This window comes from Pleurodeles waltl, chromosome 5, assembly GCF_031143425.1.
Source record: "Pleurodeles waltl isolate 20211129_DDA chromosome 5, aPleWal1.hap1.20221129, whole genome shotgun sequence".
Taxonomy (NCBI): Eukaryota; Metazoa; Chordata; class Amphibia; order Caudata; family Salamandridae; genus Pleurodeles; species Pleurodeles waltl.
Window position 1 is genome coordinate 213437764 of NC_090444.1, and position 144179 is coordinate 213581942.

At 43.6% G+C, this 144179-nt stretch overlaps 1 protein-coding gene across 1 annotated transcript; it reads left to right on the forward strand.

Annotated features, from left to right (window-relative positions):
• Positions 1-9850: 9850 nt before the first annotated feature.
• On the forward strand, positions 9851-96224 carry BATF3 (basic leucine zipper ATF-like transcription factor 3). The gene is made up of 3 exons (XM_069233918.1): positions 9851-10422; positions 81200-81304; positions 95615-96224. The coding sequence occupies exons 1-3, from the start codon at positions 10333-10335 to the stop codon at positions 95801-95803; spliced, it is 384 nt and encodes a 127-aa protein (XP_069090019.1). The 5' UTR covers positions 9851-10332; the 3' UTR covers positions 95804-96224.
• Positions 96225-144179: the final 47955 nt, after the last annotated feature.

Below are 144179 nucleotides of genomic sequence, written 5' to 3' on the forward strand. Positions count from 1 at the left end.
GGGAGCGACCCCTTGGGCAAGGGTCGCTCCCAGGGGGGGCATTTTTTTGAAAAGGCCTTTTCTGCCCCCAGGGGGGGCAGAAACCTCTAGGCACCAGGGACCATTTTTTTTTTTTTTTGTTTCATTTTTTTTTTATTGAGGTGGGGAGCGACCCCTTAGGCAAGGGTCGTTCCCCTTGGGGGAAAATTATATTTTGGCCATTTCTGCCCCCCTTGGGGGCAGATTGGCCTATTTTGATGAGGCCAATCTGCCCCCAAGGGGGGTAGAAACCACTAGACACCAGGGATTTTTTTTATTTTTTATTGTTATTGACAAAAGGGAGCGACCCCTTGGGCAAGGGTCGCTCCCAGGGGGGCATATTTTCGGGAAGGCCTTTTCTGCCCCCCCTGGGGGCAGATCGGCCTACTATTAGGCCGATCTGCCCCCAGGGGGGGCAGAAACCTCTAGGCACCAGGGACCATTTTTTTTTTTTTGTTTCATTTTTTTTTTTTTTGGTGGGGAGCGACCCCTTAGGCAAGGGTCGCTCCCCTTGGGGGAAAATTATATTTTGCCCATTTCTGCCCCCCTTGGGGGCAGATTGGCCTATTTTGATGAGGCCAATCTGCCCCCAAGGGGGGTAGAAACCACTAGACACCAGGGAGTTTTTTCTTTGCGTGAATTTCACGCAAAGGGAGCGACCACTTAGGCAAGGGTCGCTCCCTGGGGGGGAGGGGAATTTATTTTAGGCCATTTCTGCCCCCCCTGGGGGCAGATCGGCCTATTATTAGGTCGATCTGCCCCCAGGGGGGGAAGAAACCTCTAGGCGCCAGGGCAAATTTTTTTTTTGTGTTTTTTTTTTTGTTCTTTTTTTTTTTTTTAGAGATGGGGAGCGACCCATCAGGCAAGGGTCGCTCCCCTGGGGGGCAAATTGTATTTAGACCATTTCTGCCCCCCTGGGGGCAGATTGGCCGATTTTAGGTCAATCTGCCCCCAAGGGGTCAGAAACCACTAGGCACCGGGGATTTGTTTTTTGGCGCCAATGTCACGCAGGGGGAGCGACCCCGTAGGCAAGGGTCGCTCCCGGGGGGGGAGGGGGGGTGGGGGTTGGGGGGGGCAAATTTATTTTAGGCCATTTCTGCCCCCCCGGGGGACAGATCGGCCTATTATTAGGCCGAACTGCCCCCGGGGGGGGGGGGCAGAACACTCTAGGCGCCAGGGCAATTTTTTTTGTGTGTGTTTTTTTTTTGTTGTTTCTTTTTTTAGAGATGGGGAGCGACCCATCAGGCAAGGGTCGCTCCCCTGGGGGGGGCAAATTGTATTTAGACCATTTCTGCCCCCCTGGGGGCAGATTGGCCAATTTTAGGTCAATCTGCCCCCAAGGGGGCAGAAACCACTAGGCACCGGGGATTTGTTTTTTGGCGCCAATGTCACGCAGGGGGAGCGACCCCGTAGGCAAGGGTCGCTCCCGGGGGGGGGGGGTGGGGGTTGGGGGGGCAAATTTATTTTAGGCCATTTCTGCCCCCCCGGGGGACAGATCGGCCTATTATTAGGCCGAACTGCCCCCGGGGGGGGGGGGGGCAGAACACTCTAGGCGCCAGGGCAATTTTTTTTGTGTGTTTTTTTTTTTTGTTGTTTCTTTTTTTAGAGATGGGGAGCGACCCATCAGGCAAGGGTCACTCCCCTGGGGGGGCAAATTGTATTTAGACCATTTCTGCCCCCCTGGGGGCAGATTGGCCAATTTTAGGTCAATCTGCCCCCAAGGGGGCAGAAATCACTAGGCACCGGGGATTTGTTTTTTGGCGCCAATGTCACGCAGGGGGAGCGACCCCGTAGGCAAGGGTCGCTCCCGGGGGTGGGTGGGGGTTGGGGGGGGCAAATTTATTTTAGGCCATTTCTGCCCCCCCGGGGGACAGATCGGCCTATTATTAGGCCGAACTGCCCCCGGGGGGGGGGGGGCAGAACACTCTAGGCGCCAGGGCAATTTGTTTTTTGTGTTTTTTTTTTTTGTTGTTTCTTTTTTTAGAGATGGGGAGCGACCCATCAGGCAAGGGTCGCTCCCCTGGGGGGGCAAATTGTATTTAGACCATTTCTGCCCCCCTGGGGGCAGATTGGCCAATTTTAGGTCAATCTGCCCCCAAGGGGGCAGAAACCACTAGGCACCGGGGATTTGTTTTTTGGCGCCAATGTCACGCAGGGGGAGCGACCCCGTAGGCAAGGGTTGCTCCCGGGGGGGGGGGGGGGGGGGTTTGGGGGCAAATTTATTTTAGGCCATTTCTGCCCCCCCAGGGGACAGATCGGCCTATTATTAGGCCGAACTGCCCCCGGGGGGGGCAGAACACTCTAGGAGCCAGGGCAATTTTTTTTTTGTGTTTTTTTTGTTGTTGTTGTTTCTTTTTTTAGAGATGGGGAGCGACCCATCAGGCAAGGGTCGCTCCCCTGGGGGGGCAAATTGTATTTAGACCATTTCTGCCCCCCTGGGGGCAGATTGGCCAATTTTAGGTCAATCTGCCCCCAAGGGGGCAGAAATCACTAGGCACCGGGGATTTGTTTTTTGGCGCCAATGTCACGCAGGGGGAGCGACCCCGTAGGCAAGGGTCGCTCCCGGGGGGGGGGTGGGGGGTCAAATTTATTTTAGGCCATTTCTGCCCCCCCCGGGGGACAGATCGGCCTATTAGGCCGAACTGCCCCCGGGGGGGGGGCAGAACACTCTAGGCGCCAGGGCAATTTTTTTTTTGTGTTTTTTTTTTTTTTGTTGTTTCTTTTTTTAGAGATGGGGAGCGACCCATCAGGCAAGGGTCGCTCCCCTGGGGGGGGCAAATTGTATTTAGACCATTTCTGCCCCCCTGGGGGCAGATTGCCCAATTTTAGGTCAATCTGCCCCCAAGGGGGCAGAAACCACTAGGCACCGGGGATTTGTTTTTTGGCGCCAATGTCACGCAGGGGGAGCGACCCCGTAGGCAAGGGTCGCTCCCGGGGGGGGGATGGGGGTTGGGGGGGCAAATTTATTTTAGGCCATTTCTGCCCCCCCGGGGGGCAGATCGGCCTATCATTAGGCCGATCTGCCCCCGGGGGGGGGCAGAAACCTCTAGGCGCCAGGGGAATTTTTCTTTTTTTTCTTTTTTTTTTTCTTTGTTTTTTTTTTTTAGAGATGGGGAGCGACCCATCAGGCAAAAGTCGCTCCCCTGGGGGACAAATTGTATTTAGGCCATTTCTGCCCCCCTTGGGGGCAGATTGGCTGAGTTTAGGTCAACCTGCCCCCAAGGGGGCAGAAACCACTAGGCACCGGGGATTTGTTTTTTGGTGCCAATGTCACGCAGGGGGAGCGACCCCGTAGGCAAGGGTCGCTCCCGGGGGGGTTGGGGGTTGGGGGGGCAAATTTATTTTAGGCCATTTCTGCCCCCCCGGGGGGCAGATCGGCCTATCATTAGGCCGATCTGCCCCCGGGGGGGGGGCAGAAACCTCTAGGCGCCAGGGGAATTTTTCTTTTTTTTCTTTTTTTTTTTCTTTGTTTTTTTTTTTTAGAGATGGGGAGCGACCCATCAGGCAAAAGTCGCTCCCCTGGGGGACAAATTGTATTTAGGCCATTTCTGCCCCCCTTGGGGGCAGATTGGCTGAGTTTAGGTCAACCTGCCCCCAAGGGGGCAGAAACCACTAGGCACCGGGGATTTGTTTTTTGGTGCCAATGTCACGCAGGGGGAGCGACCCCGTAGGCAAGGGTCGCTCCCGGCGGGGGAGGGTGGGGGTTGGGGGGGCAAATTTATTTTAGGGCATTTCTGCCCCCCCCCCCCCCCTGGGGCCGGCTGAGCTACAGGCCAAACACCACAGGTAGGCACCTTGCAAAAAACACCTCTGTTTTCTGCGAAAAAATATGTTGTGTCCACGTTGTGTTTTGGGCCATTTCCTTTTGTGGGCGCTAGGCCTACCCACAGAAGTGATGTACCATTTTTATCGAGAGACTTAGGGGAACGCTGGGTGGAAGGAAATTTGTGGCTCCTCTCAGATTCCAGAACTTTCTGTCACCGAAATGAGAGGAAAAAGTGTTTTTTGGGCCAAATTTTGATGTTTGCAAAGGATTCTGGGTAACATAACCTGGTCAGAGCCCCGCAAGTCACCCCATCTTGGATTCCCCTGGGTTTCTAGTTTTCAAAAATGCACTGGTTTGCTAGGTTTCCTCAGGTGTCGGCTGAGCTACAGGCCAAAATCCACAGGTAGGCACTGCTTTTTATAAAAAAATGTGATGTGTCCACGTTGTGTTTTGGGCCCTTTCCTTTCGTGGGCGCTAGTCCTACCCACACAAGTGAGGTATCATTTTTATCGGGAGACTTGGGGGAACGCTGGGTAGAAGGAAATTTGTGGCTCCTTTCAGATTCTAGAACTTTCTGCCACAGAAATGTGAGTAACATGTGTATTTTTAGCCAAATTTTGAGGTTTGCAAAGGATTCTGGGTAACAGAACCTGGTCCGAGCCCCGCAAGTCACCCCTCCTTGGATTCCCCTAGGTCTCTAGTTTTCAGAAATGCACAGGTTTGGTAGGTTTCCCTAGGTGCCGGCTGAGCTAGAGGCCAAAATCTACAGGTAGGCACTTCGCAAAAAACACCTCTGTTTTTTTCCAAAATTTAGGATGTGTCCACGTTGCGCTTTGGGGTGTTTCCTGTCGCCGGCGCTAGGCCTACCCACGCAAGTGAGGTATCATTTTTATCGGGAGACTTGGGGGAACGCTGGGTGGAAGGAAATTTGTAGCTCCTCTCAGATTCCAGAACTTTCTGCCACAGAAATGTGAGGGACATGTGTTTTTTTAGCCAAATTTTGAGGTTTGCAAAGGATTCTGGGTAACAGAACCTGGTCCGAGCCCCGCAAGTCACCCCTCCTTGGATTCCCCTAGGTCTCTAGTTTTCAGAAATGCACAGGTTTGGTAGGTTTCCCTAGGTGCCGGCTGAGCTAGAGGCCAAAATCTACAGGTAGGCACTTCGCAAAAAACACCTCTGTTTTTTTCCAAAATTTAGGATGTGTCCACGTTGCGCTTTGGGGTGTTTCCTGTCGCCGGCGCTAGGCCTACCCACGCAAGTGAGGTATCATTTTTATCGGGAGACTTGGGGCAACGCTGGGTGGAAGGAAATTTGTAGCTCCTCTCAGATTCCAGAACTTTCTGCCACAGAAATGTGAGGGACATGTGTTTTTTTAGCCAAATTTTGAGGTTTGCAAAGGATTCTGGGTAACAGAACCTGGTCCGAGCCCCGCAAGTCACCCCTCCTTGGATTCCCCTAGGTCTCTAGTTTTCAGAAATGCACAGGTTTGGTAGGTTTCCCTAGGTGCCGGCTGAGCTAGAGGCCAAAATCTACAGGTAGGCACTTCGCAAAAAACACCTCTGTTTTTTTCCAAAATTTAGGATGTGTCCACGTTGCGCTTTGGGGTGTTTCCTGTCGCCGGCGCTAGGCCTACCCACGCAAGTGAGGTATAATTTTTATCGGGAGACTTGGGGGAACGCTGGGTGGAAGGAAATTTGTAGCTCCTCTCAGATTCCAGAACTTTCTGCCACAGAAATGTGAGGGACATGTGTTTTTTTAGCCAAATTTTGAGGTTTGCAAAGGATTCTGGGTAACAGAACCTGGTCCGAGCCCCGCAAGTCACCCCTCCTTGGATTCCCCTAGGTCTCTAGTTTTCAGAAATGCACAGGTTTGGTAGGTTTCCCTAGGTGCCGGCTGAGCTAGAGGCCACAATCTACAGGTAGGCACTTCGCAAAAAACACCTCTGTTTTTTTCCAAAATTTAAGATGTGTCCACATTGCGCTTTGGGGTGTTTCCTGTCGCCGGCGCTAGGCCTACCCACGCAAGTGAGGTATCATTTTTATCGGGAGACTTGGGGGAACGCTGGGTGGAAGGAAATTTGTAGCTCCTCTCAGATTCCAGAACTTTCTGCCACAGAAATGTGAGGGACATGTGTTTTTTTAGCCAAATTTTGAGGTTTGCAAAGGATTCTGGGTAACAGAACCTGGTCCGAGCCACACAAGTCACCCCTCCTTGGATTCCCCTAGGTCTCTAGTTTTCAGAAATGTACAGGTTTGGTAGGTTTCCCTAGGTGGCGGCTGAGCTAGAGGCCAAAATCTCCAGGTAGTCACTTTGCTAAAAACAGCTCTGTTTTCTGTGATGTGTCCACGTTGTGTTTTGGGGCATATCCTGTCGCGGGCGCTAGGCCTACCCACACAAGTGAGGTATCATTTTTATCGGGAGACGTGGGGGAACGCTGGGTGGAAGGAAATTTGTGGCTCCTCTCAGATTCCAGAACTTTCTGCCACAGAAATGTGAGGAACATGTGTTTTTTTAGCCAAATTTTGAGATTTGCAAAGGATTCTGGGTAACAGAACCTGGTCCGAGCCCCGCAAGTCACCCCTCCTTGGATTCCCCTAGGTCTCTAGTTTTCAGAAATGCACAGGTTTGGTAGGTTTCCCTAGGTGGCGGCTGAGCTAGAGGCCAAAATCTACAGGTAGTCACTTTGCTAAAAACAGCTCTGTTTTCTGTGATATGTCCACGTTGTGTTTTGGGGCATATCCTGTCGCGGGCGCTAGGCCTACCCACACAAGTGAGGTATCATTTTTATCGGGAGACGTGGGGGAACGCTGGGTGGAAGGAAATTTGTGGCTCCTCTCAGATTCCAGAACTTTCTGCCACAGAAATGTGAGGAACATGTGTTTTTTTAGCCAAATTTTGAGATTTGCAAAGGATTCTGGGTAACAGAACCTGGTCTGAGCCCCGCAAGTCACCCCTCCTTGGATTCCCCTAGGTCTCTAGTTTTCAGAAATGCACAGGTTTGGTAGGTTTCCCTAGGTGGCGGCTGAGCTAGAGGCCAAAATCTACAGGTAGTCACTTTGCTAAAAACAGCTCTGTTTTCTGTGATATGTCCACGTTGTGTTTTGGGGCATATCCTGTCGCGGGCGCTAGGCCTACCCACACAAGTGAGGTATCATTTTTATCGGGAGACGTGGGGGAACGCTGGGTGGAAGGAAATTTGTGGCTCCTCTCAGATTCCAGAACTTTCTGCCACAGAAATGTGAGGAACATGTGTTTTTTTAGCCAAATTTTGAGGTTTGCAAAGGATTCTGGGTAACAGAACCTGGTCCGAGCCCCGCAAGTCACCCCTCCTTGGATTCCCCTAGGTCTCTAGTTTTCAGAAATGCACAGGTTTGGTAGGTTTCCCTAGGTGGCGGCTGAGCTAGAGGCCAAAATCTACAGGCAGTCACTTTGCTAAAAACAGCTCTGTTTTCTGTGATATGTCCACGTTGTGTTTTGGGGCATATCCTGTCGCGGGCGCTAGGCCTACCCACACAAGTGAGGTATCATTTTTATCGGGAGACGTGGGGGAACGCTGGGTGGAAGGAAATTTGTGGCTCCTCTCAGATTCCAGAACTTTCTGCCACAGAAATGTGAGGAACATGTGTTTTTTTAGCCAAATTTTGAGGTTTGCAAAGGATTCTGGGTAACAGAACCTGGTCCGAGCCACACAAGTCACCCCTCCTTGGATTCCCCTAGGTCTCTAGTTTTCAGAAATGTACAGGTTTGGTAGGTTTCCCTAGGTGGCGGCTGAGCTAGAGGCCAAAATCTACAGGTAGTCACTTTGCTAAAAACAGCTCTGTTTTCTGTGATGTGTCCACGTTGTGTTTTGGGGCATATCCTGTCGCGGGTGCTAGGCCTACCCACACAAGTGAGGTATCATTTTTATCGGGAGACGTGGGGGAACGCTGGGTGGAAGGAAATTTGTGGCTCCTCTCAGATTCCAGAACTTTCTGCCACAGAAATGTGAGGAACATGTGTTTTTTTAGCCAAATTTTGAGGTTTGCAAAGGATTCTGGGTAACAGAACCTGGTCCGAGCCACACAAGTCACCCCTCCTTGGATTCCCCTAGGTCTCTAGTTTTCAGAAATGCACAGGTTTGGTAGGTTTCCCTAGGTGGCGGCTGAGCTAGAGGCCAAAATCTACAGGTAGTCACTTTGCTAAAAACAGCTCTGTTTTCTGTGATGTGTCCACGTTGTGTTTTGGGGCATATCCTGTCGCGGGTGCTAGGCCTACCCACACAAGTGAGGTACCATTTTTATCGGGAGACTTGGGGGAACATAGATTAGCAAAACAAGTACTATTGCCCCTTGTCTTTCTCTACATTTTTTCCTTCCAAATATAGGAGTGTGTGTAAAAAAGACATCTATTTGAGAAATTCCCTGTAATTCACGTGCTACTATGGTCACCCCGGAATTCAGAGATGTGCAAATAACCACTGCTCCTCAACACCTTATCTTGTGCCCTTTTTACCTTATCTTGTGCCCTTTTTGGAAATGCAAAGGTTTTCTTGATAGCAATTTTTTACTCCTTATATTTCAGCAAATGAATTGCTGTATACCCGGTATAGAATGAAAATGCACTGCAGGGTGCAGCTCATTTATTGGCTCTGGGTTCCTCGGGTTCTTGATGAACCTACAAACCCTATATATCCCCGCAACCAGAGGAGTCCAGCAGACGTAACGGTATATTGCTTTCGATAATCTGACATTGCAGGGAAAAGTTACAGAGTAAAACATAGAGAAAAATTGATGGTTTTTTCCCCTCAATTTCAATATTTTTCTTTTTCAGCTGTTATTTTCTGTAGGAAACCCTTGTAGGATCTACACAAATGACCCCTTGCTGAATTCAGAATTTTGTCTACTTTTTAGAAATGTTTAGGTTTCTGGGATCCAGCATTGGTTTCATTACCATTCCTGTCACTGACTGGAAGGAGGCTGAAAGCACAAAAAATTGCACAAATGGGGTATGCCCCAGTAAAATGCCAAAATTGTGTTGAAAAATTGGGTTTTCGGATTCAAGTCTGCCTGTTCCTGAAAGCTGGGAAGCTGCTGAGTTTAGCACCGCAGACCCTTTGTTGATGCCATTTTCAGGGGAAAAACCACAAGCCTTCTTCTGCAGCCCCTTTTTCCAATTTTTTTGAAAAAAACGAAATTTTCACTGTATTTTGGCCAATTTCTTGGCCTCCTTCAGGGGAACCCACAAAGTCTGGGTACCTTTAGAATCCCTAGGATGTTGGAAAAAAAGGACGCAAATTTGGCTTGGTTAGCTTATGTGGACAAAAAGTTATGAGGGCCTAAGCGCGAACTGCCCCAAATAGGCAAAAAAGGGCCTGGCACAGGAGGGGGAAAAGGCCTGGCAGCGAAGGGGTTAAAACCCTGGTTATAGAAAGTGAGCACTTGTGAGGGAATACAAGCAATGGGAAGAATACATTCACAGGGAAGGTTTCAGTGTCTCCAAGACGTCTTTGCAAAGCAGACAGCTGTGCTGTCTGGTAGGCTTCAAACTAAGAAGGGACTTAAAGAGCTACTCAAAGCTGCCACGTTACTAAAATCCATAAACTGCGCACCTCTCACACTTCTTCATCCATCACACTTCTAAGCGCTGTGTCCCACAACAGATAACCACACCTCAGTGTTTCTCAAGCAGACCATGGAAGCACCTCCCACATACGACCAAAACAAAGGCAATATCCTTCCAACCACACATCCTACACGGCATAGCGCTAGCCATGTAGGAAAGTGCTTCAGTGTCCCAATCAAGGGTATTACGCGCTATATAAATGTTGCAATACAATATAGAAAGAGGGACTTAACGGACTAATTTTGCCAGGGCTGCTTTTGCTACGGAGTCTGACCCCGTTTTCAATGACTGTGCACCGGGTGCTGTACAAGTGGTGAACCGTGAAATCCAACTCTGGGCGCTGCACCTACTCAAATTGTTGAGGGCTGCCACTGCTCCAAAATATGATACTTTTTTTCAATAAAGCTCGAGTTGGCTGAGTACATTCCTCTTACAAGTTTTAAAAAGTTGCGTGCCGCGGTGCACGCTGCGGGTTAGGGTGCATTCTGCCGTTTGAGCGCACCCCGTAGCCGCCGAGCTTCCTGCTCGGGATGTCCCCGGGGCAGCAGGCGCGGCGCCCGGTGAGTGAGTCAGGCTCGTCAGAGCTGGGCTTCGGTGGGTCCACTCCCAGCTCTCGGTTCCCAGTCACCAGCCCCTGTCACCCTGAGGTTTCTGCAAGTTCCCCAGCGCAGTTTCAGGGGGGTGGGGGCACGTGACTTCGCGAAAGCGCCGCCGCGCTGGACCGGGATTCCCAGAAGCGGCGCGAGGTGAGTCCGCGGCCGTGGGAGAGGCACGCGGGGCCCAGAACATCAGCACCACCAGGCAGAGCCCGGGAGCAGGTGGAGCGCGCCCAGAGCTGCCCCGCGCCGCGAGACGCTCACCTGGATCAGAGCCCGGGGCCGCTGCCCGAGCCCCGCCGCGGAGGCTGCGCTCCGGCTCCATGCGGGGCCCGCCCCCCCTGCAGTGGCATGGCCGGGGTACGGGTCTCGGGCAGCATCTTCCAGAGGGGATCCGCCAGCACCCCCTCTGAGTCAGAGCAGGACAGCAGCCAAGTGCAGGTAAGAGCAGGACGGTGTTGTAAACCTCCCGGCAGTGAGCGCGTTACCTGCTCCCCGGGGCCCAGAGGGTCCTGTTCAAGGGCAGGCAGTGATGCTACCCGGGACCCTCTCCTCCGGCAGCTAAGTCTAGGGGATAGTGCAACCCATGAGACGTCAGCTATACCAGGTGAGGGGGTCCTCTCACTAGGAGAGTACTTCTTCCCCGAGCCCTTCCGCTCCCTGGGCATTCCCAGCAGTATTATCTCGCCTCAAACAGAGACCCCAGAGTACTTACTTACTGCTAGACGTGCTGGTACTTATTAAATGTATTACAGCAATGCAGGTACTCTCCCTTTCAAAATAAAATGCAAGTACGCAGCCCCTGATAGTACCTGCACAATTAAAGCACTGCCTGGGGGGTGAATATATTACTGCTCACTAGTGAACTACCGTTTTCAGAAACGAGGGACTTGCAAAGGCGAGGAATACAGGAGGCAGTGATGCCTAGGAGGTCCTTCCAGCTCCAGCAGAGAGGCCCTCTCCTAAGAACAGATAACACTGTCGCCAGCAGAGGGGCCGTCCATCCCCAAGTACGGAAAATCCTTCTACCTGGGAATCTTACCAGTGACGTAACACAAATGACGGGGCCCCTGAGTCTCTTTGGCCGAATGAGAGCCCCCAGAAGGCTTGGGGGCTCACCTGCGGCACGAGTGTTATCATTCCGACCCTTTCTCAAAAACCAGCAAGTGCAAGTTATATAGTTCTACGTAGGGGCGCTTGCACCCCCCCGAAATGAGACCTACGCCAGAAGACAGCCACGTGCTGGCTGCCATTTTTTGCCATAGACGGGGTGGGGAGGGAGTGGATGGGGCATTCCAGATTTTGCCAGTAGTTCTTTTTTTGAGCCTCTGAGGTACCCCTCTTTTCCATCCACAGCATATGCAGGTATTACATTTCATGCAGTGTCAAAGCCGGTGCTTAAATTGTGCTTGTTGTTTCCGGTGCTGAGCACCGGCACTTATTTATGAGGGCCGGGGCTTATTCCTAAGCCTCAAGAATTTGCTGCGAGCAAAAGACACATATGGGAAAGACGGAGGAAGGAAAAACTAAAAAGCGTCAGAAAGTGAGAAAGTAGAAAGTTGCAGGATGAGCTGAAGGGGCAGGGGTGGCCGTAAATGGATTGAAGAGGCCCGAGATGGCTTCAGGATTAAGCTGCCTCAGTATTCAGTGCTGACAAATTTAATTACAGCAGTCTCGTGTTTAAGAGAAGGGCTTTGAGCACCAGCACCTCTTAATTTACAAATTAAGCACTGGTCAAAGCCACCCTTAATATTCCGGAATAACCTGGAACCCATGGAAACAATGATTCAGGGGGTCAGTGGTAGGTGACGTGTATAGAGTCCTCTGCAACAGCACAGGGTCGAAAGGACAACAGTGACCGTCTCGCTTTGCACACTCACAAAATGCGTTTTCCTTTTTTCTCCATCCCTTTCAGCTCTCTCTCCCTGTCCTCCCTGCACCTCGCCAGGATCTCTTGCAGCCTCCCCTGTTTCACTCCACCTCTCTGTTTCTCTCTCGCCTCTGTTCTCCGTTTTCTCCAGATTCTCGTGTCGCTAAGTACTGTGGTAAGGATGTAAGTCATAGTTAAGGAGAAATAATAGAGTACGTACTTTAGGAAAACATGTTGTATAAAGTCAGATCGTGAAAAATTGCAGTATTTGGGGGTAACCTGTGTATTTTGTACCCATCGACATCTTGCAAATTAACATTTTCTTTTAAACTTAGGCGAATTTAAAATATTAATAACTTTTTCTTTGATTTGATGAAGAGTTTGTTTTTTGCAATTTACCGTCCTCGATCGGAGATGTCATTATGTTTCGCTGTAGTCTTCATCTGACTCTGGAATGTGGCCTTCATCAGGTCTAGGAATGTAAAGCAACGTTGCTGGTTTTGCTCTTCACATAATGGATCAAAGCTGCAATTTTCTTACACTATCCACGGCTGGAAGTACAGTTTTATTTCAATTTTCCAAGTTTATTTTTAATTAGAATATATCGACAGATTTATTTTAAATGGCTTATGTGCTAAGCCACCGCTAACCTGTTTAGCTCAAGAGGATGAAGGATGAGGCAAGCATCTTTTGCTACAAAGAAATCAACAACACTACAACCTTTTGATAGCATTATAGGGAACACCAGATCCCTTCCGATCTGCGTCTCACTCTTCCTTATTCTACACATCTTACCCCCAGCTTTCCCTAAGCAGTATGTCAAGAACCTTGACATGGCCTAGTGAGGAAAATTGTCCCCTCCAGATGGTATTTGCTGAAAAACACGCTCTTCACTTATCTAAATTTAAGAGCTCAGAATGTCCCCCCACCCCCCAATGCAGTATAGTACAATAATGCATTTAGACTGCACCCCAAGTGATAGCACACGTTGAAGTCGGAAGCTTATTTCATGGCATCTCCTGTCGTTTAAGGTCCGTGCCACGTGCACTTTTCCCCTCTCCATAAAATTTTAGTGATGCATCCTTATGTGGTGTCGCTGAACTCTCTAGTATATTAGGGTTTAGGAAGGGGCACAACCAACGCGAAATAATAGTCTGTCATCTATGTCGCACTTTTATCCAGGGCACTTAACATAAAACATTTCATATGTAATTATTACCCAATCGAGAATGGTACTCCTGTTAACCGGGGAAGGATGAAAGACTGAGTGAGCGTGGCCGGGACTCAAGCATCCTGCCTGCCAGTGGCACACCGCTCTCAGCAGTGAGCGCACAGCTCAATGATCAGCCTTACCACTATCAATAAGTCTCGGATGAATTGGTTGATTCATTTGTTAACATTATTGAAATTAAGTTATACGCATCGAAACATTATTGGATTGAAAGATTAGCACATTAAGAATAACAGTAAAGTAAAAAATTGCTCACAATATTTTTCTCAGAATTTTTTTTTCATCTCTTGAACAATGTACTGCTTTTGCAAACACAGAATAATTTATCCTCGTGAACAAGGGAGTGAATGTTTATTTACACGATTACAAATTTTTAAACGTTTCAATGTGATTTTTGTGAAAGCATCTGATATATATATATTCTTAAGCATAACAAGTTGCAAGGAACTTGATCTCTATACTTTGTAGCATGTAATCTTAAATTTTGTGGCATAATGTATACTGAGGTGGATTAATATTTTATACTGGTCTGGGCTAAGTTACTTCCACGCTGATTCCTGATGGGCAAAGTTTGTTCTTCAATGCCCCATTGTATTTCGAGCATGTTCCGTACTGTAAAAACGTCATAGCGTGTTGGCATAATAAAAAATATTACTAAATAATGCTTCAAAGAAATGGTTCCTAAAATTTCACAGTAGTTTAGCAAAACATTTTTTTCCTCGTTGAATTTTTTCCTATAAATATGTTCTCTTGCAGGCAAAAAATCATCAATCTTGCTTTTAAGCTTCTGCAATATTTGCATTTAATCAAAGAGCATTCTGGGAGCATTATACGTAGCCTCATATTGTTAAACTCTGAAAACGTGTATACAGATTCTTTTTACTGGACCACGGGCAGTAGTGCAGTCCGAGCTTACAAAATGTATATAGAGCTCTCACCCTAATAATGAAGGTTTTGCATTAATGAATCATGAATACAAAACAGCATTGACATACAGATACAAATGTTATATCAACTGCAGACAATTCCCTTCTCTGCTCCATAAATTGGTACTGTAAACTGGCAGCCAAAGGAATTGTGCTGCAGGTGATTTGGACTACTTGTCCCAAGGACAAAGTAAACATGAACTCTTGTTCTCCACTGGGCAAATCATTTCTCAGATGTTAGTTTGCTTCTTTCGCAAATTGGACCCGCAAGATGCTTTCAGGTGTGAATTAGATACCCACAAAAGTAAATTTTCCAGTAATAAAAACATACATAACAGTGTTCCACTGTTACTAGCAGTTCCAGTTGGATGACAAGGCTGGATCTAACAAAACCCGTATCTTTTAAGCACAGCTTCTGTTGGACCACCAAAAGATGAGTAATGGATATCCAAGTCATTCCAGTCTTCCTCTAAGGCTGGCAACTGAAATTCTTACTAAAAGGCTGCAGACTACCTCTGTACGTAGGATGTTTTATCTTCTAGGCATTCTTAAAGAATCCATCCTGTGTAATAGACTTGCTTATGATGTGGACTCAGAAGCAAAATATTCCTTTATCTGGAAGTCCCAAAGTTTGATTTTCATTGCACAAAGCTAACTCTTGTCTGGCAAAGCAACTTCAACCTGGACCTTTCTCTATGTCTATAAAACCCCAGCTGACACTACTTTGTTAAAGAATATCGCCAACATCTCACATATTTCAATTGTACCTAAAGTAGACTAATGGTACATAATTTATGTATAAACCAAAATACCTCAGGCCTCATCATATTCCTAATCAAATTGTTTCTAACCCGGCACATTACAGTGTTTCTTCAATGTAGTTTTTCAATATGTTGTGCTGTATTTGAATATCATTCTATATAAAGCACTCCAATACCCCCCGTAGCAGCGGCACAACAGTTAAAAAAAAGTTAAAGGTATTCCTTACCTCCTACAAGAGCAACAGTGAGAATCCTACCACAGCTGGAGGAGGAAAAAGCAAGGCAGGTCTCTAGTGGAGAAAGAGAAATGTGGGTCTTAAAACCTGCTTCCCATATCCTGGCAGAGGCTCAGCTTTTCCTCCCTGTAATGTATCACCTTCCCCTGTGATTTCAATACTATTGAAGCAATAAGAGAGGTGACTGTAGATCATCTGCATTTCTTATTGAGGTTCTCCTTACACCCCCATTTGTGTATTAACCTGAATTTCTTAGTGACAAGATAAAAATGTAAAACGTTACCATCTCATAACTTTACTTCTAAATAAAGTAATCAATCCTGGTTTTAGATTTCAGAATTGTATTCCTAACACTATAAGGCATGTAAAATTCGAAGCCGTTACCAATATAAAGTTGATATTACTTTGAAATATTCTCAATTTTCTAACTTGATTGCATAGTTTGCTTAGTTTTAAAATTATAGAAATCACATCATTTAATAAAAGAACATGATTGATTCCCATAAATGCTGTCAATCTGACATTACAGTTCTTAAACAAATTCAACCTTTAATTTAGAAGGTTTCCAGCTGAGGGTTGCAGATGTTTAAAGGCCCTGTAATTTAATGTACAAAGGTTTTTTGTATCCACAGGAACACGAATACAGAATTCTAAAAGTATTGGAAATATTTTTAAAATAGTCTACAACAAACAAAAATGATCATTAAAAGAGATATGGCTTTGAACAGTAACAAATATAAATGTTTCACAAACCAAGCTGGTATGTAAGGGGCACAGTTTACATTACTCACTCGCCTGTGACCGAAGACCTACCTATAAAATTTCACTTATTTAAAAAAAAAAAAATGCCATTAACATAGTGTTGGGCTGGAGGTGAAGCCTTGCTAAAATAAAATAAAAGTTAAAGTTTAGGAACTTGAATGATCCTTAGTTGCTCTGCACATGAACTTACAATTGGTATTTTACATCCCTTGTTGCCTTAAGACCCTGGCCACTGGGGGTAATGTTCTCTTGTAAATTGACCAGGAGAAACAAGAACATTTTGTTCCTTTTGATGATTCCTGATTTAGTCATCTGCTTCAGGAGACACATTTCCCACGTAGCTCAGTGTCACGGAGATAGGAGTTTGAAGTGTGCTGTATCTTCAGTTTGGAATTTCATCTTAAAAGCTGCCCGCAACCAAAATGTGGTAATAAGTGGCAGTGGGTATATGAAACTAGGAGTGTTCCAGGTGGTGATTATGAAGGACTCGCAGCTGCTTGGGTTTTTAAACCGCCTTAGGTTAGCAAGTTGAGTTTGACAAACAGTGATGCGGTGCTGGTCCACAGGAGAAAAGCCACACACACTCCCTAGTCCAATAACACAAGTACACGCATGACTAGATGGGGTTGTCCCTCCACACATACAACCTATTTGCAGTGCCTGGCTATCACAATTTCACACCTCTCAGTTGCAACTCAGTGGCCTTCCTAATTTCAGGCCCGCCCCATGTTCTGCTTGAGAAGCCCACAGATGTGGATGAAGCATTGGCCTTTGTGTCGTTGCCACTCCACCCTTTTGTACTTTTTGCACTTGTGCTTTATAATGAAGAGAAATCTATAATAATGTTTTTGTAAATTTTACAACCTATGGTCACCTGCACATTTTTTTGAACATGGAATACCTGGTTGGCGTAATATATGCTCACATGTCTATGATATACAGTGACTGCACTAGGAGAGGATGGGATGCCATTTTAAACAAGCACATGCGCCTGCAGCCTGTTCAGCAGGCCTCAGACCAGAGCAGAAGTAACAAATCTAAAGGGGGCCAAACACCTAGTCTGTCGGCGCACTTTGAGCAGATGGAAGTTTTTTTTCTAGGTAACAATTCAACATATGTCAGTCATGCACATGCACAGGAATTTCCAATTCTATGCGAGGCCACAACTTATTGCCGAATGAATGTTCATTTATGTGATGTGGGGAACTACGGTTTTGACTTCATAAATTAGTATGTTGCTTTTGCGTACCTTTATAGTCTCTTAAGTACTGAGTAACTTTTCAGGTCTGCAAGCTCAGCTTGCTGCTGTCTGTTGCATTGGGCGTTCCATATGTCCCCCTCTGTCCTGCATGCTTCACAGCTTAAAACATTGTGTTGTCGTAGCTGTTTGTGTTCTTCGAGCTGCCACATCATGGAGGTCTGTCCGTAGTCAGTGTTTCACAGCGCAGTGTTTGAAATGTGATGATGTAGGAGTTGCAGAGGTGTTGGACATTTAGAAATGAGTGGCACATGTGACTCTTGGACCCCAGTGCTGATATTTTACGATTTAAGCGCTAATTCCTAGATGCGCATGGAGGAGCCTTCTGTTTAGGGGACACCCCATAATTATGCTCCCGGTTTTATTTTATTTTTATTTACCACATGAGATGGTTGCATGTATTATAGAGAAAAATGTATTTGAAATGTTGTTTTACAGCTACGCATGGTCACCATTTAGTGGTCTATGGGGGTAGCAACTCCTACCCCTGGCTTGCCCATTTGTACCCATTGCCCTGCCCTTGCCATCTGTCTCTGAGTGGCCATTGAGGTTGTGGAAGGAAGTGAATGTGAGTAGGTATCTAAGAACCATGTTTACCTTCTGTGGGTTTCATATCTTGTCCTTTCCCTAGCCTCTCTGCACCAAATAAGACTACTGAGAGAAGCCTGGTGTTAAAGGGGAAAGTAAAGGGTCAAATGATGCTTGGTAATTCCGCTACATCTTGCATTTTGGTGATTTGACTTCCATTGAACTACCTAATTGCCATCTAAAATCACATTTTGTTCTTTAGCCCTTGTAGTGTTTTTCGATGAAAAGATGCTTGACTTGTTTATCACCTTTAGGAACTCGCGTATTGATCATCATATTCTCCAACAGTGTACACATCATCTCTTTCCTTGTAGGACTTCTGTTATATTTAAATTCCTTTGTCTGAGTGCGTTCTTCACTTACTATTCTGGGAATGTGGCACAAACCAGGGTGCACAGTACATCAGAAGTGGTCCCACAGGTTCCCGCCCACCTTTTTTGTTTTTAGTGTACAGTGGAAAAAAAATAAAAAATTATACCCCTGGTGGGTGCCTTTTGCGGTTAGGGTATCCCTACCCTGCCCCCTATATGTTTTTTAAGTATTTTTACAGGTCACATGGACGAGTCTCTGAGTCCTAAAATAGCTGCCACGCGATCTTTGTTGGTATTGTGGCAGCCAATCATATATTATATTTTCATTTGTCTTGTCCACAAATCTTCCTGGCGTGAAATATATATACATTTTGAACTTTAATCTCTCAAAAAATATAGAACGGATTTACACCAAATCATGAAAAACACTCTATCTGTTCTATATAAAGTTCTAGCTATGTGCCAGATCTAGTGTAATTCTGTTCAGCCATTTTGGCTGCAGTTGTGTTTAAAGTTTCCATGGGTAATTGCATGGGGAAAATATGTATAGGACCCCCCCACTTTTTTCTCTGCCCTCCTCTTGATGGATCACTTCAAAACGTTCCAGGAAACAGCTTAGGTGGATGTGACTTTTCTTTTTTTACATCTTAATCTGTATGAAATTTCTTTGCATTCTCTCTGGCTCACAAGATAAAACTTTGCCCAACCATCCAAACAAAAACATATTCCCTATGTACTCCTGTGCAAAACAAATGGAAAAGAGACCTAGCAGTGAGCTACACAAATGTCTATACAGAGGACATGACAATTGGCCATTAGGAAAAAAAAACGTAGTTTTTAAAACAACAATTGGCTTTCATTCACTTTAGGCTTCATATGTAGCACAATCCTACAAAAAGTAGCAAGGAAGGCCAAAATTAAACTGGACTGCATGTGTAAAGTTTCAGAATTACTACATGAACAACTAAAAGACACATTTATGGTCACATGATTATGTAAACCAATAAACAAATACATAACCAATTCCATAGATAAAAAGAAAGACATCACATTAAATGTGATTTCCACTCTGTACTTATAGCTAGTGTTCCTAAAGAAAGGAATTCCTCAGATATTCCTTCCCTAATATCATTCCACCTGTTAGACAAATGACCACAAAACTTTCCAGACCTATAGCACTTTCTACATTTTGAGATGATGTACATTTTTGTGGCGAATCGTTAAGGGGGTACAAAGATCAAAGGAGGTCCCTATACATGTTTTTCCACCATTGCATTTTTCATAGACTATTATATTTGATGTAGCATGAAAACAGCTAAATGGATTTTCATGAAATGTGGCAGGATTATACATTATGGTGCAGAGATGATGCTTTTTGTGTACTGCAGTTAAGTTGGGAAAGTATTTTTTAATTTATAAGACATTTAAACTTAGTGACATCTGTCACTGCTGTACTTTCACAGAATTTCACTAACTTTTATGAAATTACTGTGATACATGGCCATAAACGTATTTAAAAATATATAAAAAATATAAATAAATGTCCCTACCATTACTACTTTAATCAAGTCATAACAGGTAGGGACCTTTCTTATCTATATTAAAGGCACTAACACTGAACACAGCCAAAGTGTTATAAAAATTATATGGCTGCCTTTTCATCCTCAGAATACAGCCATTACCCAATTATGTACTGGCTTCTCATCGCCGTGTACCACCGTATACTGCAAAGTTATCATGGTATACCATGGCCCAATTTATAACTAAGGCAGTGCAATATTTAAGTCAGATTTACAAAGAAACGCAAGGCCCCTGCATTGACTGGTAAATCTGGAGAAATGCAAGGCAGCACAATTAGCTGTTTTGCGATACTCTGCACACCATAGTCTACATTGCTGCAAAATTTCACATACCATATGCCACGCCACTGTAGCCACTCCACTATACGCTATTCTACTCTATCCTATTCCACTGTGTGCCTCTCCACTGTACGAGACTCCACTCCACGCTATTACATTGTATGCAATGCCGCTGTTCGCCATTCCAGTCTACGACACTCCACTGTAAACCAGTCTACTGGATGCTACTCCAGTATATTCTTTTCCACTCTAGGCCATTCTACTGTATTTTACTTCACTCTACTCTGTTCCACTATGGCCCTCATTCTGACCTTGGTGGTCTTTTCGCGAGACCGCCGAGTTACCGCCGCGGTGAAGACCGCCGACCGCGGCGGTATGCCGCTGTGCGCATTCCGACCGCTGGGAGCGTTCCGCCGGGAAACCGCCAGCAGCCACACTGGCGGTCGGCGGAAAAGTGGAGACTGGTCAACCTCCACCGCCACGCCAGCAGAACACCGCCCACAGAATTACGACCCACATATCTGTGTGGCGGTCTTCTGTTGGCGGTGTTCTGTTGGCGGTCACCTCCCCATGGCTCCCGTCGCCTCCCGGAGGACCAACGCACAAGGTAAGTTGACCGTCCGTGAGGGGAGGGGGAGGGGGGGTGTTGTGTGATGTGGGCGTGCATGGGGGTGTGCGTGTGAGTGTGTAGAGGGGGTGTGTGAGTGCGTGTATGCGGGCGGGGGGTGCTGCTGTGTCTATGGGTAATGTGTGCTGTTCGGCAGGTGCGCATGTCTGCATGTATGTGTGCGGGTATGTGTCCCCGTTGTGTATGTGTGTGTAGGGTGTGTGTATATGTGCATGTTGGGGGTGTGTGCATGTCGGGGTGCATGTATGTGCATGTCGGGGTGGGGGTGGGGAGGGGGTTCGTACCACCTCTGGGGGGTGGCAGGGGGGTGGAGGGTGTGGGGGGAGGACTCGGGTGGGTAGTGGGGGGTGGGGGAGACCCCTATCAGTGCCAGGGAAGGAATTCCCTGGCCCCGATAGTGCTTACCGCCATGGTTCGCATGGCGGTTCCCGACCGCAAGAAACCGCGGCGGTAGGCAGGGTCATGATACCGTTGGCGGTCTTGGGACGACCGCCGGGCCGGAGTGCGCAAACTCCAGCCCGGCGGTCATGACCGCCGTGGCGGTCGGAGTGGGGAAGTGGCGAGCGATCGCGGCGGTGACCGCCGCGGTCAGAATGCCATTTTTCTGACCGCCGGTCTGTTCGCGGTCCGACCGCCGCCTCTCCGCCGACCGCCAAGGTCAGAATGAGGGCCTATATGTCCTCAAATCCACAACACCCCATTGTATGTTATTCCACTGTATCCCACTCCACTGTACGCCACTCCAGTGTATGGCACTCCACTCTACGCCACTTCTTTCTATGCTGTTCTATTGGACCCAACTCCAATATACACCAGTTCATTGTATGCCATTACACTTTACCCCATGCCATTGTATGCCACTCCAGTCTACACTGGAGTCTACACTGTACGCTACTCCACTATACACTATTAGAATCTACGCCACTCCCCTGTAAAACACTCTGCTCTACGCTGCTCCACTCTACACTACTAAACTGTACACTCCTCCACTCTATGCTATTACACTATATGCAGCTCCACTCTACGCCTCTTCAGTGTATGCCACTCCGCTATATACTATTCCAGTATATGCTATTCCACTCTGCGCCATTCCACTTTATGCCACTCCGCGCTTTGCTGTTCCACTATGTGTCACTCCACTGCATGCTACTCCACTCTAGGCCACTCCAGTGTATAGCCCTCCACTCTATGCCACTTCATTCTGTGCTATTCAATTGGACTCCACTTTATGCCAGTCCTCTCTACGCTATTACACTGTACACAACTCCACTCTATGCCAGTTCACTCTATTCTATTACACTGTATGGCCCACCACTCTATGCTATTCCACCGTATGCCACTCCACTGTATGCTACTCCACTCTACTCTACTCCAGTTTATGCCACTCCACTCCATTCTACGCTATTCCTTTGGACACCACTCAACTGTATACTGTTACATTCTACCCGTTTCCAGTGTACACCACTTCACTGTATGTTACTGTATGTTATTTCAGCCGGCACCACTTACTGTACATAACTTTGCTCCACTATATTCTACACCACTCAGCTCTACTCCAGTGTACACCACTCCATTCTACGCTAGTCTATACTGGATGCTTCTCCTCTCTACATCCCTCCATTATATGTTATTTCACTCTACCCCACTCTGCAGTACACTACTCCACTGTATGCCACTCCATTGTACACTGTTACTTTCTACCCCACTCCACAATGCACCACTCTAGTCTAAACCACTTCACTGTATGCCACTCCACTGTATGCTACTACACTCTACACTATTCTACTTTACACCACTCTGCTCTATGCTACTACACTATATGCTATTGCACTTTATGCCACTCCACTGTATGCTACTACTCTATATGCTGTTACAGTCTACGCCACTCCAGTGTACTCTCCTCAACTCTATATAACTCCACTCTACAAAACTCTAGTACACACTATGCCACTCTACTATACTCTACTCCAACTCTCTCCACATACAGTCCACTGTCCAAATTTACACTCAGCTCTATGTCCGTACACTCTATTGTATAACACTGTACTCCAGTGTATGACAGTTTCCAACACTGTATGACATATCACTCCACTCTATGGTATACAATGCCACTCCAGTTTATTATGTTTCCTCAACTGTACGATACACCACTTCATTGCATGCCACCCCACTCTATTCTACTGTACTCCACTCTACGCTATTCCAATCTATGCCACTCCACTCTGTAGTACAGTATTCCACTGTACGGTATTCCACGGTTTGCTGCTCCACTTTATTGTAATCCACTCTGGGTCACTACAGTTTACACTCCTCCAGCCTATGCTGCTCCCTTGTATGACACTGTCCTCTACTCTATATAACTCTACTCTAGAAAACTCTACCACGCTTCATCACTCTACGACATTCTACTCCACTTTAACCCCATACACTCCCCTGTCCAACTCTATACTCCACTGTATGCCCATAAACTCCAAAGTACAACACTCTGATCCAATATACAACACTTTTCTATAGGATACAGCACTCCACTCTACTGTACAAGAACCCACTCCAATTTGTAAGTTTATTACCTACGCTATATCAGTACACTCCACTCCATGTAACTCTACTCTGTAATACTCTAGTCCACTATACAACACTGTACACAACTCTTTGTATGGCATTGCACCCCACTATACTCCACTCTACTCTGACAGAGTACTCCACTCTACTCTGTTACTTCACTGTATGCCACTTTACTCTACGCCACTCAATGCCATTACTGCTATAACTGTATGCCAATCCACTGTACCACACTCTACAACAGTGTACTGTACACCATTCCACTCTACAAAACTCAACCAGACTGTATACCACTCTACTCCACTGTAGTCAACATCACTTTCCAGTACTGTGCAGCACCCCACTACACTCTAGTGTACTACACTGTACTTCAATTTATGAGACTTTAATCAACTCTACACCTACTCTACTGCACTCCACACAAAATATAGTCTACGACATGATACTCTGACACTTTATTCCACTCTCCACTACCCCACTCAAGTGTGCCCCACTCCACTCTACAACACTTTATCCCACTCTACTCTCTTGTACTGTAGTCCGCTCTTCATCGCTCCACTGTCCAACACTCTACTCAACTGTATGCAGCTCCACTGTACTACACTCTGTACCACACTATGTCCATCCACTCTCCACCACTGTACTACACTGTATGACACCTGACAACACACCACTCATCTTCTGTCTATCATCCGCCACTATATGACATGGCACTCTACAACACTCTCCTCCACTGTACTGTACGACACTCCACTTGACAATACTCCACTCTATGACACTCTACTTCACCCTTCTCCATTCTAAAACTCTCTGCTCTGTGCCAGCAGTCTACAACACCCAGCTCTACTGTTTGACATGCCATTCCACTGTACAACTTGCTTCTCCAGTCTACAATACTTGGCTCCACTGTAGTATACAAAAACAACAAGTGATGGACGGAATGCTGAACATTGTCAAACACTCACCCCCAGTCATAGATCTGGGTTTAATCCATCGTTCTTTTGCTCACCATGCCACCCCAGTTTGGACCCAGCCAAATGCAAATCAGTCTTGACCCTGTTCCTCATGGGAACAGTCCAGACCGAACTGCCAAGCCAGGTCCTCACTGGACCGGAAACAAGCATCCTGGGACCTGGAACAGGGTCAAGACTGATTTGCATATGGCTGGGTCCAAACTGGGGTGGCATGGTGAGCAAAAAAACGATGGATTAAACCCATATCTATGACTGGGGGTGAGTGTTTGACAATGTTCAGCATTCCGTCCATCACTTGTTGTTTTTGCTTTGTCGCCCTAAGTGGGAAGGGTATGCCCAGACGTGGGTCCCGTGCTTCCCATGCCACTGGATTCAAGCTAGCCTGGCTGATGAGGGGTGAAACCCCGAAACCGGTCCCAGGATGCTTGTTTCCGGTCCAGTGAGGACCTGGCTTGGCAGTTCGGTCTGGACTGTTCCCATGAGGAACAGGGTCAAGACTTATTTGCATATGGCTGGGTCCAAACTGGGGTGGCATGGTGAGCAAAAAAACGATGGACTAAACCCAGATCTATGACTGGAGGTGAGTGTTTGACAATGTTCAGCATTCCGTCCATCACTTGTTGTTTTTGCTTTGTCGCCCTAAGTGGGAAGGGTATGCCCAGACGTGGGTCCCGTGCTTCCCATGCCACTGGATTCAAGCTAGCCTGGCTGATGAGGGGTGAAACCCCGAAACCGGTCCCAGGATGCTTGTTTCCAGTCCAGTGAGGACCTGGCTTGGCAGTTCGGTCTGGACTGTTCCCATGAGGAACAGGGTCAAGACTGATTTGCATATGGCTGGGTCCAAACTGGGGTGGCATGGTGAGCAAAAAAACGATGGACTAAACCCAGATCTATGACTGGGGGTGAGTGTTTGACAATGTTCAGCATTCCGTCCATCACTTGTTGTTTTTGCTTTGTCGCCCTAAGTGGGAAGGGTATGCCCAGACTGGCTGATGAGGTGTGAAACCCCGAAACCGGTCCCAGGATGCTTGTTTCCGGTCCAGTGAGGACCTGGCTTGGCAGTTCGGTCTGGACTGTTCCCATGAGGAACAGGGTCAAGACTGATTTGCATATGGCTGGGTCCAAACTGGGGTGGCATGGTGAGCAAAAAAACGAGGGATTAAACCCAGATCTATGACTGGGGGTGAGTGTTTGACAATGTTCAGCATTCCGTCCATCACTTGTTGTTTTTGCTTTGTCGCCCTAAGTGGGAAGGGTATGCCCAGACGTGGGTCCCGTGCTTCCCATGCCACTGGATTCAAGCTAGCCTGGCTGATGAGGGGTGAAACCCCGAAACCGGTCCCAGGATGCTTGTTTCCGGTCCAGTGAGGACCTGGCTTGGCAGTTCGGTCTGGACTGTTCCCATGAGGAACAGGGTCAAGACTGATTTGCATATGGCTGGGTCCAAACTGGGGTGGCACGGTGAGCAAAAAAACGATGGATTAAACCCAGATCTATGACTGGGGGTGAGTGTTTGACAATGTTCAGCATTCCGTCCATCACTTGTTGTTTTTGCTTTGTCGCCCTAAGTGGGAAGGGTATGCCCAGACGTGGGTCCCGTGCTTCCCATGCCACTGGATTCAAGCTAGCCTGGCTGATGAGGGGTGAAACCCCGAAACCGGTCCCAGGATGCTTGTTTCCAGTCCAGTGAGGACCTGGCTTGGCAGTTCGGTCTGGACTGTTCCCATGAGGAACAGGGTCAAGACTGATTTGCATATGGCTGGGTCCAAATTGGGGTGGCATGGTGAGCAAAAAAATGATGGACTAAACCCAGATCTATGACTGGGGGTGAGTGTTTGACAATGTTCAGCATTCCGTCCATCACTTGTTGTTTTTGCTTTGTCGCCCTAAGTGGGAAGGGTATGCCCAGACGTGGGTGTGGGTCCCGTGCTTCCCATGCCACTGGATTCAAGCTAGCCTGGCTGATGAGGGGTGAAACCCCGAAACCGGTCCCAGGATGCTTGTTTCCGGTCCAGTGAGGACCTGGCTTGGCAGATCGGTCTGGACTGTTCCCATGAGGAACAGGGTCAAGACTGATTTGCATATGGCTGGGTCCAAATTGGGGTGGCATGGTGAGCAAAAAAACGATGGATTAAACCCAGATCTATGACTGGGGGTGAGTGTTTGACAATGTTCAGCATTCCGTCCATCACTTGTTGTTTTTGCTTTGTCGCCCTAAGTGGGAAGGGTATGCCCAGACGTGGGTCCCGTGCTTCCCATGCCACTGGATTCAAGCTAGCCTGGCTGATGAGGGGTGAAACCCCGAAACCGGTCCCAGGATGCTTGTTTCCGGTCCAGTGAGGACTTGGCTTGGCAGTTCGGTCTGGACTGTTCCCATGAGGAACAGGGTCAAGACTGATTTGCATATGGCTGGGTCCAAACTGGGGTGGCATGGTGAGCAAAAAAACGATGGATTAAACCCAGATCTATGACTGGGGGTGAGTGTTTGACAATGTTCAGCATTCCGTGGGTCCCGTGCTTCCCATGCCACTGGATTCAAGCTAGCCTGGCTGATGAGGGGTGAAACCCCGAAACCGGTCCCAGGATGCTTGTTTCCGGTCCAGTGAGGACCTGGCTTGGCAGTTCGGTCTGGACTGTTCCCATGAGGAACAGGGTCAAGACTGATTTGCATATGGCTGGGTCCAAACTGGGGTGGCATGGTGAGCAAAAAAACAATGGATTAAACCCAGATCTATGACTGGGGGTGAGTGTTTGACAATGTTCAGCATTCCGTCCATCACTTGTTGTTTTTGCTTTGTCGCCCTAAGTGGGAAGGGTATGCCCAGACGTGGGTCCTGTGCTTCCCATGCCACTGGATTCAAGCTAGCCTATGCCCAGACGTGGGTCCCGTGCTTCCCATGCCACTGGATTCAAGCTAGCCTGGCTGATGAGGGGTGAAACCCCGAAACCGGTCCCAGGATGCTTGTTTCCGGTCCAGTGAGGACCTGGCTTGGCAGTTCGGTCTGGACTGTTCCCATGAGGAACAGGGTCAAGACTGATTTGCATATGGCTGGGTCCAAACTGGGGTGGCATGGTGAGCAAAAAAACGATGGATTAAACCCAGATCTATGACTGGGGGTGAGTGTTTGACAATGTTCAGCATTCCGCCCATCACTTGTTGTTTTTGCTCCACTGTAGTATACACCATGCCACTACACTATATAACACTTTACTAAACTATACAATACACTACTACACTCTACTTCACTCCAAACTATTACAACCTACAATATGCCAGTCTATGACAATATGCTCCACAACCCTCTCCTCCATTGTACTGTACAACACTCCATATTATAACTCTCCACTTGCAACACTGGACTCTAAGATTTGAAACACATTTTTATTTTATTTTTAATTAAAAAATTAAAAAACCAAAGGTTAAAGCTTATTTATAGTTAGGAAAACATATTTTTCCTATTTAGACCAAGTTTAAACTACACCAACTTTAAAAGTTCTAAAGTTATAGCTTTCATTTACAGTTTATCCATCACCTTCAAATTATTATAAGTAGTGGACTTTGTTACACACTCTTTTCAGCTCGCTAACCAGATAACACTAACTGTAACTCACCACTCTGCCATGCACTGTGTTCTCACAAATAATGATACTCAACTGTACAACACTACACTGTACGAGGCTCACCTTATCTCAGTATACGCTACATGACTCCATTCTACTGTACTTCACTCTATTCCACTCAATGACACTCTACTTAACTGTACTGTGGTACACTCCAATCAGTGACACTCTACGCTGCAAGTTGAAAAACATTTTTATTAAAAAAAATATATATATATTAACATACAATGGGAAAAAAACAAAGGTTAAGGATAATTTATAGCTAAAAATACGTTACATATTCTTTCTACACAAACCCATCTTAAAATACACAAACATAAAAAATTGTAAAATTATAATTATAACTTCAATTTATGCACTATCTTCAAATAATTATAAGATGCACACTTCCGAACACAGTTTTGTCACCTCAATCGCCTCGCCACACTATATTGACTAAAACTCATGCCTTTTCCTCAGTTGTTGAATCTCATTTTAACACCTGAGGATAATGTCACTTTAACCTTTGTTTTTTCAGTTAATTTCAATTTTTTTAGTATTGTATTGTATTGTATTGGTTCATTTATAGAGTGCATTCCGGCAAAAGCCTTGAAGCGCTAATCAAACCGAGAGCAAGGGAAAATGCACCAGGTACCAACAGGAATGCCTAATGAGCAAAAAGCCAGGTTTTAAGGCTTTTCCTAAAGGTAAAATGAGCTGCCATTTGTCGGAGTGTAAAAGGCAGGGCATTCCAGAGCCTAGCCGCTTCCACCGTAAAGGCACGGTCTCCTCACCTAGCCTTGTTGCAACGAGGCACCGTGATCATATATTTGAAAGAAGATCTCAGATATCTAGTCGGTAGATAAAATTGCAGAGCGGACATCAAATAGTCACAGCCCTCCGACTGTAATGCTTTGTGAGTAAGACAGAGGCCCTCATTCTGATTCTGGCGGGCGGCGGAGGCCGCCCGCCAGAATTCAGCCCTCCATAATACCGCTCCGCGGTCAAAAGACTGCGGAGGGTATTATGAGTTTTTCCCTGGGCTGGCGGGCGGTCTCCAAAAGACCGCCCGCCAGCCCAGGGAAAAACTCCCTTCCTACGAGGATGCCGGCTCGTAATCGAGCCGGCGGAGTGGGAAGGTGCGACGGGTGCTGTTGCACCCGTCGCGTATTTCACTGTCTGCAAGGCAGACAGTGAAATACATTTTGGGGCCCTCTTACGGGGGCCCCTGCAGTGCCCATGCCGTTGGCATGGGCACTGCAGGGGCCCCCAGGGGCCCCGCGACTCCCCCTCCCGCCATCCGGTTCCCGGCGGGAGAACCGCCAGGAACTGGATGGCGGGAGGGGGAGTCGGAATCCCCAAGCCGGCGCAGCAAGCTGCGCCGGCTTGGAGGATTCCTTGGGGGCATCGGGAAACCGGCGGGAGACCGCCGGTTTCCCTTCTCTGACCGCGGCTAAGCCGCCGCGGTCAGAATGCCCCGCGGGGCTCCGCCGGCCTGTCGGCGGTGCTCCCGCGTGCCGCGGCCCTGGCGGTTCTATACCGCCAGGGTCGTAATGAGGGCCAGAGTGTCTTGAAAATAATTCTCTTTTTATATGGTAACCAATGGAGAGATATCAAGCAACTGCTAGCTGATGTGGACTGGGGGAGATTCAAAGTGAGGTGTGCTGCCGTGTTCTGAATAGACTGAAGTTTGTCAAGGGATGTTTTGTTTGCATTTAGCAGCAGCGCATTACAGTAGTCAAGTCTTGAGGTGACTAACGGCAGCACAACTGGCCGCCTCAAGTCATCCTCTAGAAGTTGTAAGATTTTCTTGAGCGTTTTTAATATCCAAAAACAGACCTTAACTATATAGTTAATCTGTAACTTGAAAGAGAGGGTGTCATCAAAAATGATGCCTACGTTTTTAGCAGAGGGCACGGGAGAAGGACAGCCCCCACAAACCGGGGGCCACCAACTGTTGTTCCAAGGGGAATTATTGCGCCCAAAACACATAATCACCGTCTTGTCTTCATTGAGTTTAAGCCAATTATTGGCCATCCAATTGTTGATTGCTGTCATGCCGCATTGGAATTTCTCCTTTGTGTCCTCCCAATTATGAGAAACAGGCACAATCACCTGCGTGTCATCTGCATAAGAGACAATCTGGAAGCCAAAGGAGCGTACCAGATTCACCAGAGGCGCCATATATAAATTAAAAAGCGTCAGACTGAGGGAAGACCCCTGCGGAACTCCACATGGAAGATGAAAAGGGGAAGCACGATCGTCACCACAGGCACTGTGATCGTTCTATCCGTGAGAAAGGAGCTGAGTAACTTCCAAGCCTTCCCTCTCACTCTGACCTGGGACAAATGATTAAGCAAAATGGTGGGAGAAATAGTGTCAAATACTGCTGTCCAACAGAACTAAAATCGTACCTTCTCCCAAATCACCTCTTCAGCGGATAATATCGGAAGTAGAAATTAATGCTGTTTCCGTGCTGTGAGCACCACGAAAGCCGTGTTGTGATGGTTCCAGTTTGTCATTCCCTTGAAGAAATTCAGACAGCTCATGATTAAGATGTTTTTCTAACATTTTGGCCAAACACGGCAATGACGAGATCGGGCGAAGATTTGTGAGGTCAGCAGCATCTTTTCCCGTTTTTTTAATGAGAGGAATCACTGTGGACTGTTTCCAGACTGCCGGGAAATTACCTTCCTGAAGAATTTCTGCAAACACTGGCTCCAAAGCAGCGGCCACTGGCAAAGGGGCTAACTTTAAGATGCGAGGTGGACAAAGATCCGTAGGTGAGCCTGATTTCACTGCCAAAAGAAAGTCAAAGATTCTGTTGGCAGAAAGGGGTCGAAAGCAGTCTAGCGAGTTAACTGACTCTGCATAGCATGAGGGCGCTTTACCCTCTAAAACAAGAGGGGAGGGACTGAAGTCCGTCAGCAAATTGATAATTTTATTATTAAAAAAATCCGCCACCAATTGACAGTATTGTGGAGAATTTTCTAATGGAGAGAATCCTGGGACCTACAAGAGGTCAGGGCACAAACTGTATTAAACAGTTCTTTAGAGGAGTTCAAAGTCCCTCTAATCGCTTTGGAAAAATAAGAGGTTTTCGCTAGCTTAATGGCCACTTTATACTTCCCAAGGGCTTCCCTGAGTTTTCCTCTTTCTAATAGGGTTTTATTTAATAGCCATTTCCGCTCCTGCCTGCGATAAGTTCTTTGTAAATCTTTTAACTCCTCTGAGTACCAAGGTGCCGACTGAACACGTCGGGCTTTGGTAATTACCACAGACTGTGGTGCAAGCACATCAATGGCCCTTTTTCAGACCCTGGTCAAAAATCTCAAGGTGTGAGCCTCCTACTGACTTCGCCTGGTCCCAGCCAGCTTTCAGGGCCTGTGGAAAATTGGTCTTATTGGCCTTTTTAGGGCGGTGCTTGGAGGCAATTTAGGAGCGGGGCGGCCAAGATAACTTAAAAGATAGTAAAAAGTGGTCTGACCAATCTACCTCCCTGTTACCATTTCTAGAGCTCAATCCTGATCTTGTAAAGATGGCATCCAGCGTATGGCCCGCCGTGTGCGAAGGAGAGATGTCTCCCAGGTACCAATCCAGGCTCTGCATATAGCTGGTAAAATCCACCAAGGCTGGGTCGGATAAATCATCTAAGTGTAGGTTAAAGTCACCTAATACCAAAGCATTCTTGGCTAGAAGCAGTGGTTCCAACAGTGAAGGCCAGGCTGCTAAAAAGGCGTTCTTGGGGCCCGGAGGTCTATAAAGAAGTAGGCCTTCAATAACCAGGCTATTCTGGACTTTAATTTTAAAATAAGAACCTTCACATATCAGATGACTGCCCTTGAGTTCCGTTAGTGAACAGCTTACATAACTTTTAAAAATAATGGCTATCCCCCCCCTCTCTTTCCTTCTCTGTCATGTCTAGCGAAGAGTAGCCTGGGGGTGACGCAATTAAAAAGTCAGGGTCAGAGTCAACTCTCGCCCAGGTTTCCGTAATAAAAAGGCAATAAAGGTTAGCTGAATTAATCAATTCATTGATTTCAAAGGCATGTTTAATCAGAGAGCGGGCATTAATTAGGCCCCACGTCATAATAGGCTTGGAGGACTTCTCATTCATGTTTGAGTCTAAAATAGCCCCTTCTTCCAAGTGGGGCGAAGGCTTCCAATGACAATAATTACAAGAGACACTCATGTCTACTGCAAGGTCTAATTGCCTGCAGCAATGATTAGCAGAGACTTTATGTAAAGATAGTAATTTCTGATTAAGATAGGCAATGCAGTGTGGGGGGCAGATGTTAGAGGCATAATGACCGGCCCTCTGCCTCTTCCGGACGCGGACAGGCACAGACGGGTTTGCCTTTGGCGCGACCGCATAAATAGTCAATGACCCCCCCCGGAAGCTAAGGCGTCAGCTGGCAGCTAGCCCGCTGACCTGGAATCCTCCCAAGATGTCTGCCCGCTCAATGCCGAAAAGGAGGTGGGCTCTAACAGGCCCAAACCTCGAAGGCAAGCGGCAGACCAACAACAGAGAAACTCTGCTGGGGTTCAAGGAGATAAACCCCCGTTTATATCCACCAGTAATAGGTAAGAATTAAAAGAAATTTAAAATGGCTTTCAGTCGATTTTCTAATCAAAATGTAAAAGCACACCGAAATCACACACCGAAATTGCCCCAGATGCCCCAATTAAAATTAAAGTGCAATAAAAGTTGATAACGCAGCAGTCCCCTTACTCGATTTAATTCTGCGCGTCCGCTTCAGCGACCGCATAAATAGTCAATGACCCCCCGGAAGCTAAGGCGTCAGCCGGCAGCTAGCCCGCTGACCCGGAATGCTCCCAAGATGTCTGCCCGCTCAATGCCGAAAAGGAGGTGGGCTCTAACAGGCCCAAACCTCGAAGGCAAGCGGCAGACCAACAACAGAGAAACTCTGCCGGGGTTCAAGGAGATAAACCCCCATTTATTTCTACCAGTAAAAGGTAAGAACTAAAAGAAATTTAAAATGGCTTTCAGTCGATTCTCTAATCAAAATGTAAAAGCACACCGAAATCACACACCGAAATTGCCCCAGATGCTTCCTAAACAAAAATAGCCATACACCAGCAATTAAAATTACATCATGTCAGTAAAGTAACTACCTCAAATGGCACACACTAATACTGGATTACAAGTGTATGCCATGTTGTTTCTTCAGTCTAACAAAATAACTGATTAAGCATCATCTCCAATCAGGACGTGCATTGAGCAATGTAAAGATCCACAAAATGGCATGGCTGTGACGGACAGCTCATCCTAGCAGTGGTGAACCATGAATAACCAATGAAAGCCAGTGGCTGACGTAGGTGTACCAAAAGCCCCTCCCGTAATTCTTTTTGCATGTACTTTTCACGTTAATTGGTAACATGAGGTCTATAAGCCAAACCAGTCTGTAATGAGATCTGAAAAGCACAGCGGCCTAATAAATGGCTAACTTAACCAAGGGCGTGGTTAAATTGTTCATTTAGAGGAGCCTCTTTCTGATGATAGAAAACTCTTCTTCATGTGAAATGATGGTAAAATATTGCCTGTGATTTTCTATGGAAGTGACTTTCTGATACTAGTAGGAATAGACATTATTGCTTGGAAGTGGAAATACTGATAGCAGATTTACTTCTTCCTAAGTCCTCATTGATTCATGCAGTGACACTCTAACTGTACATATTTAGCTGGGAACTTTTTCCAGTAAAACGCTTGATACATTTTTCTCCTGGACAACAAAATTACCCAAATGTGATTAGTAGTGAAAACAGTGCTCACAACGCCTATAGAAGAAAATACACTACTTGATTTGAGGAATATTGCAAATGTTTATGCTGTAAACCAGAATAAGACCTTTGTTCTCGAGAAAAATATTCATAAACCAATATTCAATATTTCCTAACTAATTGATGGTGAACAGTCTAAACATTATTTAAGAAATAAAAACGTCTGTTGTTATCTTCAGGAATTTCTTCACTCTAACATGCGTAATGTAAGTTTTAGATGGAGAATAGGAGTAAACCCACGTTGGAAGTAGATGATGTTCATGAAATTGATAAAGATCATGATGGTCACTATCCATGTGTTATGAAAACAAGTATTCTATTTGTTTATTAATTGACTGCTTGCTGTTTTCTTCATGTAGATGTAAATATCTGAAAGTAGTTTTTATTAGGATGTGTAAGCTCATGTTCAAACTACTTTGTTCCTGAGACAGATAGAGTGTTTGGTAATTTGTCTAAGCATTGGGAGGAGTTTTTACTAAGGATCAATTTTCATAATATCCTATGGTATGCTAGCATATAAAGTCAATCATTTCTTCAGTTTGTACCTTGAATGGCCATATCATAAAAGTATGCCCAACAATGGCCAATAGTGATTATTAACAAAGTATTATGGGGTTCATGGGACCTCAAAGACAGCAACAACTACCAACAATAAATGCACATACAGACAATTGAATAACCTCATCTCGAAAGAATCCCCCAAAAAATGCAACTTCTAGATCCGCTTCAGTAGTAAATCTGATATAAATAAAGACCACATCCAGTGTTAACCACAAAAAGAAAACCACATGGATTAATGACAGCATCAAAAGAATGAAAACACTGTTCAGCATACCATGACGGAAATGTAGAAAATCAAGAGATGAAAAAGACAAAATCATACTGAACAGCCTTTTGCATCACAAAAATTCAACACTATTTTACGCACAAAATTGAAGCTGACTGCCCTGCCAAGTAACTCAAGAATATTTTAGTAGAAGTCTACAGCTTAGAGTGTCAAAACACATAAAACACAACAGCACACTTTCTGTGGCAAAATATCAATGGAATTGATCTAAACCTTTAAAAAGATAGAAAATGACCCTATGAAAAACAAAGCTAATACTGAAGACACATGGCTCAACCACCAAAAAGTGAGGCAAAATCATTTATTCCACTATTTATACTTTCAGGGCCCTCCTAGAAAATGTTTTCCACATCATTATCATCGCGGGCAGACCATCAGGATTACATCAAACCTCTCTCTGAATATATCCTTTGCTCAAATTGCACCAGGGCGGTAGCTAAAAAACCTCAACTCATCCAACCCAGCAAACTGCAGACCAATATCTAATGGCCTGTTACTAGGTAAAATATTTGAAAGAGCAGTTTTTACTCAAATTTCCAATTTTATGAATGAAAATGACCTGATGCCATACCAACAATCCAGATTTAGGTAATTATAGCCACAGAGTCAACCCTCATGCGTATTTGGGGTGACCTAAAACTTGCAGTCAATAAGAATGGGGTGGCGACCTTAATAATCCATGAAGTCTCACAAATGAAGTAAGTAGAAACAGGATTCTTAATTGCAGTACATCAAACAAGCCGCATACCTGAAAGGGTACATGAGCTAACTGTCACCAGTGCAATACTGTGCCTGAAAGGGAATGTTCTGTGCCAGCATTTCATGAAGATGTAACACATTTCTCCTCATCAGTATTGCTTACAAAGGATAGTACTTATTAAAACACAGGAAAAGAATCCACAAGCAGTGTTCTGTAACACATGACATTCCATACAAATTACACCAAAGCAAAACATAAATTACTTAAATCAACATTTTAAGGACATATCAAAACACTCCTAGAATTAAACAGACTATGCAGGTGAATACTTAAGCAACTCTAACATCCTTGGTTGCTTATGGTTATATATTGCTACCCTTCCTCTTAACTTTTCAAATAGAGATTTATATTTTAATTTTCTTGTTCATTCAACAGTTTTCATTTACCCTTGTTACTGGCAACTGTTGCAATGATGGATTTCTGCTTGGTATATCACGTGCTAAGAGTGGGTACATTAGCTATGACATTTGATGTCAATCAATTACTTCCCACACACTCCACTCCACACAAACCTTTCATTTGTCATCATCAAACTTCTCATATGCACAGTTTTCCCTGAAAATGCAGGAATATTTGTTTGCCTAATATTCAGCCAAATGGAGCTGCTCTTTGTCTGTGGAGCCTCCTTGATAGTCTTTTCTTTCGGGCTTTCCCTTCTTCGCTAATACTATGACCTAGTAAACAACACCTCAAATTTACATTTTGCTTTAATGATTGTTCAACCACTAATTTCCAAAATGATAAGAACTTTGACTAGAAAGTCTTTGTTTTTTTCGGTCTTTTCCGGAAACCATATTATTGTCTTGAAAGTACATAACATTATTTAATCCTTTGAAATGTTTGTGCATTATGCGCTGAAGCACAGCAGAGGCAGATATCAAGTCAAATGGCACGCAGCTATAGTGATTTACCCCTTCCTTTGTAATAAACAAAGTAAGAGGTTTGAACTCTTCACGAAGGACAATCTGATAGTAAGGAGAGTTGAGATCTAGTGTGGCAACAACTGCAGCCCCTTTGATAAATGTCAATATTTTAACAAAATTACACACAGTCTAATTTTGCCTTTGGGTTTGTTCAGTAAAACAATGGTTAAAAGCCATTCTGATGACTCAGTTTCTTGTATTATATTGTCAGCTCACAGTCTCATGTTCCTTTTGCAATGGCATCCTTACTAACACAGGAACCTTGTTTACCCCGTTACTAACCCCTTCTTTGAGATTATTTTTGTACAAAACCTTTCAGTAGTCCCATAGCTGAAGTTAATACATTGGAAAAATATCTTGCTTGACTGTACTCCTAAATTCTCTTCATGCACAACTAATATTAAATCATCCTAGCCTAATACCTGGTTGTGATTGTTGGGGCCTTGAGACATCCTTAGTTTGTGCTGCTGTGCCCAAACCAACATGCTTGAGCTTTCCCTTGCTTTATACACCTTGGGCTCTATTTTCTTTTCCTTAAACGCTAAAGTTGACATAAAATAACCTACCATATCTGTAGGCCTGTTGCCATGCCCCATTAGTTTTACGTCAAGGGCTTCCGACTTGATAAAATGAAAAGAAATCTTAATGTCATCACCATTTAGAGTGTGCCTGGCACCTCTGTTTGCTATTATGGATACCTTTTATCTGTCAATTTAAATTATACAGAATAGTGTGTCTTTTCTCACCTTTCCAACTTCATACATTTCAAGAACAAAGTCCTCCAGAACCTCTACTGGATTCTGCATAATTTCTCCTATTGATTACTCATACACCTACTGTTAGAAATGGGGTCTTTGGTTGGCAGTCAGGTTACCTCTGTCGAAGCAAGGACCCTCACTCTAGTCAGGGTAAGTCACACACAATCCAAATTATCCTGTGCCCACCCTCTGGTAGCTTGGCACTGAGCAGTCAGGCTTAACTTAGAAGGCAATGTGTAAAGGAGTCCAATTGCAGGGGTGAAGTCTTTTTGGTCCTGAGACTTCAGGGAACAGGAGGCAAGCTCTATCCAAGACCTTGGAGAGCACTTCTCAGCACAGCCAGAGAGCAGCAAGGCAGCAGGGCAATAGCAAGGCAGCAGTCCTTCTCAGAAAAGCAGTCCCAGTTAGTGCTTTGGGCAGCCAGGCAGTTCCTCTTGGCAGGTCTGGTTCAGGGATTCTTCACCAGCAGGTTTGTTGTCCAGACGTGTCTGTGAGGTAGTGTCTACCCCAAGAAGTGTCTAAAATCTGTGGTTTTGGGTCCTCTTCTTGTACCTATTTTGGCCTTTGAAGTAGGCTTACTTCAAAGAAAAGCCTCACTTGTTGTGAAATCCTGCAGGCCTCAGACACACACCAGGGGGTTGGAGACTGCATTGTGTGACGGCAGGCACAGTCCTTTCAGGTGCGAGTGACCACTCCTCTCCTCCCTCCTAGCACAGATGGCTCATCAGAATGCAGGCTGCACCCCACCCCCCTTTGTGTCACTGTCTGGAGAGAGGTGCAAACAGCTCAACTGTCAAACTAACCCAGACAGGGAATCCACAAACAGGCAGAGTCACTAAAATGGTTCAAGCAAGAAAATGCCCACTTTCTAAAAGTGGCATTTTCAAACACACAATCTCAAAAACAACTTTATTAAAAGATGTATTTTTAAATTGTGAGTTCAGAGGTCCCACACTCCTCATGTTTATCTGCTCCCAAAGGGTGTCTGTGCTTTAATCATATTTAAAGGCAGCCCCCAGGGTAACCTATGAGAGGGATAGGCCTTGCAACAGTGAAAACCGAATTTGGCAGTATTTCACTGTCAGGACATATAAAACACATTAGTATATGTCCTACCTTGACCATACACTGCACCCTGCCCATGGGGCTACCTTGGGACTACCTGAGGGGTGTCTTACATGTAGGAAAAGGGAAGGGTTAGGCCTGGCAAGTGGGTACACCTGCCAAGTCGAATTTACAGTCTAAAACTGCTCACACAGACACTGCAGTGGCAGGTCTGAGACATGATTACAGGGCTACTTATGTGGGTGGCACAACCAGTGCTGCAGGCCCACTAGTAGCATTTGATTTACAAGCCCTGGGCACCTCTAGTGCACTGTACTAGGGACTTACTAGTAAATCAAATATGCCAATCATGGATAAACCAATCAATAGTACAATTTACACAGAGAGCATATGCACTTTAGCACTGGTTATCAGTGGTAAAGTGTTTAGAGTTCTAAAGCCAACAAAAACAGGTCAGGAAAAATAGGAGGAAGGAGGCAAAACGTTTGGGGAAGACCCTGCAAAAAGCGCCAGATCCAACACCTACATCCTCCCATTTCAGCCTTTGACCTCTTGTACATTCTGGCATAACAGCCTCTAACTTTACAAATCTAGCCTTTAGCTGGGCATGATTTGTCCAAAGACAGATGTCCTAAAATGGCAAATTAAAACGTATACTAACTTTCTTGACTAGATTGATGCTATCTAATTTGTTAAATTAATTGTTAGACTGTTTTTCATTATTTGCAGTATGTTTTTGATAACAAAACTGCTGCTAAAACTGCATGTATGTTGGCACAGTTGGCCCACTCTTTTTTCGGTTTGCCCCAGTTTCCTCATACCTAACACCATTTCCACAAATTCTTGGACCATGGCGAAGGCTTTATTTAGTATCAGATTGTCCACTAATATTCATTTTTCTTCCAGTTATGTATTGTTGGTCTTGTTTACTAATTGGTCGTGGATCATCTGATCTTGGAATGCCTGGTAATTGAACTTGGATGCCAAAACTCCCAATCCATTAACATATAAATTCACAGTTTCATTAAGCAAGTCGACATTTTCCTAAGTCGTATGTTTAGCTACAGCTTCAATAATTTACTTTACAAAATGTATTTCCAATTGTCTTGTATTTTAAGGATGTTGTTCCTCCTCATCTTCATTTAATAGTCGGGGTGGTTAATGCTTCAAATCTATCAGCACTTTACCTGAGTTTTAACATAGCAAGTTTTTATTTCTCTGTATAACTCTCTCCTCCCATAGCTTTCACGTGTGCTTCAAATACCCCATACCACTGTGTCCATTCAAAGATCTGCTGTTAGGGACATTATAATAATGGAGCCAGGGCTCCCTCCATTGTTCTGACAGGAGGTGTCTTATCATTTAAATATACCTATGTAGTTTTAATTAGTCTCTTTTCTTTCCATTGTTATTTTGATAAACCTAAAAAATTTCATATCAAAACAAATGACACACTAAAGTAGTGTGCATGCCACAATTTGTTGGCTGAGAAGTTTCTTTTTCTATTATCAGTATTGGGTTTGTGTGGCACTGAATTTCATGACTGAGGTTTAGTAATTGTTTTAACCATGCAGTGCCTTTATCATGCAGCCTTTACAATGCAAGTCTTTACCATGCATGGTTAGTGTATGTGTGTGTAGTGTGTATATGTATATATGTGTGTGTGTGTGTATGTGTATATATATATATATATATATATATATATATATATTTATAGGGTTAAAGTAACGTTATAGTTAGGTAAATATGTCAGTGACATTAATAATGTTTTGAAATTTAAAAAAAATGTACAAAAATTAATGTAGTTACCAGACCTTACTGTAACTTGTGTCCATGTACTGCTTGTGACCTTACATATTCCATCACTCATTACGTGTCCTATGACATCATTTATGACATAATTGATGACCTCACTGATGACATCGTCCTATGAGTGTTAGATTGTTTAAAAGTTTACAAAGTGGCGAGTAGTTACCATATTACTTTTCTACCTACATTTGTGCAGCCTGTGTCCAGCTAATGGGTGTAAGTGTTCACAAAACGCATGTCCTCCTAATGCATCTTAGGTGTGAAGAGTAACTCTGTGTGTGGGTGACAGTTGATGACTTGTGTTCAGCATGTTCCACACAAGTTAATGTACTGCATACTAAGTATTGAAAGCAGCCTTGAGTTATTAGAAAGAATTGTCACAGCATGGCAATTTCTGTATAACATAAAAGACTGTGTGCACCAAGGTAGCTTATTTTGCTTCAGAAGATGGGCTATTTGCAAAGTTTTCACCAAAGTACGAAGGCTGCAGGTGGTATAATCTTTAGCCCCTTCAGACCTTGGTTATTTTAATAGAGATAAAAACTGTCTGTAGAAGGGCAATAAGTTTAGAACATATGTTGAGTATCTTGAGGAACGTGGCTTTTCTCTGAACAGTTGTATACATAATGAAGACCATGTGCAATGATGGTTTCCCATATATCTGTGGTTGATTGTTAATGTGAACTGGGCTACATATGAAGTGCATGTTATAGCGTCAATGTTGCCTATAACACATGCTTGCTACACTCAATGGAGTTGTATATGTGGTGGCCTTAGTGATGCTCCGTAATATTCTGAGCTATTTGGTACTTACTTTCAGTTCTCTAATGCCATACTAGTTTACAGAGTAATGTGCACAAAAGAAGCTTGAATGATGTCATCAGTGATGTCATCGTTAACTCACCCGGAGGCAGCTTAATTTCTTGCTACTAATGTGGAAGGGGCGGAGCTTGTAGGTGATTTGGCGCCTTTACATACTCAACAGCATTTAAAATGAACAGTGGCTCTGCTTTCAGACCAGAAGATGACAAGGAAGAACCCACTCGTCTTCGACAGTTACTACAGAAGAAATTACGCTCCAATAAATCAACAATGCATTCATCTCAATTAAGGATTTCAGATTGTTTTTCAACATGCAATTGTAAAAGAAAACACACTGTCCATCATTAAAAGGAGATGGGGAGCCACGCAGACCCATTTCTGAGCCATTCTCGACCCCTGGCACCCCAGCACCCAATCTGCTATTTAAGGAGAGGAAAGGCTGTGGCCCCCTCCCAGAGTTGTAAAAAGGCAGTGGGTACCCCCTCCTCCCTGGGCCTCAGCTGGGAGAAGACTTTGGCCCTCATTGCGACCCTGGCAGTCAGCTGTCTTATGGCGGGAAGTACTGCCAACAGGGGAAGAAAACGAGAGAGATATGGAGAAAGGAGTGGTATGGTTGCAATATATAGACAATGTATTTTTGATTTGGAATGGCACAGAGGCACTCTTCAAATCTGTATTGAGTTCTTAGATGTGATGGTATATATGGACAGTGATACATTACAAACGACATTGCATTGAAAACCTACGGTGGCCAATAGTGTTCTACATGAGTCAAGTTTTCATCCAAAATCGCTCATAAGAAGCATTCCTTATGGTGAGTTCATCAGAGTTAAGGGAAATTGTTCGAATAAAGAGGATATGGATAAAAAAATGTAGTGACACGGAACAGAGATTTTCAACACAAGCGTATAAGGCTCGACATGTCAAGCAAGGCGAAAAGAAAGCAAGATTGATAACACAAGCACAGACGCTTGTGAGTAAGATTGGACATGAGCAAGAAGATGGAGAAGAAATGATAAGACTGATTTTGACTTATAGCAAAGAAAATCGACAAATATTGAATATCTTAAACAAACACTGGCATTTGAATAAGAGGGATCTGGATATTGGCCAAGAGTTGGAAGGCGACCAAATGTAACATATAGAAAAGTACCATCTTTGAAGGATTCATTGGTGAAGAGTCATTTTAAATCACCAGCAGTATCCAATTGGTTAACAAATTATAACAAAGGTTGTGTCTGTTGCAATAAATGTAAGGCACGCAAAATTGGCTGTAATAGAAATAAGATCGTAGACTTTCGGGAGAGAGAAATACCCATTCTGGACAGAGTAACATGTGATACCACATTTGTAGTGTATGTAATAGTGTGCCTCTGTGGGTTAAAATATGTGGGGAGCACCATTTGTCCGTTAAAGAAACTAATACTTGAACATATTAGGGCAGTGCAAAATGATGATATGAACTATGCCATGACTAAACATTTGAAAAACCACAATGGGGCTGATTAGTTACACATGAGACATTTTGGGATTGCAACAATTAAAAAACATGAAAGAGAGGGAGATAGAGTTCAACAACTCAGACGTTTGGAATCAAGATACATTATTAGATTAAAAACTAAGATCCCATATGGGATAAATGGCGATGAGGAACTGTATTGTCATCTATAGAGGGCTGGCATAGGACATGGACAGCAAAGTTTATAAAATAAATATGTCCTTTACGGCAACTCTATAGATGGGTCAAATGATATTAGGAATAAATGTTAGATATGCCTGCATTGCCGAGCAGATATGGGTACTAGACTCTTAATGTAAATCATGCCACACAATAATTAAGGAGGAAAAAATGGAAGTAGCAGTCCTGGGAAATAGATAAAAATGTCTCTTCAATTTTAGGTTTAAAAATATAGTAATTGGCTGATGAAGTTGGCAAAATATGTATGTTAAGTTTGCTTTTTTATGTTATATTATGATCGTTTGGTAGCACAAAATGTATTCACAATTTTGGTGTTTCATTATTTGAAATCGTTTTATGAAATGTGCAGTAGTACATATCCCAGAATGCCACATAAGGGGATATGGTGGGAGAAAGTATAAATTGAAAGTAATGGATCACTCATTTACCGTGATAAAGACCTCGTGGGTTGAAACGCATTGGTGTTGGGTGTAATCGATTCACATTAGAATTAAATAAGAATATCAAAGTATTCTGTGAGTGTCACGTATGACTTTGAGTTGTTTTGCTGGAGAATATATATATATATATATATATATATATATATATATATATATATATATATATATATATATATATATATATATATATATATATATATATATATCAAAACAAATCCCTTTCAGGGTTAGAGTGACGCATAAATTATGCAAAAAAGAGAATAGAGAACTCTGGGTAGTTCCCAAGTTTAGGTGGAGAGCAGCTCTACTAAGGAGCACCCTGCAACACCAGCGACACTCTAGATTTGCTCACCTCAAATGTCTGTTTATCTAGCAAAGTATTTAAGCATTGGATCAGCAAAGTGCTATCCACGCCGAGCTAGATAGTGACAAAGTCTTTTGCCATTTATACAGCAAAGTCTTTAAGCGTAGGTTTGACACAGTATCAACCTTGCCGAGCTGTAAAATGCCAAAAGCCATTTACCACTCCAGGCACAGTATTACAGCTTTGGACTGATAAAATACCATCCAAGCCAACCTGAAATGAGTAAAAGCAACCCCTGACACGTGTTTCGCTCTCATTAGAGCTCATCAGAGAGGTTTAGTTTTGTCCAGACACAAGGGAGCACCCAGTATAAGTCAAAACAAATCCCTTTCAGGGTTAGAGTGACGCATAAATTATGCAAAAAAGAGAATAGAGAACTCTGGGTAGTTCTGGACAAAAATAAACCTCTCTGATGAGCTCTAATGAGAGCGAAACACGTGTCAGGGGTTGCTTTTACTCATTTCAGGTTGGTATATATATATATCCACCCCAGTAGGTAGTTGTAGTTAGTACCTAGTCTCTATAGAAAGAGCGTTTTTCTGTTTTGGTAAGAACTTTGGCGCAGTTTGATGAATCTTCAAGAACTTTTCAAAGAAAATACGACGTTCACTTCAGCTGCTGTCTGGAAAGTTTCGGGGTGATCTGTCAAGCAGGCACCAAGAAAAAGGAGGGGTCTCAAAACACATTTTCCCCATTCCCCAGCACCAAAACCATTGGATGAAATTACACCAAATTTGGCAGAAAGGTAGCTCGTGGTCCAGAAAGAGTTATTTTTGTTATTTGATGTAAATCAGTTCAGTAGTTTTTGATGAATTAAAGGAAATCCAAATTTGTGTAATATATAGGGATGCTGAGATCTGATGGCTGCCAACACTTCAATAAGAAAGTGTTGGTAGCAATGTTGGGGCTCGGCTAAACAAAAAAAGAATAAAAAAAAAAACAAAAGGGGTACGAAAACCCTGACCCCTTAGCTCTGGTGCTGGGGACACCCCTGCCCCCTGGGGTTAAAAAGCATTCTTTTAAAATTTGCACCCAGAATCACGGTGGATCTGGTAAAAAAAATTAAAAAAGGAAGTGCAGGCTCCTGCACTTCATAATTCTGGAGCCCTCGAGTGGGCCAAGTCCCGGGGGCAATGTTTATATAATGCAGTGGGTGAACTGCAGCCCCCTTGGGGACCACCACCTCCCCGGGGCTTGAATCTAGTTCTATGTGGGGGGGCACACAGTCCTCCCAGTCCTAGGGACCTCCACCTCCACTTCCCTGGGGTTTTAATCTAATTGTATGCGGGAGGGCCGTGCGCCCCCCCTGCAGCCCTGGGGACCACCATCTCCCCGTGGGTTGAATCTATTTGTATGTGGGGGTAGCCGTGCGGTCCCCCCACAGGCCCAGGGATCACCACCTCCCTTAGGCTATTTTCGTGGGAGGAGGCCTCAAGGAGACACTGATGGCCCTGGGGACTGCCACCCTCCCAGGGCTGGATCCTGCCTGATGCAACAATCTTTTTTGCCTCCAACCTCCCCCCTCCCCCTCCGACCGCCTCCTCGGATTCCCTCCCTGTCACCTGGCAAAAGTACCACTCATCTCTCCATAGCCCCTCTCTCACATACATTTCTTTTTTTATAGAACACCGGTAAAGGCTGGCTTTTAATCTACTCAGCTGTCCACATAAAATACAGATCTGTTCGTTAAAGCAGGCGTATTAACATTCTGTGCTACTTTATAGCGAGTTAAAATTGCCACTAGACAAAACTCCAATATATATATATATATCTTTCTCTCTCTCTCGCTCTCACAGGAACATTAATCGCACTAGTTATCTTGATATTTTTATTGCTGCCTGAAAGTTGGACTACAAGGAACTCTGCAGCAGGTGCTTTTAAACTGTAAATTGTTGCTAAGCACAGCCCCGCCCCCCTCTCCTCCCCCCAGGTGAGCTCTCAGTGCAGCCGCACCAGTAGCACCACCGTAAAGCACTGGAATGTTTTTATGCCGTGAAGAGAAGCGTTATAATTTTAAGACTATTGCCATCTATTTTGCCATTTCATAGGCAAGTGGTGGTTGGGAGATCTCTGTTCTGTAGCCCCCGAACCTATCTGACTAAGCTATGCCCTGTATCTGGAGACTGGACAAGACCTCTCTGTTCCCTGGAATACAGCCCGCCCTTCAGAGCTAAATTCTTTTCATTCCTTGACACATTTATTTTTATTTGGCACACTAGGGATTTCTAGCGTTGGTGTATGATTGAAGATTGCATCAGTGTATTAGGTTTGTATATATAATAAGGAGAAATCTTCTCTAGTGTCTTCTGGAAGTGCGTCACGCAGGGAGGTCCTGGGGGGCAGGTCATTTGTGACATGACTGCCCAATATCTCTGAGAGCCAGTCGGCAGCGAGCAGCTTTGTTCCATGAGTTGGGCCAGATCGTGCACCATGGATAGGGGGAGTCCAGAATAGATGTGTGCAAAATTAGCCTAATTTGGTTTAACATGATGCCAACTAGAATAAAAGTACGCCTAGTTAAGCGAAATGCAAATCATTAATTTTGTGTTATATTTTAATACGAAATTCCTCCTCGGATCAATTTACGGTGCAAGAATGTGGTTAAACAAAAGCACCGAGAAAAACATCTCGTAATTCATCATTAAACAATACATCAGTCTACCTTGCCACCTGCTATCCAAAATGATTCAACCTAAAACAGTACGAAAGCCCGTGCCAACAGAGCCCTCTGCCTCTGGTCAGTGAGAACCGCAGAACCTTAGGGGGCCCAGGTTACGAAAGCGCTATAGTACCACGCAAATGTGGGAAAGGCGCTGTACAAAGGCACTTCATATTGCGATTTAGACGGATTATGTCTACGGAGCACAGGAGCTTGAGTTTAGCTTTCCAGTATCAGATCCAATTTTTTCTGTGACCCAACTATGCAGCAAAAGATGCAACTGTATTTTAATACGTTTTAATGACATTAATTATGAATGCTGTTCATCAACACACCTTTTCCAGCTCATTTTTGAAACTCTAATTGCAGATCTATATTAATAATCCCTATATAGTTCAAGTAAGTATAATTCTCGGTTCCTGCAGCCACAAATTGCCAGGCAGTGCGCTTTTCAAACCAGGCTCGGTGGCGGGCAGAATAGGTGTCTGGTGCTGGCTGGCACAGTGTCCAGTGGTCTGTTACAGTGGGCTCATTTCCAGGTCATTCATTGGTGCATTGATGCCTAGGGACACAGTATTGTGCCTGGAAGCCCACTGCAAATAAAACAGCGCCGGGGTTTGTCCAGTGGACGCCTTTAATAGCAAACTGTACAAACCTAGAAGCTGCTTCTGTGGGTGCAACACGCTGAGGTACGCAGAAGAATGGTCACTGCATCTTTGCCGTTTCTGGCAGCATCTGCTCCTATTCGCTTGGGGAGGTGGAACGTGACAGTGATGTCCGAGCACTGCGTGACATAAGCACGGGTATATGCTTCCCCTTCTTACAGTTAGATACTTTGGGGCTTTTAGTCTGATTATCAACTACGTTTCAGGATATAGCGTTGTTTGTTCTCATTCTGGAGCATCTGTCTGCCCATAGCCTGCTGCACCAATACACAGTCACCTTGACTTTCTTGGGCTAGCTGTTTGGTCTACTCAAACTGGTCCTCAATCAAACATTTATAAAGCGCAGCAAATCACCCGTGAGGGTCATCGTTGGCAGGATGTTCATTTTAAATGAACCGATGTCGACTGTTTCGCAAATGCTTAAGAAATTCTGTATTTAATAATCTTTACTCCAAAAAAACATTTCACACACGAGGTATTTTTTATGAATCATTTCAGATTTCACAAAGTCCACGGGACGAAGCGTGTGTTCGCTGCAATTAATTTTCCCGTGAAGAATTTCGAAAAGGGGAAATAAAACTGAGTGAACAGAAGCACAATACCCTTTGATTGTGTTTTTTGTATAATGTTACAGAACGTTAACTAAAGTTACACAAAGTTACATAATGTGGCTATGGAACTCGGGTTTGGTTGCAGTTAAATTAATTCATTTTTTGAGTTATGTGTCGACCAACTAATTGGCCCACATTTTACACTCCTGGGGGACACGAGGTATCTATTTAGCATTGCACCCCGACCTGAGCTGATTCCTTAATTACTGAATGCAACAAATCAACCATTAAGTGACTCTTTTGAAAACTTTCGTCCTCCCATAGCTCACCACTGATGCTGTCACAAAACAGCTGGTCAAATACAGAAAACGGCTGGGAAATTCCGGACACACCCCATTTCAAAGGAGAAGAATTGAATGGTGGCTCTGGGGCAGTTTTAGAAACCGACATCTTGCGCCACATTCTAATCCCAATCTGACTTCTATTTTTGTAGTTACTGGTGAGGCTAAGGTGTGCCTATTGCTTAAAAAAAATACAATAACAATCAGAACGGGAGCCAACAGTTTTTCTTTGAAGCCCACAACAAGCAATGCTGAATGCTAGGATTGTGGCACACCAAGGGTGCTTAATTTGGATTCCACCTCATGACAATTGATGTCTCCTTAGATCACTCTTGCAAGTTCTTTTCCTGTGTTCCTTCCTTTGTTACAATTTACCACTCCTTCTAGTTCTTCCCCTCCTGTCTCCCTTTCTTGCCTCTGTCACTGAGTCTAATGAGGAAGAGGAATGAGGAAGAACAAGTCCTGGTCTCCAAAACTGAGAGCCGCACACATCATCTGTAACCACCGGCACAAAAACACGGGTGTAAAAGTTAACAAGTAACACATGGACCTAACCAGTGCTTGATTTGTGAATAAAAACGTGCCGGTGCCCAGAGCTCTCCTCTGAAACGCACGGCCGCTGCAATTAACTGTGCGAGCACCAGTGGCATAGCGTGGGGGGTGCAGGGGGGCCCGGCCGCACCGGGCGCAACATCTTGGAAGAGACTCGAGTGCTAAAATCCACGGGTTAGGGGGCGCAAATTACTTGCCTTGCCCCGGGTTAGGGGGTGCAAATTACTTGCCTTGCCCCGGGTGCTGACAACCCACGCTACGCCACTGGCGAGCACAGAATACTGAGGCAGCGTAATCCTGAAGCCGTCCCGGGCCTCTTCATTCTATTTAAAGCCCCTCCCTGCCCCTTCAGCTCACTCTTGCAGCTTTCTACTTTCTCCCTTTGTGACACTTTTTTTGTTTTTCTCTCCATCCCTCCTTCCCATATGTGTCTTTTGCTCGCAGCAAATGGTTGAGGCAGAAGAATAAGCGCCGGCCCTCAAAAATAAGTGCCGGTGCTGAGCACCGGAAACAACAAGCACAAATTAAGCACTGGACCTAACACTCGACTTTGTGATGGTTTTCTTGTTTACATACCATGGTTTCTGGGTTGCAGTCACATATGCTCACCTTCACGGCTTTGTTTTATGGGTATGGGTGAGGTACATGGTGCATGTTTTTTTTTTTATCTGTGTCTTTCTTGGTAAGTCTGCGGTCGTCCATTGACTGTTCTGGCGTTACTATATGTGGTCCAGTTTTAATCACTTTTTGTAGATTGTGGAGGGCCCCAGACACCCTTTTTTTTTTTTTCTTTTTTTTTTTTACTTTCACTTTCGGGGCATACTCAATGTTTTGCTACTGGACTTCTGCATGTAGTAGTCATTAGGATCAAACCCAACGCGGTGCCAGGCATTACTAAGGTGAGGAATGGCATGCAGTTTTCATGTGCTTGGTACTAGTAGATAACTAAGTATTCTCACTCTCTTGTTCGTTGGTACTTCCATGACTTTATTATCATAGGTTCATGCATTGTTTTTCTTGTTTTAGATTGATGTTTGAGCCTGACTTACTTCATTTTATTAGGTAGTCACTTATGTGTTTTCTTAACAACTGCAGGCCAGTTGGGAGTGTGGTTGGTCCTCTTCTGTTGCCCAAATCATCACTTGGGCCAACTTCAATAGCGTAAGACCCAAAAACCTCTGCACATCACAATACCGCACATCATATGAAAGGAGGATCCATCTCACACTTTATATTTCAAACATTTTGAGCTTTCACTCCTCCCCATGAAGCTTAGTCTTGATTCTCCAGTATTGCATCCAGTGAAAGTACTTAATTTGCATGAGTAGGATCTTCGAGTTGATGATTCCTTTCGCCATGAGCTCCCTGAGACAGAAGCCTCTCTAGACCTGCCGTGCACTTTCGGCCTGTCAGAGCTTATGGTAGAAAACAGTAGCAGCACTTTTTTAAAAATTTTCTTTTAGTTTTTGCATAAACAATGACAAAAGAAACATTTGTTCATCTTACTCACAAGTGACATCGTGATAACCAATACGCAATAATATATCCAGGTTACATTTGTACTGGTGTATGTATAGGCACATTATGTTTCAGTAGTTGGATATCAGTAAACATTTCCACTCTTAATAGCCGTGTCGCATGCATTGTCTCCTGCCTGAGTGTACGGTTCAAAACACGTACCCTCCCTGTATTTGAGCCGTGTATGGATGGTGCAGTGGTTTAGTGCGGCCGTATGTAAGCTCTATAGGGTTCCCAAAACTTCCTTGGTCGTACCTGGGGTGGATAAGGTCACTGTACTCCTCAATACTCGTGTGGCAGTTGGCCATGTCTTTTAACCATGCTGTATCAGTGGGGGCCCACTGGTGACATCCATCAAATCGCCATCTGTCTTTGACATCGTTCCATTGACGTGAAGCGGTGGATCAATTTAGGGACAGTTCTGCTGTGGGGGTCCAAAGGGACCTCCAGCATCTCTGTCAGTGTTGTGAACTTTCTTCCCAAATATGGGAAGAGAGCTGGGCTTTCCCAAGCTATGTGCAAGAATGGTGCATTAATCATCTTACATTTGCTGCATTGTATGACACTCCCAGGTGTAAAACAAGCAACACTTTCAGGTGTATAATATAAACAATGTAACAATTTTAAATGTATAAGTGTATGTTGGTATGTAAAGGGGGTGTATTTCACTTGGGCACAGCAGTACTGCCAATGCTTATATGGTATTGCCCTCCCCAGGTTGAGTTCCCACTCCTTTCTGGTGGCATACGTCTGTGGTGACCCCCGCTTTTATTACTTCTTGGTATAGGAAATACATTGTTTTCAGCTGTCTTCTCTCAGAACCAGTTTGGTGAGCACTGTCAATTCTGTCCGGGCCTTAGGGAAGTCAGTCAGTGCAGTTTTCACTGCATGGCGCAACCTATGGTTTAGGAGTACAGCTAGAGTGGTGTGTGTCTCCCCGCTACTGAAATGCCAGAGGTGTAATAAGCTGTCCATCAGCAAATAAGTCACCTAGTGTCCCCATTGCATTTTTCCCAGTAATACTGATAAAGCAGTGGGGAGAGAAAGGAATGCTTGTCGATGGACAGAACAGGCAAGTGTACACTGTCTATGTTCAAATAATTTGTTGTTGTGGGGAATAGAGGATCACATCATTTGTATGTATAGACAACAGCACTGGGCCAGTCTCCACCCATATCCCTCTGTGGGAGTGGAATTCATATAATCAACTTGCCAAGTGCTCCACAGCCAAGGCAAAGATCAAGGGAGATAGCGGATACCCCTGTCCTGTTCCTCTGGTAATCTGGAATTGATCTGTCAGCACACCGTTAACTCATACACGTGGGGTCGGTGCTTTATAAAACAATTCAATCACCTTCAAGAAATGTGTCCCAAACCCCAGACGTTGCATAACCTCCTGCAAGAAAGACTACTCCAGCGAGTCAAATGCTTTTTCAGCATCTGGTAGGATCGCGGCTGCTGGTAAATCCGAATCCACGCTAAGTAAAAGAGCCATCAGCGTAGGTCAGTTAACTGCTGTGGACCTCTGCGGTATAAAGCCCTCCTGGTCTACTAGGACCAGTTGCTGCATCAGTGGCTTTTAGCCAGTATCTTGACAAGGATCCTATTTTCAACATTTGATATTGGCCAAGGTCAGTATGAGGAGCATAGTCCTGGGTCCCGGCCGATTCCTGAGGTACCGTCATAACAACCTCCAAAATCGATTCTGGCAGTGTGACCACCTCTACAGCGTTGTTGCATACCTCCAATAGACTTGGTGCCAACAGATCCACATACTGTTTATAAAATTCCACTGGAAGGCCACCCTCCCTCGGGGCATTTGCCATTGGTCAGTACTGATGTACCCAGTTTTATATCTTCTAGAGCAGGGGTCTTCTAAGTGGTGGACTGGCCCCGCTAGAGGGGCCTCAAATGATCCTGGGGGGCACCAAGCTCTGGCCAAAAGAAGCATTATGCTGGTAACAGGGCTTTGTTTTAAGCGGAAAAAATGAGCAGCAGTAAACTGATCTGTAATGTGACATTGTTAACATGTTTTGTAATTTATATCCAAACTGGGAGTATATGTCAAAAGGGGAGGGACTCTAAATACTCTACAAAACGCACCCCCCCCCAATAATCACGCTTTGGATGCTTTTACACATTAGTAAGGCCTGCCTGACCAGAATAGTATGTTTGGCATCATGTATTTGCTTGCATTTTTAAAACAGTAACATAACTTAACTGCAATGTTTAAAGAAGTCTAGAAACATTTAAACAATGGCAGTTTAATAGAATAATTGTGAAATATTTGTAGAGGGACCCAGGTGATTTTTTTCCCCACGGGGGGGAGGTTTAAAAGTTTGATGACCACTGTTCTAGAGTAATGGGGGAATTAAGCAATTGACATTATGTCACGCTCCACCCACACCATTGCCACATTGTCAAGGTATTAAGCAATTGTTTGCTGTGTATTACATGCTCTGGAGAACTACAAGTCCCTTTAATAATCACAAAAGGTCACTGAGATGTTCCCAGTGGATGTTTTCATGTTCCTATCTTGGCCTTGTATTCCAGCTATTTGTGTGTGTGTGGCCCCTTGTGCACGTATTACCCATGCTAATGTCCTGCCTGGCCTGTCCCCCTCTCCAAATGCTCGGACCCTCACTTGTTTCCCTACTTATAGAATTTCTCAGTTGGCATTGTCACTGAATTCCTCAGTGTGCTTATGTATAGAGGACTTCAGAGAGAGGTCATGAGTTTCATCATAGTCAAGTTGCAGTCATTTGATCTCTTCCTCGGTTTTTCCAGTTGCAATAGTAACAGCCCAAGGATGCCAACACCTTTGGTGATGTACACTCCCCATATGTATGCCTTAAAGGTATCCCATAGCACCTGTTTAGCATACTGAACTCTTGTTACATTTAAAGTAGCCTTGGATACTTTCCCTGACCTCAGTTTGAAAACCTAGGTCTCTCAATTCACTGGCCACCAGCCGCCATTGTCTATAGAATCATAACAAGCAGAGAATTTGTAACAGTAATTCAATCAGGGAGTGGTCTGATAATGTTCTCAGTAAGATGTCAACTGCTAGTATAATTTCCATGGCCAAGGGTGTCACGAGGCAATAGTCGATACAGGAGCTAGTATCATGATCTGTGGTGTAGAACCTAAATCCATTCTTTTGTGGGTGTAATGTTCCCCTTGCATCCTAGAGCTCATTTAGTTCCATAATTTTGCTAAGGTCTATTGCAGCTTGCTGGGGTGGGCGATGCATTGATTTGGATTGGTCACAATGTCTGGATATTCCTACATTGAAGTCACCATCCCAAATCATCTGTAACTTAGTAGATTTGTGGCATTTGGTCTTAGGTTCATCAAAGACATCAGGGCTACCCATGTTTGGGTCATAAATAGTAAGGAGAACTAGCGGTGCGTCATGTATGTGCCCTGTTACCAACTGCCACTCCTGCAGTATGAACGATATCGACTTATAGATGAGGATCGCCACTCCCTGAGAATGAGAAGAGTAAGATGTAAAGAACCAATTTTTTCCCCTGTTAGCGGCAAACTTAGCTTGTGTTCCTGTTGACGTGTGTTTCTTGCTGGAAAACAATTACCGCTCCATGTCTTGCCAAATAAGTCAATACCGGCAGAGATTTCTGGGGGTTATTAAGCCCGGGTACATTCCAATTTAATGCTTTGAGTGTCCTGATTGCATGGTTGTACATAGTCTAGATCCACTCAATGGAAAACCTCTGTATCATATTGTATGGTAAGTTCAATTTGCAAGTAATGTGTCCTTTGCCTGCGTTTGAGACAAACAACAGTAACAACAACAATAACCCCACAGTTACATTACCCCCCTGCACATGTCAACTCAGTATGTTGGCAAAGGTACCCTCCCTGAACAAAAAAGTAGGAATTACCATGCAACAGTGTTCATAACTGCAGCTGTACACTCAGCGCATGGGTGGGGGTGCCAGGGATCACACAGCCAGAGAGTGTGAGCCAGGGCACCCATGAAGGTATCCATAACTGTATCAGCAAGTTTTTCTTGGGTCCCATATAAAGTCCATATTCAGGGTGGTGGGATGGTCATGGGTTAACTTCCCCTCCCCACCCTCATACCTATGTTGGTCACCTGTATCCCAGGGTTGTGCTCATCAGGTGAGCAGGAGCAAAGGTGTTCTAGATATAATCACAGTCCAACCATGGATCAATGTGGACTGCCACTAATTCTGGATTGTTTCATCACTGAGGAATACTTATTGTTTCTGTCCCCAGTAATGAATTCACATTGTGTCATTGCTTGTTCTGTCTTTGGTCAGTACTCATCAGTGCGAGGCAAAGTCTGTCTCCAGCCATTCCGAGTAGTCATGGACGATGCAGTATGTGTCTCCAAGGGAGCGTGTAGGCAGTGTTTGTGCTCCAAAAAGTCCAATGCAGCCTTTGGTCGTGTGAAGAAATGTACCATGCCAGCTAACTCCACTCTTAACTTAGTTGGGTATAATATTGAGTACTTGAGTGAACGTTTACGTAATGAAGAAAGAACAGCCTAGCATCCTAGTCCATAGGGGTAAAGTTCGGATAGAACACCACTTGAGAGTTACTGTGCTCTAGGTCCAGTTGGGCTCTGCTGAGTCACAATATTGTGTCTCTGTCCCTACAGTTCATTAAATGGGCAGTGATGGGTTGTGGAGGCTGACCTGGTTTGGGATTGGGAGCTAGAGATTTGTGAACGTGTTCAACAATAAATACAGGGAAGAATGTGTCTCTGCCAAAGAAGGACATACGCTATTACTCCTCAAAATTATTCATGTTTAGTACATGTTGTGCTTCTGCCACTCCTATAATCTATACATTATTCCTTTGCAGGCGGCCTTCCAGGTCATCAGTTTTCAATTTCATCATGGCAAGTTCCTCAAATACTCTGGCTAGTTTGCAAATGTTGTTTTGAGTGGCATCCTCTACTTCCGATACCCTAGTCTCAGCCTACAGGGAGTGCAGAATTATTAGGCAAATGAGTATTTTGACCACATCATCCTCTTTATGCATGTTGTCTTACTCCAAGCTGTATAGGCTCGAAAGCCTACTACCAATTAAGCATATTAGGTGATGTGCATCTCTGTAATGAGAAGGGGTGTGGTCTAATGACATCAACACCCTATATCAGGTGTGCATAATTATTAGGCAACTTCCTTTCCTTTGGCAAAATGGGTCAAAAGAAGGACTTGACAGGCTCAGAAAAGTCAAAAATAGTGAGATATCTTGCAGAGGGATGCAGCACTCTTAAAATTGCAAAGCTTCTGAAGCGTGATCATCGAACAATCAAGCGTTTCATTCAAAATAGTCAACAGGGTCGCAAGAAGCGTGTGGAAAAACCAAGGCGCAAAATAACTGCCCATGAACTGAGAAAAGTCAAGCGTGCAGCTGCCACGATGCCACTTGCCACCAGTTTGGCCATATTTCAGAGCTACAACATCACTGGAGTGCCCAAAAGCACAAGGTGTGCAATACTCAGAGACATGGCCAAGGTAAGAAAGGCTGAAAGACGACCACCACTGAACAAGACACACAAGCTGAAACGTCAAGACTGGGCCAAGAAATATCTCAAGACTGATTTTTCTAAGGTTTTATGGACTGATGAAATGAGAGTGAGTCTTGATGGGCCAGATGGATGGGCCCGTGGCTGGATTGGTAAAGGGCAGAGAGCTCCAGTCCGACTCAGACGCCAGCAAGGTGGAGGTGGAGTACTGGTTTGGGCTGGTATCATCAAAGATGAGCTTGTGGGGCCTTTTCGGGTTGAGGATGGAGTCAAGCTCAACTCCCAGTCCTACTGCCAGTTCCTGGAAGACACCTTCTTCAAGCAGTGGTACAGGAAGAAGTCTGTATCCTTCAAGAAAAACATGATTTTCATGCAGGACAATGCTCCATCACACGCGTCCAAGTACTCCACAGCGTGGCTGGCAAGAAAGGGTATAAAAGAAGGAAATCTAATGACAGGACCTCCTTGTTCACCTGATCTGAACCCCATTGAGAACCTGTGGTCCATCATCAAATGTGAGATTTACAAGGAGGGAAAACAGTACACCTCTCTGAACGGTGTCTGGGAGGCTGTGGTTGCTGCTGCACGCAATGTTGATGGTGAACAGATCAAAACACTGACAGAATCCATGGATGGCAGGCTTTTGAGGGTCCTTGCAAAGAAAGGTGGCTATATTGGTCACTGATTTGTTTTTGTTTTGTTTTTGAATGTCAGAAATGTATATTTGTGAATGTTGAGATGTTATATTGGTTTCACTGGTAATGATAAATAATTGAAATGGGTATATATTTTTTTTTGTTAAGTTGCCTAATAATTATGCACAGTGATAGTCACCTGCACACACAGATATCCCCCTAACATAGCTAAAACTAAAAACAAACTAAAAACTACTTCCAAAAATATTCAGTTTTGATATTATTGAGTTTTTTGGGTTCATTGAGAACATGGTTGTTGTTCAATAATAAAATTAATCCTCAAAAATAAAACTTGCCTAATAATTCTGCACTCCCTGTATGTTAATCTAGTATCCTGCTTATTCAAGAGGATATTGAAGTGGTCCATATAAATTGTCAGATGGACAATAAATGGTTTTCAGACTTTTCTTCAGTTCCTTAAGGAGCCCGGTGACCTCTGTGTCCCCATTCACCACGGGTGCTTGCTGTTGTTCATCGATTTCAGTGGCTCCCTGCAGCTTGTCAAATTGGAGCTGTGATTGCTTGTGGTCTGATTTCCCCAGGACCAGCAGATGCCCACCTGGGGCCCCAAAGCTCCTCTATACGATAAGCGATTATTTTACCTAGTAGCCTGGACACTTTGGATCACACAGGCTGCCACCGTTGAGAAAGGTAATTTGTGTAATTGTGCAGATTAGCCAGTATGGCAGAGTAGTCTGTTTGCTGCACAAACACTTGCACAGGTGCAAATGCCTTTGCTGCCGCCTCTGATTTCAAGGTGTGTCTCTCTCTCTCTCTCTCAAGCAGAGGGCCAACCTGATCACTGAGTTGTCCACCAATCGGGGCCCTCCAGCTTGTGAAGCTCCCTATGGTCACTCCCAGCGCATCTCAGGCCCCAAGAGGTGAGCCACACACATCCAGCCATCCATATGGCACTGCCATGGTCCAGGTCCCAAAGGCCACTGCCTCTCTTTTCCCACGTCGCTCCATCCTTGGGTATGCCGGGCAGTGGTGAAAGGGTGGTGGCTTCATGCCCCAACAATGCTATAGCCCCTGAGGGCTGCCTTACCAGAGCAGGCACGACTTCCAAAAACTGCTGTAGTGGCCCTCTGGCACCCCTCTGGGACAGCAGCCAAACCCCAGGACTTCCAGACTGCATCTTTGTCACCACAGCTCCTGACCATCTCTCCAGCCCCCGAATATCGCAGGATCCTTGAGGCCCTCACTCGATGTCCGATACGGCAGTTCCCCGTCACCTCCACAATGCCCTACAGAAGGCCACGGCTGATTTAAAGCCCAGCAGCTGGTCCTAGGGAGCAAACATGTCCGAGCTGGGTGACAATAGTTCTGTCCTACTCTTGCTGCCCCTTTCAGTGCATTTGGTGGTCTTACAGGGGCCGATGTTCGCCGATCTAGTGTTTGGGCGACCATCTTGTGCGCTGCCCTCTAGTGCCCCCAGTACTTTGTATATGGTGGAACTAGGCCTCCCTCCTTCTGCTCTCCAGGTACTGTCACTTCAGTTAGAAAATATTCTAGAAACATCTCTTTATTCAGTGCCTTGAAAATTAAGGGTGATGTTATTTTCATGTACTTATAAAAATTTCTTCAGCTTAAATCCAACTAGTGCTTCTTTTGCAGTTTACTGAATGATTAATATTTTTTTCCCTGCATCACATCTCCCAAATTTGTGTTCCATTTTTTCCCCCCATTTTCCTGAGCTTCACCATTTACTCCAAACGTCTTTTTGTACTGATAACAGCACCGTGTTAATTCCCATATCCTTTCCCTAGTTGTTGAGTGCCTTCCTCCAGAACGTAACCACTGTGGACAGGTTTGAGATGTTGTTCCTCAGTACACATCATCTGTGCCCCATGCATCTTCCTTTCCAACCGCACTGTGTCGTTGCTTCAATCCTTTGTGGCAACCGCACACCATGGGTCACGCATGCGTTAACATCAGAAGCGCGCTCTCACCCATGTTTACCATTTTAGGTCACTTTCTAGCTAGAAACAGATGCACTGTTTGAGAAGCTACTTCAGTGAGTGCATGAAACTTGCTCAACATCCCAGTGAGTATCCACTGTTGACTCCCAAATTTCAGTTTTAGCTTCTGAAACCAAATAACCCTGCTGAAACACCTTTATGTTTCTTCAGTCATTAGAGAGCTAATGATGGGAATTATAATGTTTGTTTAAATATTTTGTGCACGACTTAATTTTATTGGAAGCTTTGTTTTATATAACAAAATCTCATAAAAGGCAAAAGAGAAACAATATAACACATGTTGTAGGTTTTCACTAAACCAATTGAACCAGCTGGGAAAACCAATGTCAACAAAAATAGAAAACTCTGATTGGGAAAATAAGGAACTCAAATTAGCGTGCCAGGTATCAATCAAAAAACAACACTACCTTAAATGTGTGCATGATAGAATTTATGGCTCTATTAACATGAATAAAGTTCCTATTGCCCAAGTGTCATGCCATTATTTTCATTGAGAATTCTCCCTTACTGGGAGAGGCACATTTCATGTTAATGGACTGTAACCCTTTATTTTATGTTCATAAGTTAAAGGCCAACATAAATGTTGTATTTAAGTTATCTCAAGGTTTACAACCACTAAAAAATAAACACCTTACACATAGTAAATAATTTGCATGTATATTACATCCACCTTAGGGCATGCATAAGCTGAAGTAACTGGAGTGAGCACTACCCTTTCCTTACCTCCAAATCGGAAAAAAGAAATGGTGTAAACTCATAGCATAGCATAAAATATAACGTAATAAAAATGACATTTTGGTGATATAAAAGAAAATTACTAATCTCGTCGATAAAAATCCATCCAAGTTGGAAATGGGGAAATATAGGTGAGACAATGGTGTCAAGTCAAAGACTTGTGTCTTTAATCCCTAATTTGAGTACTCGAAGTGTCTAAACAGGTACATAATAGGAAATTAAACTGCAGTTCCATCATCAGACATTGAAAAAAGAGGGATCAAAAGTGCCTCGGTGTCCCACCTAGGAATGGAAGGAAAGAAGGCTTGAATGCTTAGTTTCCAAAAAGTGTAAAATCCATCAGTGATGAAGCAGATGGAAATGTAATTCTGCTTCTGTACAGAAGAGGAGAGGAACCACCCCTTTCCGAACTCTGTTCCTCAAATTCAATTATATTTAAACTATTTATTCCAATCTTAGAATAACAGATCAAACAATTACAGATCAAACAGACCTTAAGGATCACAGGTGAAAAATGAGTTAAACTTAAGAAAATAATCACATAACCAAGCACTGGCCAACCTATATAGCAGCAAAATCTAGGTTGATGCCATAAGAAATTATTAAGATGTGAACACTGTAGTATGATGCAGCAATACTAAGGGAAAGTGAATTCATCCATTAACTGATTAATAATTGTCACTTAAAATAATACCATCAATGAGAAAAAACGGAAGAAAGGAACATAGGGGAGGTGACTAGATAAAAAAAAAAAAAGTCGAGAACAAAACTACTCCATCCATAACAAAAAAAAATGAAATGCATTTCTACTATCACGGTGACGCAAAACTTACTGGTAAAGCCAGGTAATAACATTGTTGAAATAGATCTAGCTACTTCTTCTTGGGGCACTAATCGGGCTCCCATTCCCTTTCTGGCTGAGTGGAGGCGCGATAAAAGGAACTTAGCTGAAGGAAACCACCTCTAGTTAAACAAGATATGCTGCCATTATTTTCAGTATTTGGTTCACTAAACCAGCTTCAGTCCACAGATGGGTGAACGTGACTGTGTTTCCCACTCATAAATACTAGAGAAGCCACAGGTGCCTCTGACAGACATGTCAGCAACCCTACATGGTGTTCTCACTTCCTAGGGCCCAGGACGTTGCTTTTATTATTGTAAAAAAATGCAAAGTGAGCTTTTGTTGTGGGGATGATGAGAGGATACTATAAGTATTTTTTTACAATGACTCAATCCAAAATAAGATATACTATAGAGTAAGGAGAACTTGCAGCCACTATTCCTCATTCATTGAGATCATCCATTTTTCTAGACATTGTAAGAGTAGGACGCAAACTGTGAAAGAGCAATACCAAAGATGCTGGAGAAATTTTCCTTGGTGAAAGGACCAATCCAACAGACTCGGGCAACAACTCTTAATAGAGATCCATTGAACATGAAACTGATAGAAATGGGCCATCGCTGGGAGAGGTACCAATAGCAATGAAGGAGGATAATTTACCCAACTATATGGTAATAAATCATAAACATATAGAATGCATTTTTGGGTCGTGTGTACTGAAAAGGCCAACTTTTACATGAATCCGACTATACAAGGCTCATTGCGTGGGGGTGTGGCATGGCTGGCAAAGGTGGCAGACTTTCCTACCTAAGCTTCAAAACAAATCCCCCAACAATATATGTGATGGTCTGATGGGCTGACCATCTGACCCTGCGGCTCAGACAGACACATGCTGTGTGCATCTGGATGATGACAAGCTGTTTGCATCTGGGTGATGTCCCTGGCTGCTGCGTGGCTGCTTTGCCCTGGGTCCATCTAGTTTAAATAGAGCCAGATGTGGCCTTGCATACTTAGCAAAACAGGCCTTAGACAAGCTGCGTTGGGAGATGGAGTGCCAGAGATCGCCCTGAGCATGACTAGTGCTGAACGAGAGTAGGGCTGGACCATGCCTTAAATTTACCTGAATGCTTGGGGATGCCCCGAGTGCCACAGAGGACAATCCCCGAGTTGAGAGTCAAGGTTGTTTGTGAGGAGCAGTGGTGGCTGGCCCACATGATGCAGTGGGCATCTTCCTCCTTACCAGAGGACGGCAGCTGAAGCACAGCCTGCACACGGGGTGAGAGAAGTCTGCTTAGCGTGCAATTGTGCCTCTAGTTGCAGTGGGAAATTAGATGGACCACATTGGGCAGAGCACTGGCTTATGGTGGGCAATTGCAACGAGAGGTTGTGAGCTAAGATCTCTGGATGGGCTAAATTGTGCTGTCCTCTCAAATTTCAGGGACTTCTTGGGGTGGGATGCAGTCATATGAGATGCCTATAGGGTCTTGCCAGTGAACTTGGTAAGCAGTGATCCACTTTCTACCTCTGCTGCTTCACCACCCTATAGGCATCTTCCAGATCTCGGACAGCTTGTTCCAAAAGACTCTGATATAATTGAAGGTTCAGTGTGAGTTGCCACACTGAGCACCCTTGCGGTACTGTCTGATTGTGGAGTTCTAGCACATCAAAGCTGACTGATTGTGGGGTGAGTGCAGATTAGTGGATCATAATATATTAACTCAAGTGTAATAAGGCTCTCCTTATGGTCAGCCACAAGAAGTATGTTATACACATACTTTAAGAAAGCTGACACAATAGAAGAGTCCAGCTGCATTCTCTTCTTTGGGTGTCTGATCTCTCTTGTGGATTGTGGCCTCAGTGATATGATGGACTCAGGCAACTGCAGCCCTGGAACCCCTTTACCCAGTGTTGCAAACATAAATCAGAAGGTTAGTTGTTGCAAAAATGTGATGATTAAAATGGAATAAGACTGTCAGAAAGACTGTATTTTATCCAAGTGGCTAAATTGAAGATGTAGACTAGCAAGAAAAAGGAGCAAAGGACAGAGGCATTCTCCCCGGATGACTTGACAACACAGTCCAAACTGGACAAAATACTGACAGCAATCACACACTCTAGGGAAACATTGAAAGAGAAGATTGATGCTGTAGTCACAGACGTGGGTCTAATTAGTGTCAACCAGCAAAACCTTGCAGATGAGGTGAAACAAACTGAAGTGCTAATTTGGTAACTAACTCCAGAGACAATGCAAAATTAGAGGAACTCCCAAATAGAATCATATTTTTGGAGGGCTGAGGACTTGGAAGGAAGATTCTGTTGCAATAACATTAGAGTGGTGGGTTTGCCTTAGCGGAGGTAAGACACAAACATGGTCAAATTCATGGAGAACTGGATACAACAGGTTGTTGCACCTTAGGACCTTTCATATTTTTTTAAGTGGATTAAGCTCACAGAGCCCCGGCCAGAACCCGTCTTCCGGGGGCTCCACCATGACCTGTTGTGATGTCTTTTGAACTGTGAAGACAGAGACATGATACTGCAGCACACATGGAGGTCTGCCCACTTCTTGGTAGAAGATGCAAAGGCAATGCTGTTCCCAGACTACACGCTAGCAGTACAGCATAGGACTGTCTTTTCTGGAGTTCAAGAGGCCCCTGAGGTAAGTACTCTTGTTTGTTCTCCGGAAGACTCAAAGTGATGACAGATAATGAGACCTGTTCTTTGAGGACGCTTAAGAATCAAAGAATTGCCTGGAAAAATAAACCAACAAAGAATTCATAAGGCACACTCCCCTGAGACAACTGTGACTGAAACGCCATAGGGTAAGAGACTTCTTAACAAACGGGGATGAAACACAGCACAACAGAGCCAATGTGACAGAGAGAGAAGCTTGTGCTCCCCTGATGGACTGGCAAAGTGATTCAAAGAGAACGGAAGAGGGTGACGAGTTCGGCTCAGAGACTGATTGTGATGAAACCGGGTGGCCTCTGTTGACCCTCTGAGGGACAGACCTATAACTATAACAGGTCCACCTACACCCTAAGACTGGTAAAACGTTTCTTTTTGGCAGGATGCAGCAATAGGCACCCCGGGACCTAGTAACTTATACACTGGGTTTTGACATGCAGTGGGCAGTTGAAATTATAGGGGGTGTTGAAATGGAGGTCACCAGTGTCTCACTGATGTCGTGCAGTGCAATGGAACACTACATTTGTCTTCTTAGGCTAGTTACTTAATTTCCTCAGGAACTTGAGTATTAATCTATAATATTTAAGCCCTGTTTGGTTGGGGGTTCAGTTCGTCAAATGTAATGTAACATCTATGCTGAGGGTGCAAGGAGGTGAACAGCTATAGATGAGTCTATGAGGAATGGGAGAGGTCAGCGGTTGCACCTGAGGCTGTGGGCTCCAACCACTGTAGGATCATCATGTTATATAATGTAAAGAACCACGACTCATGGCCTGTGTGGCCCTGCTGGATGCTTGACTGGCTCTTCACTATTGGCTCTTGCAAATGAATCAAATTGCTTGTTGTACTCTTTGTAAAAGTAGCTATTCCTCCACACAGATACTCTGATGCCACAGCAGGCTGGTTAGAGGTGCATAAAAACAAATACATAAGATGAGCAGTGGAGAGAATGGTGCTTTAGATGAGCATTGCCTGCCTTACATGCTGTTACTTTCTGTTCGCCTTTGTTATGGCCATAAGCTTAGCCCTCTGTAGGATGTGGTTTTTTTTTTTCAGTTGTTTGGCATCAGAGCAGGCCGAGTAGGAAAACTAGGGCTCCCAACCAGAGCTCAATGTTGTATCAAAACCACAAGCCTCAAACCAGCACTTCCTGTCATTAAAATAACGTTAAGGCTCAAACACAGTGTGCGTTAGCTCTGGCTTCACTTCTGTTTTTGCAGAGCAAGAAATAAACACACAAAGTAAATAGGATGATGTAATGCAACGCAAAATTATCCATATTTTAAGTAAAAAAACAAGGGGGTCCATTTTTTGGATTGTTTTTTTCCCTTTGCATTAAAATCTGTCTGGAATACTTGGGTATCTTGTAGAACATCTGAATAAGTTGTCTGGTATACTTGGGTATCTTGTAGAACATATGAATTGTGTTTATTTAACTGATATATACTAATATTTCATCTTAAACCCTATACATTTCAAGGTGCCCAAAATGACGTTAAAAAGAATGGAGTTGCCCAGTAGTGAATTGCAGCTTCAGGGCCCTGTGAAAAAACCAACAGGAGATGGGGGAAGGCAGGATAGGTAACTTAATGCCGGGGAATTAAGGAATGGACTAGTGTTAGGCCTTTTTATAAAAAAAAAAAAAAAGCCCCACTTGGACGAGGGGGGACAGGAAGCAGCAGACGAGCAGAGGGACCGAGGCATATCAGCAGAGTGAACACTGGGGTGTGGTGATGTGAGGGAGAGAGCAGCACATGCTGAGGAGAGCAGGAAAACACACTCCAGTGAAGTACTACAAGGGAAAAAACAGTTACCTGAATGTAAAATATGGAAGCATATAATTGATCACATCAAAAAGTCTTTAAAAAGTTGTGCTCCAGGGGAGGGGCAAACACAAGAAAAATAAGGAAATGTATTGAATAAGAAGCAAGCCAGTGACATTGACCATAAAGCCAACCAATCAGAAACTGGCCTTAGCCCGCTCTTATGAATTGGATTTGTGCAAAATAGATCTTTGGACAAGACAAGCGTGACCCAAAAAAAGAGAGTCAGCGCTGGTTCCCTGCTTAGGACTCCTTGTTTCACTATAACAGCAGCAGACAGTGAGTGGAAAAGCAAAAGTAATACAAACATGCAAGTAGGCAGTTCAAAGAATGGTAGACTTGTTTTCTAGCAATTTCTTACTCCCCACTCTGCATGCTGCCCGTGCATAAAGTAAGTAAAAATGTTGACTTTTGTTTCCTGGAGATCCTTGCTTCAGATAAAGGTCTGCAGCACTTGACTTGCAATTCCCAGGTAAAAAATGCAAATCTTGTCCTAATTTTTAGTGAAGGTATTATTGTATGTTCTAAGGCACTGATGAGAAGGTGGTGGTGTCTCATTGATGCATGGGGTATGGTGATTGTGCGGTATGGTCTGCAGACACTTAGGGGTTTCATTGTAGAATGAGTAGTTCTGAAAGTTTGCGGTTCTATTTGTACATAAGCCTTGTCTTTAGCTTTATGGATTTTCTTCAGAGAAGCTATCAAAGCTGTATTCACAATAAGTGGTTCCTACCCAACCACAATATTTCTTGTGCAATGGACTCCTACTGGTCATGGATTGTTGCTGAGAAAAGAGCTGTGGACTTGTTCCCCCACCTTGCTGTAGCATACTTCAACTGACGGGTTGTGATGCTGTCTCTTCTAGAGCTAGTACAGTTTCTATGAACACCTGTTTATGCTTGAGCAAAGCTTGGTTCTTGGTGGACAATAAGCATGTAGAAAGCCCTGAGTCAAATTTCTATTCAAATCTCAAGGAGTTTGGTCAGGCTTGCATGAAGACATGAAACCTTAACAAATTCCTAAGGAAATGCTGTTGTGTGACAAAACCTATTCTGAAAAAATATTCTACTGCAAATTTGTGCTGCTGATCAGTAATACCTTCCTGCATTCTAACATCTGTGCATGAAGCAAAGGTGCACACCTATACAAGACAAATGGAAACGTGCGTCTTGGTCAGGATGACATTGTCCAGCAGGATCACTAGTTGAGTTTGTGGCTAATTGAACATCATCAGTGGTTGATGAGATTTGTGTGGTTACATTAAGTAGTTTCAACTCTCTGTGTGTGATCTTGTCATTGCTGATGCTAAATGAATTTATAGGACCATGACATTCCACCGCAAAGTTGAACCAACACAATACTTCTTAGCCGACTCAATGGTGATGTTAAAGTTGACTTGTGCTTAGATTTGTATCTAATTGTATCCTGCTATATCTTTTCAATCTTCTCTTTTTTTCTGTGCTCACTCGCTATTTTTTTATTCTTTTCTTTTTTTGCAGCACCTACTAAAATTGTGCTATACCTGGCAGCATTATCTCTTTTGAAGTGTAGATTTCTTTAATAATGTATTGATTTTATTAATGCATGTACTCATTTACCTAATTACATAATTACTACGTTATTTACCTTTATAAAAACTCATAAAAATTGTGAATTTGAAAACTAAAAGACTCCTAGTGGAACGTTATGATGTGGGTCTTACAAATTTGCATCGCCTGAGAAAGAGGAAAGCTATTAAAATCTCCCAAACTATTTTTTTACACCTTGGAGATCAGTAATCGAAAAATGAGCCATGTGAGATTTTTCAAATTCCTAATCTCTTTTTACAGTCAAAGCCTATATTATTGAGGTCAAATACTCCTTAGAACTCAGTGATAACTTGTCAGATTGCTTTGAAGGTAAAATAAGAACTCTACATGCTGGTTTTGATATGGGCAATCAAGAATATCTGGAGTTGACTCCACTGTCTAATGCAGTGCTAAAAATAATACTACTCTGTCAAGTTTCAAGGAAATTAGACTAGCACAAACTGAAAAAGCGAGCAGAGACTGTAGATCAGGATCTCCTGCATTTCCGTGTCCACCTAGGTTAATGGCTGGAGCTATTGAAGTGCTGAATCCTGTGGTCAGTGTTTTGTTTAACAATTCTGCTGATACAGCGATTGTGCCTTCTCTTTGGAAATGAGCATAGGTCAAGCCTTTGCTAGAATTTTTTTTGCCAACCCTGAAATATTAGCTAGTTTTTGTCCCATCTCCTTATTGCGGTTATTCTCCAAGATGTTGAAAAAGCTGGTGACCACACAATTGTCTGAATACTTTGAAAATTCAGAACGTTTACACCCCTTGCAGTCGGAATTAGGCCAAAATATAGCACGGAATGAGCGCTGCTAGAAGTCACATCGCATTTAAAGATACCATTAGATAGAGGGATGAAAGCTGCCCTCATTTGTTTTAATTGGTCGTCAGCGTTCAATACAGTTTCTCATCCCCTTTTTGTTACAGTGACCGGCAGAGATGGGTATTTGTAGTCTAGCATTGAAATGGCTTCGGTCTCTCCTGTGTGACCAATATGAATCGGTTGAAATGTCTCATTATTCATCAGAAAATAAAAAGCTTCAGTATGAGGTTCCTCAAGGCTCATTATTAAGCCCTATGTTCTTTAACCTTTACATGGCACCTTTGGCAACCTTGATTGAAACTCTTTGAATCAAAGTATTGTCTTATGCTGACGATATGCAGCCTCCCATACTCAGAATCAACTTTTGAAAATTGTCCATCGCAGGTTATTAGTTGGATGTACTTGAAATGTATATCAGACAAGAAAGAGATTCTGGTTTTCGGAAAGGTCAATGACTTTAATATTGATGAGTGGGGGGGCGGATGGATTGCCTACCCTTACTTACTTGGCATTAGTAGTCAAAGATTTGGAGGTGAAATTCGACAATAAATTGTCCTTTCCAAAGCACATCCTTTCACATCAGAACAGGAACATGTTTCTTTCTACTGCGTGCTCTGAAGAAAGTTTAAAATCTTCTGGCTCTGGAAGTCTGGAAAACAGGGTACATGCCCTGATTGCCTCGCAAATTGATTGTGCAAATAGCCTTTATCTCCGTCTACCCAAGACCTTGACTAACAAGTGACAGGTGTTACACAGTCTTGCCGCTTGACTGGTTCTGAAGCTCCCTAGCCAGTCATCCATATTGGGTCATCTCAAACATCTACACCGGCTCCCCGAGCATAAGCGCATTCAGTTTAATACCATGATTTTGGAGCATCGAATAGACTTCAGATCTGCCTCTAAATATGCGAGAGAGGTTTCAGCACTACAATCCAGCCAGCTATCTCGGAACCAGTAAAGCCAGGCTTTTTATGCTCCCCACTTCTAGATTTAAAAAAAGAGGGGCAACGCCTTTTTTCTTTTTTAGCAGCTAACTCATGGAGTAAAATCCCCTTATCGCTGTGAAAGGTGAATGAGGAAACTAAATTCAGCAAATTATCAAAATCAAGTTTTTCCCGTTCCCTGTAGTTAGTATATGATGAATGAATTTGCCTTGCTCTTTTGTGCGTGGCGCTGGGGCGCCTATTTGGGCAGCTGTTCTCCCTTTACACATTCTTTCATTCATTCAAGAGGCAGATCATGCCTTGTTAGTAAGAATTCAAAGGAAACAATATTTTGACTCATTTTCTGCCCATCCTACTTGAATTTAACTCACTTCCCCTTCTGAGCTCAAGCATCTGTACTCCCAGTGAAAAGGCCAAGGAATTTGACTGAATATGTGAAAGTGAAATAGAAAACCAGGAAGGAAACTAGAAAATAGCTGTGGTTAGGACTCTTACAATCCACGGTTACGACAAGATGAGTCTGTTTCTTTTGAAACGAGGAGAGTCCCTGTTCCACGTGGTGCGGATGAACACAGAGCTATTCTCGTGCATCTTGAAATAGGCTACACAAAGAGAGGTTTGTGCGGCACAAAACGCGATGTTAATCTTCTGATGCTTGAAAGTGTTACTGTCACTCTTCCAGGGAGTATTGTTCTGCGAGTGCCTGGATGTCAACATTTGTTTTAAAACTTTGAAAGTTATTGGCATGGATTTAGCCATGTGTGATGCTTTGTTTTCGTTGACCTTTTCTTTTACTGCATGAGTTAAAAGCAAGAGACCCTTAAAGGGAAATGCTGAACCTTTGGGCACTATTTACAGTTTGGTGGAATGGGGCAGTCCACATAAAGTGGCTGATGTTCAGTCCGCCCTATTTATGGTGCCACTGACATCATTGTAATGACATTAACATTAATAGCAGACTGGGCATCTGCTCAACTCTAAAATTGGCTTTTTCTCTGAATACCTACAGAAAGTGAGGATGATTTTGTTTTTTGAAATCACATTCACGATAATATCAGGCAGTGTTAGACTGCTGAAGAGATTCAGCTATTCATTCAGGTACTTTTGACCCGGTCCCTTCTGTGCGCTACATCTGTATCAGTGCATGGGGAAACATTGCAGCCAGCTACCCTGCTGGTGTTGTTCCCCAGTTTTCAGTTTATTTGGAATGGCCTTTGATAGTTGAGATGTTTGTACACAGCGGATGTTTTAACATGAAAATTGTTTTTTTTGTACTTAAAAGGTAAGATTTTTCGGAATTTAAAAAAAGTTGGGTCCTTTGATTTGATGGTAACCTACTATTGGACATTCACACAGCACCTACCCTCAAATTAAGTTATCCACACTGTATATCAATTATTAAGTAGTAAACTGATCCTAAATATTTTTTTAACTGAAGTATGTGATGTGAATCTACATGGATTGTAATCATTAAATTTTTTTAAATTAAGAAACCATCTACTGAATTGTAACCGTTGGGTCACGGATATGGGAGAGAATCTTAAAACGCACCACATCTAACACCATTGTTAGCCCTAACTGGAAAAAGCCCACAACAGAAACTTAAAATACTAGCATAATGTAGCCACCAATTTATTACCTGACAAAACACATATGTAGCAACTCAGAAGAATTCTATTGTTAACTTAAACCTGTGTGAAAAGCTTGATAATGGGAATGTCCTATTCATGATGTTGTGCCTTAGGACAGTCTCTGTAACCACAACCGTTACAACCCAGCTCCCGCTCTCTGAAGTGCCTGTGAGCATATGTCATTTAGCGAGCACTGTACACACCAGTTAACATGCGTTCACAGGGTGAAGGTGAGGTTCAATAGTTTTTACTACACATTGCTGGGTGGAACTATCATGAACATAATTCTCTCTCTGCACCCCAGAACATTGCTTGTTCCTTCAACTTGGTAAAAGCATGAGAGTTGCAATTACAGTCGCTACTAGAATTTCTAGTCTAGAAAGTTTAAGGTAAATCTGGAAAAGGGAAAGCCCGACTCAGGTTGTGTGTAGAATTTCTAGTCTAGAAAGTTTAAGGTAAATCTGGAAAAGAGAAAGCCCGACTCAGGTTGTGTGGTTTTCAGTCAATCACAAAAATAATATTATCAAGATTTGTGAGTAGAAGATGATGCTACCCATTATAGCGCACAACCTGTTTTCACAAATAACTCACAGGCAAAAGTTCTACAGTCCAATTAGGAATTAAATGATCAATCTGGGGATAAGTGAAGCAAACAGAGAACCCAATAAGATGGCCCTCCAAAGCCTGACCCTTCTCTATCTAGGCATAGCATGATATAGATGTACAGCACACCTCTTGAATAATCACTTGCTGAGAGGCATCAAATGTGAGGTGCAACAAATTATTCATGCAAATCCAAGGGTGATGTTTTAAAAATTCAAAAGTGTTGGGCCCATTATTGTGAAAAGGTTATATATGCGTATTTACAAAATATTACATGCAGAGAAATATGTGCTCTATCTACACATAATGTGTCACTATTCATTTATGCTGAAGCCATGCAAAAATACGTATTGACATGAAACTTCAGGCTAACATGTACCCTTAGTAAATTAAATCAATTATGCTCAATTGGGCGTGTATTAGTGTCGGATGCTAGTCCTCTGTTTGTATAGATGGCTGAAAATGCTCTGTTACTCAAAAACATGACCACTGTCAATCAACCTTTGGCTAACCAATAGGGTTTTGTTGAAGCCATGTTCATATTCACCTAGCTTGAAAATCCAGAACCACTCTCTTTCACAGAGGTGACACAAGTATTTGGTGATTATTTTATCACAAGTAGTTGATTATCATTTTTGCCATTGTTGATTTATACACCTTTTTGATCGTTTGTAATTAATTATTGTCAATTTTGTGATCAAGCATGCTAATTAGTATTTCACGATTTGTGCTATCTTTTACCTTTTTTTCTGCTCGACTGGTTTTGGACATTGCTATATTTGTTTGCATTGGCCTTATCAACAAACTGGTTTTTATTTTGAAAGTGCTATGTAATTACTCTTTGGTCCTGATGAAGCGACATTACTTAGTCACGAAACATGTGTTGACCTTTTTTCTGAGAGATAAAAGATTTGAGTTTTGAATAAAAATCTACTAATTAACGATTTACAAACGTCTCCAGCGTGATATCTACTTAAAACAAATTGACCTCAAACTTTGTCTGTGATTTATAGGAGGTTGGGACAAAGAACACAATCACTTTGCTTGAGGTCCTATTTGTCTGAATTACAGATGAACTACAGAGCCTTTTCTCCCCTTGTTTTGCTTTTTCACATCTCTCCCTCAGTATTCCTGCCCTACAGCTAATCCTTTTCCTTGTATTTAAATCCCTTAATCTGTACAAGTAAATATATCAATCTGTCATATTTTTATCAGCCAATTCATGATTTCCTTCACACTGCAAGTATCTTCATCTAATATGTTTTCATGGCCATTAACTCCCGTACATCACAGTAGACGTGTGCTGCAGTTGACACTTCCTTTGTACAGAGGTCAATCCTAAACCCACTAAGCTCTTTATCTCCCATGCCAGGCCTAGTGTTTTCTAATCTATCTCATGATTTTATATCCCATTCCGGCCTGGGCATGTAGCTTGCCAATTTTAGTATTAGGCTTTTTCCTTTAGGATGTCTGATGCTTGATTTGCTTCTTCTGGCATTCAGGGATGTTGTTTCAGTTAGAAGCATGTATGTCACTGACACAAGCTTACCTAGATGGTAGCATGGATACCCTCACAAACATCAAGCTTAATTTCAACATATAGACCTTTATATGTAACTGATGGTCCAGGAGTGGGCACAGAAACATAATACATACATGCAATATTGTCCTGAGCTTATAAATTAGTAGCACACACAAACAGAATAGATAATGTTCACCCTGAACATGTTCTCCTTAATGTTAAGAGTATTGGTCTACCTCTTAACCTACCAACATAACTTGGAGGTGTACATGACCTTCCTCCAACAGGCGCACCTTACCAAGTCCATTTGTGGTTTCTTTTTCCTGATGTGTGCCTTGAGTGAAAATGTATCTTTTATATTTACTGTGCCACTAGATCTCTGGGGCCTGTGTGACTCGAAGGGCAGTCAGACAGTCATTGCATGCAGTTGCCTTTGGGCCACAGTAGCTAAGAACTAATACCAACCTGCTGGAAAGTGCTTTCTCTTTAGACTTTGACTTTGGGTTAATGAGGTAGATCGGTAGGGTGGTGTAGGGTAGAATGCATAGATCAGTTAGTGCATGTATCTCTTACAGTAAATAAAGTGTCCACAAAGGATTATTCATTTAGTCAAAAGGGATAAGACCTCATTTATATTTAAGGAAACATGCTATTAAGGTGAGGAAGTTATATGACACGAGTCACTATTGTACTATGTATCTCAGTAAATATGTAGCTATTTCTGGGCCATGTGCAAATGATAGTCTAAATGCTAGAGCCAAGTGAGGGTTGCATTTCTGTGACCACTCCCTCATAGTCTGATAGAGTACTCTGTTTATTGAAGGAGTATGATCACTACTGTTGTGGTGCTGCTGTGGAAGGAGTCGAACAATCAAAAACAAATTCCTTCAGCTCTGTGCTATCCAGCCTCCAGGGAATCTGTCTCTCTTAATCTGCGGATTGCAATCCAGGTGGCTTCTGAGTCCTGGCTTCCAGAGCAGTACAGAACACAGAAATCAATGGTTCTATACGCAGGCCCTCACTTTGTCCAGGATGTGCAGCATAGGCTGTGTCCTTGACAACAGGCTTTGTCTAGTGTGGTTCCTCTCAGGCCAAAGTGTGACTTGCTGGGACTGACCTGGTCCAGATTAGAAGTACACTAAAGGAAATTTCTGCTCCACTGATGTAGAGACACTTGGCTTTACAGAGATTCCTGCAGAAAATGGAAAGGGTAACTCATGAGCGCATGGAAGGAAAGGACCAAAAGTAGCTACAACTACCATTAAACTTGAAGGATCACCCTACAACCTTTGTATTGAATACATATAATGGGGCACCCAACTTTGAGTACCCCAACTCATATGTACCAAGTCACCACACACACCCACATGCAATTACGGGAAGTCGGGCGACCAATTGACTACACAACTGACACAGAGCAAGTAGGCAATCCCTCAACTGGGGTGCAGGCAAAATGATCTACCCTGAATGTCTGTTAATCCACTGCACCAGCTGCTCTAGTTTCATGCCCCAGTAATGGGGATGGTAACCACTCATGTTAAAAAGAGTAAGTTCGAGTCTACCTCTAGCACCTAACAGAGTTTAGAATTTAGTTGGTTAGCAGCAGACAAAATTATTAAATTGACTGATTTGCTCTGTAGCAGGTGCAGTGAACGCTGGAGGTGGTGTTTATCTAAATAATGTACACAGTAATGTTGCTTGGAACTTTTATCTCCTTTCATTGTGTTTTAAGAGTAGTTTGATGTGCATGGAAAGTGCTATGTGTCCATTTTAATTGTGTGTTGTAAATGTGCAGCTTAATACATCAGTATCGAACCTTGCCAATTTATAATTTAGGCAACAGTGATTCCACCACACTTATTTACACCTGTTGAATACAAAAGGTGTGAACGAGTATTCTATCCTGAGAATGTCACTGTCACTTAGAAAATAATTATTTAAGTTATTATTCGCCTATCTGGAACTGTATATAATGTACAAAATACTTAACAGTGAAACATTAGTATAGTTACAGATCATAAAGAAAAAATTCAATTTAGCAAGATTTTGTTTATTCAGATGTATTTTATTTCATATCTTAAATAACAAGGACATAAAATAGTCACCCCATGTGTAAAGTATTATTTAAGAATCATGAAATACAATCTAAATTGACTTGATCACTTAATAACGTTTGGTATGTACTATCTAATTAAAATAAACTACTAGCTAAAATTCGGTATTTGTGGACTATGCATATAAAGGTATATGAAAGGGGATAGAATGGTATCTATAAAATAAACAGCTCTTCAATTATCATTCTATAATAAACAGTTCTAAAAGTGAATTGAAACTATTAAGAGATTTCCAAAACATTAGATGACATATATACATTTTATGTAGTTTAGCCAAAGATATACCAGCACCCTTAAAATATCATCCAGGCCTGCCAAGCATGCACTGATATCAAATCACCATGCTTCCAGTTATAGGTAATGGATTTAATTACGTTTAGTAAATTTTAATCTACGCATTGAATTACACACACAAACTCTACTGACAAAGCAAAACTCTGCTTTGCCTCATCCTTACTTAAATCTGCATAATTCCAATTCCAAAGATAAAATACGTCCTTTGAAATAGATGTGATCTTTACCCTGTTGTCGCTTACTATGTCACCAGCAGTTAATTTCTGTCTGAAACGGTCTGCCTTAAACTCTATTGACAATCCACAATTCTGAATACTAGCTACAGTAATGCATAATAACGGTTACATACTTAACATCAATACCATCAATGTGCACCGGTCCCACTAGGTCTATAGCAACTCATTCCCATGCTATGAGTGCAACTAAATCCTGTGGTATAAGGGTGCAATTAATTGCTACTGAAGACAGCCTTATGGCCTTATTGCTTTTATTTGTTGACTCTTGCAGTCTACCGCTCCTTAAAATTCTCTACTTTGGAATGGTCGTTCCCACCCACCAGTATATCTTACACACTTGTTGAACTATTAATAATGCTAGGATGACCTTCATGACACATATCTACAATTTTCTTTTTCATGACAATAAGTGGTACCACCTGCTATCCATTAACGGAAACTCTTCCCCAACATATAGCTCCTTCTGCACCTCCTAGAGCATACGTGCCCTAAAAGTCTGTTTTAGACTTTGACCGTTTATCTACCAAAGACTTTACCCGTTTATCTACCAAAGAAGTTTTCACCATGTACATCATACATGAAACTACCATCCGCTAATATATTCATGAAGACCAGTATGCCTTGCCAATAGGCTAATAATCTTCCCAGTTACCATGCTATTTTTCTGTGGGTGCATTTGTATCCTTTGCACCCTGGGGTACGCTTTGATGTTCTGTCAGTGGGTAATAGAAACAGTTGAGGTCCTGGTCACTACTCACGACAAAAATGTCTGAAATACTTAACACATTTCATCTGCACTGGTTAGTTTAATTGCTGAAAAAACGCTTTGTTCACCACCCTTACGCTTCGTGAGCAGCACTGGTCCTAAGCTCCTATTGTATAAAACAGACTATTACACTGTTAAATTCAGGATTGAATCATCACTGCAAAAAAATGCATTCTTTTCGATCATTTGAAAATAGTTCTTGATGCAAAATTCTGAATTTAACTTGCATAATATTGAGTCAGTCCCTAAAAAGGATTATAATCCATCTTTACATAGCAGTGATTGTGACTCCCTTGATGATTTTCTGACTTTGCTTTAGGTCCTATTACCTTATTACACAACTGTGCCATGTATAAATAATGCTAGACAGATTTTTTGCACTTGGTAAATTTTACAGTCAATGTAGAATTTCATTGTATACCAAAAACCTTCCATAGCTACACAGAGTGCTCCTTAAGGTCCATTTTAGCCACAAAGTTGTCATCCTGGGAGTACTGCCTGCCCTCAAATGTTCTTTAAAAAGTACATTCCTTGGAAGATGAAACAATGCTACAGCCGTAGCCAAAACAAATTGCATGCATCTGATTTGATAACCATAAGGGTTTACTACTGCTTCCAGTGACCTGGACTCTGTGCAATGAAATTTGATGATTCATTCTTGGTAGATCGACTGTGTCTCTCCCCTAGGGTTAGCCAATGTGTATTTATGATGATGTCTGAGGTCTATGAGTAATGTAAGTGTAGCTACCAAAGGCACCATCCCAAAGGAACCCTTAGTTGGCAATAACCTACCCGCCTTTTTCTAGATGTTTCAGTTCTGTTTCCAACTCCGTGCAAGTGGGATTTTGAAATGTCCCTTGATTTATTTTTTGCTACAGAGTCCAGTTTGACACTGTACGATGATGTAAGTCTTTACATTTTCAAATGTCGCTTGCTAGTACTTCATTAAATTATTTTAGTAGTTTCTACTGTTCGACAACACATTCATTACCTCCCAACCACTGTTGTTTCTAGTTGAGCCCACCTACACTTGAACATCCTCGCTTATAACATGTATTTCCCCTTCAGTAACCCTTCCTTTACAATTAAACTTTAACATTCTAATCCTCACCTCTTAATGAAGAAACCATGACATCTGCAGGGCTGTACATCCATTTAGGTTCACCCAGGTCAGTGAAAATGCTTCCTTTTAATCCTCCACTGAGAAAATGATGTCTAGGGACTCCGAATCCACCAACATCCTTAGTTTGACTCCAACAATTTCCATCTTTCGTTCAGAAGATTGACACTTTGACATTTCTTGACGCTTATGATCAGAGTCTTGTGTCACTGGTGTCTGACTTATTCTCTTCCCTGTCCTTATTTAGTTGTTTGTGTTAATAATTCAAACAAAAGTTTGCACAAAAGCACTGTAGGGGTACAAAATATAGCATGTTAGGCAGATTGAATTGGTAAAATAAACCAAAGTAAACAATGTATTGTACAGGTGTTGTTTTTGGAAAATGTATCTTTAGTTCCCATTGTATTCACCTCTTCTTGGGTTACAAACAATGCCATTTGCTCAGACACTTCTTAGATTCCTGTTCCTTTGCATCTGTTTGATGAAGGTTATGGTCTGGCTAGTGCCTAGGACTTCATGTTTCTTGTGGAGGGAATAGCAGTCCAAAAACATCATGCGTGTGGTGTTTTGTGCAATTTAGGTCTTTGTCCGATGTTGATGTGGTGCTTTTCATTTGGATGGGACCTGGTGCCAGGTGTTTGTTTCATTTAGCCAGGAATGTTCCTAATAGCTTTTGAAAGTTTTTGGTGCAAAACAAAATCCCTTTGTGTGCTTAATTGTGAATGTCATAAAAGGAAAGGATGCGTTGGAAGGGTATGGTCTCAATTGTATCACATTAAAATAGCAGGAAACCGCCTTGAGTACAAGGTATTGTCACTAACTGGGCCTCTCACCAGTGGCTGAAGGGACAATGACGTTGACTTTTTGACTGTGGATTGGTGTTTTGGAGCAACAAACTATTTTATATGCCAGGTCAGGAGTCCCAGCGGACTAAAGCATCCACTGCCGGGTTCTGTGTATGGCCATATGATTACAGGTTCAAACCGCTCAGCACTTAGAAAAAGTGAGTGCCATTGAGTTGTGTAACTGATGTCGATAGTTTCTTTTTGCCTTCCTCTTAACTCTAGCCCTGTTTTCATCCACTTGTGCAGTATCATATTTACTCTAAAGAAAACCTTTATTAGTACTTCAGACCTCAGTGATATCTTCCCCCACCGAGGCTTGCCCGGGTGACATTTACATAACCTCTCTGTTGTTTTGCTCAGGTGCTCAGATTTTTAGGGTTTACACATTTTATTGGGTATTCAGTGCAATCAAGTAACAATACTCAAAACACATGGCACATGGCACAACCAGGGGTTCGAGCTCTGGCAGAAGCCTTTCTACGAGTGCTGTCAGCAGTATCTAAATACTCCATTACAAGGAAAGATAATGTGGAGGAAAATACTGTAGGAAGGCAGAAGAAAAAAAAATACTTCTTATAAATACTCTGTCCCCCATGCAAGCATTCAACACTTCAGCCCTGGGATTTTGGGCTGAAACATCCTTCCACTCAAAGTCCTCTAACTCCACACTTCATCAGGAGACTGCACATTCTCAGTGTTTTACTGTCCATTTTTTCTTTCTCAACATGTTCTTGGCGCCTGCAGGTTAGTGAAGGTGTAGTTCTTGCCGGCTGAGCCTTGCAAGGAACCACAATGAAGCCTCGTTCCCGGCAGCTCGCAAGTCTCCTTTGACCATTTGTAGGTCTCTCTGTCTATTCCATGAAGCCCTTCAGTAGCCTGTAAAAATCAGCTCTTTGTTACCTCAGAAAGTTAAGCCACTCTGCCTAGAGACTACTCTTGTTATAGTGTCTCGTTGATGTCGAGTGGCCAATTCCACAAGGACAGTTCCTGCTCCCTATAGTTCACTTTCTGGGGTTCTTGTGTGACATTGAAGAGGAATGGCCTCACAACCACCTACCTCTGTTTGCAAAGAGTTGTCAAACTACATCCAATGCCATATAAGACTTACTTGGACCCATAAAAGCTCAAAAGTAAACATATACTTTCTTTCTTGAACTCTTTGTTTTTAAGGCGGTTTTACATGTGATATGTTGCTGCTCTTTTATACTTACTCATGTTTCTGTCATTTGGAGACCACATCACTGAATGTCTGTGGTTGCAGGGACTCCGAGACAAAGACATTGTTTTGTTACTCCAGTAGTTGCACTCTTAGTTATTCTGTTGTGGCCCAGTAATGCACAATGTAGTAGATCCGAGTTTTGATTCACGCTAGTTCTTAGGGCTATTTACTGCAAGAGATTCATTTTACCATCTGCATGCGGGTGTCACGCATATGGATCCTCTATACCAGGGTTCTGCAAAGTCGGTCCTGGAGAGCCGGGTCCATGCCAGATTTTTTGCATATCCACATTTAGAAACAAGATGTTTCAGAAATCTACATTTTCCTAAATGTGGATATGCTAAAAATCTGGCATGGACCCAGCTTTCCAGGACCGACTTTGCAGAATCCTTATACAATACAGTGAATATTTTATGAGGGTGAACCAAACTGAGAAGTATACTTGAAGTTGCAATGGAAATATTGCAGTCCTTTTTTGAGCATTCTGACAAGGATGGCCATCTTGTGCACTGTTCTCTAGCTAACCCATTTGTTTGTTGGCAGTTGTATTTGATGAGTGTTGGTTGGCTCAGGTTTCGCTATTGTTAGTAAAGATGCTAGAGTTGCATATGTTGCAGAAAATACTTGACACTTATGAACGGCTTGTCATACCTCTACGCTTATTTTGATTTACTCCCAAGTATTTCTTTTTTAAGACATAATGCCCCTGGGAGTTTCACGTTGTCATTCATGCTAAGCACTTTATTTTTTAGGTTTGATGTGTTTGGTGCTTTACGGTTCTCATGACAAACATAGTCTCTTCTATGCTTAATTTTAGGGGCTTCTTCAGCTGTTGGCTTCTTTTTCTCTAGAACCTTCACATCATAGCTCAGACCACGTGGGCATTTTAGTCTGATAGTTGTATTATTAGCTAACTGGCTGTCTTCTGACCACCATTGGAATGCATGAGGGACTATTATAGATATATAATATCAGTCAGTGCGCGGCTCAGCACCATTAGGGAGTGAGAGCTGTCAAAAGCATCAGAAAAATCGGTGCTACAGAAACGAAAAATAAACTGTTTTATCTGTAGCATTCTTCTGTAGCATCCAGTTTTGGGTCTCGCTTGAGACAGTGCATGCCCGGTCACTTGCCAGCCGATTTGTTAACTGAAAGGGGCTTTCAGCCCCCTGCCCCCATTTCTTACTGTTCATTGGCTTCATTTTCACTCTAATGTGCTGGCTCCTTATTGCTTCATTGTCACTTTATATTTGCTGGCATGTAAAAAGTAATGATTGACTCTTTTTGATTAGTTTCCTTCCGCTGGGATTGAGGTACTTTTTATTTCTCCCTCTACCCTAACCAGCACCACTCTACCCTATTGACCACCCTACCATAATCATCACTATCATCTTAACCACCAGCCTACCATCACCCACCACCACCCTAACCATCAACACTACCAACCAAACCACCACCCTTCCCACCACCAATAGAACGTAACCACCCTCACCCTACCCACTGCCACCACTACTCTAGTACTCTCAAAAGACTTGTTCTCACCCGAAACTGTGCATTTTGGTATCTCATAAAGCTAAGTCATATCAAAGATTAAGAAACATTTACATGTTGTGTATAGCTAACTATCGCTCTGTTGGCCTTATCTATGGAAGTCAATATGTGAACGTTAATTATTTCTATTGTACAGCTCTCTTGCTTCATCAGCTGACTGGCGCATCCATTACTCCCTGCTGGATTTCGGATCATGACTCTATAGACCTTTTTCTCAAACTGGGACTGAAATTAACCCCACAAGGCCTGTGGTGCTTAACACCTCCCACTAAAAGATCCTGATATGAAATTCATCTTGCAGCCCCTTTTTCAGCAGTTTCTGGATAGCAGCAAAGTTACTGTCTCCTAGGCACAAACTTTGTGGGGCACTGGTAAAGTTGTGGTGAGGAAGCAACTGATGTGAGACTCTGCTCTAGGTAAACAAAAATTGATGATATTGAAACATTGGCTGGAACTCCAAATCCGCATTTGACCTTGGCATACTCTGCATCTCTGACTCAGGTGATCCTAAAGGATCTCTTATCTGCCAAATACCAGCTAAACACTCTTTACACAACTGAAGTGGAGAAATGTCCCTTCCCTTACCTGCTACACACCCTTTGATGTTGACTACCTAGAGCACCTGGTAGGTGTTACAGGCCTCTCCAGAGTGTATCCTTCGTAGTAAGCAGCATCGATTGCCCCAATGGGAAATGGAGTTCTTCTTTGAGGTCCCTTTTCGTCTTAGGTTGCGGACGTACAAAATGTCTGGGGGCGTTCACTGGAGATACCAGCAATCTGACCTTTACAACTGTTGGATTGAGCACAATCGGGAGTGGGATCTTTTTAGCTCTTGGTATTGGGACTACTTTTTCTCTTTTCCTCCATAATTTCACCCTCCTTTTCCTTTTCTTTTCATAAATTATAGTTTTCCACACTGTTCATAACTGTTTGCATTTTTTCTGTCTCATAACATGTTGGTCACTGTTAGCTGCTCCTCTTAAAGCACTGTAGCATGCAGATATAAATTACACTGATATTGCAGTGTTAGTTGTAGTTGATGCTCTGTTTCATACATGTACCTTTTGGTGTACATCTGGACCACTTGTTGCAAAATAAGTAACAATGAATTGAAGTATGGAGAACATCTGTTAGGATGTTGCTGTGAAACCTAAGGCGAGTGCTCACTTGCCAAATTCACATTTGCATTAATTTCATGTTTGAGTGCCATATACGTTTTAATTGCTGTGAAATGGTAGTAAGAAAACACTGTGTTCACCGCCATGTTTTTAATAAACCAATCTACAAACGAAGTCAATCTTGCTTTAAAGACTGGTTTTGTGGGCTTTTCTTCCTTTTTATATGTTCCTCCTTCCGCTGGAGCATGGTCTCATTACCTGTGTCCTTTCACTGCTTACTTTTCAAACATTCCTCTTTTCTTTTTGGTTAAGCACTTCTTGAGAGTGTATGTGTTTTCCAGCTGCCACTCATTCACTGTTCTCCCTGTTGCTCTTGCCCATGTGCTTCTCTCCCATGCTCCTCTGGGTTGTGCTTGCCCTTGGGTGCCTCTACCCCTGCATTGCTTCGCCCCATTACTACGTTGCACTGTCTTTCGCCTGTGTGTTTCTGATCCTATGCGCTCCACGTTTCTTCCTGTCTCCCATGTTGTGTACTTCTCCTGCAACCCTCTGTGGTGCTTCGACCCTATCCCAGTGATCCTTCCAGCCCCACCTGTGCCCTCTTTGTTGCTTCCACCCCATTCTCCTTGTTGATTCCCCAACTTGATCAGTAAATAAAAAAGGCCCGCACATTTTGTAGGCACATGCATGCGTGGGGACGCACTTACAGTTGACAGCACTGCGTCATTTAACCTGTTGTTTTTAAATTTACTTTTGGTTTTCTACTAAGCCATGCTACACAGCATCTCTAAAACCTGTTTCAAAGCCAATACTTTCAAAGACAATACCTATTAGATATGCCAATGCTTGTTTCTCATGCTTTTCTGTATGTCCTCACCCAAGTATTACCAGACAAACAAGCTTTGACAATACCAATTTGATGTTTGTACAATGTGCACCTGACCATTCCTCATGCCATACAAACATTAAACCTTTTGGCACTGTATGACAGTATCAGTTTAAAGTAAACATTGGCAAAGTTAGAAGGTGTTTCTATGGTGTGCAGATTGGCCATGGGTACTCTCTACAAACATCAAACCTTTTGGCTTTACCATTGAATGTTTTCATCACCTTTACTTTAACAATTTTTGATACATCCTACATTCAAATTATATTTGGGAGGCCAGCATCAACACAAGTATATATGGCTTCCATAAGTCCCTAGGTTCTTCCAGCCATATTGCAGTACCACTCTGGCTGACGTGAAATTCATTCATATGGATGTTAAATGTTCTGTGATGAGAAAAGTCACCCTGAGCCTCCAGAAAGCAATACTTTTGTGCGTTCTTTCTTTTGTTATTACTGTCATTCTTTCTTTTGTTTTCTCTTTTTTCCCTTCCATTCATTGTTTCTTTCGTTTGCTCTTTCTTTTCTTTTCTGTTTCTTTTAGAGCCCAGAGTTAGATGACCGGAAAGTTCGGAGGAGAGAAAAGAACAGAGTAGCTGCACAGAGAAGCCGCAAGAAGCAGACTCAGAAAGCTGATAGCTTACATAAGGTGACTGTCTCATTATGTATATTTTGTTGTATTATTAAGCCCTATGCTGCCCCACTTTTTTCTATTGGATTTGTAACCTGTATTCAGTGTTCTTTTCTTGACTCTTTCACTTCAAAACCGATGGCTCCACTGAACCAGGGAAAATAGCACATGAGTTCCAGAGCTGTCTTTACCGTCCCAAGTTTACCTTAACAGACATTCTGTGTTTTTTTACACAACCTCCAGTTCCAACCCCTCCAGCGTTACAATTTTGGAACACCTACAAGGTCACTGTGCTCCTGAAACTGAGGAGGACACCCTGTTTTCCACCAGGCCTGTACTCTTCTATCTAGCGTAAACGAATGAAGGGTCTACTCATACTCATCTTTCACTGATTATGCCTTATGAGTGCATTTTTTTCTTGGTTAGTTAAAAAAAAAATACTTTATTTATATTTTTCTTCCAAAAAAGAATAAACAAACGTGTACCTGGTCGACAATATAAGCACAATATAGGTAAAAATCAGAGACGAGGCAATAAAGTATACCGTGCAGTACATGATAGTGGGGTTAACGCATTTTCCTCATTCTTTGCAAGAGTCGAAAAACTCTTCCTTTCCTAAGGTTGATAGGATCTTTTGACCCAGTGAAGAGTGTGGTAACTATGCTCAGTTAATTCAAACCCAATCAGCAAATTTGAATACCATGACCCATGTGGCCACAGAAGAATACTCCAATCAAAATAAATGTTTCAAAGCTTTATTTATAACCACAATGCCAAGGGCGTGTAAATAGTTCGCAGAATCAAATGATAACGGTAAATGAACACCATAGGCTGACCAAATATACGAAACAAATTAATCTACTCACCATCAACACCATTAGACATTCAAAACGAATAATGCATTTTAATAAAGCAATCACCTGAGAGACAGAAACATGTTTCACTTCAATATTTAAAGACATCAGTCAACTCAAGTGCACAGATTCAGAATTCAGGGTTTGGGGCATAGGTTTTACCTACTACAGACCAAATCAGGACAGGCATGCAGGCAAAAGTCAAAAGGAAAAGACAAAAATAATTTAGAATAACATCTATCTCGGGCTAAGTTAAACTAACTATGAAAAATAAAAGACAGGTGTGAGCCTGCTAATTCCTACTCAGAAAAGCAGTATAGGGAAAAATAGCATTTGTATTAGAATATATCTCTCCTAGGTTCAGCATTCAATTCAGTTTCATCAGCATAGCATGTGGATCATCAGCAAAGTCTGTTAGATGCACCATCGGGGGAAGTGTAGAACACAGGCTGCACATACAAAATCAGGAACATCGAAGGGGACACGTTAACAGAACAAGATTCAAAAGGGGACTGCCTCAAACTAAGAAAGTACTTCCTTGATTAGAAATACTCAAAACAGTTCAAGTGGTCAGTTTGATGAGTCCACGATATGCAAAAGGGGCAATATCCAATCAGTCCCTTGACAGAAATCAAGTTTGCAACATCATGGCCGTTTCACACATTTGGTTTGGTGTCATCTCCTATTACGGTGTGACTCCAGTCATTATAACAATTTGTACATCACTTGTTGCGATCAACGTTCTTTCCCATGGCACAAGACGATTTTCTCCTTCCTCATGGGAACAAGTCTTTAAAACAATCATACTACTTTCCTTTCAGACATCAAGTTCCAATGTTGAAACATCCAAGGACACTGCAATGTAAAACTTGCACATACAATGGGGCTCTTTACTAATCATGTGAAACAACCTAATGAAAAAAAGTCATGTTAGAAAGAAAGAAATTACTCAACATTTTACGTGACTTAAGTACGAAACCTTCAAGCCTAGTTATGCTAACACAGGAAATATAAAGCATTAATATTGACATTAATAAAACACACATAATATACAAACTTTTGAATTCATTATTAATCATATATCATTAAAATATGAAAAAGTATTTCATTTAATAATTGCAATATTTGTTAAGGCATTTACACTAAGTATGACAAATATGTGCATTTATTTTTCTGCATACATGTAACTCTACTAATAAATCATTAAACATCATAAATCATTAATTTCTTCTAACAATTCATTCTAATGAGTTAAATAAATTTCAGCATTGTTTTAAATCAGGTTAGCACATTGTCAGTTCTGGTAGGCACAATGTCCATCATATTTATAAACGTGTACACTTTTAAAATCTGTGTCATTGCAACATGAATATAAATGATAAATGCTGATGTCTGGTGCACTAAAAGCAGTAATGAAATTTACGCTACAACAGTGGTACCGTTCTCATTTGTCGACAGAGTCTGTCAGTTTGGGGTGTCTTCTTTATCCATCCCGGCCCCTACTTCCCCCCTCAGATACTGGCTTCTCGCTCGCACTCCCATCATCGCCAGCACCAGACATACTCTCTGTGCCCTCCAGAAAATGCTGGCTCAATGCCCCCCAAGCCTCCAGATCCGTCTGCAGTTTCTCAGCAGTTCTCACCTTCTTGAGATGTTCCTCCTCTGCTAGGGACCACTCCAACACGTCCCGCTCCCACTGAGTCCCCCCTAGAATCCCTTCTTTCATCCATGTGATAGCAACCTTTTGCTTGGCTAGTTAACAGCAAAAACAGCAGGGTGATGGATGGAGTGCTTGAATTAATCTCAGGCACTGGTGGTTGCTCGAGGCCGCATCCCACTCCAACAATTTTTTGGCCACTATGCCACCTCAGTTTGGACCAGCCAAATGCAAATCAGCCTTGACCCTGCTCTTCATGGGAACAGCCCAGCCCAAACTGCCAGGCCAAGTCCTACCTGAACGGGAACACAAGCAGCCTAGAACCGGTTTTGCCATAGTTAGGGCTCTTCAGCCAGATATAGCCTGGTTCCAGCGGCACAGTGAGCCCGGACCCATGTCTGGGCATACCAGGGTCACTTAGGATGGCAAATGCAAAACAACAAGGTGATGGATGGGATGCTTGAATTAATCTCGGCCAATGGTGATCAAGCAGGACGCATCCCAATCCATCGTTTTTTTGCCCACCATGCCACCTCAGTTTGGACCCATCCATATCAGTCTTCACCCTGCTTCTCATGGAAGCAGGTTAGTCAGAACTGCTAGGCCAGGTCCTCCCTGAACCGGAACACAAGCAACCTAGGACTGGTTTCGACCTAGTTGGGTCTTCTGTCAGGTATAGCTTGGTTCCAGTGGCACAGTGAACCTGGGACCCACATCTGGGCATACCTGGCGCAGTTAGGTCACCAAATGCAAAAACAACAAGGTAATGGATGAAATGCTTCAATTAATCTCAGCCACTAGAGATCGCTTGGGCTGCATCCTCGTCCATCATTTTTTTTTGCCCACCATTCCACATCAGTTTGGGCCCAGCCATATGCAAATCAGTCTTGACCCTGCTCCTCATGGAAAAAGTCCAGCCTGAACTGCCAGGCCAGGTCCTCCCTGAACCAGAACACAAGCAACCTAGGACCGGTTTTGCACTAGTCAGGGATTTTCAGCCAGGTATAGCTTGGTTTCAATGGCAAAGTGAGCCTGGTACTCACGTCAGGACATACCCGTAACTAGGATGAAACTGGTCCTAGGTTTCTTGTGTTCTGGTTCAGGGAGGACCTGGCCTGGCAGTCCGGGCTGGACTGTTCCCATGAGGAGCAGGGTCAAGATTGATTTGCACATGGACGATCCAAACTGAGGTGGCATGGTGGGCAATAAAAGATGGATTGGGATGCGGGTCCGAGTGATCGATAGTGGCTGAGATTAATTCAAGCATTCCAACCATCTACCTCGTCGTTTTTGCATTTGCGGCCCTAAGTACGCTTGGCATGTCCAGTTGTGGGTTCCAAGCTCACTGTGTCACTGGAACCAAGTCATACCTGGTTCAAGAGCCCTAACTGGGGCAGAAATGGGCCTAGGTTGCTTGTGTTCTGGTTCAGGGACGATCTGGCGTGGCAGTTCAGGCTGGACTGTTCCCATGAGGAGGAGGGCTAAGACTGATTAGGATATGGCTGGGTCCAAACTGTGGTGGCATTGTGAGCAAAAAAAAGATGGATTGAGATGCAGGCCTGAGCGATCGCCAGTGGCTGAGATTAATTCAAGCATTCCATTCATCTACCTTGTTGTTTTTGCATTTGCAGCCTCAAGTGCACTGGGTCTGTCCAGATATGGGTCCCAGGCTCATTCTAATTAGGGCAAAACTGGTACTAGGTTGCTTGTGTTACGGTTCAGGAAGGATCTGGCCTGGCAGTTCAGGTTGGTCTGTTCCCACGAGGAGCAGGATCAAGAATGATTTGCATATGGGTGGGTCCAAACTGAGGTGGAATAGTGGGCAAAAAAACAATGGATTGGGAAGCGGCCCGAGCTATTGCCAGTGGCTGAGATTAATTGAAGCCTTCCATCCATCACCTTGTTGTTTTTGCCTGAGTTAACAGAACATCCCAATCCCGAACTGTTTTAGGTGGCATCATCAACCTCATTTATTTAGACCTTTTAGTGATATTTGGCATTGTTGACCATGCTGCTAACCCATCTTCATGACCAGTTTTTGATTAGTTTAGTTTGTTCCTCATCAGTAGGACTCAAACACTGTTTTTTCCTCCCTTCATTTCTCAGCCTTTAAAGGTCTTTGTTGTCCTCTGATATGCGTATCTGTTTTGAGTGACTAGCGAGGATCAGTTGATGCTTCAGTTTTGCTAATAAACAAAGGCCAGTAGAGATCCTCTTCTTTTCTGGTGGGCCTGGGAATGGCTGACACAGATTTCAAGTATTGGATATTGCAATTTCAAAACTACATGTTTGGCAACCATTCATACTCACTAAGATGACTGAGGTTGGGGAGGCATCTATCTGGACTTATCAAAAACCATTCCTTTTGGTCTCAGGAGTTGGGACTTGTTAGAGCCTGTTAAGGTGGCAACAAATTTGGGTCTAGAGCTTGCTCAAAAGGTGTTTCTGGAGTCCTTATCTAGGCAATATGTTCAGCTTGCACCTTTCATCTTAATATGATTTGCCTGAAGTTACAGCTCTTGGGGGCTCCGGATAGAATTGTGGTAATTCACAATGATTGGGCTCCCCAACAATCCCCTCAAGCAGTTGAAGATGGCGTAGAATGCTTAGACCGTTTCTGGGTACTGGTGCACAAAAATATAAGCTATAGAAAACGTTTAAATGCTTGTGTTGACTTTTAAAGTCACTGTTCCAGGATTACCTTTTCCTAGGGCAGAGGACCTTCACCTCATATTTTTTTTTATCAAGTACTTATTGCAGCCTAGGTACTTTGATGCAGCTCTTTTCGGTATATCCATTAATAGTTTACTACTAATCATGAGCACTTTGTTACTAACATAGAGCCTTGCAGTCCTCTTCCATTCTTCCTGTCACGTATAGGTGCTTTCCCAGTGGTTCAAGTGTGACAAGATTAGCTCCAGTTTTTATTTGACAGTCCTGATTATGACTCTTTATGAAACGTAAAGGAGTTGAACCAGTCTTATATTCTGTATGTCTATGAATACTGTTTTAATTTACAGAATGCTTTCCCTTAAAATATTGAAATTGTATGGTTTGCATACACTTCGGAGAAATTGTACCAATACAGATTTGCACTTGTGTAATGATTGCACAAATATCACATTTTAATATGCTTTGAACACTGTTAATTGCTTGTATTGAATGGCAAGTTCGACATCTATGAGATTAATAGATATTCAGAAATGTAATTTAATGGGTGCATTTTAAAAGAAAACCATATGGTTAATTTCAGTTTTAAACCTCCTCTATCCGTACTTTGTCTGGCACAACTTTGAGCAAGCATTGGCAAGCAGTACAAGATCTTGGTGTATGTAAATACATCTGTAAGGTGCAATTGTATTCTAACCATACCTTTATATGACCTAGCCACTCCTAATCTGTGCTCCCTGCTCTGCTAACCTGTATCATTGAGGTTCAACTTCGAAGTCATGTGTGTTGTTCATTGAGCCATGTATGGGAGATCACCCATATTTATTTGGATAACCTTCCAATCTGCACACAGGCACAGCATCTTCAGCCTCAGGACCTTTATCGAACAATTATCACTTTCCTCACCAACTGTAAAGAGAGAAAGGCATTTCAGCCCTTGCTCCACAGCCCCCAACAACCTGTTGATTAAGCTCCATGCGTCCTCTGACCATCTGAGCTTCAGGAGCTCAAAACTATACCCCTTGTTTTAAGTTATCTTAAATGTCTGGGGAGCAGCACTTCTTCCCTTCCAATCAGCACCATTAATTTACGCAAGCTGTAGCACACTTCATAAATAGGACATGACAATATGCCAGAGCATAAATTGCAGAATGCATTGATAAGCTATTTGGATCTTGCGATATTTAAGTCTATTGACCTAATACACAGAACACCAAAGGGCAAATCTTGGCTTGTAAAATGCAACGCATCATCTCAGTAGCCAGACCATCTTCGTGGTCTTAACAGGAATATACTAAGGCCTAGTAAATACGCCTTTGTCTTTAACAGAGAAAAAAGCTTAGCTTGCAAAAGAAAGAAACAGCTTTGTGTGATGGGATGGTTATTCATGTGCAAAGATTCTTGGAAATGACAAATCCAAAAAGCTACTTATAGTTATGCTATATTTATATACTCCATCAGTGTCCTTAAGGTACCATACTTAATTTTCATCATTGTCTTTGCTGTATGACCTTGAAATCAAAGACATTACTTCACTGTTAAATTTAAATACTTTTGTTTCTCTGTTTTACCGGTGTTTTTTTTTTTTTAGCAATACCAGTGTGGCCACCATCACTACTTGCACTCTGAAGTTACCTGATTCTCTTCTCCTTTATAATCAATTCAAGTATTTCAAGGCTTATGGAGCGAGATCTAAACCTGCATCTACTAACAAAAGCATAGCTTTCCTAGCTCCTCTAAGCTTTATATTTTACCACGCCTAGATTCTAGAAATGTAATTCAGCCTTTTGAAGTAGGTGGTATCTCCATTCTTACACAAAAAATAGTCTCTATTGCTGCTGCGATTGGTTCAGTATCTAGCTGTTGCCATTGCTGGGCATTTGTCAGACATTTATAACCCAAGACTTCTGGGATTTTAACGTAAGAGAGAAGCGCTGTGTTATTTAGCTGCCCCTGTAACTCCTACATCATCCGTACTTGTTTTTAGTGGTCATTGGCTTCTAGGCCTAGGGATTGTGTTGTTGGTTCCAGCAAAACTGAGACGGCTGTAGTCGGTTTTAAACAACCACTTTTTTCTTCACCATAAATGGGTTAAAATAGAAAAATGTATTCTGGATGCAAGTGAAAAATTGTCAGATTAGTTGTGCTCCATTAGAATGCATATTCCACATCACCAATTGAAAAGACAATTGATTGTTCCTCACATTCTAATTGGGAGCCTTTATTATCAGTGTAAAATGCTGCTGATTGAACCAAAATAAAAATATTAAGTAGGAAGATGACCAAAAAATGCACCAGGAAACTTTATATTGGTTGTGCACTGGAACAAAAGAAAACCTCTGAAGAGCAAAAACGTCCAAGGAGTGGAGTGAAGGTAGTGGGCATCAATAAAAATTGGCAAAGGGAACCAGCAACATCGAAAATTATAAGTACATTTAAGGTAGTGGGTGTAGGGCAAGTTACATGTTCAGTAAATGTAATTGGAAGTGATAAGTCTTGACCTTGCAGCTAAATTGCATATTGTCAAGGGTTGTACGCAGCTTTCTGTGCAAGGATCATTCCTCTTTGTTTTTGTTATCTTGTTTGTAGAACAACAATAACTAAATATAGCAAGGGGTCTACCGTGCACAAAACGATTCTTCGAAATCATATAGAGTCATAGAAAATCCTGCTTTGTCCTGTCTTTAACAACTGTTGGGAAAGGGTGTGCTAAACCCACTGCATCCCTCGCCCTTTAATTGAGTGTGGGTCTGTGCGCTATACACTGCTTAAACGTACTAGGTAAACTGGATTCTCAGTAACTGCTTTGAACAGAAAACAAGCGCAGAGGTCTAACTCTCTTGGTTTCTCAGTGATATATCAACCTCATAAAAACATGTTCTTTTAAACCTTTCTGCTAAAGAAGCAAAACACAAAAGTTTTACAAGGGCTGCGTGGCCTACATATTTCAGTATTGATTTGCGACTACAATCCTGATAAGAGAGAACTCTCTAGTAAATGTGAACGTTCTGCAGGGCGAACTTTAACCTTTGCTAATTCCACTGTTCTCAGGACCGCATTGCACTATGTGTAGTTATGCCTCATTACAATCCCAATTAAAAGTACTAGGGCGTCAGTCTTTGTAAGAACACACATGCTCCTCCACTGCATGCTGCCAGCCGGCTCGTCAGTCAGTGTCACAGAGAACATTTTATTTCTCAGCATCACGTTAATTTGAGGGGTTGGCTCAAGTGAAGTGGTTGGCTTTACTGGATTTTGTCAAAGGTCTAGTTTCTGGGAACTCGCCCACCCCCATTAAGTAACATGAAACTTGGGCCCATGTTTATACTTTTGTAGCGCGCAAACTTACAAAATATCATTGTATTTTGTAAGTTGCGTCAAAAAATGACGCAAACGCGGCGCTAAAAAGTATAACTATGGGCCCTGGTGCGCAGCTCCATCACGTTTTTTCAGCTCCGTCGGTGCATTTGCATAGTTATTTCCGTCCGTTCCCGTGACATCATTCTGTGATGTCATCATTCTGTGATGTCACCACGGGCCCGCTGCTGCTCTTCCTGCCAGAGAAATGCTCCCAACAGGACATTACACCCGACGCTCACACGTACAGGACTCCTTGTGAAACTGTAAACACCAGAAAATGGGAGGGGGGTGAACTGTAACATCGTTTTGAGCCCTGAGAAGGCACCCACTAGCAATAGGCACAGGTGGTAAAGGTGCAGGGGGTTGCTGCAAAAAGAGAATGAGCATTGGTGACGACTATACATTTATTTTTATTTTGTCACATTTGCTGTGCATATAAAGACAGAGGCAAATGGCAGCCTCCTCTTCTGATGAATTGCATTCAGAGAAAGAAAAATAAACAGTGCTCTCCATTTTAAGTTTAAACAGCAAAGTGTGAGGAATGTGTAAGGGCAACTATGTGACAATCTTGCTGGTATGAAAGGAAAGGCTGTTGGATGTCGTTTTCCTCTAACACACAATACAATTCTGAACTGTGATTTTAATAGGACCAAAACAAATGAAGACACTTTACTTGATGTGCAAATGACAAATATTTGTTGAAACCCAATTTCCACACTGTATTGTTTATGTGCTATATAGTTTAATAAGTGAAACTGCTTGTCTGTGCACAGTTAGCACATTTTCCATTTAAATGACTACTATCTGTAAATGATAGTGTACTACCACCCCAAGCTTTAGTGATAAATTTGTGGGAGTGCATTTCTAATGGAAGTACAAGCTATATAATTATCATTATCCTGCTGAATGGGCGTGGCTCATTTGTGACACTTGTTTTTTGTGTAATGTTTAGATGTTTCCTAATCCCTCCAGAAACACTGATGGTAGAGCCATTAGTCTGAAAATTGTTCCAGTACCACTACCCAGTACGGCCACAGCAGTTCTTGCAGCAGAGGGAGCTTGCTGTTGGCTCCTTCGGATTCCCTTAGCTGCAGGAGTTAGACTACAAGCAGTAAAATCCACTGACCAATTTCCAGTGGCACTGTGAATACAACATTGAACATGCACAAGTGGCCGAACAGCGCTCATGCTCACTTTTGTAAATGCAGAGTATGCAATTGGGCTCTGGCTGCCTGCGGCCTGCAGAAGTCAAAGAAGTTATGCCTATACTGCTTTGTGGCGTCTGAACACAAGATAGTCACAGCTATCTCTGCATTGATCCTGACTAGCTAAAGGCAGACAATGGCAGTTAGTGATAGAATATAGACTTCTGACAGAGTGCAAGAAGGGAAAAAGTTAATTATTTGAGCATTGTTAGTTTCATTTTTTGCTAAAACAAAAATAGACTTTCTGAGACCCATGGAAACCAGCCGAAGTCTCTGAAAACAAGATGTTGCTCCCCGGACCTAGATACTAGAAGAGAGGAAATTTGAGTAACAGGTATAGACAGTTCGGTAGTAGAGGTGGGTGAGCCAACAAATTAACAGGGAGGGCTGAGCCAAGGGTCTGTCTTGGCTCTAAGAGTTTGATTTGGCTCTAAAAGCCCAGGCACAAGCTGCCCTATGGGAACATTTGGCATGGAAATTGTGCAATAAATATCACTTAAAAATATGATAAAGTGCCTTCAAAATCCAACAAAGTTCATTTCTTTAACAAGCGTTTAATCGTTGTACATTAGATTGTAACATTGCATTGAGAGGCATTTATATAAAGTGATAGTTTTTAAGCATGAATTTAGAAACATTCATGCCCCTATCCTGTCACCTGATGACCATACCATTAGTAAACTAAGAGGCAAGTCAGTTGTAGGACATTTCTATGTGGGCTATATCCTTACTTTACACTGAGCAACATTATACCCCAAGAGACATCTTTGTTCACCACACATCCTCATGTTTTCAAGGTTTTCTCATTAGCATTAATGAAAATAATAGGAAGCTTGATAAAATAATTCTGTGGAATCACACAATTTGGTCATGTTGGGATTGAGCCCAGATTTTCTTGTTTCCCATTGTGTTATTTAGCCACTAGATTGAACCACATTTCTTGTTACGGCTTGACATCAAAGTGTAATGTTTTGTCTTTGATTCTTGGTGCATAGAGTTAGAATGTAGGTAGCAGGGAGAAGCCACATGAAAGCCAAGCTCATTCTGGGCTGCAGGGCTCAAGAGGACCTCAGGCTGAACCGGCTCAAGTCTTCAGTGGCTGACCCACCTCTGCACTTTACTCTGGATATTCTGTGCATCATGTAAGCGTAGATGCTGCTGCCAGTGTGACACCTCTTTAGGTATGAGAGGGTACTTCAGCTTGCACTGCTGTGACCATCTTGTACCTGTGCTGTGTGTGAGGGGAGCTTACACTGCTGCCAAATGCTACACATTGCGTGTGTGTGTGTTTACACACAGGCATGAGCTGCTGCTGCAGGTACTGTCCATGTTATGTCCTGTGCATACAAGGGAAGCTTGCATTGTTTCTGACCAGATCAGCATGTGCTCTATTGATGTGAGGAAAGTGTGTACTCTTGCCCAGTGCTGTACCTGTTTTGTGTTTCTAAATCTTGCTATGTGTGTGAGGCACGCCTGCACTCAGACACCCACACGCTGTTGCTTACACTTCTAACACATCTTAAATGCTACGTAATTATTTTCTCTAAAAGAGGTGTTAAATGGTACTACCCAGTGTCTCACTTGCTCTATGTCTTTGAAGGAAGCTGCAGCGAACCTGCAGTTCCAAACTTGTTCCATGTCTTTGAAGCAAGCTTGCACTGTCCTGCAGTACCACATTTGTTCCATGTCTTTGAAGGAAGCTGCAGCGAACCGGCAGTTCCAAACTTGTTCCATGTCTTTGAAGCAAGCTTGCACTGTCCTGCAGTACCACATTTGTTCCATGTCTTTGAAGGAAGCTTGCACTGACCCTGCAGTACCACATTTGTACATGTCTTTGAAGGAAGCTTGCACTGTCCTGCAGTACCACATTTGTAGATGTCTTTGAAGGAAGCTTGCACTGACCCTGCAGTACCACATTTGTACATGTCTTTGAAGGAAGCTTGCACTGACCCTGCAGTACCTGACCCTGCAGTACCACATTTGTTCCATGTCTTTGAAGGAAGCTTGCACTGACCCTGCAGTACCACATTTGTACATGTCTTTGAAGAACCTTGCACTGACCCTGTGGTACCACATTTGTACATGTCTTTGAAGAACCTTGCACTGACCCTGTGGTACCACATTTGTACATGTCTTTGAAGAACCTTGCACTGACCCTGTGGTACCACATTTGGACATGTCTTTGAAGAACCTTGCACTGACCCTGTGGTACCACATTTGTTCTAAGACTTTGAAGGAAGCTTGCACTGGCTGGCACTGCAGTACCACATTTGTTCCATGTCTTTAAAGAAGCTTGTACAGACCTTTTGGCAGTAGCACGCTTGTTCTCGGTCTTTGAAGGAAGTTTACACTGGCCTGCAGTAGCACACTTGTTCCATGTCTTTGAATGAAGTTTGTACTGATTGGCCTGCAGTAGCACAATTGTACCATGTCTTTGAATTAAAATTGCACCGGTCCTGCAGTACCAATTCCATGTCTTTCAGTGAAGATTGTGATCCTCTTGACCAGTGCTATATTATCGCTCGTCTGTGAGCACCAAGAACCCACTTTGATACTGCTCCCTGTGCTGTATCTATATCAGTTATAGGTCTGATCAAAAGACTGTATTAGCTCTCGCCAGCCTCATGTTTTCTCAAAAATAATATGCAATCTTGTTAAGAGAAAATGGGCATTAGGTAAATCCATTTCAGTCATGATAATGACACTCTGTCTGACGAAAATTGGTTCAGCCCTTCCTGGAAACATACATAGAGTTGGGCAGGGAATCAGCCCTCTTAAGCGACTGGCTTGAATGGTAATGTTTGGCTCTGCCTATTAGACAACAGCTGATCTTTAGGATCTGAGGTAGTCTGGGTAAGAGCATTTTGCCTGCTTACTGTGTGTTACTCTGCATTCAGAGGAGTCTAACCTTAGGAGATATTTCCTTTAGTTCATCACCCAGCAGCTCACATTCAGCTGCAGACTAGTGGTAACTGAGTAATGAGAGTACCAGCAGCTCTGCTGCCATTGCTACTGGACCACAACTTTCTTCTGCAGAGCTCCAGGTTTCACTGCTGCAAGCTTCAAAACCCTGCTTCTATCGTGAGACAGTATTTTACATACTCTTATCATTTTTTATTGTTCCAAAATGGCAGACCAGTGCAAAGCTTTACCTTGTAAAATTTTATTGAAGCACATGCCCTCTCCATTTAGTTGACATATTTGGCTATATGTTTTAACTAGAGAGAAAACCACCACCTTGTTTTTTAAAAAGACGAGTTGGATTGTTTCCAGACTCTTCCCTGCAAAACTCTACAAAGGTGAAACTCACATAGTTTGCTGTGCTGGGCCAAGTGAGGCTGAGAGAAGATTAGATAACCTCAGAGGACATTAGAGCTCCAGTGAAGGTTACTACTGGACCGATGCACAAGATTACCCACCTGTGCCTCCTGTGCTCTCTCATAGTGAGTGGTGTACACGTGTGTGACGAGTGTGCATGTGTGAGTGCAGGATAGCCACCATGTTTTGTGAGTTCATTACAAGTGGTATACCTGTGTGATTGCATGCTTAACATTGTCTTTGTTAATGCAGGGTAAGTGGTCTGCATGTTGAAAGTTGTGCATGTGTGAGTGTAGCATGAGGGATGTGCCTAAGGGAGGGCAGCAGTCAGAGTGTGGTCTTGTGCATGTTATGTCTTTGTGCGCACGCAATTTACAAAGGCCAAACCTACTGGCTTTGTTAATTCTTTTTAAGTTTATAGCTTTCGCTCCCAGAAATGGAGAGAAGGAGGTGAAAATGCAATAGTGTGTATGAGAACGGTAGTGAGTTTTGATATGGCAGAGGCACACAATGTGGAAGGAGGTTGAGAAGTGTTGGGGCTGCTGACAGACTGAGATGTCAGCTTAGTGAGGGGTCCCAGTTACTTTGCTTACACTAGGACCCATGACAACCTAGCTACGCCACTGAGAAGACCATGACACCAGCCAATCGGCTCTCGGACACTCATAACGCAACTGTACGCATTGCAGGAATTACTTAACATTGTATAGAGTCATACAACACTTTCTCATTCTTTGTATGTGACTAAAAAGATTCATTTGCCCTTTTACTGCCTTTAGAATACTCGATGAGCAGAAAAGGAGTCTTGGCGTCGAGAACAAGGCATTGATCTGAGTGTATTGGATGTAGACAGCTAGCAGAGAATCCTTGCAGGCACTGAAAAGATGGATACTGGACGTCAGAACCAGAACAGTACCACTGAAAGCACTTGAATAGTCAGGCTACTACACAAAATCTCTTAAGAAATGCGTACAATTTATTTAAGACGACACGTGTATACACGATTTGCTTCATTACAGAGAAATGTAAAAATATAGGTATTAAAGGTGCTGAAAACTAGAAAGTCGGGCGAGTGCAAGAGCAGAACTAATATGAACAAAGAGTTCCATTTTTTTGTGTTGGGTTGCTTTACATTTCATCATCATTCATGAAAAAGCCTGTACAAGTAATGTTAATTTTGCATTTAAAACCAGAATATGTATCTAAATAAGGGAGAACCCAACGTGAATTCTTGCTTGGACTCATTGTCGTTTTATTGTTTTAGGAATACGAATGTCTCGAACAGGAAAATGGCTGCCTGAAGAAGGAGGTTGCGAAGCTGGCCGAGGAGGTCAAGCGTTTAAGTGGCGTCCTGAAGGCTCACGAGCAGATCTGCCCTCTTTTGCTCCGCCCTGTGAACTTAGTGACAATGCCCAGAACAACAGATGGAATCCCCCACTGCCTACCAAGATGACATATCCTCTGTGACACACACTCTTATTTGCATAACTTAAAGTTTTCATGGAAATCAGATCTATTAGGCAGAGGCATTTCACAGAAGTTTGAGGCCTTTGTCAGCTCATACTAGATTCAAATATTTTATAATCATTTCTAGTGCATTTCTTCTTCTCACCACAGAATACGAGCAGTCTCTTGGAGGGATGTTAGCCGTGCCCTTTGACTGCTCCCAAACTTAAAATATATTTGATTTGCATTCTGAAAAATAATCCTCAGACTAGGATGCATCAGATACAACTTTACAACTTCACTCTGTGAGGACCAAATGCCACACAGTATTCCTGTGCAAAGTATTCGGTGTTATAGCAACAGTGAAAGCAATGTTTACAAGGCATAAGAAGTTCGTTTTAAAGATTAAACTGGTGTTTTTATATGAATTCAAAATGAGTTTGTGTGTTTTTTTTCCTTTAGAAAAAGATTTACAGTCACAATTCTATTTACAGTTTTTCCATCTCATTGTGTGAAATTTATCATCGCAAAGAAAGAAATGTTTACTGCTTATGCAGTGGATGTATGTTTTCATGCAGCCATGGCTAGACTTGAATCTGTGTTTTAAGCCGATGATGAAAAGAACAAAACCTGTCTGGGGTTATGTGTGTTCCCAATTGGAGGAGAAGTGATCTACCTCTTCGGGCGTGAGTGCACCTTTTGGGGCAGTACAGAGACTTTTGCATATGGTTGGTTCCTGTTTGCATAGGCACAGGCGAGCAGAAACCATAGAATGGAAAGCATGTTGTGTAATTCATGGTGAGTTCATATTGATTCAGATCTCCATTGATCACCCCCTGCCCTCTATCGGAAGTCTAGTCTATAGGATTTCCACCTGATCGGTTTAGTTGTGATGGGGGCTCAACACCCCCAGCCCATAATGCCTTCTGCCAAGATACAAGCACACAATAGTTATTGTGTTATTCAGCACCAAAGTACATTGCACACATTGCACATTGTGAGCAAGAGAAGTATGTTTAGGAAGTTGCTATTATCCTTTATTGCCGTGAAGTGGGATTCCATTAATCGGCATTGCCAACAAGCCCTTCTGCTAGACCTATTCAGTGAAGAGAAAACCCCTGGCTGCAATGTAAAGCATATCAGAACCTTTTATTTTTCCACAGGCCCCAACATTATGTTTGTGATAAAACTCATCTTTCCTTGACGTAGGTGTAAAGCACTGTCCATGGTTCTGATTATGCTTGATTAAACTAAGAATCCTTGGCAAAGTCAATAGGTCTGGCGTTAATGTGAGAAAGTAAGGCAACAGCCTCTGTTGGTATCAGTGGCATAACATAGGCCCCAGCGGTGCATGGGGTGCCCGAGCTTCAGGGGTCCCCCCTAATCACAGTACCCTGGCCTGACAGCTCCTGAGTCTGGAGGGGGGCCCCTTCATGTACCTTGCAGGGGGACCCCTCAAGTTTCGTTATGCCACTGGTTGGTATATTAAAGAATATAGCTGTTAGCTTTGCCAGTGATTATTTATTAGTGTATATGCAGTTCTCTACTGTGGAAAATGCGACAAGTGCCTAAAAGTTTAAAAAATGATTGCTGCGTTAAGAAATTACATAACAAAAAAACATTGCTTTCTATTTGTGATGCATGCATGAGAAATTTAATAATATAATGATGCGATTTTACTTTTTGGATGTAGACTAGTCCCTCGTGCATTGCAGTTGAAGCACTCCATAGGAGGCGGAATTCTACACCCAACAGCCAATTGCATGTGATGAGAGAGAAATGTTTCTCTGGGTGGAGCCAAAGCCCAATGTGCACATTTTAAAGATTTAGTAACAATTGGTCAAGCAAGAAGTTATGCTGTCAAGACAAACTTAATAAAGTGCATCTTTTTACTAACAACTGACATATAGTAAACCTTCCACAGTCCTATAGTTCCAAATTCCAGTTGGTTGCTTGTATTGTTTTTGCCATAGTGTGGGGTCATTAGCTTTTTTTTCTTCAAAAACAAAATCCCGATACTGATCGTTCAATGATCCATAAAGTCCATCCATTTCTTTCTGTTGCCTTTCCTATGTTTAAAAAATCTAAATAAATACAGATTGCAAATAGAAAAATCCAGCTTTAAAAGTTTGCTGAAGTTCTTAGGGCATCAGTTCCTCAAGTGGTTGGGGGGTGAGGAGTGGGCAGTTGAGAATTCGCTGAGCATTCATTAGAGGCGGGAAGGTCAAACCCATAGATTGAGTTCAATTACTGCCTATGTTTACTTTGCATCTGTTCCTTCCCTTTGCCTATGTTTTCCTTTGTCACTCCTTTCTTTGCACTTTCACTTGGCCCTTGTTCCTTTGTCTAGATAACTAAGTGAAAATAATGCATGTTACATTTTGTGCCCTCCTTGTCTGTTGTTTTCCCTAATGTTTGTATGTTTGTTATTTCGCATTTTGACCGACAGCCTATTGTAATGCTCAAGGGTTTCTCTGTTTAAAATCTACTCGATATTTTCAAACTGCCACGCGCATGAGGTGCACTACGGGCTGCCGGATGACTTTAATAGCTTTTGGTTTCTTTTTTGCAAACAGTTTTAGTGCAGGAAGCAACAGACTCTGAAAATGTAAAGTGAGAGGGAATCCTGGGAACAAAGACCCGTCATCTGATTTGCATATTTTACTATGTGCGGAATTAATGCGTGGTTCAATGATTGTAAGACCGTACTGGAAATGAATACTTGTGTGTTTCGTTCAGTTCAGCTGAATTGTTTGAAAATACATCCTCGTTCCTTTTAAGTGAGTTTGCAAGTACGAACAAAACCAACTTGGTATCTGCTTGAAGGAGGTTGCAGTGTGCAGCGAGGGTGGCCCCGTTTCTCTCCCCATCATCTAAGACAAACTTTGTTGCTTCTCTCCAGTCCTATACATGAGAGTATCATCTGAGCTAGGTGGCTATAACTCTACCCATGTAACAGTTTGATGCATTAAAGGCCTCCCAGGATAGCCATAAATCTTGAGGACCCACTGGTGAGAGTAGCTAGAATTTTATTTCAGGACATGGAGGCTAAAATTGTGTACTACTCCTTTAATTATTACTCACTGCAGCAAAAAGCAAAATCAAAGATCTTAGAACTTATAAGCATTCCAACATACCCATAGATAGTTGTAAAAATCATCCATCATTTTTGCTGCTATCAGGACCGATATGTACCACAATCCAATGAACTGCACCTTTACACAGATGTTTGTGATATTCAGAGATTATTCAGTTAGCTCAGGAGCCATGGTAGGGTGTAGTTTGGTGACTTGACCATGAGGAAGATTGAAGCAGTCATGCCGCCTTAAGTAAGTGTCAGACTGGGTTAGTCAGATGTGAGGAGGGAGAGTTGAGAAGCGCGCAGTGGGAAGATGAAGAAAAATGTTTGCAAATGGAGAAGTCGATGGACATACAAAGTTTAGCGCTCTTGTTTTTATTTGCGGTGATGAGCGTGGTAAAAGACAGTTTCAGTGATGCATTATGCTGAGGATGGATAATATTTTGACTGTAAAGCTTTAATAAGAAATGGGGATGATCCCAGTTGAAAAGTCCAGATGAGATGGTAAAGTTTTTTTTGGCATTATTGTTTTGGAAGAGGGATAATGATTCAGGCTAGGTATTTACTGAGACTGAGGAATTAGATAACTGAATGATAGTCCCGCTACATGACAAACATCAACAACTAGATGCTGAGCAGGTACATCTGGAACATTTCAGAAAAGATGTGATTGGATGCTTTCATGCAGGCAGATCTCATGCTTTCTCAAGTTGTTTTATGATTGTCTAGATGCGGCTAGTGTGGTGTTGATGACACCAATGTAGTAACTACAAAAGAGGTTTCAGATTAAATGCATTGTCATTTGCTAGTGCTGAATGTTTATGAAGTGCCAAGAGGTCCAGTAGGACAGCCGAGTGAATTGGTTTGAGATGATCTTGTGGATTTCCTAGCTTGGCTGATTTAAGGCTGAGTATAAGGCTTTGGGCTTTAGTATACTTTTTTGGAACCCAGTGACAAAGGGTTATAGATTTGCTTGAATGAAATTGTCATGCTTGTGTCTGGAAAGGTGTTTGGATCTCCTCTAGAGACATTTTATAGAAGTGGTAAATTATTTAAAGGTTGTTGTATAAGAAGGGGTTTGTTGTGCAGGATGATTAATGTGCAAAGATAAATAATTTTAGCAAGTCCGGAAATGATGAGTAGTCTCCCATATCACGTGACTGCGTTCATGCATGAAGTGAAATAAAATAGTGTAAGGGGCACCAACAGTTGTGGAGCTGCCCACCATTCTAGCTACAGTAAAGTGCACCGTTCTTGTAGGAATTTGAATGGCAAAGGTGCAACCCGCTATCACTGGATGGACAGGCAGCCATGGAAATGCTCTTTGCAAATCATGCACAAGGTACATACCCCAGGCAAACCCCACAAAGCGAAAACTCCAGGCATGAACGGGTTGCAGGTCTTCTCTGGCACGTGATCTCATGGGTCTACTTGTGAGTGACAGGGGAGCAACCCACAGACACACACAGGATTCCCGCAGCTATGGCCGGTCATCTGTATTGGTCACAGATGTGACAGTAGGCAAGCCCCAGGGCGTGCACTATAGAGATGTGCTGGAGTAACTGATCTGAATTGTCCGCCCATGAGTGACAGGCAAGCAATCCACAGGCATACACTGGATAAAGGCAGCCAACACATGATCTAAATAACCCACCTAGGAGTGAGAGGTGTGAATGGGCTTTAAATTCTATTCAGGAGGGGCAACTCTGACTGGTACTGGATTCTGGAATAAAGGTACCCTTAGTAGATGCTCTTAAGGGGTTACTCACGTGGGTATAATCAGTTTGTACAAGAACTTTGTTTCATAATATACTGTTATCACGTTTTGTTATTCTTTGTTTAATGGGAGAAGAGTGAGGGTTTGAAAGGGGTGGGGTGGAGACATGGGTAAAAAGTACAAGATGGCTGTAACACGGGTCAACGAAATATTACCAATCAGAGTACTTACTTTTAACATGAGGGGGTTGAATTCCCAGTCGTAAAGGTCTTGGCACACTCCAAACTAGAAAATTAATTTTTGCAAGAAACTCACTTTTTGAAAGAGGACTCAGGAAGCTTTAAAAGTAAGCACTGTGCAACTCAGATCCGTGCTATGGCACAATCTAAAGCGCTTGGAGATGCTGTTCCACAGCAAACCACAAAGGCAGGAGTGGCTATGGCATCCCTGACTAATAGGCGGGAAAGAGATGAAATGGGCAAATGCAGGCTGGGACAAAAACGTTCATGGTGCCTTTGCACCTGAACCAAAACCAAGCTAACTTTGTCATAAGCATCTTGATAAAAATACAGGGCTTTACACAAGGGGAGGTATTATTGTGATTAGATTTTAGTCAAAACATAGACAGTGACTTGGGCAGGTCAGGAAGGGAGAAAATGCCATATCAGACAATAAGGGCACTTCGCATGACATGGGCCTGGTTGATACCTCTTGAACGAACCACCCTTAGGAGAGAAATTATACATTTTACTTACATGTCCACCACACATTGTAGAATAGACCTGGTACGTTTCTCCATTAGACTGGGGGGGACAGATTGTGAAGGTAGAAATTGGAGCCATTACAAATTCCGGTCATACCCTGATAGAAGTACCACTGAAGGGTGCAGAGACAAGCTGCAGGTGGGGAGATATCTTTTGAAAGGTGTGGTCTATAGATCTGAAATAGTACAGGCCATAAAAGATGATGGGGCATGTAGTGACAAACCAGGAGTATATTTTGAATCACTGTGGGAGTGCTTAAAGGTGGTACTCCTGTGAAAACCTTTTGCCTTTGCTGATGCAGCAAAAACTTAAGGAGAGGTGGTACATAGGTGGTTTGAAGCAGAAGATACTTCTTGACTTTCTTAAAAAAATGAGGTCCAGCTCAGGCCTTGTTAGGGTGATGACTATTAATGGACAATTAACCACACAACTGGTTACAATTAAACAGGGCTATCCTATCTTTTCATAAGTCTTATGAATATGAAAACAAAGAAAACACTTTTAGCAAGAGCCTAGAAAGCCAAAATGAATAGAGCTAAAATAACATACATTAACAGCCAAGACAGTAAACCGATTTTCAGTGCTGGGGGAAAAGAAGATATATTTAAACAGTTTTTCAAGCAGTTGTATTTGGAGGGAGAAAAATAAGCAAAGATCAGGATATTGCTTCATCTATTAGCACCATGAAGCTCCATTGGGTATGTTTATAAATCACTCCAAGCAGAAGTATCCAAAGCATGCATGTTCATTATGGAGTCAGATTTTTCTGCACTGGGCTGCTACCACATTCCTGAAGCAGTAATAGTAGGCCGACAAAAGCGCAGACCCTGCCAAGAAACCTTTTCACCATAGACAGCAGAAACCGCTGCCCCATACGTAGCCCCTACCGTCCACGAAGTGGCAGTGCTCAGGAAGAACTAATCAGCAGTCCCTTACAAGGCCCTAAAGGAATTTTTAAAGGTAGCCCTGCCTCCATGCTGCCTCGCTTCAGTGTCTGTTTCTCCACCAAAGCAATGGTGGCAATACGTTTCCACTGTCTGGGGAAGTTATCTTCACTATCAAAGCTATAACCAGGGCATCCAAAATAGATCCCACTGGTCCCAGGACTTTGGCTCATACACCATACAGAATCCCAGTAATTACTGTGCTACATGCATTCTGCATGTACCCACTTGACACACAAAGAATGTCAGTGCACTTAATGGCAGAACTTTACATGATGGGGTCAGTAGACTGCACTCGCAGCGGCAGAGAAAACATTAATTTGCACACTATGACTTATCAACAGGAACTACTCTGCCAACACCTCTTTATGTGATATCCCCAAGTTAGGGACATTAGTCCACTGCCATACTATGAGGCCATGCTTAGTGCGCTCCACCAGGTCACAGGGCCAAAATAAAAGTGAGGAAAACTCTTAAAACTCTTTGACATGCAGTAGGGCGCTCAGTGGTACATGCTTTTTCCCCACACAGGAAACCTTCCATTCCCTACATTACACCTTAAACTCGCCAACATCAGGCTCCCCCTGCTTGTCGAACCACTCCTGGGTGATCAGTGTTGTGCCACAGAGTTGTTTCTACCTTCAACAGGTTTTTTGAACCCACTCCAGTTTGTCATAAGTTATCTGCTCCTTGCCCAAGTCATGAAGTAGGGTGCAGGTATCATCTTTCATTACTTATCAGTCCTCTTACCTTGCCCCCATTTCCATGTCATGCCATGTTGCAACTCTTAATTCAGTTTGGCTGAAGTGTGAGTACTTTTACTCGAAATTCTTTCTGCTCATTACTGGCCTGTGTGTGCGCCAATAAAATCTCGTTGTTAGAGCCACTGGGAAGTTTATGTAGCATAGACATCTTGATTCCTATTGTGCCATTGGGTTCGCTAGAATTCAAAACATCTGCTGCCAGACCTAGATTCTGAATAATCCTCTGCCAGACCCCTTTAACTTCTTCAGAGTCACATCCATGTCCCTTTTCTTGCCTTAGCTGGCGTGACCTTGTTTGGATTTTAGCTATATCTGCTTTTTGAGGTGGACCCCTCATTATGTTAGTCCAGAAAAAATGCATCCCCAGCATATTGTCCCTCCTGACTGTCCATCATTGATAAGCTAGTCAGTCATTGGGCCAGGATCTGTCCTATTTCAGGTATGCACCGAGTACGTCAGGTGGCTGCCCAGTTGGAGTTGCACCGCTGTTCATTCACCTGATGCATCCACGCAGTGTACCGTTGAGGTAATTTTAAATCTTTATCCATTTTAAATCTTTCTCCATGAAGCCCCTGGTGAGTGATTTTATTGCTGTATGCCTCTATCGGCCCTTGTGGTCATCTGACTGCCAACTTGAATTGTTCCTTACCCCTTCTCCAAAACTTCGCACCTCGACTTAACTCCATGGCTCACTGCAGTGAGAGCGACTTCTGGCCCTGCACGTCACCCTCATCTCTCGAGTCCTGTCAACAGATCCCTGTTGGATGTTTACAGACTTACAGTTGATCCTGTCGCTTCTATTTTTAAGTTGTGGGTTGAATAGACCAATAATGCTGTGCTGCATCTGCCACGATAATGTGGGGTATGGTGGAGGAGCACATGTGGAAGAGAGCAACACAGCGTGGAGCAGAGTGTAGGGAGGGTTTGCATGGGGGGAAGCAGACAATGGTGGAGCAGCAGCCAGAGCCCACAAGATCCACTGCTAAGCGCACTTGGGGTGAACTCCATGAACACTACGGACCTCACAGGCGCCAAGCCCGCTTCTACAACTATGGAGATTCAAAAGCGATCTGTGTGTTAATTTAGCAATGCTTCAGTGAGGTGCTGTCAGGAGATTCAGGATATTTCTGCTGGCATCTGAGAACTGGCTCCCTTGCAAATGTTAAATTCCCGAATTGCATCCCTGCTTCTACTGACTGCTACCCGCGGGCCACGTCTGAGTGAAGGACCCACCACGTTTTTCACCACTGTAAGTGCAGCGCTCTGCAGCGGGGAGCCACGGTGGAGCCTGCTTTATTACCTGGTTTAGTGTCGCTGGATGAGTTCCTCTAGACTCCTCCAAATTATCTGCTAAACTTGCTGCCAAGGGGTCGACCTTGTATCAGTGTGCTAGTTGCACTTGTTACAGCAGCACCAACAAGCCTCAATTTTGCTATGTGGCATCTACACCATCGAGGGGCCAATACTAAAACTACTGGAGCAACGCCTTTCCTGTGAAGTCTAAAAGTTGTGCTGGCATCGTTTTGTGAAAACGCCCTGCGGCCCAGTTTGTTTGCACCTACGCTAGCATCCCAGGGGAGATCCTTAAAACAGGTGGGAGGGTCTAGCGAGGAGTCTCTAAACTCTACCCCAGGCTTCAAATCTAGTCACAGAGTGACCCTACTACCTTTGCAGGGTGATACTAGTGTCATGGCCTCCACATTTAATGGCAGTTCAACGGGGGAGGCAACCAGCTCAGGTGAGGGGAATTCATCTTTTCCTAACCTTGATGTTGACACTATATCAAAAAATCATAAGGGGCTAAAACAGTGGTTCCCAACCTGTTGTCCGTGGCCCTCCCAGGTGTCCGTGACACATTCCCAGGGAGTCCGCAGGCCTGGGCCAGCAGAAAGGCTCTTCTCCAGCTGGGGGCTCTGACAGAAAAATGTGTGTTTTTATATTTATTACTTCCTTTTGCAGCAGGTTTAAAAGCACTGCACAGCCATGTTCTGGCAAAAATAAAAGTGTTAACATATCTCTTTTGATTAATGTACCTGCTGGAGAGAGATGGGATTTTGTCCAGTGGCAGTTTTGCCTCATATAAGGTCGCCAGATGGTTAATATGCCTGCTGCAAAGAATGTGTATCATGCAAAGAACATTATTTATGTGCATATCACAGTGGGTTACGCTTTTGTTACAGAGATTCTTTTGTTACTGAACAGTTCATAAATTACAATCTTGATCTAGCACAGTGTGCTATGAACTGCCATCAAAGGGCTGCATGCAAACTGCATGGCACAAATTAGAAAGTTATGTTTTTATTTCCAATCTTTCATTTTCCTTATGCTGCTAAAAAAGGTTTGCTTGCATAAAAATACATTCTTATTATCAAAGTCAACGCTAACCACTGTGTCATGTTCGGAATCCTGAGTTTTTTTTTGCCTCTCCAGTCTAAGCACTCTTAGAAAATGCCTACCTATTGTTTCACATGTGAATCCTACACCTTGTAGTCCCTGCAAAGTGCTCTGACACCCCACACTGGCATGAGAGGTGCTATAAAACAAATGAATTACATGTGACAGAGACGTTATGGAGAGGAGAGAGGCCCTAATGATTTTACTTCCTTTCCCCACAACATATTTATGTGAAAAAGTTTTCTCAGATCTTATGTACCATAAAAATATACAAAGAGAAATCGCTTGAGAAATGTAGAATCTGACCTGAGGATTCAGCTTTCCTAAATAAAACCAGACATTGAAAAGAGATGCAGCGCCAACCTTCCCATTAAAATTTCTCGATTTTTGCATATTTTTTCAATATAAAATAATTACATCTTTAGTAATTCAAGTATTTGTTTGGTGTGTACTTGTTTGTGTATTTTTTGTGAATTACTGTTTTAATGTTTGAAATTTAAATTGTACATATTGCTTGAGGGTCCCCAGCTTCTAGTAATGATTCTGTGGGGGGTCCTCGGGAGTCAAAAGTCTGGGAACCACTGGGCTAAAAGAATACCCACTGTTTTCAAGGCATCCAAAAGGTGGAGGAGAAACTTCAGAGGCCCCAAAGACTTTCTTGGACGTGCCACTCGCAGCGACGACAAGCCTTGGGGAGGAAAGTAGAAGCACCCAAGATAATTTGTCGATCTGCCCTACAATCAAAGATCCTTTTAGTTGCCCAACTCGCTACAGGATCAGCTTCAGCCAGCATTTTTGACTGATATGCAAAGAACAATGTGCTTTCTGAAGCTTCTGCAGAAGTGGGGGACCAGTATCTGATGCAGATCAATGTCAATACATCCCCCCAAAACATTGGCCCTGAAAACCCTATTCTACCAGCCCAGCTGTTTTTGGCGCAAGCTCTTTTAGAGACTATCCTTGCGGAGATATGTGAGCTTACACTTGTTCAAGGTCAAGAAGTAGCCTTGCTTTACCAGGGGCTGAGTAAAATTGAGGTGATTGTACTGCAAATATGAGCATGACTACAGGCAATGAAACAGAGACTATCTAACCTGGAAGACCATTCCCTGATTTGGGATAAAAACATAAACTTAATCCAAAGAAAGCTGGCTGATAAACAAAATAAAACTGATGAGATGGAAAATTATGTGAGGAGACCTAATCTACGCTTTATTGGAATACCTGGTGGCGCTGAGAATTCAGGGAGTCATCAGAACATTATCCAGTTCATGGAATCTCTTATTAAATCCCACATTCTTGAGGATGCAGCATCCAATCTTTCCATCGTGCAAGCCCATCGGATCCCTGCTTAGTGCCCATCCAACTCTAAATATCCTCGTACCATTATTGTGAATCTTGCAGCCTATCATTTAGAAGAACGTATCTTGTCATTGTCTATTCAAAAGAAAGCATTTATGTTGGAAGATAAAAGTCAGGTCTGTATCTTTTCAGACATGTCTGCAACAGCTGCACGCAGGCAGGGAGATTTGTAGGCCGCCTGGGTCATTTTAAAGCACCTTTGATAGCACAGCAGTCCAAAGTTAAGCTCCTGTTCAAAAGTCGTTTCCACCTGTGCACAACTTTAGAAGAAGTGCCTGGCCTCTTGAAAGATGTACAAAACGCAAAAAGTTGAAAGACTTGTTTTTTTTCTTTTTGTGTTTTTTTAGGTCCTCTCTTTGTTTTTATTTTTTTTTGGGGGGTGAGGGGTTCCATTCCTTGGAGCGAAGCTGAGTGCAGCAACACAGCACCTACCATCAAGAGCTATGGTGTTAGGGCATAGATGGGCAATTCCCCCTTTTAGGTTGGGCAGATCACTGCGTCTGTGTCTTTCACGTTGGGTGAGGGAGGGCCGGAGTGGGGAAGGGGGGGTGCAGGAGGTCACAAAAGTGAATAAAAAGGAACAGCTTCATCAGATAGCAAACAAGACCCACTTTAGTTTTTTTTACAGTCATTTTAGTTGCAGCAGGCGACCTCTTTCAATCAATATGTGAGGATGAAGGTCTAGGCCAGAACAACACCGCTGTTGCTTAATGGTTTACATCTTTATAGTAATCTCATGTAATGCCAGCGGGTTTTTAAATAAGCAGAAATATGGAGCCAGGATAAAGTGGTTGTCCTCACTTAATCCAGAAATTATCTTTTTACAAGAGGCACAATTTAAGGATAATAACCCTAAGCTCCCAATACCGAAGAAGTATTCACATGCATATTTTACGTCTGCTGGGTGTGTTACGCGTCTGCTGGGTGTGCTATGCTATGCGTGGCGTCCCAATATATCTGGCTAGATCTATAGATTGGGAGATCAGAAAAGTTATAAGGGATAATCAGGGGAGATGGATTTGGTTAAAAGTGCGTGTTCAGGCTGCTCCATTCAATTTAGTCAACTTTTACGGCCTAATTTTCAAAGAAATTGGTTCTTTGAGATATTGTTACAATCTAGCCATGGGGCTTAAGGGCCTCTGATTGTTGGAGGCGATTTTAACTTTATTCAAGACCTGGGATTGGATACCTCCAACAAGACAAAAAGCAATTCAAGCCCAAAACTGCCTCAGTCCTTGCTGTAATTAAGCAGGTGATAATTTGTTCGATCCCTGGCGAGTGGACCATCCAAACGAGATGCAATATGCATGTTTTTCCCTTCAATTCAATTCTACATCGCAACTCGATTGCCACCTAGTGACATAGTCTCTCTGCTGGAGGTACTCCGATGTAATGCCAATGCCTTCTCTGATCACTCCATTACATCTGTCCATTTCGAGTAAAAGGATTGGAATTTGCCAGGTTAAGGTGGGAGTTTGTTATAACTCTTTGATTTGATCAGGCCTGGCTGTCTGAGACAAAGATGTTTATTAGGGAGTTTTTTTTTAATTAAATCGACAATTGGCTCCAGTGTTTGGGTGTGGGAGGACTTTAAGGCTATGCCCTGAGCCATTGTGATTTTGTATAAGATCAAGCATCATAAGGTACACAAGGCCGGAATACAGGAACTGTAGTCAGCTATCGATACAGCTCACGTTGCCTTAGGTAGGGCAAGACTAGAGGAAAAGGCGAGGATAAAAGAACAACTCACATTGGCTTAACAGAACATAAGGGACTTCTTTATGCTGGAGGAGAACAATAGCTCAAGGTCCTATCAGCAGAAATAATATGAGAGAAGTCAGATGATTGGCAGGTTTCTTGCCTGGTCCACACAGTTCAAACAAGACTCGCAAAGCATCCCTAAAATCTTAAATCCCGATTCAAATCTAGTTTTGACTGAGGATAGAGATATTGCGGAAATATTTCTTAGACATTATAGAGGCATTTATCAAGGAGCTGATACCGTTCCAACTGCTAAACTGGAAGAGTTCTTTAGTCGAGTTAAGCTCCCACAACCAGACTCAGCTCAAAAGGCAAATCTAACAGCCAGCATTTCAGAGCTGGAGGTGGCAGCAGCCCTGCAGAATATGCCGAATGCCAGAGCCTGTGGCAGTGATGACTTACCAACAGAGTTTCATAAAGCATTTTCAAAAGATCTGCTCCCTTTTTTGACAGAACTTTTGAATTCAATTAGTGAAGCCACGGCTATGCCATTCAATGAGAAGTCTGTAATACTTAGCTTTTTGAAAAAAGAGAAGCCTCCTCTCAACGTGAATTCTTATCTCCCAATTAGTTAGTTAAATACAGATTATAAGCTATCCACAAAGGTTTGGGCATCACATATTAATGACTTGGGACAAACTCTGGTCCATAAAGACCAGAATTGCTTCGTGCTGAATAGATTGATGGCAGCAAATACTCACTTCCTGATCTGGGCTATTGATTTTTTTTCTGACCACCAAGATGCTGCTGCAATTATAATGTTCAACCCCAAAAAAGAGTTTGACTTAGTTAATTGGGATGCCTCGTTTTTTTTTTACTTTGAAGAGGTTCAGGTCCCCAGATGTACTGGTTAACATGATCAGCGTGCGGCGGCACGAGTCATAATTAACACCGAGGATGTTGGAGCAGTTCAGGTCAATAGAGGCACCTGCCAGGGGTGCCCAATGTATCCTTTTTGCACTTTTCATGAGCCCTTCGTGGTATGAATCCGTAGCGATGCCTCCATTAAACTCCCCATTGAAGGGATGCCCCAGATTAAGCTCTTTGTTGACAATATGGTTCTTTATTTAAAAACAAACAGGGCCAATATTGAGAATGCAATTAATTTAATTCAGGACTATACAAAGGGAGGAGGACATAAGATCAACCCCGGAAAAACTGAATGTCTCTTATTTAACACCTCACCAACGGTGCTGCCCTTGAATTTACAGGACCAATACAATAGACAATGCCCAGTTCATCTTCTAGGAGTTTACATAACAAATCAGTATTCAGATTTGTTTCTTCTTCATTACAAAGCCATGCTAGATAAAGTTAAAACCCGGTTGGCAAGATGGACAATTCTCTCGCTGACATTAATTGGGAGAGTGTCTTTAATTATGATGTCGATTTTTACTTTATTTCTTTTTTCAGATCTACTCATGAAAAGTAATCAGGGCTTTTTAAGGAGCTAGGCTCTCTTATTATTGGATTTGTGATGGATGGCAGGGCCTAACAAGTAAAATATTCCACCTTGCAGCTAGATAAGGATCCGGGAGGACTGAGGCTGCCAGATTTTTTCTCCTATTACCAGGCGGCATGGCTGGACTCCACAGTTTGTAAAAATGAAGGACTCCAGTGGGCTCGATAATTTTCTACTATTTAGAATGGCCCAAGAAGTAGAAATCGACTTTTCTGCATATCTGAAGATGGCTAGGCTACCGAAACAGACAAGATATAAGGTGTTAGTTGACACTGATGCTATATTGAAACGCTGCTTTAGGAAAAGGCAAGTGCGGCCTTGTCATGAGTTCATTCTGCTGCAGGATTGTGAAACTTTAGGTCTAGATATTTCAAGCCCCCGCTCAGGTTCTGCAACGCTTGTGGGTATGTAACACTAGGTGACGTTCTTATTAGAAATTGTCCATTAGCCTGGGAAGAAATGCAACATCGCTTGGGGCCAGAATGCCATTATTTCTGGCAGCTTTTTGCAAGTTTCGGGATTAATCATTAGTAATTGTCAGGAGCTGAGTAAATCCCCTTAGTCCCTTGTACAACTTCCAGTTCAAACTGAATTGCTGGGTTTTGGCTATTGGTACAGGGCACTAAGGAAAGTCTCTGACTCACCCTTGATTAGAGACCATCTGAACACACTTGCAGAGGTAGTTGGGTGTCAGGTGACCTGTAGTGAATGGGAACATATCTCTATGGTTGGGTATAAATCCCTCAGAGCTGCAAATCTGAAAAGAATGGGATTCCTCTTGAGGTGGATGGCCTACTATGTCCCATGTTTTATCCATAAAATGTTTCTGAATATCCCGAATCAGTGTTGTAGATGCTCGCAGCAGGATAAAGGGGATTGGTTTCGTACCTTTTATCTATGTCCCAAACAGGCTGGTTTTTGGCAGGATGTATTTTTAACCCTTAGTGAATGTTTACAGATTACGATTGTGCCTGATGTTTGGAAACGTAATACGCATGTACAATATTTCCCGTCTGCTGCTCTATCTGTTGCTCGATCTCTGATCCTCCAATATTGGAGGTGCACGAATGCCCCTACCGTTAAAGGCTGGCTTGATAAGCTTAAGAGAACCTCAGCTTTTGAGGAGGTATATGCTTGGTGAATTGGTGCCTTAACAAGGTATACCACTGTCTAGAAACCGTTAGCCAGATATGTTAGTAGTATGGTCGAATGATTCACTTTATGACTGGTAGTGCACTGATTGCAATGCTGTGTAATGGACGACTGATAGCTTTGTAATATATGTATAGGCAAGCCAGATTGAAATTGTGCATTCTTGCACTTTACTGTTTCATATGCTGCTTACTTCAATTGCCTAGATCAGGGTGAAGATCAGCCAGTTTAACTTTCCATTGCCGGGCCTGAATATAACGTTATTTGGTGTTTATTTTCTGCATGATGCTCTTTAATTGTGTCTTAACTGCTGATATTGTGCCTACTGTTTTGTTCAGGGGGGAATATTTATGTATTTTATGGATCTTTTTCATTGCATGGACTTTATTTACATCTATATGGTTTTTACAGACTGTTTCTATCAGACGCACTTTCAATCTGCTTGCACTTTGCCTGTGTAAGGGTTACTATATTCCTTTCATGGACAATGAATTCATATGTGCAATGCTATTTTTGCAACAAGGAAATGTTGTTATGCCTTCTTCAGACAGTCTTTTTTTATTATTATGATGTTACTGCTCCATGAATAGGTGCATTTATTTAAAAAAGCAGACAAGGGAGAGGTCAACATAGAATGGTAAGAGGGTTGTGGGGAAAAGCACATAAAGGAGAAAGCAACATAGAGCGCAGGGGACATTTGACATGGGTGAAGCATACAAGGAAGAGATCAATCACAGAGGAGGCTGGGGGTTTTGTGGGGGAATGCACATGAAGGAGAGAGAAACACAGCATGGGTGTGTTTGGAAAGGGAGAATGGCACATGAGGAAGAGATCAAGGCTGGAGGCTGGGAGGATTTGCAGGGGAAAGCACACGAGGAGGGAGTAACCGAGCCTGGGGGTGTTTAGTGAGAGGGATAAACACAAACAGCCAGATAAAGCACAAAGGGGAAATCTGTGTGGAGATCCAAATGAGGGGAGAAGCAATAAAGGGCACAGAGAGGGGTTGCGGAGGGACAAGCACAGAAGAGTGGAAAGAGCAAAATGTAGAGTGGGGCAGGGGGTATTTTGCAGGTAAATCTGGTATTTCTGTAGCACAAACCTAGCCAAAGGGGAGCAGAGCGCTGTACAGGAGGTAGCACACAAGACAGAGAGTCAGATGGATCATGGGGACTTTCTGGGGAGACGGAGGGAAGAAGCACTTGTGGGAAAGAGCAACCCAAAATGTGCAGGTGTTTTGAAGGGGGAAGCACATGAGAGCGGGGGCAAGCTAATAATGATACTTGTGGCTGATGCTGAGATAAATTATCAGTCGAGAGCAACAATTTGTTGTCATGCCACAATGAAAAGTACTCCTGTTCCAGCTGTTTCTAACAAAGTACTGGATGTGAAGACTGTGTGTTGTAAATATACAGTGCGTTGAGAACCGTTTTAACAGTTCAATCTCTGGGAAGGGTGTCCCAGCGTTATGTGAGGGACATGTGTGATGCCTGCCTCTGTGAACGATGGGAGTGACGATACAGGAAGTATTTGCAGGAGTAGGTGTTGGGACATAAAGTCAGTTGCATGGTGACCGACATATACCCCTGTCCTAAGTGCCCCAATTGCTATGATGTCTAAATCCCAGGTGTTGATTTTTGCTGACATAGCCGAATATGGATCATGCATGTGTGCCATGGCATAGACCTGTCTCACAGTCGTTTGGACTTGTAGGGGTGCTCAAAGTACTGCCCTCCTAGTGATGAAAGGCTACTGCCTTTGCCAGGAATTAAGCAGCACAAACACTGTGGTGCTAGCATACAGTGTAAAGTCCTGTTCACTCCTGATCAGGAGGAGTGAACAGGCCTTTTTACCATTGTCACTGGAGTGACATTTAAAGTTCCACTTCTGTGTGCTTAACTCACCCTTGTTGCATCAGATTGATGTGTAGTGCTGTGCAGTGGATGTGTGATATGTACTTACATTGGTTGTATGTGTGACTGTGAAAAGTACAACATGGGGATGATGAGGTGCTGTGCAGTGCATGTATGTTGTATGCATGTGCTGGGGTGCCTGTGAATGGTACAATACATGTAAGATTCTCTAAGGGTTCTCTTTTGGGAGATCCAGGGCTACCTGGAGGAGCATGAGGAGATGGAGGAATCAACCAGGCAGCTTTGTGGATTGGAATAGTGTGGAGATCCAGGCTTCCCCTGTACACTTCAAAGGATGCTGTTTGAAGGGACCTGGGCACATTTCAGAAAAGAGATGCGGCTAATAAGAGAATCACTATGAGTAGAGCTGAGGCCCTGAGGTAACCGTTTGATACACATCACTGTGGTTGACAGAGATATGAATTACATGTAGTTTCAAACAAATGGTTTGAAGACGTAATGAGTGAGAAACCAATCAGTTGAAAAAGAGGTCTTAAGAAGCAAAGTTGAAAAGGGTGTGAATTAGGTTTAGGGTTAGGATGAAAGCCAGGGTTCAGCTGTAGGTTTGGAGTGTACTTTTTTATTTATTCAAAGCATGGACTTTAACCCTTGCACTTATATGCTTCCCTTAGCACACTTAATAAGTGAGAAATAGATTAGTCAGTCTTTCCATCCCATCTGTCCTCACTACAGCCCATGGCATCTTGTTGATCTCCAGCATCGAGCAGCTGTACCGTCTGCTGGTAAATCGTAAGTTGCTTGTGTGATTGAGACTGGAGCCCTTGGACTGATCAAATAAAAGTGAACTGTTGCTTCCCCAAACTGTCCAATCCCAATTCTGCTACCTCTGTCAATGTTGTACAGAGTTAAGATGTCCCTGACAGAGCATTAATCTACTGGTGGAGGCTGAACTTGTGAGGCTGAACTCTCCATCCCCACTCCTTGGGTCATAGTCTTGATACACTTTACAGCTATCCCTACCAGCTATTGCTGCAGCTGTGTTCAGTATCTGTCCCTTTAATGAGTTCCACCACCACCTCGGTTATTGCACCGAACAATCCATGACAGTGCTTAATTTGAGGCAGTGGTTAGAGAAGGGATCTACCGTCACTCATTTCTGGGGACTGGCACTTATTTTTCCTCATCAGACTCTCCCTCGGAGCAAGAGAGAGAAAAACACAAAAGGAAGAGAGAAGAAGGAAGAGAAAAATAGAAAATGTCAAAGGAAGAAATCAGGGATGAAAAATAACTTGAAAGAGTGGGATAAAGGGAATGAGAGTGTCTGGCAGTACACTAATGAGGCATGAGGTGGAATCAAGTCTGGACAACCTGGGTATTCAGCACCCTGATTTTGGATGAAGCCAACTGCAGGCTTCTGAGAAAAAGGTTGGGTCCTGGCACTTGTGTTTTTTTGACAAATTAAGCACTGATCCACACAAGCACATATTCTGCCAGAATATGGAGGTCCATGTTTACCCCACCTTCCAACCACTACATCCCATATTTTAGATTTGCCTCATCTCCCTGTGTTTCTGCCCATATTAACCAGCCACTCTGTTACCTTGTTCACCTGGTTTTATTGCATGCCCCATCCACTTTCTGCAACAGAGTTTCAAAAACCCTCTTGTCCCCTCCAACTACAATTCTTCCACCCTAACCTTCCGCTTGGGATTCCTGCCATACATTAGTTGGAGAGCTGAGGTCCTCAAGCCACGGCCATAAATATCTGTGCAAAAGCTGTCAAAGACTCATCAAGAGTTTGTTCTTTTTCCACCCTTCATTTGTCACACATCATTCTGTTGAACTGATGTTTCAGAAATGGCAGATGGCCTGTCATCATCAGTCTCAAAATCCTCTCCCACTGAAGGAATCATCTTTGCCCAGCTGGTACATTCCCCATTCCCATTCAGTTTTTGTTAAAATAAGGGCCCAGTTTGTTCTGGGGACAGATCACTCGTTAGCAACACTTTATACATGTTACACTGCAACTTGCTAAACTAGTTGGTCCATGTTTAAGTCCTACCTCCCAGACAACTAGATGAAAGCCTTTTGTGGACCATTCCAAAAAACTTACTGAGGGCTTAGAGTCCTTCCTTTGGTTGGCTTACTTGTCACACGCATTTGCTTGCTTCTTAGTTGATAGCTTTCCTTCCTCTTTTTGTCTTCATCCATCCTTGAGGATAGCTTTTTTACCATCCTTTGATTGGCTGACTTGTATCCTTCCACTGCTTTCTTTCAGGGAACTTCTTTTTTCTTTTTCGTTCATTGTTCCATAAAAGTGCAGGTGTTTTCTATCTCTCTCCCTAATGTGCTGCTGCTATCCATATCAATGCTCCCTGACTATTCTGCTCCATGTTGTGCCCTCATGGCTCTCCCCAAGACCGCCCATTGCTTTCCCCACCCCTCCCTTGATTTTGTAAAAAATTTTTAAAGGCCTCCCGGTCCCACCATCAAGTGCCTCCTTTGCTTCCTCACCCCACTCCACTCCTTATTGACACCCCCACCCAGTCCTTCATTGCTACCCAAACCCATTGCAGTTCATATTAGTTTTTTTGAGGGCCAGGCAGCAGCCATTTGTTTCTGTAAAGCTGCATAGTGCTAGAAGTTTTGTTGAAGGCAATAAAATTACATTTTATAATTTACTAATTCAAGTGGCTTGTGCGCCCCTAGGGAATGATGTGACCGTGAGCAGCGACTGTGTCAGCATGCCTTTTTTCCCAGTGCTGCACAGTATCTGCATAAAATATTGGTAAAGCCAATAAGTCAAGAAGGTGAGACCTATTGATGCTTGCTAGCAATGCTTGTTGTCTCTGGTAAAAAAAAATCGGAATTTTCAGCTTGGTGAACTGTGCTACTTCCTATTTGCTCTCCGTCACAAAGCTTCTGACATTTTCTTTAAGTCCCTATGTGCTTGCTGCTCCAGTCCTACACTAACTGTGTCCAGGCCCTTCATTTCTGAGGCGCCCTCAACCACCATCCATCACCTCAAATGATGTAGCACCATGTTATAAGCCTGCTGCAAACCCTGCTGACAAACTGAAACCTGGTTGTCTTGTGAGATGACCCAGTCCAGTCTTTTATCAAAAAAAAAAAAAAAAACTCCTACGGTAAAGTGAATTTCCCCTCCCCCATGTAACACAAAGGAAGATGGGTAAGCTCATCTGCAGTTTGTAGGAAGAGTGAATAAGGACAGTGCCCCACACCGACATGTCCTTTGACTCTGCAATCCACTACAAAGTCTTATGCATCTCTGTCTGCACTATAGACTCATCCTAAAAGGCCCCTTCATCCCTCCAGTGTGAACTTGTTGTTCTCTCATCCTCTCAAACATCTGGGAACATGACCACCTAAATCCCTTCCCCTCCCTTGTCACTTCCTGCTCCAATACCAGACCCGGGATCCCGACCTGTGCCATGTCTAGCCAGTTTCAACACATTACCCAACACAATCTTGAATCCTTCTCGCAGTGCCAGGGTCATTTTCACAGGGGAATACTTATCGTTCAAGCTCAGCAACTGCAACAAGAGTGCCCTATAAGAATCCCTTTAGGTGACTTCTGTGACTGATCACATCTCATCCAGATCTGGAACAATCAACATATAACAGCCTGAGGGGCACAGAAGAGGCAAGCCCCACAACGACTTCTTAAGTGCTACTAATGAAGCCTGAAGAGCAGAACTGATCCTTTCAGACATGTTTAAATTTGTATGAGCCATAGAGGAATGTGTCCCCCAGATCAGTGTTAACTGAACTATGTGCCTATGGACAAAGAAGCGTGCTCCTTTACTTAGGTGCATTCATGCATACTTCTAAAGTTCCAGGCAATTCCCAAGATTTTATTCATCATCCTGTGGAATTATATCATTACGTGAACTCTGAACGTCACTTATCTGAGAGAACCAATCAAATCCACAATAGGCTTCACAGTTGTACTAAAGTCTAGTCCCAGTGAATGATGCAGCATGCACATTGATGCAAAACTTCCTTCCCAGTTCCGTGCTACTTGAAAAAATTACCAAACTTTCACAATCAGCCACCCAGCTTACAAAAGAAACAGAACTGGAGAGGAAGCTCTCATGAACAAGTGGGTAGTCAGGATCTAGGGACAATAGCAGTAGATGAATGACCACATCCACATTCCGATGCAAAGATTTCAAATCCACTGAGGGCAGATTAGCAGGAACAGTGAAGCAGTTGATAGCAATTAATTCATTTTATCAAATACAAAGTACCGCATTTAGATCAATTCTTAACCAGAATAATGAATCAGGCACTTACTCCTCATCGTCACTCCCCTCCATTGACCTCCTCCTGCTAGCTCATATTCTATTGAAATAGCCCAGCTCCACAACAGGAGCAAATTAGTTGTGCTTGAATTATATTAGCAAATGTGAAGGTTTCCCAGCCATCTCTGACGGTTGATTCGAGTCTCTAGTCCATTATGTAAGGATGCATTAAAACGGTAAACCTCAGCAGCAAACTTTTCACCCAAGTGCAGAACCTACTGAGACTTTTGAAGAAACTAGTTCAGTTTTGTTTTAAAGTGGAATTCTAAAAATCAGCATGAAATTAAATACTCTTACAAGTGAATGAAAACTGGAACGAAGTTCTCTAGTCTGCAAGTTTCTCGCAATTCGTGGGGCACAGTGATGTATATGTCAGTCCTAGATCCTGATTATGGCACTTCATTTTCTTAAGTTTTTCGAGGTCTGTGGACCTCTTATCTATAATTGAGAAATATTAAAATGTTTGGATATAGATATACGTAAAATATTGTGGATCTGAGTTCTATTACTTTTCTGCGTAGAACATTTAATGCTTGGTTTATTTTGACAGGTGGTGGTGCTCCTCTGGTGGGTCCTTAGAGAACACCCTGCATGCCTTCTTTACGATCATGCATCTGGGTAGTTTGTCTCTCTGAACCACCTCAGTTACATAGATGTCCATACACTTCTGGATGAACCTGGTCTACACCACCACTTACCAGATTAAGTTTGCCCTTTATTTTTCTCCCCTTTGAGTTGGTAGCCCCTCCTCCCCCCACTTCTTAGACTTGTGCATCAGGACTCATTCTTGGGTTTGTAGTTGCTTCTGTAGCTCCAAGACTTGGCATTTATTTTCTGAGGGTTTTGTGGGTCAAAACAACCTCAGTTTTTACAATGCAGATGTTTACCTCAAGTGCAGCACCACTATATGTTATGACTTTGAGGATATCTGTGCATGTAGTAGGGAGGAGGTTGTGATGCTCCCAGTGGGACAGTCTAAAGGTTTCATTCTTCTCCAAAGAAAAATTAAATCGTTTGAAGAGTTAACCTTCCTGGTTTTCCTAAATCCTATGTAATGGGGACCCCAGGACATGCCACAGTCTATGTTTGGCTAACCCTCACCACTATCGATGAAGATCAGCAGCTTCTCTGATCCTGATCCAACAGCAGGTGTGTGGCCATCACATTAAGCACCAGGGAGCTGGAAACAGGATGGACTGAATCCAAAGCAGAGGAAGGATGTAAGTAAGAGATGTGTATGTGTAAGAAGTGTGAACAATAGCTCACACGCACACATCATCAAGATAAAGAATCACTGTCCCCACAGCTCAAGAACACACACAAACAGCTCTGTTACTTCTTCAGCATTATTGCAGCCGACGAGTCCCCCATTGCATCGAAGCTGCACTATACCTATTACTGTAAATGGATGAGCGGATGGCTCACGCATGCTTCCACCTGGCACTTGTGGGAGACAGATGGGTGTGAGCCAAGAATGAATGATTACTTACTTACTTGGATACCCTTATTGACAACACACCCACATCCTTTGTGGAGACAAGAGGTGCTTGCGCTAACTGATCTTGCTGTGTCAGCCTACCCCCACAGTACCTCCCGGTCTTGGAGGAGACAGACTGGGCCAGGGCCAGCATGTGAATTGGCTCAAGAAAACCCATCAGTCTCTCACCTAAGTGAGATAGAGTAGCAAAGAGTAAAAGTACACAGCATCCACCAGCGCTTCTTTGGGCAGTGCCAGTAGTGCATCTCTGTGGCCATCTTGTCCATCAACAGGCACCAGGGCAGAGGGCAGGTATGCCCTACAGAAGACTAGAGTTCCTTTTGAAGTCGCATATAAGGCAGTGTAACAGAAATTCATAAGTTGTGCAGCTTATACTTCCAGTATAGTAGCATAATAACTGCATGAGTGCAGCCTCCTTTAGGGGAACGTTTGAGACTCTGTATTAATTACCCAGTTGTGCTCCTTATTTTCAGAACAAATTGCAGTCTTTTGGTCATAGATGGAAAAAGAGTGCCTTTTCTTTGGCTCTGTTAATGTTCCCATAAACAATTATTAAAAAATACTTATAGTCAGACATTCAGATGGCTAGATTTAATGATGTTCTGAATAAGTGTCACTGTTCTTTTATTTTTTCCATTAAAAAATGTGTAGTACAACAGAAGTACAGTTTACTGTATTGTATTGCAACATTTATATAGCGCCTTCTTCCCCTGTGTGGGGCATTGAAGCACTTGCCTACATGGGCAGCATGTCAAGCCGTGTGGAGTTTGTGGTTGGTAGAGTGTAGAATTTTTTTTAACCTTATGTGGGAAGTGTTTATATGTTGTGCGTGATAACCACCGAGGTGTGGTTATTGTGTTATGGGAAATCACCCTTAGAAGTGTGATAGATGAAGCGATGAGACACACATGCAGTTTGTGATTTTCAGTAAGTTAGAAGTTTTGAGTATCTCTACCGGTCCCTTTATGGTATTTCTTATGATCATAGTCAACTTAGCTATTTACTGCACTGGGTTGTTCTTTTTTTGTTTTTTTTTGTTTCAAGTTTATGGCCCTTGCCAAAATCTTTACCCCTCATCCACACTACCTCCTCCTCTCCCTAAACTTCTTTCCCTCCTCCTCTCCCATTATTGAAGTCCTACCCCCTTGTTTCCATTCCTCTCTAGAGTCCCACCCACCTCTCCTCTCCCCGCATCAATTTTAGATGTCTTTGCTCCCTCCTCTGCCCCACTCTGTTTCCTCCTCCCTCTCCTGACCGCAGATCTGCCGCTGCCTGCCAGCTTCACTCTTGCCCCTTCCTCCATGCTCATTCACTCCGTTCTCGCTGAAGATCTGCCGGTCAGCTTCAGTTCTGAAGCTCTGCAAGTTGGTCCTACTCGTTCTTTTCCCCCTTGGGGAAGACCACCACTATCCATCTCTTTCATGTCTGCCATCTTCATTCCTGCCACCACGCCCTTCTCTCCCTACTTGCTCCTTCTTGACAGCTTCACGTCTGCCCCGGCTTCTCCCCCTGCTCCTGCACCTTGCTCCTCCTTCCTTCCTCCTCGCTCCCCTGCTACCCTTCACTGAAGATCTGCCCACGCTGCTCCCACTCCCTCGTTCTACTGTGACCGCGCCACCATCTCTAATCGTTTATCCTCCTTCTAACCCAAAATCTGCTACTTGTCAGCTTTATTCCTAATACCCGACATGTTGGTTGTGTACACTTTACATTACAGAAGCTGTTCTTTCTCCAAGACAAATAGGTAGACCTTTAATATTATTATTATTATTAGCAGTAGTAGTAGCAGCAGCAGCAGTAGTAGTATTTTAGTTTGCTGTCCAGCCGCAGTGAAGGCATCCCTCTGTGAATAGTATCTGCATATTCACAGCTCTCTGTAAACTCGCCTTTACATTTTTAGGATGCACAAAAAAGCAGTGTGTGTGTACAGCACGCTACATTGCTTATTTCTTGAAAGTGGGTGTAAATTGGAAAAGCCCGCGGAGCTGCCTTTTATGTGATATTTCATGAAAGTGGACCTATTGGCTTTGCCAATGCTTGTTTAAGAATCATGCTGCAGGACAGCGAATTTATAAGATCAAAGGTTTATCAGTTTGAGCTTTGGGAACATGTTGAAACCACATGAAAATGCCCTTGCATGTGTTCTTACTGCCATTGTAACACATCCCTCTCACCCCAGCCTTCTGGGGGTACTGCTCGTTCATGACTAATTACTCACCTCTCCAGGTTCCTGGCGAACGCCGCATTTAGCAGAATATTGATGAGATGGGAGTTTATCACTCAGTTCACAAGAAAAATGTTGAAAAAGAACAGACATTCTGACTTACTCAAACCAAAACTACTTAAAAAGGGAAACACTGTACATGTCATGTTTACTCTAACATTAAGAATAGGTCAGATTCTTCTTCCTGGTACTGAAAGTGACTTCAACAAGACTCGTTTATCCTAAGATGAGGAAGAGAGTTTCACACATGAAAGTGAAAGAACCTTTAAGATAAGTCTTCTGGAATAAAGACATTTGGCTGGTGTATGAGCCACAGGCTGACGTCCAGCATTCAAAATCTTCTTGCCCCCTGGTCAACAAATGTAGGAGACCTTCCCTCCCACAGAAAGGTCATCCAGATCTCTTTCATATAATGCAATCCTGCAGAAACAAGCATAACCATATACCGGCATCTCACGTTTACAACTTGCAAGTCTTCTCAGGATGTTTGTTAACCATTTAGAAAAGTGCTTCCACTTATGGCCATGAAAGTTCCAAACTTTGTGAATTCTCTACAGCCACATCGGATCAGGTCAGCAAATGCCACAATCTATTCTTCATCTCAGTTGTTTTTATTTATAAAGAGTCCACCTGCTTCCAAGTTAGTCCGTGGGTTGAATGCTGCATAATTCTATGATCAGAACTTCATTTGTTTGGCTAATTCAGCTACGAGAATTGTGATTTCAAAGAGATCTCATTGAGACAACAGAACCTGGTATTCAGGGACAAAGCTGGGTATTATCTATCAATAGCAAACAGGAAATATGCCTGCATGCAAATTCTAATGTGCCAGGGAGCTCTGTGTGTTATTTTAAGGGTGCAGTGCCGACTTTGACTTGCTGCCTCATCTTGAGAGTGACCATCTAAAGCTGTCTATATTGTGATGCTCTACTCTGCTCCCTTTGCTAGGTTTACTATACCCTATTTGAAAATAATTTAGGTGTCATACTTGAAGACTCAAGGACGCTCTTATTGTGCTGTGGCAAACATTCAGCTGCGCTTCAGAGTGGAGCAAAACATCAAGTGGATATAAATGGAGCTGCATATGCTGATAGTACCATCTTTGTTGACTCAACATTAGTTAGTGTGATACTCAGTGGCTGGTACTGCCTTGACAGTTCTCACCATAAAGGGGTTTTCTGTTCTGGAACAGCCAGTTCTTTAACTCCCTCCTTAACTCCGGTGACCGTGCATGTTCCCTAACTTTGCTGGCAGTGAGTTCTAGGTTTAGCTGTTTGAATGAAGAGGGATGAACAACCAATACATGTTTTCCTCAAGGGTAGGAATGATTGTGGGGGCTGAAAGTGGCCCTCTTTTTTGTGCATCGCTGAACATTCATTTTAGATGAAGGATGGCCCGGTGTGGTTGAAGGCCCTGTCTTGATGGAGTATCAACACTTGGCTAGTCAATAGAGTTGGGAGGACTTATTAGATCTGGTGGTGTTTTAGTGAAGTAGTTGCCCAGATGCCACATTCTGAATTCTCTTTAGACTTTGTAATAGGTAGTTATGGGTCCCAGACATCATCCAGGTGTTACAATATCTGGGCAGTGATGGTCTCTAGCCTATAAGAGACACCAGCATGAGGGAAAATGAGGCATGGGTTTTGCATGTCGAGGAAGGCACTTCCTGTACCTTGCTTCACTTTTTAATGTAAGGACATGTGGGAGTTTCTTATTTCAGCTAACATTCCTGGATCCCGAAGCCGACAGGTTGGTAATTCTCCTAGGTTATACAGCTTGGGATCTAAATTCTTTGAGTTGAATTTCAGGTGATTCGTCACTATCACTGGTGATATCTAGAAGGCAATGATCAAAGCATGGGAAGTCTAAATATGTCAGGTCATCAAAAATAAGGCACTTAAGTACTAGGTTTTTGATTGTAACCAATGATTTATACAGTAAAGTTATTTCACTCAAATCTGTCTAATTTCCGAGCTTGAAAAGTATCTTGGTGTGTCATTTGCACAGCTGTAACAAGGTGGATTGTCCAAGTGGTGTCACATGCCTAATAGAAGGTCCTGTGTCTCGAGCCCTTCTGAGATGGTGACTGAATCACATACACCATCTATCTTTATGTTTCGGGGTCTGTGACGTCAAGTGCCTACAAGTATGCTGGGACAAACATCTTCTAAACCAGTCATCTAAAAAACTTAACTTTCCTTCTGTTTTCTTGATGTGCACAAAAATGCAGTACGTGGCACTTCTCGCGTGACAACGTCAGTACTGATGTCGAGTAGATATTGCAGTGCACGCCCACTGCGGAGGAACTACTCTGCAAAGATGTGAACTACTTTACTGTAACCGAAAGCCACAGACTTCCTGTCCAGATAAACCACCCCACACAACAGGGCGCGGAAGCGACAATTAACGAGAAAATCGAGCGTGATTCGTAGAGATAAGGGAAAGTTCAAGAAATACGCATGTTAAGTGCACGAGGAAAAATTCCCTCTCAGGTCTTTCTCATCAAAGCAGGTTGACAGAAAGAGAGAGTTACTGGCAGAAAACCACACGAGCCCCGTCCAGTAAGCAGGAAAACTCCGAGGTGTTCACCCAACTTAGGTCACCACCAGGGTGGCGCGGCAGGCAGCGCGAGAGAGGACGTCCTGGTTTGCAAACAGAAAGAGCAGAGCATACCTGTTCCTGACCTCCGAGAAAGTGGCGGGCAGTGAGATTAGACTGATTAAATACGCCATACAGGCGTTCGTTCTCCCTGCATATAAACACCACAAGGCATGAAACTCAAAAATGAACTTGGAGGATACAGGGCTGTATTTCGGTTGCTGCTGGTGGTGCGTCACGGTTACATGTACGAGAGTTGTCTATAGTGACTTTAGTTACCGGCAATTGCTCTTTAGGAAATGCTGTATTTGTTTTTAGTAATGATGGCGACATCATTTGACAAATCGGTATGAAATTTGTCAAAAGTGTTTCACTTCTGAAATATCTCATTTCTTTTGCATCTTTTGAAAGCTCACAGACGCTTATGAGTTCATCCATCCATTTAGGTTGTTGTATTACTCCTGGTTTACAAACTCTACCACACCTGTCAGAATCATTGGTTGATCTCCTTAATTTCAACAATGTTTTAATTTATGATGTAATTACTGATGTCATCAGTGATATCATTTAACATGGCACGAGTGGTGTAATATGTGAGGTCATATGCAGTGCTTGATGGGAATACAAGTTACAGTTAGTTCATTAAACTATAACTGAGGTATGCCAGTATTTGTTTTTTTTTATGTTAGTTTGTCTCATTCCAACAACTAAATATAACGTCACTTTAACCATTATTTTTTCAGGGCACATAGATAGATAGATAGTAATTGGACCACTGTAGTTATGTTTAGGTAAGAGATAACGTTGACGTTATTTGACGAATCTGCATGGAAGGTTCCACAACAAAATGTACATCCACTTTGTATTCTTCATGCAAGTTTCATGCAGATCAGTGAAAGGGGAGCCAGGAAAAAAGGGGTGCCACAAAAGTGCCATTTCCTATTTTAATTCCAATAGGAGTCTTTGCTCATAGATACTGAAATAACAGCTGAAGGAAATTACACCAAATTTAAGAGGCCACGCCCATTGCGCAAGATCAAAGACTGTGCACTGCACTTGTTGCCCACCAGTGGGAAGTTAGGCACTGGGCATGAATGGAGACAAGGCCCTATGCCCATCCTTGCGGAACACATCTGAAGGCCGAGGGCAGCAGGAATTGACCGCCTGTAGGAGGTTGGGTGCAGGACCTGATTGGATGCCAGCACCAGAGTGTGAGCAAGTGCCTTTGACATAGTTAGCCCCCCACTTTGTGCCTGGTATTTGATGTGGTTTCAAAGTTGTTAGTGCCCAGGGCCCCTGTTAACCAGGTTCCCTGGGCCAGATCTCTTTCCCAAAACTGTTGTGATGCATTGGCACAATTAGCAACACGTTTAGCTGCCACTGTAAGTCCTTAGCAAATGGTACTTAGGTACCCAGGGCATTGGGTACTAAGGGAAGGCCCTTAAGGGCAGCAACACAGATTGTGCCACCCTCAGGGACCATGCATCCAAGGGCACCCAGTGCTGCCATTGCAGGCTGAGTGTCCTGGTATAATCCTAAAATGCAAAACTGACACGGCACACAGCCTGTGTGACCTGTCTACTACACACTGCATGCAATATAAGTATCTTCCTGACCTGGAGGACACGCTGATCCAGGCGCCCGAGCCTTCATCATTGCAGGAAGTGCTATTCAAGCACATTAGCTCTCTGGGCTGCAGCCAATTGAACAGGGTTGGAGGCGGGGCAGCAAGCAGCGAGCAGGATGAAGGGCACCGGGTGCCCGACGAAGGACGCTGGGCACCGCAGCACATTCTACGACCACCGACCTCAAAGCCCCGACTCTTCCCGCACCACTGTCAGACAGCCAGGTGCCACGGGGCCAGGTGCCAGGAATCGGGAAGGTCAGAGGCTCGCACCCAACAGTGCGGAGCGAGCATGGGGAGTGGAGAGCACACTCAGCGGAGCGGAGCAGTGTGAGGGCAGCATAGAGGCAACCACGTAAAATGACTGTGAAGGTGCCCTCGGAGCCTCAGTGAGACGCAGTGAGTTCCTGGTTTGCGTACTCATCTCTGTGTGCTCATCTCTGCACATTCTTGTACATTCTTGCCTAATTACATCCTTGCCTGCCTGCCTCTGAAAGAGTTTGAGAGAGACGGAAAGAGGCTGAAACACTTATACGTTGGCTAAGCAGGGGGTCAGTCAGACCCCAATATCCTTGCGTCACCTAATGGTTTTAAGAAGAGACTTTACCTACCCCGCTTTGCCTCTTGCCAAACACAACATCACAAAGGTCATCATAAGGGGCAAGGGCAGTAGCTACCAGCGACAATAGAACCCTAGTAACCTAGTACCCACGACTAACGTCCGAGACCGAGATTGAGACTGAGACTGTGGCTGAGACTGCGGCCCAAGCAAAGGGCATAAAAGTTCGAGTAAAAACAGAAAGCAATAACAGGCCAAGAAGCTCAAGAAGGCAATAACAGGCAGCGGAGGGTAACGTGCTCGTGGCCCCCCCCCCCACCAGAAGGGCAGGTGTGGCGGCGCTCAATCCGTTTAGCCCGCGCAGCCCGTGCAGTCTGTGCACCTCGACCAAGTGGCATCCCCCCTGCAGTTCCCGAAGGTTCTACTAGGTGTAACACGAGCACCAACAGCAATGAAGCACCCTGAGGGAGATGACAACGAACTAGGCGCCACAGCAGGTCAGCCGCTAGTAGATGAGAACGAAGCTCTGAAGGATCGCAAGATTGCCCTTAAGTGGAAGGTTCCTAGCTCCAAGAAAATCTATATCCACAATTACTTCACAAGAATAAGGAGCGGGGTAGGAGAAAGAGATTCCGATATACTTATGGATGATCACAGGCGCTAGTCATCCTTTCATCCCGATGCTGGAGCCTGACCCAGTATCAAGGCCAACATGAATAGAGCAGAAATTAGAACAAGGACAGGAACAGGACTCCGCCAGCTGTGCGACAAGCTTTGGTATGGACTCCTCAATAATTGGAGAGTTGGTAGAATTGGCATACACTGCACTGGAAGAGAGCTGGATTAGTCACAATGATAAAAACAAGATTCGCGAGAGAGCTAATGGAACCAATATGTGCCTTGGAGCACTGAGCACAAACTTGAGGCTGCAGGACCAGCACCCACCATAGCGAGAGTCAAACTGGAAAGGAGGAAGCTGGAACCTCCAAATAATAATTGGGAAACAGTGGTAGAGATCAATCAGCAGGTTCAATCACAAACAGAGCAGGTTCACGCAAATGAATTCATTGACAATGGACGATCCTGCTCCACTCCACTACAAGGCTTAATGGAAGCTCCATGGGAGTGGCTAACCAGATTAGAGCAAGACGGTCGGCCACTGCGAGAAGCAAATATGGGAGTACCAGGTATCGGGAAAGGGACCAAGGGGCCCCAGGAGGAGGCCACGAGAGAGGAAACCCCCCCCCCCCAAATCTCCCCAACAAGGAAATGGGAGAAGTCGGCAGATCAGATTACATCATAGAGACTATCAATGCTTCACTCCTAGCGACAGTTAAAGCCTTAACCTGGCAGTCACACAAAATGGAGATTCATCTCAAATTAACCCACATGTTAGCCCAAAGCGTACTAACTTTAGATAGCAAACTGAACTCGCTTTGTGGGAAACTAGACAACTGGGATTACAGGTGGAAAGAGGATAAGGCAGTGGAGGGGTCACTTAATTACGAAATAATAGATAAACTAGCGACCCTGCCAGACTTACTAGCCAGTATTATCCAGCACTGTAAAGCAGCCACTGTAAACAATAAAAAAACAACCGGCAAATGGGCAGTGGAAAACCATCAGGAGACAGGGCCTACTGAGTCATCCTACAAAGGGGATCCTACAGTTCTTCCAGAAGAGGAAGATGGAAGTAGGGAGACAGAACCAAATAATATGCAACAAACAGCGAAACTCCCAAAACCTGCAGCCCTCTGTAGTTACAAATGCGCCTGGAAACAGTATAGAAGAGCAAGACCTCGACGTAAACCACAAGTCACCGTGTGAACACGATCCCAGGATCAAGCACCAACCTCAACTAACAAGACGACAGAAAAATAAATTTTAAAAAACACTTAAAGCCACACAAAAAAAAATACAACAGACAGAGCTGCACTGGGAATCATCAGCAGGTATCTGGGCAAATCAAGACCTTTCCAATCTTCCTGCAGAGACAGCAACCAAGCATGACACATGAAACCTGCGCTCAGGCACATATTAGTATAGTAACCAATCAGGTTGTGGAAGGGAAGGAAAAGTCTCATAAGGACAAAAACATGGAAGATAGCCATAACGCTGGGCCGAAAGAATACAAAGCGGACACTGAGCAAGTGCTCTCTAATGGCAAAGATCACAAAACAATAAAGGACAATTCAGTCCCAACAGGAGAACATGCAGCTTCACTGACCGGTGAAATAGAATTCATGATGGGCCTAGAGCAATTGGCCATGGTTGAGGGAGGTGACGTCCCCATAGAAGGGGCTGCCAATAAGAAGGAGCCCCCCTTGACATATCAGCTGGACCCAGACAGCAGGAGGAGCATCTCATGGGCCAAGGGAGTAGGGACCACCTTACAAGTAAACAACATGCTCCCAAATCATATGAAAGATACAATAGAGAGGTCATGACAAGCCCCGCAACTTGGCATCAACTTCAGGAAGTAGCCATACAAGGTCCCAACAACCAACTGTTCGGAATGGAACAGGAAGGGAGACAGGAGGAATATCTCCAGGAATCTAGCCTAGGGGAAAAATGCCGATTGGAAGACCAACGAAACCTCAGAAGAAATAACTGTACGCAAAAAAGCAATGGAGCTCGTTCAGGTGGACGCATGGAGCAGATAGCATAGACAGCAAATATCTGTACATACCACTATAAGAGAACATCCTACCACATACAGATTAGAGAATGAGTGGGTATACCAAGGGTCTTCAAATACAAACAGTACAAATCGGAAGGAAAATGATGAACAGCTGACAATACTGTTCTCTCCCCTATATGCATCACAGTGTCAAACATCTTGAGATTACTGCACCACATACCAAACACTATCAAACCTCACACCAGGGGACCTCTTAACAGTAAATTTCAACAAATATCCATGGATTTGCCCAAGAGAATCCACATTAACATCTTTGACAAACCAGGGCATGGTTGATAAAATATTCAATTATGAGGGACTGCTGGAAGATTGGGGCAACAAAATCAGCAAACCAGGAAAAGAGCGCTACCCCTGAGTGCTGACCAGGGGAAACCAAGCCACATGCCCGTCCAAAAGGTCATTCAGCACTCTGAGGGGCACCCCAGTGGTAAAACCCCTGATAATAGATATGAAAATCTCCATACAGTTGACAAAGTACGTTGGTGAGCCCCAACCGGAGAACGCAAGACTTGATCATAGCACCACAGGAAGGCAGGCCTGAGATTAGCTTCCCACAGCCCTTAACACCAAAGGAAAAATGCACCTTTAACACTATAGGACCCCTACCAACTTACTCAGATAAAGCGATCAAGGTCATCAGTTGGAATGTGGCGGGCTGGCCTCTCTTATTGCCAGCCCTAACATTGAGGGCTTTCTAAAAAATGCAGATATCTTGTGCTTCCAGGAAACTTGGATGAAGGAACAACAAACTGTACCTGGTTTTGTAACCACTCAGATTCCTGCAAAAAAGAACAACTTGTTCAGAAGACAAATAGGCAGTCTTGCAACATATGTCAAGTCAGACCTAGTGGTGAAACTAGTCCCTTGGGAGAAATCCACCAGTGATGTCCACGTAAAAACCATATACGGACTAGCTCAGACCAAAAAACTAACTCGGATATCTATTATAAACTTAGATATAAATCCAAATCGAGAAACCAAACAGACAAAGCTCAAGTCAATCCTGTCTACACTAAAGGAATACTTATACAAGCATCCGGATCATGAACTCTTAATCGCTGGAGATTTCAACACCAACACCTCGGACAGGTGGCGAGACTCCCTGAAGATTCCTCGAGATCCACCCTAGAAATTTTCTTTAAAGACTACGAACTGAGATCATCACATTCCAAGACCATGATGCCGGGCCCACCCATTCCAACATTTAAAAATATTGCCACACTAGACTATATTTTTTTGAGCCCGGCTTTATGGCACAGATGTCTAACCTATGCAGTGACTGAAAGATCTGAGAGTGACCACAACCCTGTCACAATAGAAATAGACCTCAAAGGAGCAAGACAACCGTCCTATATGGCCAGTGGCCAGCAATCCGCAACTAATTTATGCCCACTGACAAGGAGGATCAAATGGAGTGAGAAGGACAAGATAAAATATGATCTTTGGAAGCAGGCCTACGGACCATAAATTTTTGAAGGCGAGACAAGCAATGTCGATGAACAGTGGGCACACACGATAAAGAACTTACACGCTTCACTAAGCTGTCCTGCGCAACAAGGGATCACAGAAAACAAAAGACAAAGGGCATAGTCGTTCACCGCAGCAAGGTAATACATACAGAGGAAAAGAAAGTGCAGGCAGCTAGAAAGGAGATCTAGAAGGAACACATCCCCTGCAGCAGAAACTCTCAAGAGACAGGCGAGGAAAGATCATAAGGGAATGACATGGAAACTGAAGCAGAAGGAGATTGAAGAACGCTGGATCCGCTTATACACATTGCTGCCTCTGAACAAAAGTAAAGAGTTTTAGGACTATATTAACTTGTTGGTACACGTGTCAGCATGTAAGGCCAATGCAATAGCTGCTAGCATCTGGGAAAAACATGTGGGCTTCCCCTATGTGGATCCAGGAACCACCGAAGCCCAGGGCACTATGGGGTGGCATTTCGATCTAGAGGGCCTAGAAAATATTACACTAATGGTCACCGCTAACTCGACAAAAATGGTCCTTAGCAGCATCAGGCGGGATGGAGCTCCAGGACCAAACAACCTCACTGGCAGCATATTTAGAGATGACCAAGACTTCTGGGCTGCCCTCTTGGCCACTCTTTTTAACAACTGCCTACATCATTCAGTTGTCCCAGAAGCCTGGAAAGGCTCAATATTGCACCCAATTTTCAAAAAGGGAGATTCCACCCTCCTGGGAAACTATAGGCTAATAGCTCTACTGGATGTGGACAGCAGGGCCTATGCAAGGGTCCTGCTTCAAGAACTGGAACATTGGATCACTGAAAACAACATTATGACAACATATCAAATTGGATTTAGACCATGGTTATCCACCCTAGACGATGTTCTTGTGCTCGCATATTTAGGCCAGAAAACCTTGAAAACAGCTGCTCCACCTCTTTTTGTGTGTGTCATCGACTAAAGTGCGGCTTTTGACGGCGTAGTACGTCACATACTCTGGAAGAAGCTGGCCACCTGGGGGATACCAGGGAACTTGTTAGCAGAGATAATGGCACTTTACACTGACACATGGGTGAGAGTTAAGATCATGAATACGCATGTGACTAAGGGCCATATGTACGAACACACTTTCCCATAGACACAGAATGGGTAAAACCCTTTGATACATCTGGCCCTAAAAGAATACACACCAATAAAGGTCTAAAACAAGGATGTGTACTCGCTCCAACCCTTTTCAATCTGTATACGGCCATCCTTGGCAAGGATCTACTTAGAGGAAATACATTTCCCCCGAAACTGGGGAAGACTGTGCTTCCCATAATCCAATATGCAGACAATTTAGTCCTGCTTGCCCAGACTCAATTAGGGCTGAAAAGGGGTCTGGCTATTTTGCACGATTACAATGAAAAAAAACACACTGAAGGTAAACGTGGCGAAAACCAAGGTTCTGGTATTCGGACGTCAGACGCACAAACACCAAACAGTCTGGAAACTTGGCCCATTAAGAAAAGATATGGAAGAAAAGTACCATTACCTTGGAGTGTGGATATCCAACACCGGGAAAAAAGTACACCAGGCAACAGCACTGAGAACTAAGGCAGGGAGAACTACCTATGCTCGAGCCAAACTCCACCTCCGGCTCTAATCACCCACCTCAGAATCAATTAGGAGATTCATAAAAGCAAAACTTCTACCTGCCATTACTTATGGCCATCTTGCATATCCTGGCAGGCTAAGCACAACACTGGAAAAATGTCAAATGAGAGCTTACAAAAGGATATTTCAAATCCCCAAATTCACCAGACATGCAGGGATACACCTAGAATTCAATATAACAAGCATGGATATAAATTGCAAAATGGACATAATTAAGCTATTTCACGGCATTTGTAGGGCTAATACCGATAGCTTGAGGGGGTCGTTGAAAGCAATCTTTGAAGACGCTCCTAGTAGTTGGGCCATCTATCTCAGGCTAGCCGAGGAATTCTTTGATATAGTCCCCGCATATTAATTGGACCCCTGAATATCGAAGGACCTCCTGAAAAAGATATTGAAAGATCATGGCATGCAAATTTCCAGAGAAAAGGACATTGCCACAATTAGGGAAATTAGTGGGGCAGAGGGCTTAGCTGAGTTGTCTAGCTCTGCCAACGTCCAGCTGTATATGAAAGCAGCCCTGGGGGCCTGAGCTTTTCAGAGCATTCTGCACATGTGGCTCTTAACACTACCTGCCTGGGAATTTAGATGCTGCTGGAAGCCAACACGGGGATGCTCTCAGGAATGCATCCTATGCAGCTATCATATCAAATCTATTAATCACTTAATATGCTGCTGCCAAGGCCTGGCCTCAGAGAATCGTAAACTTTTTAAACCTCTTCTTTTTAAATATGGCTTCAGAACATGTAAAGATGCCGTTAAATACATATTCACTGCTGAGACTCCCATGGAACTGGCCCTCTTTGGGAATTTGTTTACCACCATGAGAAAGACCCTGGTGCTAGCACGCGCTCACCAACGTGCAGAAATCAAAAAGGGGGAGGCAGCACCTAAAGCAACATTGCTAATGAAGTGGCTGACTCATCCCCCAAATGCTGACCACAATCAAGATCAAAGAGGACAACCATCCACTGCACTAGCATTTACATGGCCATTCTTACAGGCACTCTTGCGCTGATAGAGACCAGACGCAGCACCAGATTTATAGGACAGCGCCACAGGTGAAGGCTCTGATCGGTGTTAGACAGTGCACCGCAGGGCACTTGAATTCTTAGTTTAAAGCTCTAGAGAATTTTCTTTTATATATTGCACATATTGTTTTTACATTGTCCTATTTTATTATTCCTTGTATATCTATTACACGTTTTACATGCAATGATTTTCAGCAATTATGCAATAAACAATTATTCATTCATGTTCTGGAAGCACCCCACACTCCATAATTATAGTGGCCCCCAGTTACACAACACCTTTTTAATAAGCACTTTACAGTGAATTCTGATTATATAATCTTAGTAGACTCAGGGAACCTTATGTAATGTGTTACAAACATGTTATGTAAGGATTTTGCACTTCATATTTTTAATGATTTCCAGTTATATAGCACTTTACAACAAACACTTTTTCTGTGATTTATATTTACAGAAGTCTATGAGAATTTTATGTAATGTGTGATGAAAGGTTTTGGAACGATTGTGCATCTCATGATGAATTTTGATTTTCAGTCTGTAGCAGTCTTAAATAACTTTCATGTATTGTGTTTTTGCAAAGGTTTTACATAATCATGCAAATAAAGATTCATTCATTCAATTAGTGATGTCATCAATGACATCATTTAACATGGCACTAATGGTATAATATGTGAGGTCATATGCAGTGCTTGATGGGAATGCAAGTTACAGTTAGGTCATTAAACTATAACTGGAGTATTCTAGTATTTGTTTTTCTTATTGTTAGTTAGTCTCATTCTAACAACTAAATATAACGTCACTTTAACCATTATTTTTTCAGGGCACATAGATAGCTAGACAGTAATTGGACCACTGTAGTTATGATTAGGTAAGAGATAACTTTGACGCTATTTGACGAATCTGCATGGAAGGTTCCAAAACAAAATGTACATCCACTTTGTATTCTTCATGCAAGTTTCATGCAGAACTGTCAAAGGGGAGCCAGGAAAAAGGGGTGCCACAAAAGTGCCATTTCGTATTTTAATTCCAATAGGAGTCTTTCCTCATTGATACCGAAATGACAAATGAAGGGAATTACACTAAATTTAACAGAGGCCACTCCCATAGCACAAGATCAAAGGCTGTGCTCTGCACTTGTTGCCCACCAGTGGGAAGTTAGGCACAGGGCATGAATGGAGACAAGGCCCTATGTCCATCCTTGTGGAACACATCTGAAGACAGAGGGCAGCAGGAATTGACCACCTGTAGGAGGTTGGGTGCAGGACCTGATTGGATGCCAGCACCAGACTGTGAGAAAGTGCCTCTGACATGGTTAGCCCTCCACTTTGTGCCTGGTATTTGATGTGGTTTCAAAGTTGTTAGTGCCCAGGGCCCCCTGATAACCAGGCTCCCTGGGCCAGATCTCTTTCCCAAAACTGTTGTGATGTATTGGCACAATTGGCAACCCCTTCAGCTGCCACTGTAAGTCCCTTTTAAATAGTACTTAGGTACCCAGGGCATTGGGTACTAAGGGTAGGCCCCTGAGGGCAGCCACACAGATTGTGCCACCCTCAGGGAACATGCATCCAAGTGCACTCAGTGCTGCCATTGCATACTGAGTGTCCTGGTACAATCCTAAAATGCAAAACTGACACAGCACACAGCCTGAGTGACCTGTCTACTACACACTGTATGCAATATAGATAGGCCACCCCCCTGGAAGGCCTTCTAGCCCTAGGGCATGGGTGGAGTATAATGCATGTGTGGGCATAGATGAATGAGGAATATGCCCCTACTGTGTCCTTGCCAAACCTGCGACAGAGTAATTGAACAGAGCTGCCATTTTAAATGCATGTGCTGGACACTGGTCAGTACGAGTTTCATAGCTACATGATGGCCACTCTACAACCTGGGTCATTTGGTATCAAACAACTCAGAACAATGAATCCATACTGGTACCAGTATTGAATTTATTGCAAAATGTACCCAGGGGCTACTTTAGAAGTGCCGCCTGCAAAAGCTACCTAACCCTGGCATGGTTGCTGGCCGGTCACAACCAGCCTTCGATCACCAGAAAAGATTCTGGAACCCTGGGATGGGAGTCTGTGCTCTCTGGCTTCAGAAAAAAAGCCCTTCCTTGGCAGAGGTGTTACACTTCCTCCCCCAGGAAAGTGCACTGCCCTGCCAGCGAGCTTCAAAGTGCTTGCTGCCTTTGAAGCTCAACCCCCAGCCCTGCTGCTAGCAGCAGATAGCCACCCCCATTGCAAACCCCCACTTTTGGCAGGAGCAACGGTGGGAAAATGCACAAAGGACATAAGGTGTTGCATATGAGATGACCCCTCCATTTTATTTTCCTCCATCTTGCATGGTAGGAAAATAGCCTATTAGGGATAGGGAAGTGACCTCTGTCCACAGGAAGTGGTCACATAGTGGGTATAGCCACCCTAAGGTAGATGACCCATTGATCACTACTAAGGACTCTACAAAACCCCAGAGAACCACCACCCTTCTGAAAATCACCAAAGACCTCCCTCCGGAGAGAAGGAATCACTCCCTACAACAAAGAAACAAAAGACCAGTGAAGTCCAGTTCACTGATCTGCCACTGGCCAAGGAAGCAGACACAGCAGCCAAACCAAATTTCACCTGACTGAACCGGAAGACAAATCCATAAAAGTGTGCCAAGTTTGAAAGCACTGCAACCTCTAGTGGCTGAACCATGCAACATCCCAGGGTTCTGGATCCCCAACATTCGACACACAGAAGAAAAGTACACTTCGGATTCCCAAAGGACCAGGAGCAGACCCCTGTCGAGGGACTTCAGGACACATAAGAAACACCACCCACCTGCAGTTCACCTTCAAAGTGACCTGCCTCCTGCTTCCAAGGGCACCTTTGCACACCGCTCTAAGCTTATCCATGTGCTCTGCATCTGGCCTCCCTGGGCCCTGCACCAGAGAACCAGTTGTGCTCTAAGGATCCCCAACGCCTTGCAACCTCTACACTCCGAGGGAACCCACCAGACTGACCTTGAAGTCAACCTGTGTTTTGCTTTTTCAAGTGGTTCCCCGTAGTGGGTCTTGCACAAGCTCTAAGGACTTTTCTGCAGCTGCTCCCACCGAAACTGGGAGCCATCCAAACTTCCCCCGACTGGTCTACTGGACATCTCAATGATCTCGACCTATAAACGAAAGGAGACATTGGTAAATGCATTGCCTAATTTTATATGCATTTTTAAAGTTTTCTCTTATTGATTCCTATGGTGTGTAACATGCACAAAAGACTAGGGACCATATTTATACTCTGTTTGCGCCGGATTTGCGTAATTTTTTTTACGCAAATCCGACACAAACTTAACTCCATATTTATATTTTGACACTAGACATGTCTAGCGCCAGAATATTGGAGTTAAAATCATTTTTTGCTTGCGGAAAACTACCTTGCGTCAATGAGATGCAAAGTAGGCGTTCCCGGGCAAAAAATGACCCTAGCGTCTTATTTAATCTCCCGTGCAGAAATGACGCACGGGAGGTAGGCGGGCCTAAATAATGGCGCTAAACCTGCTTAGCTCCATTATTTAATGCCTGGGTCAGGGCAGGCATTAGGGTACCTGTGGGCCCATTTCCAGGGTGGCACACCATGGAAAGAGCCCACAGGTGCCCTCCACAAGTCCCAGCGACACCCCCAACCCCACCAGAGGGACAGCGGAGGATGTGGGATCCCATCCCAGGTAAGTAGAGGTAAGTAATAGGAGGTTTTTCGTTAAATTTTTTTAAGTGCCATAGGGGCCCCTGAAATGCCCCCCCCCCCCATGGCACTGGGTGCAGTAGCCATGCCAGGGGACCCTTGTTCCCTGTGCTGGCCATTGAGGTGGTGTGGCATGGTAGGTGTAGCGCCATGGAATGACGCTGATCTGGTTAGAGTCATCTTTTTTTACTCTACCAGCCTAGCGTCATTTTTTTGTGCTAAACACCCATCTCCCATTCCTCCACCCCCACCTGGCTACCGTCATTTTCCGCGACTTTAGCCCACCCTTTGTGCCGGCTAGCGCCATTCCATAAATATGGTGCTCGGCCGGCATCTTAGAATAGTGCTAGCCGGCAGTACAAATCTTGATGCAAACCTACAGCTGCACCCGTTGCGACCCAACCGCGACCAGCCCCAGGACCTCTGGACCTCTCGTCCTCCACCGCTACATGCCAGCAGCACTCATTGCATTCAACCCAGGACACGACAACAACTGTAAGCAAACATCACCATGTGACACCAAGGGGCTCCAAGGGACCCTTCACCTGTCGCCACTGCAAATTCACCTGCCTCCGCCACTCAAGCCCACCCCGAGGACCCACAAAGCAGAAAACAACCTCAGATGTATCCTGATCAACACACTCCATCCACTGGCACGTCATCGAACTCTGGAACCTCATTGACACAACATCCCCTAACATCACCTCCCTCACAGAAACCTGGCTTAACCCCTCCTCAGCTCCAGACATCACCATCCCTGATGGCTACAAGATCATCTGCAAAGACCACACAAACTTCCCCGGGGGAGGCATTGCCATCGTCTACAAAGAGCGCTGAAGACACTACAACCAACATGGAACTCCTCTACTTCCAGATTGGAACCAACCCTAACACCACTCTGCGGGGCACCCTCTTCTATAAGCCACCTTGCCCCCACCCCCTGTTCTGCGACACCATTGCCCACCTCGCCACCACCCACACGCTTGCTTCCAACAACTACATCCTCCTTGGGGACCTCAACTTCCACCTGGAGAACCCCAATGACAGCAACTCCACGACACTGCTTGAAAACCTCGCAAACCTTGGACTCAAGCAAATCATCACCTTGCCCACCCACTCTGCCGGACACACACTCGACCCCATCTTCACCGCCAGCAACCACATCTCCATCAGCCAAATCACCGAACTCCTGTGGACCGACCACCACTGATCCACTTTACCTTCAGCAAATCCCCCGACCGACACCTCGCTCACCTATCCCCCGCACCGCAGGAGCTGCAACAAGATCACCAAGGACCAGCTATTCACCGGCCTCAATAACTCAACCCCGCAGACGACCTCAACACAAACACAGCTGCCTGAGACCTCAACAACTGGATCTTAGACTACACCAACACCTTAGCCCCCATCAACAAACCCTCCAACAGACAACAGAGGCACATCAGTGAAAGCCAATTGGTTCACCCCCATCCTCAAGGAGTCCAAACAAAGCTGCAGACGCCTCGAAAGAAAATGGCGCACCAACAAGATCCCCACCAACCACGAAGCCTTCAAAAAAGCCATAAACACACACCACCAACTCATCAGGACCACCAAGACAAACGCCTTCCAGGAGCGCATCAACAACACGCACACAACAGCAAAGAGCTCTTCGCTATCATCAGCGAACTGACCAACCCCGGAGCGAACTCCACGGACATCTCCCCGTCACAAGAACTTTGCAACAACCTCGCCACCTACTTCCTCCGCCTGCTTTAACACCATGCGCATGCTCTGAAAGATCTTCAAATGGATCCCAACCGAACCCAAAAGAACAGTCACCCAGGCCCTCGTCAACAGCAGCCTGGACTACAGCAACGCACTCTACCCCGGAACAAACACCAAGGTACGGAAAATACTGCAACGCATCCAGAATGCCTCCGCCCGTCTCATCAAGAACGCCCCCAAACACAGCCACACCTCCGCCCTACTGAGGGACCTGCACTGGCTCCCAATAGACAAGAGAATTACATTCAAACTTCTCACGCACGCCTACAAAGCCCTTCACAACGCCAGACCAGAATACCTACACCACAGACTCCACTTCTACATGCCCACCAGACAGCTCCGCACCGCTGACCTCGCCCTCACCGCCGTCCCACGCATCCGGAAGGCCACAGCCGGAGGAAGATCCTTCTCTCACCACGCCGCCAAGATCTGGAACTTCCTTCCCATCCACCTCAGAAGATCTCCCACTCTATTGCAATTCTGAAAAGACTGCAAAACCTGGCTCTCGTCTGACCCCCTCTGTTCATCGACGACTACTCACTTCCTGCCCCCCCTAGCGTCTTGAGACCCTAGCGGGTAACTAGCTGCGCTTTACAAGTATAGTGATTGATTGATTCAATGAATAAGCAGCAATTTGTCAGAAAACAATACCTTGACATTTGGCCTCTGGCTTTCAAAGTACAGCAAATGTATCAAGATAACGACAACATTTCAAGGCATCATTATTGCTCGTTCACCTTCCAACTCCAGAATGGTTATTTCTGGGGGTGCTGCAGCACCTCCAACACCCATACTTCCAGTGCCAATGTGTTATGTGGGAGGCGACTTACAAGCTCCTCCAGAACTCCCAGATTCTGAGATGAAGAGGACTAGTAGTAGGCAGTTGCAGTGTTAAATGTTGACTTTAACTCTCAATTAAGGTCATCCTATGAGCGCTTCATACTATTCAAAGTAAAACAGAGAGAGAAAAAAATCTTGATAATGTCTAGGCATGCTTAAGAGAACTCACCTCTACGTGTATGATGACCCCAATGTAGAAGTTATGGCACATGTCATTCAGGCTTGTAAGTTTGCTGTGTTGAGTTGGCTCATCCTCCGTGAACAGTGAATGACCTTAGATGCAATACTGCCACAAGGAAAGATGTTAGAACTGTCCTATTCCATAGCCTCAAAAACCTGTGGAACAATTCAATAGAATCCAAAAGACAACCCCCCCCCAGTGAGGTCTCATGACAATAGCCACCATCCAGCTGCACAGGAGGCATTGAGCAATGTGGAAATGACTACCACACTGGAATCCCATGTCCATCACGTGGCAGGGACTTCACTGCATGTGCCAAGCCTAACCATTCTGCATAGGTTTCCTGCTGTGCCAGACCCAACCATGTCTTATCTCACAATAAAAGAACTCAGGCTAGACAAATTATGAGGGGAGTCTCTACTATGCTACCAAAGTTCAACATCGTACAAGAGTGAAGATGATGAGATTTAAATATTCCTTCTCTTTTTGGTCGAAGCCTACCAGACAGCATAGTTGTCTGGCTGCAAAAAGACTTCTTGTGGGCATTCTGAAAGCTTCCCTTGCAATACATTCCACCCATTGCTTACAATTGGCTTTGTGGTTTATAACTCACATTTCCTGTATTTCCATTTGCTGGCTTTATATTTTTTTGGGCTGTCCAGCATTTCTTCATCCCTCCTGAAAAGCAAAGCTTGTTCATCATCACTCCTTGAATTCTTCCACGAGTCCTCACTTTCTTCCTTTAAATTGTGTTCTTTATCTTGTCCCATTTGCTGTGCATTCAAAGACAGAGGTCAAATGTCATGCTTCATCTTTTGAGGGAGCCTGGTGTTTACTTTTCTTTCTCTGACTTGAAAGTGACAGAGTTTATGCGACAATCTTGCGACAATCTTGCAGGTACTGGGAAAGAAAAGGTTTTTCTAGCAGAAAACAAAATGTCAATGTCTGTAAATAAACTGTGCAAAATATTTCAGAATTAATCAGAATTAGGAAAGCAAAAATGAAGAACATTTTTTGTAATTCGGATGTGTGGTGGAAACAAATATTTTAATACGATCAAAACAAATCAGTACACTAGGTGATTTCATTTCCACACATTATCATTTGTGCGCTGTACAGTTTTATCAATAAAACTGTATGCGCAAGTCTAATGGTCATTTTAATGTTATGGTCATTTCAATTGAAAATCTGTTGTCTGTAATGTCAGTGTGCTACCACAGCATGCATACTCCAATCTAAGCCACTCAATTCTTTGACACTTTACTCCACTCTACGACATGACACTCCATTACACTACACTCCACTCCACTGTATGCCACTCTATGCTACTTCATTCTGTCATTCTGCTCCTCTCTACAACACTCCACTCTGACACCTCACTCTACTCTATGCAACTCCACTCTACAACAGTCTATGCCACTCTACTTTACTCTATGATACACCATGCCACTTTACTCTACTCTACAGCACTTCACTCTGCACCACTCCACTCTACTCTGTGACACTTTACTCCAATCTACATCCCTAATTTCTATGCCCTTCCACTCTGACACTCTGTATTACTCTACTCTATGCCACTCCACTCTGACACTCTGACACTCTACACTGCTCTAGTACACTCCACTCTATGACACCTCACTCTTGGCTGCTTCACTCTTGCCCACTTCACTCCATTCTATACCACTCCACTCTATGACTATACTCTACTCTCTGCCACTCCTATATAAGATACTTCTTGACTGTATGACTCTTCTCCACTCTATGACACTCCACTCTGCTGCACTCCTCGATTATCCAGCCGATGGCACTCGATGACCCTCCATTCCACTCCAATCTTCTCCACTCTTCACCACTCTACTCCACTCTATGCCACTATAGGCCATTCAACTCTACTTTACTCTAGGCCACTCTGCTCTACGACACTCCACTCTACGCCACTCCATTTCTTCACTCTGTGACTCTACTCCAGCCTACACCTCTTGACAACACTCTACTCTACGCCACTCTGAAAAACTCCACTCCATTACACTTTATTCCACTATACACCCCTCCTCTCTACACCTCTCTGCTCTACTCCACTCCCTGACACTCCTTGACATTCAAGTCCATGGCACTCCACAATACTCCTCTCCACAACACTCTACAGCACTCAATGCCATTTCACTCTATGCCACTCTACTCTATGACATTGAACTTTACAACAGTCCACTCTGACAATCCACTTTACAACACTATATACAACTCTTCTACACTCTATGCCACCCTACTACACTCTACAACACTCCACTTTAATTCATTCCTCGACACTCCAGTTCTTAACACTCCACGACAATCCACTATTTCCCACTCTTCACTGCTGTACTCCACGTTACACCACCATATGCTACTCCACGCCACTTCACTCTAGGCCACTCTATGTTACTCCACTCTATGCCACTTCACTACTCTACTCCACTCGATGCGATTCCACTCCGACTCTACTCCACCCTATGCCAGTTCACAACACTATTCTCCACAACACTCCACTCTACGACCCTCCACTCTATGCCCCTCGACTCTACTTCACTCCTTGACCCTCCACAACACTCAAATCCATGACACTCCACTAAACAACACTATACTCAACTCTACACCACTCTATGCCACTTTACTCCAATCTGCAACACTTTATGACACTCCTTGCCACTCTACTCCACTCTACAACACTCTATGCCACTCTAGTCCACTCCATGCCACTCTACACTAGGCCACTCCATTCTGACACTTAACTCCACTCTATGCTATGCTACTCCACTCTACCCTACTCCACTCTACACCACTCGACTTTATGCCACTCTACTCTATGACACTTTACTCCACTCTGTGCCCCTGAACTCTACACCCCTTCACCTTACACCCCTCCACTCCATGACTCTACTTTACTCCACTCTACCATACCCTACAACACTCTATGCGACTATACGCCACTCCACTCTATGCCACTTCACCCTAGCCCACTCTAGTTCTCTTGACACCACACCACTCTAGAAATCTACTCCACTCTATGCCACTCCACTCCAGGCCTCTGCTCCACTTTGAAACTCAACTACACTTTACACCACTCTAAGACATTCTACGACATGCCACTCTGACACTCCACTCCAAAACACTCCATTCTATGCCTCTCCAACTTACATCGCTCACTCTACTCTACTCCACTCCTCAACATTCCACGACACTCCACTTCACTATGCCACTCTACTCCATTATTTGCCATTGTACTCCACTCTTTGTCACTTAACTCCACTCTTCACCACTCCACTTTCTGACACTCCATTCTACTTCACTTTCCTTTATGGCGTTAACTTTTAGCCATGCTGAACAGCAACCATGCTGGCGCACAACATTGCTAAAATGCATTGGCAAAGTCAATAGTTCTCGCAAAGGTGAGACCTACTGGCTTTGCCAATGCTTATTTGCTGAATGAAGCTTGAAAACAAAAATGTGACAGACAAAGTACTGTATCATGATACATGGACTTGAAATGCACACCCTCATTGACACAGAAGCCTCCATCAATGTAATGGACTAAAGGGAGCCTTCAAAACAAAGACTGTCAGGATCTTGTTCGGGATACAACCATAGCTCTGATAGCAGATGTTATTACCACTCTCTTCCTGGGATGATATAGCCAATGAATCAAGGCAATGAGAGTACCTCTGGGAGAAGGGTTATGGGAAGAGAGAAAAGCAATATAGGATTAAGCAACTGACCCTTCTGGAGTTTTGGAGTAGGGCAATGGACTGAGTGGTTCTCAAACTATGTGATCACTGGCAGAATCAAGTAAGAGTTAGTAACAAGGCAGTAAAGGAAACAGACTGCCACACTGTGAATACATAAGAATGACCAGGTTTCCCCATCAAGATAGAGCATGCTGCTGTAACTCATCCCACAGATGCCTGGAATCAGCCAGAGAACCAAACAGAATAAAGGGAGGCTGTAGTAGGAAACCCAGAACTGTAGTACTGCTGCCGAGCTGCCACATGAAAGAAAATCTGGACTATTCAACAACACATTGGAAAGGAGTCTTGAGGCCTGTAAAGCAAGGTAGAAGGCCAAAAACCCTGAACAAAGAATCTGCCCCAGGGACACCAATGCGGGTGCAACTTAGCTAAGGATAAAGAAACCCTACTAACTGCTTTGCCAGACATGAACTCTTTGAGTGTGGGAGCTTTATCCTGCCTCTTCTTATCCTGCACCATAAATCCTCCCAAGTCTAACCTAGAAGTGAATAGCCCCAGCTCCATGTGAATCCTTGCACCAACACTAGACCACCAACCACCCTTCTTCCACAACCACCTCAATGAAAACATGTGTCTAGTCCTGAGACTCGGTGTGTTGCCTGATATGTAGAGAATCTTTGATGTTAACTTCCTGACAGTAACGCTCCCCAAAGCACCACCTTCCCATCTTCATCCTTCCCTGCACTGAACTCAGAAGGAGGCTTACAGTGAAACTGGTGCAATAATCATGGGACAGGAATAAAAGAGGTAGCCTCCCAGGAGCATTTGCAGATATTATAGTCCTTCCAAGTTACTAGATAATGCAATTGGCCCCTGACTCTATTCAAATCTATTATTTGCTCTAACTTATAGTCTATCGTACTATCTATGATTACTTGGGATGACTCAGTGGAGGAATTTCATTCTTAACTATTGCTTTATTGACTATAGAGACCTGTACCACTGCATGGATTTCCAGCAAGCCTGGAAAGCTAGTTTCACAGCCAAGGGACTCACCCTTTGTACCACCTGTAAAGAACCAAAAAACAGAGACTAAATGTTGAGTTTGAGTCAGGAATGGTCAAATTCTGGTGAGGATAGCCTAACTAGGTCTTTTTCTCCATACTGAGGGGCGGAACCACAATGTTCATCAG

Excerpts from the sequence above, each read along its gene's own strand:
- BATF3 (XM_069233918.1), top strand. The coding sequence starts at position 10,333 with ATGGCCGGGGTACGGGTCTCGGGCAGCATCTTCCAGAGGGGATCCGCC. Across the intron at positions 10,423-81,199 it reads AGGACAGCAGCCAAGTGCAG|AGCCCAGAGTTAGATGACCG; the intron begins GTAAGAGCAGGA and ends TGTTTCTTTTAG. Across the intron at positions 81,305-95,614 it reads AAGCTGATAGCTTACATAAG|GAATACGAATGTCTCGAACA; the intron begins GTGACTGTCTCA and ends TTATTGTTTTAG.